Source organism: Cebidichthys violaceus, unplaced genomic scaffold (genome assembly GCF_023349555.1).
Source record: "Cebidichthys violaceus isolate CVI_PGR_0920_01 unplaced genomic scaffold, fCebVio1.0.p SCAF_20, whole genome shotgun sequence".
Taxonomy (NCBI): domain Eukaryota; kingdom Metazoa; phylum Chordata; class Actinopteri; order Perciformes; family Stichaeidae; genus Cebidichthys; species Cebidichthys violaceus.
In genome coordinates this window covers 3,086,790-3,230,968 of record NW_027176373.1, presented here as the reverse complement: position 1 = coordinate 3,230,968, position 144,179 = coordinate 3,086,790, and the positions used below count along the sequence as shown (strand labels likewise).

The 144,179-nt window shown below is 39.3% G+C and overlaps 2 protein-coding genes across 2 annotated transcripts; one reads left to right on the top strand and one right to left on the bottom strand.

The window, feature by feature from the left end:
- Positions 1-17,172: 17,172 nt before the first annotated feature.
- Positions 17,173-42,012, bottom strand: gabra6b (gamma-aminobutyric acid type A receptor subunit alpha6b). Its single transcript, XM_068715687.1, has 10 exons — positions 41,525-42,012; positions 41,250-41,374; positions 40,786-40,853; positions 39,439-39,659; positions 38,809-38,891; positions 38,065-38,208; positions 37,630-37,782; positions 33,156-33,433; positions 24,308-24,564; positions 17,173-17,292 (listed from the first exon to the last, which is right to left on the bottom strand). Exons 1-10 carry the CDS (start codon positions 41,611-41,613, stop codon positions 17,280-17,282), a joined length of 1,431 nt encoding a protein of 476 aa, XP_068571788.1. The 5' UTR covers positions 41,614-42,012; the 3' UTR covers positions 17,173-17,279.
- Positions 42,013-54,668: 12,656 nt separating this feature from the next.
- On the top strand, positions 54,669-114,805 carry LOC137876265 (gamma-aminobutyric acid receptor subunit beta-2). Its single transcript, XM_068715686.1, has 10 exons — positions 54,669-55,002; positions 55,160-55,257; positions 55,942-56,009; positions 83,421-83,641; positions 92,751-92,833; positions 102,677-102,814; positions 104,889-105,041; positions 107,196-107,440; positions 108,313-108,453; positions 110,267-114,805. The coding sequence occupies exons 1-10, from the start codon at positions 54,920-54,922 to the stop codon at positions 110,612-110,614; spliced, it is 1,578 nt and encodes a 525-aa protein (XP_068571787.1). The 5' UTR covers positions 54,669-54,919; the 3' UTR covers positions 110,615-114,805.
- Positions 114,806-144,179: the final 29,374 nt, after the last annotated feature.

The window sequence follows — 144,179 nt, the reverse complement described above, 5'->3', positions numbered from 1 at the left end:
GGCTATGGGAAAAGGGATGTTTTCCTTTGTTTGGGTTGAGTGTCAGAACTAAAGTGATACTTGCTGATGTGAAATATGTCAACTCAACATTGGCCGGAAGGTTCTCCTTGGAGCAGGCCTTTACTAGAGCACCGTCAGCATATTGGACGAGGCTATAAATTGGTTGATGTAGAACACGGCGGCACAAGTCCTTATGTGTATTTCTATGGGCAGCAATCTCTGACAAGCAGGCCGTCCATGCTGGGGAGACAGAAAACAGAGGGGTTGGACTTTGAGTTAAAGCATCCTCATCATTATTGTTATAAAACCATTAATGCATCACATTTTTATACTCCTGTGTCTCTGCTTTAATCAGTTTATGTTATCATTTAATATTTGCTTATTTCTCCACCCTTACTTATCTTTTCAGCACACTGACCATGTTCAGATGCCTCCCTTCTCATTTGTTTTGTCCGGCAACCTTCTTGGCAACTTCCTCTTTCCTCATTTATAACCTTCATCCATCCATCCACGCACCCATCCAGCTATCATCCAATCATTTATTCACCCATGTACGTTCTTCTGTCCATCCAGTCAATCCTTTATCTTCCTCCCACAGTGTCCATTACGTCCGAAACTCATCCCTTATCCTGCGTTCACCTACGCTGTTACAGTATACGTGTCTCATCCTTCCGCTCCCTATTTCAACCCCCATGCTAATTTATCTTCTTCCAATTCCCTTTTTGCTCGGCCTTCCGCCCTACTATTCTTCACTCTTGGTGTCTTCTGCGCAACCTCACCTCTCTGCCCCTGCCCTGATCCTTTTATCCCCACATTCACTTGCCTCATTGCATGGCTGGGTTTTTCCTTCTCTCTTTCCCTTTCCTTCACATCTGTTACTTACAGATCTACAGTATTCTTCTCTCCTGTGTTGCTGTCCCTTTTCCTTGCAAATCATTTCACCTTTAACAATTCCCCATGTCTCCGTCTTCCTATCATTATAATATATTATTCTGCATCATTCCTTCTTTGCCCCTTTCTGACTTTTTCTACTACCAGCCCCTTATTTACTTCATAGAGATGACATGTACTGTCCTCCTCCCTCATTCCCCTTCTTCTCCCTTGCCCTGCTATCCTTATTAGACAATCTGACATGCCCCCTAGTGTGCATTTAACAGTCTCATTTGGGTAGTTTGAATATTTACCGATGTTACTTACATGTTACATTAGTAGAGCTTCAAATTATTTTTTAGCCTGCAAATACAGTCAAATACAGACAAATAATTCAAGTTTATGGCTAAATGTATAAAGGCGAGCATAGTTTTATGTGCTCATCTTCAGATAATATTTTTTTCAGCAAGCTGGTTGGGGAATGACTCATACATTAACACATGAAAAAAAACAACCGGTGTTGATTATTGTAAAACACTATCACAAAATGTTTTTGCTTGCATATCGAGACACATTATGCCATATAGCCTGTTACTCAGTGGGAAAAGAAAAAAAAATAGCTGGTAAATTAATGTGAAAAATATCAATTTTACACACGCTGTAAACTCAGCAGGGATTATTTAGGTTTTGCTTTCAGCTTGGTCATGCAAAACCACCCACCAGTGGGAAATACACAGGTTTTACATAAGATCGCCTGCAGCAAGTAGCCAGAACTCATTGACGTTAATGATTAAGCTTAACTCAGTGAGTTATACTACAGTTACATTATTTGTGCATATACTTTAATCACAAGTCTACAATGTCCTAAGAGTTATTGCTACTCAGAAGCAAATCATAATTTTGTTTCAGTATGAGACAGTCAAGAACAACATTTTTTCATCTAATGCATAATAAACAAAGTGCATGGTTCAAAACATCATAATAGTAAGAAATACAATTGTGTTTTTTAGTTACATTTTGTAAAAATACAAATTAATTTTAAAAAAGGCATTGAAAAAGCCTAACTTGGAGTGGTAGTGTTGAGGGTGGGGAGGCAGTGGGGAAATCAGTGCTTCAAATTCATAGATATTTGGGTATTCCGGATTAGGAAAAAATAAAAACAAAACTACTACCTGAACCTAAACATTAACATTTCAAGCCTTTTTTCCTTAAACCATATGCATAGTCTTAGTCAGTGCTAAGCTGTTATGGGGCAGGTTTGTGTATTATTCTCAGGGCTTTTTTATTGATTCATTTCTCTGATTAAGAAAAACATTGTTTTAAGCATTATCTTTACCACTGCATGATATAAATCTTTAAACATGGGTCACAAAGAGTGTAGTTAATTTCTTTTAATATGGCTCAGTAACTTCTTAAAACAGCTGGCTACTGTAGTTTTGTTAAACAGGAGTAAATAGTATATTTTGATGGGGACAATTTTCTTTTGCAGATTAAAATGTGCTCGCTGGATCACCGGCGTAATCCTTAAAGAGCCATAATACTTTTGTAAACAAAGACTTATGGTGCTGCAGTCATATGAGACCCTTAAATTGCTGTGCTTTAAATGTTATAATGTTGATAACCCCAACTCATTGTTTTGTGTCTGTTACGGCCTATTTAATGTGTCTATGGGTACACAATGGAGTAACATAACTAGTTATTAAAAAACCTTTGCAAAACTGTAAACAAAATGAAAAGAAAAGGCAGCTGGAACACTTGAATAACCATGAGTAACATGTATCGATAAAATAATGATTAACAGAAACAAACCAATTAAAATGGAAGCAGGCACATCAGGATCTCTAAGCCCAAAATAATAAACAAAACCCCCAAACTAACTAGAAAATAAGGAGTTCAACTCTCCAACAGAAACACACAGAAAAACAATAGGACATCCAGCTCCACTGACGGACTGATGACTCTCAGGTGTGGGTGCTTCAACCACTGAAACGGGGCGTGGTAGACCTGAAACAAAAAGAAGCCAGAGTAAAGTCAGTGGGCGTAACAGTCTGCACTAGCCTTAATGCCAAATCAGCTCCCCAGACATTTGTACTCGTCTTTTTATTTAATTTTGGTGTGTGTGTCATCAGGGTTAGGCAATCAAGAGTAGGTCAAGTGTCCAGACAGACCAGCAAACCATTCAACCAAAAACAACCGTGCCTTGACCCGTGTGACACGACTGTCTGGTCAGTGCTCATCATTCACTTGAAGGTTTCTTATTCAGTAAGATTAGATCATGTATTTACGTTGGTCAAGGTTTGCTCAGAAATCGCACATGGACTGCATCTTGATCTCATTCTCCCTTTGTATTTGTATTTGTAGGTAAAATGATTGTATTGACAAAAAAAAAAGTTGAGTGAGTTTTAATTTTTCCCTGGTTGAGCTAAAACTAAACTGCACATCCAGGAATGTATAATCCCATCCACCCATCTAAACCCCTCTCACCCATCCCTCTGTTATTTCTTCCAACTTTTCCCCTTGCTCCTTACACTCCCTCTATTTCTACCTCTCTAATCGATTCTCCCTCTCTTGCTTGCTTTCTTTCTTTCCCAAAGCCCATGTATAATATGAGCGCCCTGCTCCAGTGAACAGTGAGCTTTTTTTTTTTTTTTCAGAAATCCTGCCGGAGAGAGAGACAACCTTGGCTAAAGAAGACGTTATGTAAGCAGTTCATTAGCTCCTCGGCTCTGGACCCCCCACACTCACATTTTAATCAGAGTGGCCGCCATGGTGAGAAATTACCCAGAAAAATACCCATTTGACATACAGACTGAAAACACTCCAGCAGGAACTATTATGCAACTGTGACCCTGGTCTCTGTGTGCTCTAGCAAGTGAAGGCATTGTGGGGCAGGAAACACCAGTCCGTTGATTGAGAGGACTAATTAAAAGGGCTTTATTTAATTGTCCTTTTAAACTGGCACCTTCCGCACAAGAGACACCTCCTAAACTTGGGTTTGGGAAGACAGCCCTGTGCTATGATACAATTTAATTTCACAACAGAGGGTTGTTATTGTTCTCAGCTGCCACTTGCAATGGTAAGCAATGGAGTCGTTGAGGTTGAATAGAGCGTATGTCACTGAAATTGCCAGTGTTATGGGAATGATTATCAACAAAGGGTGCACTTAATGTGGCAATCTGTGCAGGAAGATGCTTCATATATAAACATCTACTGGTTTCAAGTCAAGGAATACACTTTGCACTGCTAACCTCTGTTCATCATTGTAAAATGAATGGCTCTGTGTCTTGAGAAAATGTAGGTATGACTTCATAAGTTACGATTTTAAGTTGTCACTGGTGTGTGCAAGGCAACAGGGGAATAACCCAAACGCAGATAGGGAAAAAAGATTTTCTCAGATTTAAAAAAAATAAATACTTATAGGCAGGTACTTGTACAAAAACCAATGGCATGGCACATCAATATAGCATCACAACTGTGACAAACTGACAGAATACGAGGGGAAATTAACCGGTATAAGTAACTGGGCTGATTATGGACAACGGGAAGCAGGTGGTTAGGGAAAGTGAGGCAACTGCAGGGCTGATTAGTCGAAGTGAGAACAGGTGAGGAGGTGGGTGGAGAAGGTCAGGTGACTGGGAATGGAGAGGAAGTTTGTTTTTTCTTTTAGACGAGGGTGGAGGGGCTGTATTCACAGTCAGCGATATGGCTCCGGCAGGTGGAAAAGTCAAAAGGCATTTGGTGGATAGAAAATTCCCATGAGCCAGTTTGAAGGAATGTGAATGAAGGCATGGCCAGAGAGGCACGTTTTGAAACTTATAGTATATCCCTGGAATGTACCATTTAGAACTTATTTAACCATTATTATCTAAAAGAGGAAAACGTATAAATAATTGAATATATTATCCTAATAGAACACACATTTCACAATATGTGCCACATTATACATTATGAGAGAAATTGACAATAGGCAAATGTATGGCTAACACTTCCATTGAATAAGTGAGTTGGGCACAGGCACCAGCCTGTGCACTGTATTATTTCCACCTCATCCCACGATTCCAAAAAATGAAGTCCATTGTGATTAGAATCTGATTTAGTTGCCCTACCAGGAGCGATGTATTCCTACAGATAGCTCTCTCGTGCCCCATTCTTGTTTTTTGCACATCTGATTCTGACTTGCGACTAAAAGTTACCTTAAAGTGTCACTTTGTCTCGGTTACAGTTCAGCTAACTGAAAGGTAAGACGCTGTTGGTTTTTCTGGGATGCAGAATAAAGGAGCGACCGTGTTGGCAAAAAAATAAATAACAATGAACCACTCGGATAACATTCAATCAGTAGTCAATAAATGCATATACTGGGTAGGAATGTCTTCCTTTGCTGTTTTTGCATTTTGTGAATACATTCTTCAGATTTGGATTCCAGTGAAACTGCATAGCGCAGGATGTTGCTGCTTGAGTGAACAGATCCTGTATGACTATAACAACAGCAGCTGGTATGAGGTGTGGGAGAACCGACTCAAAGTTAGCCGAAGAACAGATGGACCAGCTGGTCTCTTCTGGTGGGTTACCATGGTAATGTGGATTTGACCTTATTTGTGTCTAATATTTCTACTGCACCCCCACAGCACCGAATCCTTTCTTTAACAATGTCGGTATAAATTTCCATACTTTTAAACACATAAGCTTACTCACATTGATATCCATCTAAACACATCAAGAAAAAACACACGCGTGTACCCGTTTTGACCACACACGTATGTGCACCTATTGCCAGCAGGATCCAACATTACCCGCTGCGCTTAGAGTCACAGTTGCCACTTTCGTTCAACACGCTTTCTAAACCCAAGGGAGGTCTCCCGTGTTCCTCATTAGCATAGGTTCTGTCCACAGCATGAGGCCTGTCATCAATCTTCCACTTAAGATATGCAAACTTGGTGCACAAAAAAAAAAGGAGGAGAAAAATTCAGACCACAGAGGACTGTGCGCAAATCTTGTTTAATGCTGGTTAGCAGATTAGATCTGCGTATTTTGTGAATTTAGATTATTTGGGCCCATAGACTATATTTCTGAGAACAATGCCTCAATATCTGTAATTTTGTTGATTGGTCTAAGATCTTGAAATCCGTTAGTCTACAGACACACTTTGGGCAAATATGTAAACATACAACAAAACACACTTTTATCAATATTCTTATAAAATTAAAAAAAAACATGTTTAACACTGCATATATGGACATATTTTTTAATATTCAACTTGTCATGAGTTCATAGATAGCAAATACTCAATTGTGCTCCCCCTTGTAGCTTCTGAGATATAGCCATTTTCTTACGATACTATATTTAGTCTTTGGGTGAATGGCACTTTTGTTTTCCTAAAATATATAATGACATGTAAAGAAAAAAAACCTGTAGTTCCATGTGCCCAAAGACTACATAGTATCATAAAAAAGACTCTGCAGAAAGTGCAGCTTCTGAAAGTGTTCCAGAGTTGTGCTGAAGCCTAGAGAACACTTCTACCAAAGGTAATTCAAAATGTCAGTGTTTACATGTATATCTACTTTATGTTTCATAAAGTCCACAGAGATTGTAAAGAAAGGGATGTTGCTGTTTCCAGGTAGCCTTTATGGCTAAAAGGCATGCAACTGCTTCATAAAGTCATAAAGAAATCATTGGGTAGTATTCTTTATGCGCTTAAAGAATACACTACAGCCTGTGTTCTAAATTTTTATTAGATCCCTCCTTTACTGGCTAATGAACTCTCTCTTCCCTCCATCAGTCTGGTCTTTATACTCATCCCAGTCTCAACCTGCCTTTTCATGGTCAATGCCAAAATGCCTCAAAAAATAAACGCTAAATGCATTGATTTCAATGAGGAGCTACTAACTGCTAAGAAGGCAGGTTTTCCTGCCAATAAAAATAGTTTCCCTTCTTAAGTGCATGGAGCCAGGAAGCTCTGTTGATGTATAGAGATGCTTTAATGCAAAAATCATGTTGCCTTAATATAGTGATGTAGGCTATAAATTGCTTATATAGCTGTTTATATAGTGCTGGCCAGGTTAGAGGATGTGTATATACACTTATTTTTTTTATTTTTTGAAATACAGTGGTAATGTTAATATACATGTATCTATGTAAAACAAATGCATGCCAACCATGTTAATGAGTTTACATTCTGATACATTACACACGGGACATCAGCTTGTTTCTTGCTCCATGTTATGTGGATTAATGGCCGAGTGCATCCACAGTACTGTATATCTGCAGTATAATCTAGATGTTGAGGTCACACCAAGCTGCTTAATAGCACTGGTTCCTCTGTAAGTATAGAGATCGGCTTTTCCCATGACCCTTCTCTCTCTCTCTCTCTCTCTCTCTCTCTCTCTCTCTCTCTCTCTCCCTCTCTCTCTCTCTCTCTCTCTCTCTCTCTCTCTCACACTCTCTCTTTCTTCTCCCCAGCTGTAATCCTCACAATGAATGTCTTTTGCTTAAACTGCAGTGTCAGGGGTAACACCGTGCTTCACACTCCGAATAAATGTGAGATTTAGGTGTACCAGTTTGTGGACATGGGACAGAGTTAAAGCATACATCACTGGACAGCTGAGCCACCCGCAGTATTGTTTACTTCTGTCGTGGGTTGCTCAATAATCTTTGGATACAATTCGGCCATTTGACTGATACATATATGCCAAAAGTCATTGTAAAGTTAAATTATGATGATTAATATTCAAATATTGACTTTTACCACAAATAATGTCAGTGTAGTCCTTAAAGAGTGCACAAGGACATAGGGTTAATGTTGTAAAACGATTGGTTAGGTCTGTTTAAGGTTAAAAAAAAAAGATCATGGTTGGTTTTAAGATGATGACGTAAAGCAGCAGCCGTAACAACGCGACTACTGTACATTTACATAAACACAGGACAGGACCAAGGGTCTCTGCGGAGAAAGTCCTGTGCTTGTTTGACCCATCCACCACATCATACTCCCACCCTTTGTGGACTGTCTTGCATCATACTTATCAATATACTTTATGAAATTCACGTAACGTAACGTTCAATATCGGTCGCTCGATATATCCCCTCACTTGCTCAATGCCCAGCTCGCTGCACTAAGTCACTTGCTCTGAGCAAATGCAAAAATGTCCATATTCATCGTATTCCTGGTAAGACTCATACACTGTTAGGATTGCAGATCATCAAATCTAAAATTTTTGAATAAACTTCAAATTGTGACTATTTTCCAGATGTGTTTCAGGCTCAATTCATTGCATTTTACAGCAAACCCCTCATCACTTTAAGTTGATCATACCTTTTAAAAGACCCATTGATTTTGCATCTGCATTTTCTATTCCTGTCTGCACCTGCACTTCATTTAAAATGACATTACCAGGCATGGTAGTGGCATATGAAAAAAAAAAAAAATGAGGTGAGGTGTTTCATAGTTTTGTTATTTTGTCTCGTATGTATTCTAACAGAAACACAGCAGCTGTAATGCCTTGTTTAAATGAGATGGGTTTTGATTACAATTCAGTTGGCCCGTTGCCCAGGCCACAAAATTGCATCTATTAATTTCTCCACTGGTCATACAAACTTTATTATTAAGTGTAGCCTTCAACTCAGAATAATATGTTGCACTCAATACCAAATGCTATTTTGTTTCCCTGACGTACACCAACTGACATAGGAACTTGCTAATTTGATGTGAAATATTTGTGTCCCAGATTGTAATGTATGAATCACGAAAACAAATCAATTGGGACTTTCTCATCTTATTTAAGGCAATTCAGTGTCTTGTGTAAAAGGTGTTTGTGAAGATGATGAGAAACAAAACAACAAGTCTGAATATGGCATTCAGTGAGAGCTTTTGAGTGTCTGGGAAATATAGCTAGGATGTTACCAACACAAATAAAGAAACAGATGTGGACTGAGTAATTTGTTGGAGACGAGCAAAAGCCTGATGCAGAAGCTGAGATGTGGCCTTTCACCTCGCAGCGTGGGAGACCCAGTCGCTGGTACCATGCCATCTTCTCTACAAGTTCCAACTGACCTCTTGCAATAAGAAAAAACTTGGTTGCTATGGTATCAAGAGCAATTTTAATGATATGCTGTTGCTACAGAATGTAGAGGCTTGATACAGTTAGAAGCTCCCCAAGAGTGCGCCATACCTCCATAACTATGGCGACTGCAAAAGTGTATTTGAACAATTGTTTTTTTTAAGTAGTGCCCAGGTAGTGGTGAATGTTGCTCTCCATTTGTATCATATTGAATATACAATGCATAAACCAAAGGAAATAAAGTGTCATGCAAATTTGGGAATTTGAAGGATTTTGCACAAATATGAGCAGCTTCCAAATGTCTTCCCTAATTGTGTTGTTCCCTTGATTTGCCGATATGTCCCACCACTGTTTTTGTTATAGTCATAACACAGTTGAATCGTCTCACACAGGGAAGACACACAGTCTTCAGACTATAGTGGAGTGATCTCTGGAGGCCAGTGAGGATAAACATCCGTAGATCTGTTTAGAAGGAAAAATAACGTCCTAATATTTTTCATATTAGACCAACTCAATTTTCATCCGAGCCTCCTCCAATTAGACTCAACGCAATCTCCACTTTTTTGAAAGACGGCTCACACCCTTCTAACCTTTCCCCCTGTTAAATCATTTAAACTGTGCGCATTTAATATATTATACTATGTTGTTTATTTAGTGAGAAGCTTAACTTATATGCACACCTGATGAGTATAAATGGCAGTAGAAAAGTCAAGATGATTTCCCACCACTTGTAATTTAGGCTCTGTCCACTTCTGGTTCATATCCAAATACAGATATTATTAGATATTAAAAGCAACTTTCTGTCACATCAATGGGATAACATGAAGCACTGAGTCCTGGTGTTCAACCTCTTTTGAACCGGGCCAAAATATGTTATTTTGATTCTTTGGGTGTTTGCCTGAAAAGAAGACACTGGCAATAAGCTGATGCATGGAATCCTTATGATCTTGTTTTAACTTGTGTTGTGATATCTAAGGACTTTAATCTTTTTGAAGTTTGAATTTATAAACAAAATTTGACTAATTGATCAAACTAAGCTCCAGTGTTGCCAATCATGTTCAAAGAGAACAATAGACAAATGCTCTCAATGTAATCCTCTTCAGAAACTCTTTTTTTGATCTTACATTGAAATGTTAATTGAAGCTTCTCATCTGCCCCGTGTAGTGTTTCCGTTCCGAGAGCGCGTGGAGCGCTGTAGTACATCGAAGGAGGTCGTTCGTCACTGATTCGGGGGTTATTTTTAACCGTCCCCCGTGCGCAGGTCTAATCAGAACAGGATGTTCCTCATCAAATTAACCAGGAATATATTTTCATGAAATGAGACTGGGTCTGCACACGTACCCTACCATGATGTAGCAGACTGAGGTCAATTACACGGGTGGGTTAAGCTACTGGGTTGAGTATTGCAATTTCTCCACTACAGCTGATAATCAGAGGTGGTTAAGCTTGTTAGTTACTTCGTAATGAGGCAATAACACAGAGACAAAGTCATATTTGAAATGAATGAAAGACTGAAAGAGTTCTTATTTCTTCTTATTTCTACCCTCCCCCCCAAAAAAAAAAAAAACAGTAAACGCATGTAATCTACACCCTTTTCAATTTTCCAAATCAACTATGTGAAATTGGTTTAGCTGTAAATGCTGTAAATATAACTTTTTTTTTACTATTTTAACTGTTGAAACACCAGAGTCTAATGGTTTTGTTTAAGATTTAAAAAATGTTTATTGGTAAATGGTATGTAATTTCTTTCTGAATCTGATGTATCTATGACAGTTGCTTTAATTAATTTTGCCAAACGAAACACAAACATATGAAGTATATATTTATACAGTATATAACTATCAATGTATTCACATTGAGCAGATGTCCTCCCTGCTGGTGTGTTTTCCTCTTGCAGTACTTTAAGATAAGACCAATTTCCATGTGTGTGAAGTGAACAAGTAAAAAATAAATAAAAATGACACATCAGTTATGCTGTCATCAAACTCTCCGTGTTCAAAATTATTTTTGCAACAAGTTGACAGTTAGAAATTCACTCCAGCTGTGATGAGCCTCTTCAGACCTCATTTGCATTTCAAACAGTTACACATTGCATAATATCACTTAACACTGAGGATTTTCTCCTTGGGTTCTAAAAAAGATAGACGGAATAAGGAGCCTTGCCGGATCAACATTCTCCAAAACACTTCAGGCCCACATAGTTCCATATATTCAACAGCTAAAATGTGATATGCCTGGTGATGGTTCCATTCAAGACGCTCCACACTAGGTGAAACATCCGAAGCATTGTTTCATGTAACGTACTGCCACTAAGCAGCAAATGGAATCGGAGGTCTGTGTGCATGACACCGCATTATATCCTTCAGAGGAAAAGGAGACGGGACAAAATTAAATGAGATTTTCCACACAAAACACCACCTCTAGTGTTTCTGAGGCTCTTTCACACTGGGAGAAACAGAAAGAGAGAGACTGAGTATGTTTCCCATCTGTGTAACACTCAGCGTTCCGGGCTATTGGCTGGTTTACACCGTTGTGCTTCTCCTCGAGCAACAGCTTGGCATGTCAGGCACAGGAGAGCTGGTGTTCTGCTTGTGTGCCCCCTTTTTATTTATATATCTTTTATCCAAATCTCTTATCTCTCATTCTACTTAATACATCTCTCTCCATCTAGTTCACACCGCTATCCACTTCTCCGTTTATTCCTGACTGTCCTCTCACCTCTCCATCTTTGAATCTTTCCTCACGGCCGCCTTCATCTCTCCCGCCTTCTGTCTCTCTATCTTCTTCTCTCCTGGGTTGACAGTGTGGAAAGTTGATGAATCAGACTGCATGGGACAGTCTGCATGGGACAGAGTGAATCTGATGTGGTTAATATGGTGCCTGCTGACAGCGCTGTGGAAATTGTTCACAGTGGAGGAGCACTGAGACACAGCTACACTTTGGCCCAGCTGCCCTCACTCACTCTGCTGCTAGTGTGTCAGCATAGGGGAAGCATTTGTGTGTGTGTGCATCCACATTTGTTTCCTGGGGGTCAAAGGTCAGCAGAATAAGGCGCCTTCCTTTTTCTCTGCCTACACTTATCATCCTTTCTCGAACAGCTATTCCTTCAAGAGTTCACATCACCACGACAGGGATAGCATATGAGCTTCCCTGGACGAATTAAAGTGATACTCACATCCACCTCTCATCATGGCTTACAGGAAACAAAGTAGGTTCTCACAAAACGCATGTTACATAATGACTTACTGTGAATAACTTGGTGGGTAACTTTGGGTGTCTTTCTCAGTCCAAACGTTGTTTAGCACAGCAAATAATGCGCAAAGATTTTGCACGCTAAAAACATTTGGCTTGCTTCTCAAGCTCGTCTCTGCACCTAAAACTGACATTTGTTTTACATTGACACTCAGTGTTACCTTAAATCGAGCATCACATTGATGTTTCAAGATTGTGTTTGCCATTGAAAATAGTGATTATTTAAATATCGTGGTTTAGGTTTTATGCCAGAAGAGTCACCAAAAGACCCTTTGAAATGTAACTATTTAATTTAAATTGAATCAAAGAAACAGATAATTAGAGGGTTAGAGTTATTACATACTGAATAGATTTATTCTCAAATTACAACAGTGGAAACATTATTGGGACAATGTATTTTTAAATATAGTTCTTGTGGGCATTTTGATGCCTTTATTACAGTATATATTTGACAGTAGAGCAAGGACAGAAAATAAGAAGGGAGAAAGATCGGGAATCACAAAGGTCCCAAGATGGTCACAAACTGGCATATTGTGGTGAATAATTGGTTCTTTAAACTCTTATAAGCTACCGGGGGAGACCCATGATTCAAAATTATAAATAAAAAAAAAATGTTACAGTTACATTATTCAGCTTTTCTATTGTTGAGTTGTGAATGTTTGTCGTTTTTTGCACCATTAATGAATCTGTGTGCTGTGGTTCTGCTCATATTCGTGCATGCATGAACATTTCTGTGCAACTTCAAATATGCACACACACCGAGATATTTCTACATGTCAGTCTGTGTGTGCAGGTACTGTGCAGACTCAAACTGTGAATTTCTCTGTGCGTGTGTACAAAACATATGGTGAGTCAGTGTGTAGGAGTTAAGCGCCAGTGTGCCTGTGGGAGGAGGGAGAGCTGATAGCTGGTGGTGAAGAGGAAAGAGGATTCAGGTTGTGCACCAATAGGTGGCACTCTACCCTTTTGTGATTGGCTACGGTGGCCAAAGTCAGGTCTGGAAGCACATGTGTTTGCATCCGAACGGAACAGGAAGTTGGATGATACTGCTACCTTTTATTCAGGCCTCTGGTTAATTCTGCTGCTGGCTGCTCTTAGTGTAGAGGAACAAAAGCAGAGTGCGAGGAGAGTGTGACTGGGGGGAGGGGGTGGAGGTTACACCACTCTTGGTGATTGAATGGAGAGTTATCACTGATGGGGTTAGAAGCTCACTTTCCTTTAGGGCTAAATGCATGAAGTAAAAATAACCCCAAAAACAAACATTGATTGACTGGTTTTATGATTTGGAAATGTACTTCATGTATATTTGTTCATGTTTATATATAGGCTGCATAAACATGATTCTTTGTATGAATGTGTCACTGAATGCCAACCAACCCACAGTTTCATAATCTGTAGTTAACTGTAGTATAACCCATTCAGAGCAGAACACATTGAGACTGATTTATATCAATGTGTGAGTCACTGACTAAAACATCCCTATAGTTGTCTCATGACATCTCATATAACATCATTACTATTCTCATCGGGAGCAGTACAGGACTCACATTTAGTGTACAGTAGCATTCATGTGTGAAATGAGAATTATTGGCTTCATATCGCGTGATTTAAAGTAAAACATGCAACTGGTTTGATTAAACCATTGTGATCTTCTATATAAGGATAGACTGCAATGATTCAAACATGTAATGTACATGTCCTATAGTGGAAATTGTGGCAATAATGATTAGAAAATGTCCAGCTAGGGCTTCAGAGATTGCATTTTCACAGTCTTACAACAAAGATTGTATTTTCAAAATAAGCAGAGTATCTCTCTCACTGCACAGTGGCAGTTTTATACAAAGTGGAAGAGAGAAAGTCATGTATTTATATACATAACCTGGCTTTATTGAACATAGTAATATACAATCATGTGGGAAAAGTGAGCAGGGTTTTACCTATCAACAGGGGACAAGAGACCTGGATATGCAAATATTATTTACTGTTGCAGTAAAAACAGGCCTTCCTGATGACAATTAAAACTAATATAGAGGAATGTGTACAAGGAGAAAATGTGGATGAACTAAACTGCTAGAAATACAAAAGTTGGTGGTCTTGTCATTCAAACCAGTACAAATATTAATGCAGTTCAGCTGATCATCAAGCAGGGTCAATTAGTTGGAATACAAATAGCAACCTACATAAATACTTAATCATATTCACAAATATACAGATACAAATAACAATGTAGAGCATTCATTGTCTTCTAAATTGTGTCCACAATTTCTAGGCAAATGACCTATGAAGTGTAAAAATGAAGAAAAAAAAAGAGATTAACGCTGACTAAATGAAACAATCAATAAAGCCCATGCCTGTGGAATAAAATGAAATGACTAAAGGGCAGTTCATGGCCGCATTCACCATAGCAATATAATTCTATATTCTATGGAGTTTACAACCTTCTACATTCAGCAACCCTAACAAGCACATAAAGGGTCGGAGGTCATGCAAGTGCGGTTCTCACGGTGGAGCGATGGAGCTGAGCAGCTAGGCTGGGGTCAGAGGGCAGATCAATAGTGTCACTGATAAAAGCTAACGAGCTCAATCAAATGAAAAAAAAGCACACTCAGTCACGTGCGTGCGCACACATCCATACACACCATCCCATTGCAGCTTATTTCTGTTTGACTATTCGACTGAAGTTTACTCTGCAGAAAAACCGCTGGAGGTGGGAGGTCGTTGGTGTTCTGAGACTCCATTGGGCTTGAGCCAGCAGTTCTGTAGCAGTCTTAGTTCACCGGCAGTCAGGTTTTCCCGAAAAAGTGCCTGACCTACAGGGCAATAGGGGCTGAAACGCCCCGTCTCATCAGCCTCTGCCTCAAAAACAGAAGGGAGGAAGAGGGTGATGAATGAAGTAGAGAAAGAGGGAGGGTACAAAGATAGTTCATACAGTCTGACGCCACTGTTTTCTTAGTCCTCAGGGGTACAAAGAAAAAAGAAAAACTTGCAACAACAGGCCTTTGAATAAAGAAATCCTTTGCACCCCATAATTGACACTGGAGACTTGAGTTTGTGTCCTGTCACAAGTTTTCCTTTTTATGTTTTAGTAGCCTAACCCATAACCCTACCTCAGTCATATCATAGTTGTAATTCATGGATAGCGTAGAAAGCAATAATTAAAAATCCTTGGCACTGGATGTAATCCGAGGTGTTGTAGAATTGTCCAATAAGTTCTGGTCATAGAGTTGCTTGTTTGCAACCAGTTCATGAAAGACTTCAGAATATGGTATTAAACAATGGATCCAAACCTTGGGGGGGTCCAACCAGAATCTATATTGCATTTATATAGCATTGCATATATTTAGTCTATGTTAATGATGAAACATTTTAATCATGCATTATCTATTTATGCTCTCAGTATTGTTGAACTGAGCTCTACCATTCTGGTCTTGTCACAAGTCAAAGGGCTCACAAGAAATATACACAATTACATCAAATGAAGAGTTTACTTCCAAACCAGAATAAAACCCCAAACCATAACACAACATTAAAGAACCAGGATGTCATGTTGCCTTTGTTCAATACATTCTATAGATAGGTCCCTCAGTATGAGTAAGATTGATTAAGAACACATGGGTAATATCCTCCTATTGTACAGCTTTATTTAATATAAAGTCTGAGGGAGAATTTTCATCAAAATCTAACACCCACTAAAGAACCAGAGGAAGTGTACAGTTTTCAACTGTACTGTCATCTTTTGGCACCGTGTGCAAGTTTTTCTTTTCTATTTCAAAAGGTGCCTGTGTTAATAAGAGACACCTTTAATGAGAACATCCTCACGGATGATGGATGTCACGAGGAAGCAAACACTCATCAGTTTATATTTAGACACCACATGGCTTAAACATGTTACAATATCTACTTAATTAGAAGCTCTGCATAATAATATGCAAAGCCACACAAGTGGACTATTCATGAAAATGTTTTGGCCTTTCGTATAATTGATGATGATAGGTTTAGGTGTCTATTTTTTGCTGCTTTTTTTAAAAGAAGCCTGTGCTGTCGTCTCAAAAAAAGAATTGGCAACTAGTGTAAGAATCCTTTAACATTAATATTCTCTGCGGAAAGATAGGTTTGTTGCCAGGATACAGGCTACTGTATGAGGTGCTAGCAATGAGATGTAGTAGTAGGTTATCTGTATGTTGCTTTTTTTTCACACTTACCATCAAAATTGTTAGTATCCATTGTTGATCATTGTTCCATCAAAAGGAAATCTGTTTGTCTAATTTTTTTACATGTTTTTCCATCCACATATGCATGTGGCAGTTATTATTCAACCAGGCCTATGTATCTGTGGAACACACCTTAAAAAACCCTTTGAAGATTTCGCCTCCTCTGTACTCCACCAGTGGAGGGAAATTAAGCCAATGTACCAAAAAATGGCGGGTGTGTTGTGGGGAAAGAAAATAAAGAGTGGAAAGAAGAGCTGGGAGTTCAGTCAGTCATATTGGATTCAGTCAGGACAAAGGGTACACTCATTCCCTCAAATGTGTTCTAAATATCATTGAAAGGACTGCGTCATTTCAAACAAACATGCAAAATCACTATGTGTGGAACTACATGCATGTTGCACGCATAAAGATATAAATACAAACAAAAAAGTAGTGGCTCTGCCTCTGGTTCTGCAGCCTAGCTAGCTTAGCCATTGCATCCTGCCCCATCCGCTCAGACAGAGAATACAGGACAGACACCGAAAAAGTGTCATACAACTTTTTTTAAATATTGGGGAAAAGAAATAATGAACTGAAAGACACAAATAGAGATTTTATGCCTGTTTGAAATGATTCCAAAGCCTGGGGCCCACAGGCTGTGAGCTCCCAGGTCAAGTTGGCAATAGGAGCAGGTACATCTGCTCTCAAAACACTCGATTTCCAGGGGAGTACTTAAAAAAAAATACAATGCACTGAGGCGGCATAAAACAGTGCTTGGCAAGCGTCTGTCATCTATTTATTGTGTATACGTGTACGTGTGTGTGTGTGTGTGTGTGTGTGTGTGTGTGTGTGTGTGCCTGTGCAGGTGAATGAAATGTGTGTGCATGTCTCATTTCCAGGAAGACGAACACTTGGCTTACACGGTGTCCCTGTAAGACAGAAAGAAGAGAAAAAGGTAGAATTAGCGGAGAGAATTGCACCTGTGTAAAGTGTGTGAGTGTGAGAGACGGGGAGAGAAAGAAGGGCACCCTGGTATGCTGCCAAGAGTAACTAAAGGTTTTCTCTTCCAATTATGGATTTTATATTTGATCATATTCAAATACACAAATAAATGCATACACCTCCACACACACCTACTCCATATCACATGCGTCCACATCTGCCTGTACAACGCACATTGGTATGATGTAACAACGTTCTCCGGATCAGTCTTGCTGTGAAGCTTGGCATCCGTTTGGGGCTGAATTTTAAATTTGAATTTATTCAGTCCCTCGCTGCCAATGTTGCTCAGAAAGACCTTGTGAAACTCGTCTAGGAACCTCTGCCAGGTAGTTCACACCTCCACCTCCTCCGCCTGATGTGCTAAAGCAGGAGACACTTTTGACAGCTCTGAGAGCCATTTTCAGCCAGAGAACTTACATGGCTGCTGGCAATAAAAGCCAACTTTTTGTGCTGGTCGGTAGGTAGGTGAGGCACTATGGGATAGAATAGCTACTGTGTCCATGTGCTTTAGAGGCTAAACATGGGACGAAAAATATGTTGAATTCAAATGAATTAGCTAATGAAAACAATTGCTAAGCTGTTTGCAGTATGCAAATGTAGTGTTTGTATGTGTAGCTATATGTGACTGTGGGATAGTGTGAATCTTTAAGCTAAATAATAGGTTGCCTGGCCATATGCTCAATAGTGTACATATTGTATATGATTTATGTAGCGTTGTGTATGAGCCACACCATTAGTGGTTATAGGTGTTGCAGTAATGACAGTCTGATGTGTTTAGGGTTGTTATGAGAAGCAGATGAGTTGAAGTAGTTATGTGCAGCAGAATTGAAGCTGCTCTCCGCAAGTTATTGGACATGACATTGGCGACAAGGATTGGATTTTCCATTTCCACCTTTCTCTTTGTTCCTTACCCTGCCTTGTGAGCCGCTGGATCCATGGACACACTGACATAAATCGTTTGAAACATTCATAGCGGCCATCGGATTAACGGACGCCAGCAACAACCAGATGAGAGCCATACTCATCACACAACCTGGGAATCGAGGGACAGCAGATTTTTTTTATATCTATTATGTGTCATATGGCTGTCTTCACATTCCACTGCCCCACAGATCATTATACTGCGGCGGATTGTGAGTAAGTCCACCATTAGGTAGCCAACCGGAGGGGCCTGTGTAATTTTAGGGCACTGGAGGATGAACAGAAAAGAGACGGCACAGCCACATTTGTCAGAGGGAAGACTTGCCAGCCGCCGCTGCCACCTCTGCAGCCTTTGCAGTAGCCACCCAAGCTTTAGGAACACATCCAGGTGGACATCTATAGGGAGCTTCATGGCATCCCACAGCATTAGCACTTGCTGGTGGTAGCCTACAACCTCCATTCAAAGTGGAAACAGGGTCCGTTACAGCTCAGGTGGTCACAGACTTCCTTGGTTATCTGTTTGCTCGGTGGGGCATCCCTGACACCATCTCTACGGGTAACGGCCAAGAGTTTGTCTTTGCTGAGTTTGAAACCTTTGTGAGGGGCCAGGGACTCCATCACATCCAAATGAGGGGGGGGGGGCCGCGAGGTTCAACCAGGCATTTAAAAAACTGTGCCAGATTGCACTTGGCAGATGACCTTCCTTTTTCAGCTGCGCTGCTCCGGAACCCTGCCGCACTACTGGGCAACACCACACTCCACTACGGGCAGCTCCTAAGCCCTTCTGATGATGGGGGCGTGAGCTGCAGCTTCCCCCAACAGTGTGGCAAGGTTTCAGACCATCAGAGTCACATGAAGCAGCAGTTTGACAAGAGACAGAGGTTAAGGAAAGTGGCACCGAGATCCATCATAGACCCAGCAACTAATGCAAACTTGGCCTCTATGGTCAGGGACCCTTCATTTCCCTGCCGAGCAGCTGCAGGCTCCAGTTGGGCACTCACTGGAGCCAGCAACCTGAACCCCTGGCTGAACCAGAAGCCCACCTGGCCTGAGTCTGGGCCAGGCGAAGTTACTTTAAACACTATGTCACAGACTTTTGTCTTCCTAAAGTGTTCAGACCATGGTAGAATAATCCACACGGCTATGCTGGTAACTGGCAGTCTACCAAGTTCACCTAGTTAGGTTGCAAGTAAAGTTGCTTTCTTATGAGAGGAAGCATTGAAAAGCTATATTTCAGTTTGATGCTGCTAAACATAAGCAATAATGAAGAACATGGTGTCCTGGCATGCATATGATAATAATACACCGCTATAACTGGAGGCAAAAAAAATGCACACACCATGACACACAGTATATTTATACAAGAAAAAAGGGATAAAATCCAAAACTACAGTTTGACAAAAGGTCAAGCTGTAGTTATACGTGGTTAGATCTTGTCACCACTGAGAGTTAATGACACAGTTTGAAACAAAATGTTGATATCATTATCTGCAGTTTAATTGATCTCACTGAACATAAACAAAATCTTAACAATTTCAAAACACACTCGCCAGCCAATTAGCAAAATGTAATTTCTGTGGCCATTGTATGATTACTATATTGTTAATAATGTATTATAATTAGTTATATGTAATAAGTATATTGTTTGTATTTGTCCATTCTGTATAATAGGCAATCTTAACTGTTGACAGGCTATCAAATATGAGTTACTTTTAAGTAAAAACCAGCCTCATTAGCAAGTAATTGTAAACTCATAATTGTATCCAGTGTCACTTAAAATGAGCAAGCAATGTTCAGCGTCTTGCTGTAGCGTACACTGACAGGTCATACAACTGCTGACAGACTCATGTTGGTTCTTGCAGGAACTGAACTTTTGACTTTTTGTTAATGGGTCCATTTCTCTTTAGACGGACTGCCCTGCTGCATTAACAGTATTTGCCAAACCGGATGGCCAGTATGCATCCATACAGCCGGTAAAGTAGATAAATAGACGAGACACATTTGCAAAGTCCGATGGAGACCAGTTTCTGCTTTGCACTGAAATGACTGGATGATTAATGCTGAGTAGATGAGAGGGACACCATCTCTGCTCATCCTGTCTTATCAAAGAGGAAGCATGGAACAGGCACTTCACCATGGGAGAGAGAGGGATAGAGAGAGAGAGAGAGAGAGAGAGAGAGAGAGAGAGAGAGAGAGAGAGAGAGAGAAGGGGTTGGGGAGTATAGCGGCAGGGAGGGGGTAGCAGAGAGAGGGAAAGTGTGTGTCTGAAAGAGTGACACTGAGATAAAGTGAGAAGTAGAGAAAGCAATTGAGTGTGAGGAATGGTAGACGAGAGAGAAAGCCTGTATATGTGGAGTGAATGTAGGGGCAGGGATCAATTTTCTTGTGTGATAATTTATCTTATGAGGAATTGTAAATGTTCACATTTCTACGCTTGAGCGGGCACACAGACGTCCATGTAAACACAGGTAGATGTGTGAGAAATGTGCTCACGCAAACACTCAAACTAGGTGACAAAAGCAGATGTAGCAATTCCCTCGAGAAATATGATAGATAGGGGAACGCTGTTTATATTGGTCTTCTTCGCTCCCTGTCTGAGTGGCCTGTAATTGAATGATCATTACACCAAAGTTATGGCTACTGCCCCGCAGTCGAAAATCGGGATTGAGTTGGAAACAGCATTTAGTAGTTTTGATTTATGACCAACAATGGGGAAGTTGTTTTTCAAGCCTGGCACTCTGATGGGCAATAAAGAGGGGCAAGGCTTATCGCCTGCTGTACCCACTCATGACACACATACACCAGTCAGCCAGCCAGCCTGCAACCAGTCAGCCAACCAGCTGGGGCCCTTCATGGAAGGAAGTGTTTTCATCAAATTTGTTTCCTTCATGTCTCGCCCTGAATGGTGCTATTCATTAAAATAGCCTCCAGTCGGTAGGCACTGCTGCCATGGCACATTTATACACTTGTCCGCCTGTATCCTCACAGAAGTAGACACACGCACACACACACACACACACACACACTTACAAATCCACCTGCACACACACTTGCACAAACAGAGAGTCTTTTCTTCTGGTCCAGCTCATCTTTGCAGGAGGGCCCTCTATATTAAAAGTAAAGCTACAAAGAGATAAAGAGGCATGCTGCATGCACTGTTATCTGCTTTCATTTGGGGCTTATGGAGCTGTATATTTATCTATCTGGAGTGAAAAGGACGGCCCGCTTACATTTAATTGATGTGATATGTGGATTAAGGTGGATCTAAGTGAGAATCAAGGGGTTGCTAGTGTGGGTGGTGCTGCATAGAAATAGCTATGAAATGTGAAGTGTTAATTATGGAAGTGTGAAGCATTGTACGGTGGACTGTGATTCAGCTGTGGCCCAGATCACTGAGCAGGAATGCTTTCATTTTCACCAGAGCTCGTGTCTACAAAACTTTGAACAGACTCACAGCTCAGCCGTATCATATGTGCGGTATTGAAATCTTAACACCCAGTCTCTCAAATGCATCTTCATTAGACAGATCTCATTTTACCGGGCTATATGCAAATCAGGACAAGTCATACTCCAGTCCAGAGGGTTTTGGTAATTTGATACTAGACGCTGTTTTTGCTCGCAGATCACTGCTCCATTATCCATACAGACCATTCAGGGGAAGCACTGATAAGAGATCAGACATATGCTGTGTATGAACAGTATGCTATGTCTTCTTTATGAATGTAAGTTTTGTTATACTTATACGTCATGGTGGTGGCTAGACTGAGTTGTTGGATTCTTCGACTTGTTGGTACGCAGCCATTTTGTTAAAGTTAAAGTAAACTCATCTGTAAATTCTACCACACTATCTGCAGCAACCCTGTGTGACAGCTTTTGTCTATGTTAGTACATCTTGATTTTCATGGTGAGAGCCAAAATCAGTCACAGCGACAATCTGTGGTTGTACTTCTTCTTTACACTGGTTGGTCAGCTACAGGTTCAAACACCACTGGGATTTACAGTTTTACACCCTGGGGCATGGTGTCACCTCCTCTTCCCTGTCATCACTCCCCCCACTCACTGCACTTGTTCAGTCATACAGTACACTTGAATGTATGCGGACATTCTTCTGTTTTGCACACAAGTGTTTACAGAAACGCACATGCAAATTAGATGGCATGTTATTTCCTTATTTAGAATTCCTGTTGATTCCCACAGCCTGAAGGCCTCCACTCTTCTGCTTTCATACAAGACGTTTGTCAGGTTCGGCTTCCTCGCTTAAAGTCCTTATCAATTAATAGAAACAGTTGAGACGGTGTCACTAAGAGGGTTAGTCACACAGAACTATCCCAGTGCCTGCCAACACTGTCATGTCATTTGACTTGTCTCAGTTCAGGCCTCAGAGCTGTTCCCTTGTTAGAAAAAGAGCAAGGCAGGGAATGAAAAAAGCTGAACCCACACAGTATAAAGCCCCGGAGTTAGGAGTGCTGAAGCCCATCAATAGCATGCACATAAATGCACAACCAGGATCTGTTTATAGCATTTGTTTGGGACAAATCAAACTCACAAACTTCTATACACACATGTGCATAAATAAAGCTCTTCCCTTCAAAACCATCAGCGCTCACAGGATCCATGGAGGTGATGTATGAGAGCAACATACATCTCTTGTTGTCATCAAAACGCCACAGAGTGATTTCATCTGTTGACAGACATATTGCTTTGGCAATAACAACGCCACGAGGACTGCCATGCGTTACAACTGTGAATCATATACATGTCTCAGTTTATCACATGCATTTAAAGGCACCACTTGCGAAAATGACATTAATGTGCCTCTGACCCTCTACAGTTCACTCTGGCAATGCAAGTAGCCATCGTGTTCATTTTGTTCAAGTGGCATTCTTTGTGTTGTGTGGTGCTTTGATTAAAACAGTATCAGATACCACAGCTATTATGTTTTTAAAATGGTTCAGCAGCAGTAGATAGGAAACAGGCCAGTAGGGTTAGGGTGTGATAGCCTTTTATCATCACCATCTAAAACCTTCAATACTTGTACGCCAGCATACTAGTGTAATCTATGTCAGGCAAATGGCCCCTTGAAGACAAAAACACTTTTCTTGCAATCATTAAGACTATAGTTCACTGTGTATGGAAAGCACAGACACCTACAGGCTACGAGTACTGCAGCCGATTGGCAGAGTACAGTGCTAGACACATCGAAAGCATTGAATGACAAATAACACGGCCTGCCAGTGTTGCCTGGTGGTCTTGTATTGCAGTTGTAACATAACTATTGTATTAAGAATGTGACCAACTCTTCCACTCTGCTGACACATTTGAAAAAAAAGCCATATGGTAAATAATTAGAGCTGAAAGTGTAAGAGCTTTGTGTGGCTGCTGAATAATACATCAACTTAGACATTACAACAAGATTATTATATTGGGATAGTTCTGTGCACTGAACCATGGGGTATGGTTTATAATGTGACTTTAAGTATGGATTATTGTGCTCAGAATCAACACATTATAGACTCAATGTGCAATCTAATACTCAGTGTGTGATGTGGGCTTTTTTGACCAAAGGTACAAACTGCAACATCACATATACACTGATAACTTACTGCATGCTTACCTCTCTGTGGACATTTCTCTATTCTTATGTTAAATGATAAGACAATAACTAATTGCAAGATCCAACAACTTTCATGAAGTCAAACAGCTCAAGAACATACGCACCAACTCCGAAAGCTGACAAATAATCATCCAGTTTTGAAAACATTTTCAAAAGTTAAAACAGCCCAGGTATTTTTTTGCGGTTGGTCTTTATTCATTTTTTAATAAATATAAAAAAACAATTTTTCAGAAGATTAGAAGTTTAAACTTGTTCACATGTCCTATAGTGACAATGGGTTGTAACCAATCTCATCAATGCACACACAAATACAGAACTTGTGTGTATGTTTGAGGTTGTGCGAGATTTACCTAAACAAATTATTTTCAGATGAGGAATTGTTTGTAACAAACGTGCCATCTACTCACCTGGACATCTCCATCGTGTCCTTAGTGAGATAGACAATCCAGTAGACCAGGTTGAAGGCGCCAAAGGAAAGTGGGAAGAGGATGCGGGAGTATTTGTCGATGATGCTGGTGCCCGTCAGGACGTTGTTGGCTGGCACAGCTGAACCCTGCTGCAGGAAGGCTTGGGCATTGACAGGTGGGTTGGGAAATGTTTTGGCAGGGCGGTCAAACAGCGGGGCAGAGTTCATCCTCTTCTTTAGCACACTGCTGGCATCCACCTTGGAGAGGGAAAAGAAAAAATGTATATAATTGGTATGAGGAAACTGACATTAAAGAGAATAGTGCACGATGTAATATGAGGGTATAAATAATGAAACGGGTGCTGTGCTGTTTCCAGAGACATAAAATCATCATATGTTATGTGCTAAAATATTAATACTGTAGCACAAACTGATTGTGTGTTTAAAGGGACAACTTGTTATAATATATATATATATCAACACATTACACAGAGAATAAGACACATTCTATAAAAAATAATCCTGATGTTAGTGCCATAATTACACAGCTAGTTAATCACTGCATGTGGGAAATGTGTGTGTCTGCAAAAACTGTCTAGGATACCAATGAGTGCCACAAGTAATTAAGCTCAACAAAGGAAATCAATGATATTCTGTTTTCCATTTGATGTGATTTCCATCAACCCGTTCCATTAAGATTGATACAGTTATGGGAAGCAAACAAAACGTCTTAAACAAAAGAGACTTGCAGTATATTGACACATAGTTATTGCTATGCGTCATCAGCATTCAGTAAATCAGTCTGATCTCAGCAGATACTCGCTTCTCCAATAGTTGTAAATCAGCTACAGCATGTGTATGGAGCGAAAGGGAGACTAGAGCTTGGAAATGGGTCAAGGAACACCGTGTTGCCTGTAGTGTCAGAGAGAGTGAGAGAGACACTTAGATAACAATACTCTATAAATTACTGTATCAACCTGAAGAGCCATAGAAATAGTACAAACAGCCATTTCTTGACAGATCAAGTAATGACCTAACAGTAGCTCCATTAAGTTATTATGGAGATGGGCATTATGGAACATTTATACATTTTCTCTATAAAAAAAACAGCATAATAATGAAATATTTAGCATATTGTCATACAACCTTATAATTGCAAGACTGTTTATAGGAACATACAATGTTTACATTTGTTTTTTGGTCATTTGGAACCCATGTGGGAGTGTAACCCCCAGCTAATGAGCAGGAAGGGCAGCTCGTTCTCATTCCCAGGTCAAACACCGCAGCTTTATCCCGCCCCTCGGTGTGCTGAGGCTCACGTACCTCACAGGCCTGCACCCACAGACCACATGACCACATAACACGCATGGACCACAGCAGGAGGAAGCGTGCCTTGGGCTGCATTCATTAAAAAAAAATCAGCCCCCTTCCCGCAGGTTTGCGATGAGGTGTGAATGTGTTTATTTGTTTCTTAGAACGTAACCGTCGTGAAACAATCAGAAAATAATGTTTTATTCTTTTGATTCACGGCTTTGTTCTCACAGACACTAATCCCGCTCTTCAATTACTCCCTAGCTCCCTCAACCACTGCTACAATCTCTCTCTCTCTCGCTCACTCGCTCACTAGTTGAGAAGAAGAGGTGTTTGGAAAAAGCAACCGACGATGCTAGTACATATTACATCTTCAATAAAAGGTATGGAGTGACTCATAAAAGCACCTTAGGGTCCAAATCAATTGAAAAAAAACAGTAGCACATGTGTTTATGAAGTTTTCCTAAATTATTCACCAAAACATGTTTATGATTCATGCTTTAAAAGAATAATGTTCAGTACAGTGCGGAGGAAATACACTTATGTAGTTCACTGACTTGTCCAGCTTAAAACTGTCAAGCTTATTCCATTCAGAGAGCATGTTTTTTTCCAGACTATAGTCCTGGAGCAAAACATTTGACTTGTGAGATTTAGGCTGGATTTGTGAGGCTACAGGATTACACGCTCCTCTACAGGTTAAGAAACTGTCAAGCTATTGCGATCGTCTAGCTGAGGGGGACTCCTCCAAAAATGCACACTGGCCGATCTTACAATTTCACTACATAACTTAAAGTTATTCATATCCCACAACTTGACATATTTGCAACTGCAATGGCTTAACCCAAAAATAAATGTAAAATCAAAAAAGATTCAGTATTTAATTATTAAATGATGTTGTTGTAGTATGGCTTTGTCCTGATGCTCATCTTTACAAACACCATTTCAGTCGTTGGCACATTCACACTGCTGATTTAATTGGACTGAGTCATCCTCATTCCAATTCTGTATGAATTGATTGAATGTCTATGGATAGAAGGTGTTGTATGATGCATGGCTTGACTACATATACTAAGAAACACAGTCTCTTTCCTCTTCTTCGGTAAACCATCAAACTTAATAATGATCCATGGTACCCTTAAAACACAATATAATTATTATCTTGTGGTATAGTACTGATAGTTGACAAGTACTAAGGGACAAAGAGAGATAAGAGAAGTTAAAATACTGCACTATGATTTTAAATTCTTTTATTCTCATCAGGCTTCATCAGAGTGAGAACATTTCATTAAGGGACCGCAATCTACAGTACAACAATTTTATCAGCATTTCACTCTTGACACCAGCGACACTTAAAAAGCAATAGGGCGCTGTGAAAGGCTAGAAGAAGGGATAAAAAACAATAGATCAGGATTTGTAAAACCCTAGCAACAAGACAGTGGGGAGGGGCAGTGAGAGGGGGGGGGGGGGGGGGGGCTGTGGGTCCTGGTGATCCAACAGCTGGTCATCCCGACGCAAAGCTTACTCATCACTCAATTACTATTTGTGCCCCTATGTGTGAGTTAGGTATGCTTCCTGCTGTTGAATAACTGCCCATTTGTACATTTTTCCTCACAGGGATTTGGTCTTGAAGGTCTTTTTGTTTTCTGTTGTAACTAGTTGGTGTCAGAAACTGCAACAACACCAGGCTGCAGCTTCAAGTCTCAGTGCCTATAGAATTATAATGCTTTCTATTGCTGTTAAAGATCATGCAGTGAGTACACATTTGCGCAGCGTACTGTACATATACACAGCTGATCCGATATGCTATTTTTGATAATGACAACAGGCTTGTATGGCTTCTTCCTGGTCAAATCCCAGAGGGATCATCTCCTTTTCTCTTTATCCACTGCTGAGGATTTCAACAGAACCACTTTGACACAGGGAGGAAGGGCACTGACTGACGGATGGATGGATGGATGTTTGTTTGGGTGTGGGTATTGATATGCGTGGGTGGGAGCTACATGTAAGTGTGTATCATTATGCATGTGTAGGTGCGTGTGTGAAATAAGGTTACTCTAACTGTGCACTACCAATATTGGATGGGAGAAAGAGCATGGAGGTTCATCTGAGTGGGTGTTTAGTGGGTGCGTATACACTTATGGATGATCATAAATGGTGGAGATGTGTATGTAAATGCTTTAATGTATTTGAAGTAAGTACTAATCAGTACGTACTGAATGCATCAGCTATAATACCTTACTCTCATTGTTTAGTTTTAGAAAGTAAGTATAAAAATGAACATCAGTCGGGATTAAAAATAAAATATACAAAGATTATTTTATGAATTGGTGTTTCTGTGTCATGATATTAATTCTTAAGTGCTACAAGCATGCAAGTTGAACCAGTAGAATATGGAATAAAGCTGAAAAGAGAGAGATTACCTGATCATCAGCTACAAATAAAATGTAAGGTTACGCCTTTCACAACATCTTTTAAATAGTACAGTACATTCTCAACATGAATTGTGGAAAACTTACAGAATTGTTGATTGACATGCAAGAAAAAAAAAGAAAAACATTGAAAAACTTTTCTATATTTCTTCTCAATATGACAAATCATGCTCTTCTTCCTCTTAGTTATACGAGTTCATACTTTAACCACTAGCTTCCTATGTGACTTGCCCAAAAGGGAACAATAAAAAACCGATTAGGCCTTCTAAAACGCGAGTGATAACATATCCCCATTTGCGGTCATATAGTCTCCCTTACACAAAGCTTAGAGGAAAAGTCAAACATTTCGCTAATGGCTTTTCTCTGTTCGGAGTGATACAGTGGTTGCTCAGGGCAAAACTTACATTTATGTCCAACATTTCAGCAGACAGTGCTCTACTTCTTTTCTTTGCTGAACAAATGTTAAGTCTGCTAGCGAGTTGTGGCAAGCCGCGGGCATGCAAGAACGTTGGCTTTAAACATTGGTTAAAAAACAACAACATTTTGATGTCCCCCTAATGTTTTCACAGTGGGCCATGCGTTACCAAGTCACAGAGTAATGTGTGTGTGCTGAGGTTAATAACAACAAACACTATGAATGTAGCCTATCCCTATTGTATCACTACTAATCCAGACAAACATATACATCAAAAATTCTAAAACTTGTATGACAATTAAAGATAGTGTTGTTGTGGAGCACATTTTGATGAGCATTACCACACTTTATTCACACTTGTTCTCTACTAGGACATGAGCAAGAGGTTGACCAAATACCCTTTCCTGCTGATTGCAGAAGTCAGTAATGCAAATGATTAGTGCATGCAAGCCACACAACACGGATTGCCTAATTAACATAAAATGGGTCTCTTGGTTTCAACCTATTCCACTGATCACAGTACAGTTATAGTGGCAGGCCTCAAGGATACACACAACGTATTGTGTGACAACCAAGGAAACTCCACAGGTAGCTCTAGGTACAGTGCATGACATCTGTTGTCAAATCTCTGGCCGGAGCTTGAAAAGCATAACTCTCAGGACTAATTATCAGGACACTGTGACACCAGGGTAATGCTTGGACATCAAACCTGTCCCGATGTAATCAGGACGTGTCTATAAATAAAGGTCCCCTCTTTCTCTCTCTTTCTCTGTTCTCCTCTATTTCCTCCCACCGATATTTTATTTTCTGTTTATTTTCTGCACCACATACTGCACCGCCTACTCACACAAGCCAGTGAAAACGCATGCAGCAGCCTTTGCTCACACACGGATAAACATCCCCGTCCCCTTTGTGTTTACATTCGTATATCTAACTCATTAAATGGAACATTTATCTTGTTGCTGTGAGGTGTTCTTTCCTGTTATGGCTTTACCTGACAGTCATAACAGGTAATGTTTGGCGTGACTGTTGGATGGCTATTTCTATTCCCAATGATACGCCATTGTGTTTCTTTCCCTTTTCTCTGTGTAATGAAGAGTCTTTCCTCCTACATATTTGTTGAAAGCAGTCATTTTCCATGATGCATCCCTCCCACTCTCTCTTTCTCTCAGTGTAACTCTCTCTCTCTCTCTCTCTCTCACACACGCAACACAAAAACAAACCCCACTGGTCCTTCACATCCATCTCTCCATCTTGCGCCACAAAAACGGACTGGGCCAGCTTTCTCAGCCCCCACTCTACTTGCTGCCCTCCTTCATGTGAGCCTGCAGTGATCTGCTGGATATTCCCTTAATCTATGGCTGTTACATAATCTGCAGCAACATCGTTCACAGAGCCACTGGCTGTCTCCTCGTGTCACTCTGTGGTTATCACACAGTTACAGGGCAGAATAGAGGACTGGGAGAGAGGGATGGATTGATGATAGATATGCTGTAGATGGATGGATGGATAAGGCATCATATAGAGTGATGAGAGAATTGTGCGGATGTGGGGGGCATAAATTGCTGCAGATTACGTGTGTGCATATATCCAGGCCTGTATGAAGGCCTGAGTGTGTGCTGCAGATTATGTGTGGACGTGCGTTCTTGTGTGGGGCTGTGATGACAAGCGTGGATAAAGTGGAGATTGTGGCGTTTCATTGTGTATATGTGGACAGCACATTCAAAGAAAAAGTGAGGGAAAAAGGCAAAAGATGGATGGCCAAGAGATATGTGTGTGTGTGTGTGTGTGTGTGTGTGTGTGTGTGTGTGTGTGTGTGTGTGTGTGTGTGTGTGTGTGTGTGTGTGTGTGTGTGTGTGTGTGCATAAGAGAGAGCGAGAGAAAAAAATTATTTAAAAAAAGAGAGTATATCAAGAATAGAAGGTTCAAATGAAGAGCACCGCAGGGGGCTGGAGAAGAGGCACAAAAAGAGGGATAATGTTACATGTTGGTGCAGTTTTGTGTATGTGTGTGTACGTGTGTGTGTGTGTGTGTGTGTGTGTGTGTGTGTGTGTGTGTGTGTGTGTGTGTGTGTGTGTGTGTGTGTGTTTGAGGGGGAAGAAAGGAAAGAGGGATGAATGTGTGGATTAGATGTAGGCGACAGTATGACTTGGTCTGGGATGGGGCAGAGGATAAAAGAGAGACCGTATACACATTACAGTACAGTGTGCATTTGAAAGAACTTCAAATCAGAGAGCAAATCATGAAGCAGAAATTCTACATCAGCGATGTAAAAATAAAATAAACCATCTAAATCAGTCAGAATCAAACACAATTTCATACACCTCTCTTGAGTAACCAGTGCTATGTGGACGCAGAACCACTGAACCAACGTTAAAGAAGGGTACGGTCCACAATGAAGGAAATAAAAGAAATCACGCAGCACCAATCCCTCAACAAAGATGTTCAACTGGAGGAATGACTGAAGAAAATGCTCCTGCAAATCTGCAGGGAAGCAACATCTTAACAGCAATAAACCGGAGATTGCAAGAGGTTGCTATGTGAAATGATGAAAGCCATCAGAGGAAAGTAACTGTAACCACTGCCACAGATAAATATCATAGTTTTGTTAAAGCTAGTCCAGGTTTTAAAGCCCTGCTTAATGTTTGGTACCTGCTGCCACAAGGCAAGACAGAGTGATGATAAGTTGCCTGTCAACATAAATCTTCCTTTAACAACCTATACTGTACGTATATATAGTGTATAAAATGAACACATATGGAGCATGTGACTTTAATGTATTTGTCACACTGGATGTATGCCTTTACACACCGTATGTAATCATTTTATTTAATGTTCACTGTTCGTATCTGTTCAACAGTTTGTATTATTTTTATAATTGCTTGCTTTTTCTCGATCCACTTTTCATTTTATATGCCTTTGCAACACAGCTGTGTTTACATGTTACACTAATAAAGCTAATTGGAATTGGAAAAAAAGAGCAGAACATTGAATTGTTATATAAAAGCAAAGATCTGAGAATGGATTTAGAGAGAATGAGAGACAAACAGAAGAAGACAGGCAGGAGGAAAAATAGAGACATGTTTAGCAAGAGACAACAACAACTGAGACCCAGAAAGATGAAAAGGGACGATGAAAACCAGACATATAGAGAGATGATAGTGACAGAAGGATTACATGTATAAATCCAGAATAGTATCCGACTTCAGTACTGCAGGCTATACTGGCATTATTCTCCCTCTGTTGAGTTAACCCCTTGCACCCAAATGACAATCATTCCCGCAAAAATCAAGCCCCATCTTCTCCATATGTCATAAGCATATTGTCGGTGGGTTCTGTATACCCATGATTACTGTGCAAACAGGAACTGCGTTTAGCTAGTGCAACAATTTCCAAAACTGTACACAAGTATAGTACATCAGCCTGATATGAAGGATCCACATTAAAAAAGGAATTTTCTAGGATTGACTAACTTCATTGTGCAAAGTTGCAGCTGATACTAAAACCATCTCTTTCTGCAGGTGCTTCACTGACTCTTAATGTAAACGCAATGGTACATCATTGACGTGTACGTAGAAGTGTTAAGTCAGCTAACACCACCAACATTGGACTTGATGCACATTTTCTAATTTCATGTCGATAAGTTGTTCTAAAACATTTCATAGACAAAATACTTGTCCAAAGTTCCAAAACAGGAGAGCGGCTCTGAAAACGAGTACTGACTTTTCAACGACAAACTTTTTAGCGAATGTAGTTAAAAGCCCTGCGGAGAGTTATGTTATTTAGCAGCTCAGTTTAGATTTGTGAGAAAAAAAAAGACAGAAGTGTGGTGCAGCCAGTGGAGTGGTTTGATGAAGAGATGTAGAGGCATGTAATGAGGCCAAGTGAAGCCCTCTTCCTTTGCTGTGAGTGCAGCATCAGCCCTGATCATCATTAATCACAGAATCTGCAGTAAGTAATCCTACCTCTGCATGTAAACTACATTAATAAGACGAGAAGAAAAGTGGCACATAGAATAATGATCTTAATTAGCTCAACAGTGTGTAGCCTTACCCTCCAGTATTGCATTGGCGTAGCATAATGTACGACAAATAACGACAACATTTGATAAAAGTTGCGCTAAATGGAATATAGAATCGCCTTTGATAAATGTGAGCTGATGTAGCGAACATTCAACTCACATGACCAGAAATATATTCGTATTGTCTTCATCTCCAGACAGCATGAAACATGGCCAATATCAGCTGAGATGAAAGAACAATCAAAACTTGGCCAATTGATACTTTCTCTCCCGTGGATCGGCCAAGGCGATCTGACAAAACAATGCAGCCTAGTTTATTGGCTTCAAACCAGTTGATGGATATGTGCTTATTTCACATTTCCTTTTGGCGACACTTCAAGAGGTCGCTTAGAATTTGCTTGACAATTAAATGGAAACACTAGAAGTGATGTTTGCAGATTTTAAAATAGAGAAAACAGAGTATTGGTATTTGTATAATGTTTCCATCCCACCTAACACCTAATGGAGCACGGATATATGTAACATTTGCAATTTGACAACAACATAATCGGAAAACCTGATTTCCTTCCTTGAGTTAACAGTTTAGTGAGTTCACACAGGTTTGAACTTGAGCCAGAGCTGATTCGTGAATGCATGTAAACACAACAAGTGTGAAACAGTGGAGCAGACTTACTGAGGAAACCTCTCCGTCGTTCCCTGCGGCTGCAGCCGGTGCTGCGGCTGCAGCTGCTGCCTCCTGAGCCGCCGCCTTCATGGCTGCTGCTTTCCTCAGCTCCCTGTTGGCCTGCAGGGTGGAGAAGTAGTTGACGGCCGCAAACTCAATCAGGGCAGAGAAAACGAAGGCAAAGCAAACGGCGATGAACCAATCCATGGCTGTGGCGTAAGAAACTTTGGGGAGGGAGTGGCGAGCGCTGATACTGAGCGTTGTCATGGTCAAGACAGTGGTGATACCTGGATGGAGGGAGGAGGCAGAAGTTAGTGCACTGTTCGGTTTGCATCCTATCGTCCTATGGTGCTTGTCGATTCTTGTGTTTACTGTCATAGTAAACTGCGGCAGTGTGTTAGCTGAAACTTTTTTGTCTTAAAGAAATATTCAGACTTTTTATAAATAGTATTAATTGGAGAGTCAGAGCATAAGACCGGTAACACTCTCATGTCTTTTAGATAATTATAGACCTAGAGCCTGGAGGCAGTTAGCTTAGCTTTGGATGGAGAAAGCGTTTCTTTCTCCAAGTTTCAAAAATATGCCTGCCATACCAAAACCTTGCTAATTAACAATGATATCAGATTTTTTGAATCAGAACACAAATAGTCAAGACTAGGACAAGTCACTTTGCTCAGCCGCTGTTTGCCCAAAAATTGTAACGTGAGCTTAAGAAGTGCGAGAGCTCGTATATATGTGTGATATATGTGTAAGTAACTACATTCAGCCTGCCATTTGACTTCAGTGTCTTTTCTTAAAATCAATAGATCAGGTCTGCTCCTGGACATTTTTTTTTTTTTGTCATTTAAGTGACAAACAAAACTGCAGCATCTCTTTAGAAAAAGCCATTTTAAATCTCTTACCATCTGGCAAATAGCGTCTATAATCACATCAGCATTGCCGAGATGCTGGCAGTTGAATCCCTTGTGGTTACAGTATATATTAGACCAAAATGCTGCGCAATTATTGAAAGCTACTTCCGAGTGAGGTCTTATCATGTACCATAATTAATCACTGGCATACAGGTCTGACAGCTATCAACACTATGATAAAGTGATTTCCTGAGGACTCAGTTTGTGAATACAAATGCACAAGATCCACAGGTGCATGCGATTGAACTATGACTCATATGTGTAGATGCCATTTATAGCCTTCTAAAAGGGCTGAATTTGTGTTTTTGTGGCATGCACTACCTAATTACATCCAAAGTGAAGCTTTGGATTGAGTGCTTTATGTTGATTTCAATTTTCCAATAGTGTTAAAATGAAGACAGATCCTTATTCAACTTTCAAAGATGCATACAAACTACAAAATAATCTAATTGAAAATGAAGGCAGTTTATTAATCACTTATTAATGCATTTGACAGGAGGATGTCAAAATAAAAAATATTGTTTCTGGTCTAAACAAATATATTAATACATATAAAGTAAAACAGCATGTGTAACACCCAAGCTGTTAATAGTATAACGAGGCAGGCATTACATTTAATTTAATCAAACTGTAATTGCAATGAGTAAACAATTGATTTTCCTAAGGATTATCTTTGACACATGGCAGCAACTCTGTTTGATGCCATATAACTAGAATGGCAGGCCATGTGGCATTTCTGCCCTCCAAGCTTTGCCAAAAAGTCACTTCATCGGAAGCTAATCCGTCCATAAGCAGACTAACCCGCGCCCTTGCACTGGCGCGCCACTATTAAACCTAAAATCTGTAAACATTCTCGAGAAAGCCATCCAGTAAGATGACCCAGACACAAGCCAAAAAGCATTTGCTAATATTTGTTTATCTGCTAATAAGTACTTAACAATAGAAGCTACGGATCAGATAGGGAAGGATAAACAGAGTGAAATACGTATGTGTGAAAAAAACTGTATGCGTCAATTGAGTGATAAGCAACATTGTTTTTGATATATTTAGCAGCTGGATTAAGAGTGCTCTTTTCCGTCAAACGTTTCTGGCCATGGCTCCAGATTGAAGCACAGAGTGCGAAGATCCTTTTAAGCACACCCGCCCGGTATATACAACTAGGAAAAACACTGTATAGATTTGAGACTCCAGGCCATTTATAAATTCCCTTTGATACATGACAGTTTGAAATGAACACAAACGGTCCGCGGCAGGTGCATTTTTGAAGCATAAAACTATCAAAACACACCAACAAAAATAGATATGAAGTGCAATTTTGCCTCTGGAAAAATGGCTCTTAATCACTAGAAAGGGATTTTACCTCAGTCTTGCCCAGATTCTAACCTTATTAAGTCAGATAAAGATGCTGACATTGAACAACTTTTTTAATGGCCCATTAACAAAGTACATTTGTAATTCACTTTCATCAAGCTAAAGCAAGCAGGGAAAAGTGGCCATTGAATAGTGCAGCCCATGCTTTCAGCAAATGTGCACCGTAGTCGTGTAAATTTAATTTGCAGCGTAGGAACTTATGGAGGATTTAATGCACCCCTTAATGTATCAAAAGCATGTTCTACACAACGCTTGAGCAGTGAAAGCTAACAGCTCTCAAATACAACCTCCTCCGATAGCCAGCCAACGCTGACTGTCTCAAGCTCAAGCACAAGTTAAATGATTGCGAAGGGGAGGAGGGAACATGGGAAGAAAGCCTGTCAGGGTAGGAGGGAGAGGCAAGAGAAAGAGAAAGGAAGAAAGAGTGTAGGAGGGAGGGGGATGAAGTATAAAGACAGGATAGAAATGAAATGCTTGGGGCATTTATGTGCTTTTACATGAAAAAAGCAAGGTACAAATTAGGCCACACTCAATTAAGTCTGTGAGACTTGAGCTCAAGGGACTTTCAGCTCTTAGAGAGGTTGTTGACAATGCAGAGCACAACATACGATGACTTAATGTTCTGTCAGAGTGGAGCACATCCATACAACAATTTATCTTTGCCTCATTTCCAACGTTCCATCGCACATGCACCATCGAGAGTATTAATACAACTTAATCAGATAATGGCTTTTTTTGATGATACGAATGCTGTCCTCTGTAAAAGAGAACAAATATTACTTTAAGACCTTATAAGGAAGGTGCTTAAATTCAAGAAACATACTTTATCAGAGTTAGAAGATAAAGTTTGGCCTTTTTAGCAAAATATCCAATATGCTGCATTTGATTTTTGCTACACAACCTCTTCTAAAATACCCAGAGCGCCCTTGATTCGCCCAAAGCTCATTTTCAACAGCAGCAAATCCAGAGAATGTTTTCCATCCTCTACCCAGTACTGAGTGAATCGAAAAAACAGCAGGACGAGAGAGGTTAATAAGTTGCCACAGATGTGCTTTCCGCACGGGGCCTCAACTTTCATGCTCACACTAATGATTGGGATCTATTCTCTAAAGGAGAGTGCAGGGTTGTTGAAGCGCTGGCTCGCTTTCCACAACAAGCACAGACTACAGAACCATAATCTACAAGGGCCAGCAGCGTCACTCCGCTCAGCTGCAGCTTGTCGAAAATTAGCGAAAGGGGAAAAAGAATTACAAAGGAGAGGCATTTCACACACTGTCCCCATGTTTTTCCTCTTGCTCTGTCTCTGTCTTTTTGTCTCTCATTCCCCTCAGTCTCATTGCCTCTGTCTCTCTTCAGTGTCTCTCACCCTCTCCGCTCCCGAGGCTAGAGCTTGGTGGCAACTGTAGCGTAATGTAATGTGACCAAGCGGAACCTGTGAGTGCTCGGAAGAGGGCCAAGTAAACATCCTCACTCTCATTGCCCTTGCATGACCAATTTCAAAAAGGACATTTATTCCCAATTAATTCAGCTCCACCACAGTGACAGAGGAATAGAGATAATGAAGAAAGGTTAAAACATACACTGATGACTGTGTTTGTCTTTGTTCTCTGGCGGAAGGTTGTATTTCGAGGACCACTCCGTGCAATTCAAACCAATCACAGCGCAGTAGATAGCGATAGGTGTGCTTGCTTAAAGCTTGCAGAGCTAGACTCACACTGGGGTCGAGCAGTGGGTGGCGAGTTGACGCATATTAATTTCAGTTTTGGATACTTGAAAACAATGAAGTTTTTTCAAGGTGATAACAGAGCAAAAACAAAAACTTGATACAAACACATAGTACAAACCTCATCTGACTCATCAGAACTACAAGAACTTCATACTGGATGATCCATCAGAGGCACAGCTTTAGAAATGTCTGTTCTACACAGTGAACTGACGGGATTTACATTTTTTAAAACATTATACTCCTCTTTAGTAAAATAGTAACTGTAAGAAATAAGCTATAAGGGGAAAAAAACTCAATTGTGTTGCAATCCTGGCTGCTGAAATGAGAACGTTCCATCCCAGCAGGACTACAATGTGCAGCATGTGTTCTTACATTTTCATTTAAGTCTACACTGATGTTCCTTTTCCCTTGAAAATAGGCTTGAAATTTTAACTGGGATTTTTACAGCATTTGAGGAAATTCAAAGAAATCTTACCAAACACCGTCCTCGCTGGAACTGATTCTTTATTAATCCAGAAAGAGACTTGGGCCAGGATGACGGTCATAATACAGGGAATATATGTCTGAATCAGGAAGAAGCCCATTTTCCTTTGCAGGTGGAAATGGACAGTCATGATGACATATTCACCTGAAAGAGTAAACACCAAAGATTTCTATTGGTGGCAAATCAGCAATTCATAGACACACAATTCGTAGTTTAAATGTTTTGAGTATCATAACTATCTTTTTTGAATAAAGTTCTAATAATGTATAATACAGGATACTATCTCACACCAGAGAAACCTCATAAAACACATGTCACAACACAGTGCTGTGAAATGTTGACCTGAAGGGTTATACATAAATATAAACACATACTGCATATTGCAAAGCACAATTTCTGAGCGGATCTCCGAGAGCCTCTCCTCACCTGTGTTGGACTTTAGCCTCTCGCTTGACACCGTCTGACCGATGAGGTCGTACTGCAGCAAACTGGATGATTCCTGTGGGACCTCCACAGAAGACAGAGGACCTTTCTTCCAAGTGTACACGATCTCGCTCATGGGGTAAGCATCTGGACGGGATGGATGACAACTTTGATAAAAGCAATATCTTTTTTTTTTCTTCTTTTTTTTTAAATAATTTAAGACACAAAGTACAAAACAAAACGTTGACACTCTGAGAGGATGACAGACAAAGGGACACATGTGTTTGGTTTCTACGTTCTCCAAAATAAGAAATCAAATAACAATAACTGAAATAGATTAAATAGAACATAAATGAATATAATAAATGAATAAGCATGCAAACAAGTAACCCTGAAAAATGAACATGCATATGAAACGGCAGAGCAATCAACTGAAACATTATCCAAAAACATCATTCAAGGCTCCATGGGTTATTGCTGATACAAAATGATAAGATAACTTTTAGATTTTCATTTCATAAACCTTTTTTGGCGGGCCTGGTCTTCTACACGCTTTTTATCGAACAAGGAATACTGAAATAGTTCTATTTTTTACAGATCCCCAAAGGTAGCCTGTAGTGTCTGAGACATTTCAAACTGAAATCTTTGACTTTACGCTTTCAGATGGTCAGTTACTCGGTGACAGAGTGATCATTTGAGAGTGACACCGTCTGTCAGACCAGTGAGGCTGAACAAAAACAAACTCACAACTCCCAAACTTGAGCGGGCAGGCATGGCCATCCATCGGGAAGTTCATCAGACGCATGGGACACTCTGCATTTATAGTTAACCTGTCAGAGTAGAGAAGAGTTGAAAGGAGTGTTTGATATATGTTTGATACACTGTTGCCTGCTCAGCAACTACTGAAACCAGTCACTGTGGTGCCATACGGTACAATGGCTGACTGAAAAAAAACATCAATGAAATAAAAATGTACATAGAAGAGAGAATCATTTAAGTGAGCCTCCTGCAAAGGCAAATAAGAACACAAGTTAACATTGCTGATTAAATAAAGATCTTGAACTTATTCAGTAGAGTTGATCCACTTAAATAATCAAATTCTTTTTTTTAATCTGTGTTTGTGCCATCGGTAATTTAAAGGGAATTTTTTTTTTTCATGTTACATTGGAACAAAGCTGGAGTCATGTTTGTTTGAATCGCATTCCAGCAATGTTTTCAATATCAGATGGCACATTTCTCGTTTTTTTGGAATGGCACTCCTCGTTTCTTTTCATGTCTGTGCATATTCTTGGATGCTCGTTTGTTTGATTTGCTTTCCAGGCTAATACTCTATTCCGGTCTTGGCTGGGTTTGGAGCTCACCGTCCAGCACTGTTACCTCATGGTGTAGAGGATAGTTCCGTTCTGCATGATGCGGAACAGCTTGTTGGGGGTGGTCATGTTGTGAGAGATCGACCTCTTGCCATTCCGGAAAAAGGTGTCCGGCGTCCAGATCTTGCTGACCATCAGGTTGTTGAGCCGCAGGATCTCGATAGGGCCCTCGAATTTCAGCCGCTCGTCGATCCATGTCTGACGAAAGAAGACGTCCATGGTGTATTCCTGGATGGAGGTTAGCGTGTGGGTTAAGGATGTATTTACTACCACAGTTACTACTATCAATCCCACTGCTGGTGCTGCCTCTGCTCCTGCCACTACTATCTCCACTACTATCTCCACTACTATCCCCGGAGAGAATGGCAGATGGGTTTGTGAGCCATGTTTTTTGTTGGATCTGCTGGATGGCAATATAGTCCTTTTGTTTTTAGATTTTTTTTCTTTCCATTTCTGTACTACTATTGCTGCCAGTACTAATGAAATTCAAAACATAAATGTGTGCTTATTAAAATATTTTACAATCAAGATATTAATCTATTCTTTCTATCTTAATCTATCTTTTAAGGGAGTTCATATGGGATTTTTAGATACTAACACGTATATGTGGGACACAGATATACTGTCATCTTCTCAAAATAGATGATTTTTCTTCATCATATATATTTATTAAATTCCTTTAATGCAACTAAAACAGATACCAAGATGCTTAAGCATAATTTGCAACATGTATGTTTTAATCATATTCTCTACGGACTGCCATTCATGAAAATCAAGTTAATTTGTTGATTGATTAATGATGCAATCATTGAACATGAATACAGTTTATCATATCTACAGCCGGCATAAAGTCTATAGGAGGTCTTTAGATCAAATGGATGCCATACTGCCCTGAGGAGCCTTTTACATGCATCTCTATAGAGCTGCCACTAGCCTATCACATGGCAGTTCAAGTGGGCTTTAGATGCAGTGAAAGCTAAAGCCTGAACAGTGTAGAGTACTACAGATCTACAGCGCTCAGCCTATCCCATGGCACACAGAGAAAACCTATCCCGTCCCAACATCAGTCACATCTCTCTCTCCCTCCCTGACGGGGGGATTGTCAACCAGATTAAAATCCTAAGCTGCACTAATGACGTCCTGCCCAAATGCTGTAATAATGAAGGCTGGGAGAGCCGTGAGTTGAGGCTGTATGCACAGAGTTACCGGGAAAACCGTACATATTCTCTTTTGTGTTCACATATTTACACTGACTTTGTTAACGAGTGATGAAACACATGCATGTGTATGGCGGCCAGTGAATTATTCTGTGCATCCTGTATCAGTGCCTCAGGGGTCAGCATGGTTTACATACCATCTCAACATCTGAAACAGGTCCAAAGCTGGTGACAAAGATGTCAGTTTTGACCTCTGTAACTGGACCTACAGCAGGAGAATAAGTAGTTGCTTTGATACAGACAAAAACAAGAACTTTGGTACAGACATTTGACTATTTTTTTCAACATATAAAGCAGTTAGACATAAAGCTATGCTTAATGTATACTCTATGAAAAAGAAATATCCAGTGAAAATCAAAAATTAACATGCCATTGATTTGAGCTGATTCTCAAACTGAGTTTCCAGTTGTTAGCTGTAATGTTATCATATGAATATAAAAGAAAATGAACTGTAATATTGAACCTTTACAGCGTACATGCTGGATGAAAATCAGGGCACACACACAGCTGCTGGAGTAAAACTTTATCTTCTGAGAAAAGACACATTGATCCAATAATGTATCAGGCAATATCGTAAAATATGTCACGGTCATTAGCATACCTCCAAATCCAGGTCGCAGCCTGTTGTCATAGCCGTCCAGTAATCTATCCAATATGCGCGTGATGTTATCCAAATAGATACTGGTATCACCGGGCTGATTTCCCCAAACACTGCTCACACTGTAACTAAAGTAGATATGCACGAATGAAATCTCATTCCAACAAATACTTAAACTGCTGAAAATACTGTTTCTCAAATGCACATAAATCCACGGTCTTTGGTTCCCGTGCGTAAAAAGTCGGAGAACATGCCGAGAAAAGAGTTGTCATACTCACCAAGACAGAAATAAGCAAGTTAAAAGGAAAGCCATGCCTCGCAAACACCCCACAACTAGAAATCCCTGGTCAACTTTTAAAATCAGCATATTCCATCATTTAAAAGCATGATTAAACGCGGGTCGGGTCTTCTTTTAGTTGCGAACCGTGCGAGGATATCGCGCCAGTCCAGCACGACTTGACTTCCCCTCTAGTGCGGTTGCGCCCGCCTCAGAATCGCTCAGTTGGAAAAAACCTGAAGAGTTTTTTAAGAGAGTGAAGAGGAAGGACGAGGGGGGCATTAGCATTAACCGAACAAGGTACTTTACAAGACACACTCCGGTCTCAAGAGCAACTTGGATATTTACAACATGTATCTGTTTGATGGAGCTGATGACGGTTATTGTGCCTATTTCATTAAGGAGGTTGAGGAGAAGCGATGGCGAGAAAAAAAAGAGAGACTGGAGGGAGCAGTGCACAAATACTATCATATCAATGTACAGTATACCAGTGACCTTTTGAGTGCAGTATAATATTTAAATTATATCATTTTGCTACCGCCTTCTGCGTGTGCGCGCGTGTGTGTGTGTGTGTGTGTGTGTGTGTGTGTGTGTGTGTGTGCGTGTGCGTGTGCGTGTGCGTGTGCGTGTGTGTGTGAAACCACCAGGCTCGGCCATAGAAAGACAGAAAATTGCTACTCGAGATAAAGCATGATGAACTGTGATTCATATAGTGGTTGGGTGGTTGAGTGGAGTAGGTGGTAGATACATTTAGTGCAACTTCAAACTCACACTATCCATAGACCGAGAGCAAAGTCAGCTATTCCTACACCGCTGACATGAGTTTATATCTGTTGCCAAAACACAATTCAAGAAATTGCATCATTTTCACTGTTGCTCAGTAAAGTTGATCTTTCAGTGGCGCACCTGGCAATGTGCACAACCATCAGCTGATCATGGCAAGGGTGGCAATGATGATGCGATCCAAAGGTTAGTGAACCAGGGAGCGTTTGGGAGGGATCTTTTTGACAGCACTACCATTTGTCACTTATGTGTTTATTGTAACGCTTGCACTGAAAATTACTAAGCTTAACAGCCCATAAAACTGAAAAAAATGGAAATAAGAAAATAAAAAAATAAAAATAAAACTCATGTTTTCTGATGTTCCAACTTCCAAGCAAAGATCCTCACTATATTGTGTCCCTGTTGATCAGCGGATAAAAATACATTATTTCCGCACAGCATTACTTTTTTATTATAAGTGGTATCATAGTTATCAATAATTCATGTGAGAGAAAAATATAGGATATTCTTCTGACAGCATTCAAATGTGGAGACTACGCAACATGATCCTTCAACTCTGGTCTCTTTGTACTCAAAACACAAGTTATATAATGATCTCAAAATATGATTTAAATCATATGCAGAAAACAATGGATCACTTTCAGATCAAGTGGATCCAAAGTTAGACCTTTCAAAGATTGGATGTAACTGCATAAGCGGAAAGATCTTGGCGATCACTAAAAACCTGATAGAGTTTGCTCGACACAGTAAAACAAGAAGGTTCAGCACAAATTCAAGTTTACATGATGTAACTTGAATTTGAATTTTTTACATGTTCCATATGCTATAGAAACTAAACGGAGTTTCTTGATGCTGGTGTGTTGTAAAGGGACATATGTAACCTCGCTGGATGTACTGAAGAATAAAATCAAACAACTTTAGATTTTTTTTTTTTTTTTTTTTTTTTCGCTGCAACCCACCATCTAACAGTTGAAGCAACAGAAGAAGTAGCGGTATGGGCAGTATAGCAGTAGGAATAGTAGGAATGTTCGACATAGAGGTAGCAGAAGCAAGCAAGTAGGAGAACCAGCAGCAGTATTCATACAAGTTAAAGTAGTACTAGAGTAGTTGAGAATTAATCTTATATAACTTGTGAACAAGTCGATGTTTTGGTTGGCTTGCTGCTAGACAAAGTAATCTGACCCTAATGCTGTGATCAACTTGATCTTATCAACCATGAGGTCAGCTCATCTGACCGACCACAGCCCGCTGACCATGAAAGGCTCTTGACCTGATTCACTTTGCTGGCACTAGACAAGCTTGTGGATGAGACCCAGGACAAGAGTGAACTTATGTGAATGTGTTATATAGCATGCTATGCAATGGCTTCTAATGTCACAAGCAAGCAGAGACCTGTGTGTATAGTGTACACACTCACATGGCACAGACAAGAGCCATTAGTCTTTAATCCACCTCTATGGATCACGCACTGGGCACACCCATGCAGTCATTATTAATCTCTGCTTTTTAGGCATGTCACAAAGTCTGTCCAGTATTCACACAAAATTAGCACAATGTTTCATACACTGAATTCCTACTTGATGAAACAATATTGATTAGATTAGAGATGATTCAGGCTTCTTCATGTGCACTCACATCTTGCATACATCTGTGTCCTTTCTGTCCTGTCAGCATAGTGATTATATTCCAGTGCTGGCTGGCTGGTTGATTGTCTAACTGGCTGGATAAATGGCCCCTTTATGGAATGGTGTACCGAGTATCTAGATGCATCTCCTGAATGGTCGGAAGACTGACTGACTTATAGACAGCTATTAAAATGTAATGCCTTCTCTTCCTGACTGGATCACTGTCTTCCTGGGTACCGTGTCTTGAAGCAAATGCTCCGTCAGGCACCCAGCCAAACATAAGTGCTTCAGAGAGCAGAGAAGCAGATGGTTAGACTGGATACATTGAGCTGTGTAAATGCACATCATTACATAAAACAGATATTAATCCTACTAACTGAAAGTCAATAGTGATAATAGTCAGCGCAGGTGAATCCTTTCACCAGTCTTATTGATTATCCTGCTATAGCCAACATCTTCTCACATCTCGTTCTCTATTCCATTTGGCCGAATTCATGCCTCTCTATAATTGGTCATTACTTTTTAAAGCCTGTGTCATTGGGACAATGTTAAATAATAGGAGGCCATTATATCTTATAGACAATATTTCCACAAAACATAATCACTGAACCATTATTAGACTTTAGTCTGAATTCAGATGAAGGCGCAGTGATTATGATGGATTGTAATTACGTATGCTTCATTCCTTGAGAACAATACACCTCAATATGCCAGGGTGGGTAGCAATTCAATTATGTCAGTTTAGGAAGTGCAATTACTTTGGGAAGATAAGGGAACATACTTCGAAATCCAACGTGTTTTGAAGAAGAAGAAAAAAAAAAGCCTTCAGTAGGAGTTTGTTAATTAGTTCATTATTCAACAAAATAGGATTTAATTAAACATGTCATGATATGTACTCTGTATTTGATTCCCAATGGCACGCGGCTTGGTGCAGAGCTAGCAGATTATTACAAGAAACTTTCCAAAACTCGCTGACCTTTTGAAGGAAGAAGAGCTCTCAGATGGCAGAACTAGAAAGGGGGGGGGGATTGTTAAGTCGTTTGCTCAGTGCTAGTCGTTCAAATTTTTCTGTGGAAAGACGGAGACTGACATATACAAAGGGATGTCGTGAGGAAGAGTAAAGAAAAAAAAAAGAGCTGCAGAAACGGATGACAAAGAAAGAAAAAATACAGAAGAAAGAACAATCTGTTTTGCTCAATATCTGAATATTCTGAATGCCTCAATGTACTTCCAGCACCACGGACGGTTCCAACATGCAACTTATTAATATTACGCTGAAGTGCTACACACGATGACAATTCAAAGCCACTGCCAACATACAAGTACAATGTGGCTCACAGTACCTCTTACCCGTTACAGCACTTCATTGCTTGTTATTGCCCAAAAAAGTGCATTGTCTAAACTCATTCCTGGCCACACCACAGTGCTTCTATAAATACACGATAGCTCCCACGTGAGATGGACCCACTGTACTTCATGAGCCTCACCATGTGGTATCTATGGTAACCACTTACAGTAGAAGAAGCTCAGCATGTGTGGTGGAATGTGAGTGTGTGTGTGTGTGTGTGTGTGTGTGTGTGTGTGTGTGTGTGTGTGTGTGTGTGTGTGTGTGTGTGTAACTCGAGGCTATTAAGAAACAAATGCCTTCGCAGGAATAGAAAGGTGAGGATTTTCTGGTCATTGCTTCTGAAAGTGACTTGAATGGGGTGTAGGGTAGGGTAAAGTTAGAATTAATTTAAGGTAAGTGTGTGAGTTGGGGTTCAGTCAGTATGGTCAAAAAGGCTGAACTAAGACGATGGGATGGTTTTAGGGGAAAGGTTAGGTGTTGGTAGAAAGTAGTGGTCGAAAGTTTGGAGATATGAGCAAAGAAAAAGATGTTGGTGACAGATATTCCCAATTAAATGTATATTAGACGTTATGTATTGGGCATGGTATTATGTGCCTGGGTTAGTGGTTGGATGAACATGTCAGTGAACTCATTTCTAAAGAGACCTACTTTAAACTCAGAGGTTTGAAAACTTTGGGACTCAGCCTGGGTATTGTCTTTTTCTCTCCCCCATAGAAACACACCCACAGCAGTGAACACAAACAGCCGTTCTTTAAAATCTCTGCTCCTCAGACATGATGTGCTGCACCACATTCAGTGGATTCAACTGTTAGAAGAAAAAAAAAATTCCAGTGCAGTTTCCATGGGAACCAAACCATATCATAGTAAGATAAAATAAATGTTGATTTTGAGAAAACAGCTGTCCTCACTGTCTCGGTTGACCTTTCCCCTGACTGCAGCCAAATGCTTCACAATGAACTGCTCTGGACAACTGCCAACAGCCTGCAGTGCAGAGAGAGGGAGTGAAGGCAGTGAAACACACAGAAAGTCAATTAAAAAAGGAAAACTTTATTGCCTCAAGGTTTGTGAATTGTACTGATGGATCGTCTCTCCAGATGTCACAGAACTATAGAAATGCATATGGACGTGTGTGTATATATATATATATATATATATATATATATATATATATATATATATATATATACATACCGAAATCCATCTGCAAACAAATTGTTGAAGAAACAGTTTTTTTTGTATTGCCTCAGCTGATCTGTAAGCTGAAGACAAAAAAAAGAGAAAGAAAAAGAGAAGACAGGAAAACTTCAGCAGTATAAAACTTGACCAACAGCCCCCAGTGAAATACACAAAGAAGTCAAAACAAGTTGAACATACAGTATATATGTGTGTGTGTGTGTGTGTGTGTGTTGAGGCACGTCTTACAAATGCTTCTATATGTAGTTAACTATGTGTGCAAATGGTTAACTTGAATTCATGTTTGTACTGGTTGTGAAAGCATTGATATATTATGTATGTAAAACGCATGATTTTGTGTACATACATTTTCATTTGAATTGGGGATGAGAAGCTTTATTTACTTTTTTGTCTGTTTCTGAAACACTGTTGTAGTTCCCAAAGCATTAAGTACAATCACCGCATGCTTTTATGTTTTGTGCTTCTGACTTGGATGTTTTTTAGTGTCTAACAGTTGCAGCATAATAGTGTCTTTAACCCATGTTTCTATTTTAACATAGTTATCCCTTATTTGATTTGCTTTGTGTGTGTTGACTTTGAGAGCCTCTGTGTTGCATGTCTTGTTAGTACTTGACAATGTTTAAGAGTCTCCTGAATGATGATACGACGTATATATTAATATTCTCACTTTTTTCATTGTTTGTGCACGCATTGTAAAGCATCAATATTGTATAACCTTTTAAATTGAATGTTATATTCTGTTTTTAGGTTTATTTTGTAACATCTGCCTCTTGGGACTACAGATGAAAAATAGCCTCTTGGCTAACTCTGATGCATTTACATAAATGTTTTTATTAATGTGCACTGTCCCTTATCAAATAAACCAATAAATACAAATGAATTAATTTATACTGTGCAGCAAGGATTTGCCTTGAAAAAAGCCATCACTCACAAACAACACATAATTCTTGTCAAATAAAGAAATGTATCAATGACCAAAATGTCACTTCCCTTCCTCGTTGCTGAAGTCAAGGCAGTCACATGTCTCGTAAATTGTGTCAATATGAAAACCTCTGCAACTGTAATTCAATCCTCATTATAGTTACTAAAACAAGCCCCCTTGAATGTCAATGATGACCACTTTACTAAATATCCAGACTCTGGTGTCTGAAATTCAACCTAAAAGCAAATGAGAGTACCAAAGGTGCACTCAGACACACATACACATCAACCATGATGTGCATATACATCCTTTGAGTTAAGTGTTTGCCCTTTCAACACTAGTTTCATTATGAAAAACACACAAAGCCTGTAGCTGATGCTAAATTTGTGCCGTGCATATGATATTCATCCCTCAGCAGATGTAAGCACAGAGAGTTAGTATCTATGGTTACCACTTGTAGATATGGAAAAATAATCAATGTCAAGTTAAAGTCAGCGAGCCTGCAGAAGTGGTACTTTGCCAACTCTGCTGAGCTGTGTCTTCAGACTGAGTTGATCCGATTAAACTTGACCCGCTCGAAACAGCTGGTTATCACCTGAAAGCATGCGTGGGTTGGTTAACTTTTATATACAAAAATCTCAACCAAAACTTTTATTCCATAATTATAATAACTTGATAATGCACCATTGGACTGCTTGTTTGGTTTCTACCTGTAGAAAAAAAAAAAAAAAAAACCTTTTAGAAAAGAGTTGTTACGTCCAGTGAATAGGTCTCAGTTGTGTAATATCTACCTAGCATGTTGAAAGTGTGACTTTGAATGGCATCAAGTGTCACAGTAGCCCTTGATCTTTGTAATCTGCAGGTGGTATGGTGAAATGGCGATCTAGCGGCTCGACTGCCGTGTTATCATCCTGTGTCATGGAATAAATCATCACTTCAGTGACCAAAAGAGGGGCTTTTGGCAGAGGCCCTCAGAATAATCTTCCTATCTCTCGCTGCTTCTGCCACTCCCTCCATCTTTCCACCCGTTCCAACTGTGGCTAAAGCTGACACTCACCCTGGACTCCTGTCAGCAGTTCTGGCAGTAATAGCCAACGTCTGTTAGTGGCAGAGTGAAAGACAGAGAGAGAGAGAGAGAGAGATGAAGAGAGAGAGAGATGAAGAGAGAGAGTGTGTGAAGGTAGGCAAGGAATCAGCCAACTGTTTTGGTGGTAACTAGGGAAGGACACTGTAACCTTGAGGAGGTAGCAGGTGGCGCCTCTTCTGGTGGAGGGAGTGTAATGAGGCATAAAGTTTGGCGGATGGACTTCGTTTTTCCTGCTTCTCTACACTTTAGAGGTTAAATCCACCATCATGTCATTTTTCCAGGGACAGGTGGAGATCCTGGCCAACAGCAGCTCTCTGCAGTCCAGGATACATCCAGGGCCATTTTGAGGCTATGTTGAAAGGCTATTTTGCCTCCAGTTGAGGTGAATAGAGATGGATGGAGTGCAACTATGGGCCTATGAGGTATGGTTACAAAGTCATGAACATAATTGCCGGTGAAAGTGTCAGATCCTCACAGCCTGGATGCAAGGGGAAAGCCCTTGTTTTGGTATCTGATTATTCAGTGGGTGATTTATGATGAGCTAGAAAAACATGAATATAACTATCTCTCAAAAGGGATCAAATTACACCCACATCGTCCTGAGGAAGCACATTATTTGCTTACTGTTAAATTAGCAAGAACTCAAAAATATATATATTTTGCAGAAATTTGTGAAGTTCGAAAGCAAGTTTTCAGGGGCTTTTCTTGTGTTGGATATTATTTTTCATGCTTTACCCGGTTCTCTAGTTATTATAACAACTGTTCAAAGTAATTGGTCAGATCTCAGAACGCAACAACACAAACATAGTTAAAACGGGATAACAATCAGTCAGGTTGTAAACTACCTGACAGGATTAAACTGAATTGGAAAAAAAAATCAGTTTTCACTGTTTTCCTGTTCCATGAGAACACATTCACTGTACATCATTGTTGTCTTACTTCCAAATAAAGTGGTTTCGATGTTTGTTTTCAACCTTTCTGATTGTCTGACCAACCGTGTTTTGTTGCCCCATTAAAACACATGTTTTACCTCACAGTCATCTCCTTCTCCCCTCCCCTTACTCCAGTGAATGACATTTCACCTTCTCATCCTTACCTAACTGGAATTAATTAACTGCAATTTAGCAGAATAATACAAGATCTCTAAATTACTGCTTGCATCTCAATCTACCTATGGGCACCCACTCCTACCAATGAGCACGCCAAATATTATTGAATGTAATTTACTGCAGGTCTTTCTTACCTACTACAGGTAACAGTGCCCAGCCCCTCGCCGGAGGACATCATTAGGCAGCCCAACATCTCATGCAGAACAACAAAGGGCAACCCTTTTACATTGTACTCACTTAAGTATGTGATATTCTGAGGTCTCAAAATGTGCTGTTTCCTTAAGTTTTATTACGTTTTACTGACATTCTCATATTTCATTTTTGTCCTTTCTTTCAGTGTATTTTTTGTTAATAAATGCCACTCTTTTTGCACTACTCTGGCTTAGTGACCTGGTTCTTCAACATACCTTTTGTTTCCCAGTGCCAAACCACCTCATCTGCTCTTTATATGTGGTGGTGACACTACAGCTGATATAAACAATGGATATTATCAAACCAAACCTGTATTAAACTAGCTGTCCTGTACACTTTTGAGGTATTGAAGTTGAGCAGCTGTGGTCTATTTAATAATGATGTTCAAGTTCACAGGCAAACATACTACTTTGTAGTCCATAACTATTATTTGAAAATTGTAATCACAAGTTAATTTAGGATTTCTCATCTGAGTTTATCAAATACAACACTTTGCTATTCTGTAGATTAAAGCACCCAAAACAATTGTGCTGCTTACACTGTTTTGCATCAATAATCCAATAATGTTTGATATATGAATTTAAGACTGACACAGGGCACGGTGCAAAATGCATTTTCTTTTTTACTTTGGATGCACTACTGCCGGAAATACTTCCTTACTTTTAGTTGAGTGAGTTTTTTTTAATACAAGGCTTCATTTGTAATGAGTATAGCGAATATTTGTAAATCGTAGAATAGCAGCTGTTACTGAGACAAAGGATCTGTATCTTTCCTCTAAATACACCTATGTTGATAGGTGCATTTCCTGTCCAGGAAAAAGGGCCTTGAGAAAAAAGTAAATTAATAAATATAATCAATCATTTCCCAGACAGCTATACTTTGGCGGTTGTCTTTTTTGCTTTCTGAATTTCTTTTGTGTATCATAGATCTAAATACTCACCCTGTCAATAATTAGAAGGCCATCATTTAAATGTGCCTTCCACTGGCCTCTAATAGAGCTTTCCTGCTGAGTTAATCAGCAATGTCAATGCTGTAATTGTGGTACCTAAAACAGAAATCCTGAACGATGTTTTAAGTACGGAGAACAGTGTTCAACTCTGATAGGCACATTGTGTATAGTTAAACTATAAATGTGAATTAAGTCACTGTTGAAGTTTATGCTGTTTGGTCATTTTTTTTATCTGACATCCAAACTGAAATGCAGCTTTATGAGTTATTTTAAGCCAAACACACACACACACACACACACGCCTGTACACACAGTTTATGTATTCATATAGTAATCGTATCTCCACACTGTTGATGGCCATCTCATAGACACAGCCATGATAGTAAGTGGGTGAAATGATGCTTCTATATTTTGGCCATGTGCTTTGGCATACTGCCGCTCCATCTCTGTGGGGCTGGAATGAAATCAGACAGTCGTTCCAAAGGAGGTGTTACCTGCTGAGAACAGACCAGGTGCAAACTCCACAGTAAGACCCCAAGCTGTAGAGGTTTAATAAGCGCTGCATAGTAATCCACCCTCCTCCCTTACCACCTTCCCTCTGGATATGGCTGAAATGTGTAAATAAATAAGAGCTGATTGCATTGGCTTTATTAGTTTGCCAATATTTAGCGAGGTTTTACAAAAGCTTTAGCAAGATTTAATTGAGGAAAAATTCATAAATGAGACATGTGGTGGGCAGAGATAGAATTACAGCCACATGGTTTAACATCGTAATAAATATAAACCAGCTCTTTTTTTAGAAATACAATAGATGAATATTATCTCAACCCCCCCCCCAAAAAAAATCTTTGACGAATTTATTTTTATTTGACTTTGAAGGTTATTAGAATGATGTAGTACGTGTGTCTGTTTATCTATATTACTCACAATGTAGAGACAAAAGTCTTTCCAGAGTCACAATGTGGCGACACTTGAAAGAAAAAGGTAAACCATGGAAATGTCTATATGTGTGTGAAGAACTAAAGCTTTAGACATCCAATGCAGTGCCCAGCTAAACACTGAGTGTGTGACATTGTGTGCCAATATTTGTTTTTGTTTTTTCATCACGTTGGTTATTTATTGCAAAAACAAAAAGTCAATGTCATGGCAGACAATGGACTGAGATGTGTTATCTATGTACTCAGGCACAGAGTCCTCACACTCACTCACACACACACACACACACACACACACACACACACACACATAGAGCCAGAGAGAGAGATCGCAAGCTTCCTCCATACTTATGGATATTTTCCATCATCTTGCCAAGATTCCAGCAAACAAACCTTTTTACTCACATGAAACAACACAAATGCCTTTTTTCAGACATTGTGGACATCCTTTTTTATTCATCAGCACAACAAAAACCTGAATATTGCACTAGCGGAAATGCATGGTGTTTTAACCGAGGGGCTCAGAAAAGCAGTCATTATATTCCCTCTTAGTGCAAAGATGCAGAACGACATAGATAGAGAGAGAAAAGATGAGAGCTAGAGCCCTTTTGGGAAACAATACAGTAAATCAGGCATTAAGAACAGCATAGCAGGTCAACATATTTCTTTGCTCGCCTCAGTGCCAGTTTCAAAGAGATGTGAAGATCCACCCACTGACATTGCAGGGTTGCAATACAACTTTTTCCTCTACTCTCAATATTGTGATTGACAAAGTGCTCTACGGTTCCACCATCTGTTCGCCCTCTGACTAATATAAGTGAGCTATGAAACACATGCTAAAAGAGGTCATGCTATGAAAAGCCTTGATGGATAGTGATCACGCCGCACAACCAAACTTGTACATTACTTTGATTGACTTGTTTTCATGACCTATCACTAAAATCTGTGCATGAACAAAAAGCAAACACTGGGAGTTTGATTCTGACAGCAGACAATTTTTAGTTGTTGACACAGTTGATATTTAAACATATTGATAGGCCCATGAGGAAAATTTGCAACAGCCATACTAAATGTCATGAGGCCTATCCATGGTGCAGATGTTACTTGGATTCACCCTGAGCAGACAGAGGCACATCCTCAGGATCACACCAGAGTTCTAACTGTTACCGCCAGCAGGTAACCATGTGGCACCACAGACAGTCACCAGACGAACATTGATCCTGAATGCAAACTATTTGATGTTGTTTGGTCTTGAAAAGCCCTGCTTGTAAAACCAAATAATCTGTGAAGGAGCATCTTGAAAGTACAAAACGACTCAATATCAAAGAAAGCTGCCTGGAAAACCACAACAACGTACCGGAGACCAACTGCGTAACCAAGAGAGTTACCACTTGTCTGTGTATCCTTAGTTTAAATCAGTGCATAGCTATGCAATAAGGTATTAGAAGAAAATTATTATGAATAATGTCTAATCCCTAACAATGCACTGTTGCCGATTTTGTTGATATCTCTCTTTCAAAGCAACACAAATCCAAGCTAATAAGGTGCAAGATACTGTAAATATGTTGTCATTGATTTTAATTGGATTTTTTTTATATGTGTGGAGGCTTATAAGGTGAATTAAAAGCCAGGAATGCAGCAGCCAACGTAATCTTTGTCTCTCAACAATTTCATATCAACCCTCTGTAGATATGTGTGCAATGGGGCTCCAAATAAAATATTGATAACCCAATCAAACTGCGTTTTATTTGGCACTGAAATTCTTCACATTTTACAGCGCCCCCACCAGGTCAAATGGGATGCATGTGAACAAATCAATATAATACCAACAACGAGCAGAATCATATAATGGACATCGATTTTCTACTTGATACTTTAGCGTCTTCCTGGGAAGAGCACTTCCGCTCCCCCTCCTAACTCGCGCAGTAGAGCCGCTGTAGGACTTCTACTCTACGCTCACTGCTCTAGCATCCGCCTCTGATTCCACCATATCCATGACGATTCGTGTCCGAGTTTACACAGTGGCGCACATCCTGCTTACCAGTGCTTGGAGCCACAAGCGGTGCATGGCTGCGAGAGATGTGCCGAGTGTAGGCTTCAGTGCATACTGCTCTGCTCTGCTCCGTGCATCCCGCTCCCAACCCCGAGGCACTGCATTGGCACCGCGCCTCTCAGAGTATTAAGCCACGCTCTTCGTTTTCTCGTCAGAGGCCTGAATGCTTGGAGATCGATGCGTGAGCAACTGTTGGTGCAGGGATGCATTAATAGCACGGAACCCCTCGTTTGTGTGGCGGGGAAGCGGTAGTGAGAGAGGAGAGTACATTCAGCACAATGGACAGAGTCAGAGAGAGGGTGGTGACTGAATTCACACATTTCAGCACCATGGACAGAGTCACCAACAGATAGTGAGGTTTTTTTCTTTTCTTCTTTCTTTTTTTCTTTTGGAAGAAGTGAACAAACGATGAATCTGTTCTGTTCCCTCAGCTCTCCCGTGGGACCCGCCTGACAGTGCTCATAAAAACTGCAAGATACAAGAACAGTTTTATCTTACTTGTATCTGCCTCACGTACAAGTTCACACCCACGCACGGATGGTAATGCCACTATATCAGTGAGCAATATCAGTATTCTGCAATAAATGCAAATTAAATGCAGATATAATACGACGTGTAGCCTAATAAGACAACACGACCTGTATCGGTCTCATTACTGTCTCACACATGCATTCCACTTGATTCAGTTGAATGCTCTAGTGTCGTTCTGCTTCACGCTCAGGAAGTTACATACATTTACACTAAAAGCTGTCCAGTCCAGACGTCAGCTGGGGGACCCCGAGCAGCTCTGGTGGAGCAGCGGGGTTAAGTGCCTTGCTCAGGGACAGCTGAACGAGTTGGCTGACGGGTGTCTAAAGAGCGAACGGAGAAAGACAACTCCACCCACAATTTCCACCTCGCCCCCACTGGATTTGAACCGACAACTCACGGTCACCGTTTCAAAAAACAGTCACACAGGGGTGCATAGAAACCAGGGAGACCCCCGTGTACCACTGAATAACTTGTTGTCATGGTTCTCCTTTAAATTTCCTTCCGTGCCCGGGTACTACATCTGCCACTACCATCACCAGCAGCAGCGCTGCTTCTTGATGTTGTGGTCGGGAATACGCATGCGCCCGGCATTGGAATTACTGCACTGGGAAGAATAAGTTGGACCTCGTCTGTCTTCACTAAAAGAAAAAATACATATAACATAAAGCATGGCAGTGTTCAGAATAAGAAGAATGGGGTGTTTTTGCGTCTGGTTCTTCCCTCTCGTAGTGACCGTGATGTGCGCTCAAAGGTAAGTGAGAGGTTCGGAGAACGCTCCACTCATTTTTTTTTTTTTTAAGTGTGACTGTGTTACAGACGGCATGGAAAATACTTGGACACTTTATGATCCAAGAATGTCTCGTATTTAAATTTCCTGTGCACCTTTTTCTCTCTTTTCTCTTCCATAGTGCCGGTGTCAATGACCCTAGCAATATGTCTTTGGTTAAAGAAACGGTGGATAGACTGTTGAAAGGTTATGATATACGATTGAGGCCAGATTTCGGAGGTAAATGAAATCGTATTATTATCAACTCTGATCGAGTTTTCGCCTTGTCAGCCCGTATAATAGTACAGTGTTTAATCCCCGATAACTCAAATCATAATTGCAAATTCGGAAAGTAAACGAGACATGTCTTATCAGATGCTGCCACAGTCTATGACATTTTCTTACGATACAGTCGGCAAAATGTGCCAAAACAAACCAGAGTAGCGACATGATGAGAGCACACACGAGTGATGTGGCTGAGGGTTGAGTGTGGACGATAACATACACCATCGTATTTATTTCAATGAAAAATCACTACAGGGGAAAAAAAAAAAAAAGAGGTGGCTGTCAACTCCCAGTGCTCGCCTATTGGAATTTAACACAAAACGATGCCCACTCCTGTTTATGTTCATGTTCCAACTCAGGTGTTCACTGCGATGGAAACATGTTTAGGGCGAGACGATCTCATGTCAACAACTTTTAGGGGAATTACCAGCACTTTCACCGCAGCTCACCGCTTCAAATCCCACCCGAAATGAACACTGTAAACTATTATCCGGCTGACAACAGCTACATTCACAAGTGTCATTGTGTGTTTTCATCGCACATTATCAACCGCCTATCGTAAGATGTGTAAGTCAATCATACAGGCTGCAGCTGATGTACAGTATCTCTATTGCTTACTGTTGTTTTGACCTGTTCCAGGTCCTCCGGTGGGAGTGGGAATGAACATAGACATAGCCAGCATAGACATGGTGTCAGAAGTCAATATGGTAAGTAGGCCATCATCACCTCTACTCTGACAATGGGAGACCATTCTGGACTAATGATCCCTGCTAAGCATAAACCTCCCTGGGGAATTCCCTCCCAAACCACCGGGGAAACCCCCTCTAAATGCAGGCCTGTGCAAATGTGTCTTTCCTCCCCCAACACTCTCATAAACTTGTGGGTATGATAACTCAACGGCAATGGTCTTTTTGTTTGAGGTTTGAAGACATGAATTAAACCTGTTTAGGGTATTGAAATTGATTGATATAGATGATCTCTTTGTTTTTGGTAATTTACTGAGCAGGCAAAAAGCCAAGAATCACTAACTTCACAAAACAAATGATATTGGGAAATAAAAGTTCAATCCAATTACCACCTTTTTTTGGGAACATTAAAGTATTAGCCCAAGTCTTAACTCTGTTGATTTTTCACACACATGACATATATGTTGCTCCATGAGAAATGTTTTGTCTGTTACGGCTGGTTTAAAATGCTGAACTAGAAGTAGTGACAGTGGAAGAACTTGAGAGCTGTGGATATGACAAGTGGAGATTAAGTTTTGCTTCATACAAGTGCACCTCCTAGTGATGAGATGTTGGAACTGCACGTCAGTTTACAGAGAAACTCAAGGCTGTCTTTTTTTTTTTTGTTATGGAAGGTCAATCTTGACACATATGATATAGTTGACATAGTGAGAAAAAAATGGATATATATGAAAATATGCATCACATTTTCATATGTTCACTGTCATCTTCTTTTATTATCATCTTTTGTAAAATTGTCTCTTTCTGTGGTTGACCTCTGCTGTTTTAATTTACAACTTCTTTACATCTCGCACAGATGCCTCCTGCTGTTGGAGTTATTTATGTGTTACTAGCTGTTGTGAGTCATGTTGTAATCTCAGGGAATGGTTACGCGCTGGAATATTTTTGGCAGCAGCAGCAGCACCCAAAGGCTGTTGCTCATGTTATCTCTGTGCTCCTGTGGACTATGATGTGTAGAGATGAGATGAGAGAACAGATGATGCCATGTCTATTTGCATGTATTTACCCAGAAGACCTGCACAACCATAGGCACATGCACATGCATACACAATGCAGGTCTACAGAGCCCTCCAGAGTGGCCTTGAATCCTTAATTAAAGGCATGTTTTCCGTGTGTAACCGATGCAAGAGCTGGAGAGATGTTGTGTTTGTGTGTGTGTGTGTGTGTGTGTGTGTGTGTGTGTGTGTGTGTGTGTGTGTGTGAATGAGTGCCTGCAAGTACAGTATGCATGTCGTAAGTGTGCATATGGGATGCACTTCCAGGAATGAAATACTTAAGTATTATGTAAGATGTTATTTGTATCTACATCCCAATCACCTAATGCATAAGAGACATTTCATTCAATTTATATTTAGCTTTTCTCAGCAGAAATTAAGGTAGTGATTTAGTTACGTCAAATGTGTAGGCAACAAGCAACTGTATATATTTGGGGTATTTGTTGTGGTTGTAAAATAGCATAAAATAGCATCTAAAATAGCATAAAGCAGATAGAAATCCAAGCAGAGTGAGGAAAGGGGGCACAAGCAAGATGTGTAGCCATGGTGTTGCATGATATACAGTAGTACATGTCAACCACAACAGGACACTCCAACTTGTGTTGTGTTGTGTTTACTATTTCCTCTACTGCTATCATCTCCTCTGGGCTACAACTTTCCAAAAAAAAAAGTTGAGTATATCCCAGGTTCATTACTCCTACCCAGAAGTGCGTCATGGCCGGAGCTTATATCCACACACACACACACACACCCACACACATGGTCAAACAAAAATAAATCCCACTCACCATCCAAGCACACAGAGCCAATGCCGCCCAGCTTCTTTGATCATCCCATTCCTTTGTCAGCTTTGGCCCACTAAACACCCTCTAATGTGAAAGGGGAGTCATTACCACCTGACCCATTGGAGTCTCATGAAAAGAAGAGGCCACATGTGTGTGTAATGGTTTCGGCATCTTTGATCTGCTCCCCTTCCTATAAATGTAACCACTTTTCAGGATTGCAGCTGGTGTAGAAGCACTTTCCTTTCTTCCATTTCCTCTCCCCCATCTGGCTCTTTGTCTGCCACTTATTTTGGTGTGGGGATGGAACCATCCTGTGTTCTTTCTTCAGAGAGCAGATGAGAAACAGGGTAGAGGATAATGGAGAGATGTTACCGATGGGTATATCCAGCAGTGTCCTATTAGCCATTATGGCAGAGCAGGGCACCCATGCTTTGGTGTGTATTAACAATCTATTCTTCTATCACCCACCACTGCTTTCTGTTGAAGGCCTCACATTGAAAGCAGAGAAATGTGACTTGTGAGAAGATAGTGAATATATTTGATTTTTCCAGGAAGGCTATTAAAATAAGGAACTGCAAAGAGATTTGTCTTCAACCATCTGTTTTAAGACGAAGCACGTTGTTACCTATGTCACAGAGCATGAGCCCATTTAGGAGCAACACAGGCCTCTAGCTCACTTTAGATGAGTCACCAAACTAAGCATGCAAGCCTTCAAGCGTGAGTCCCCCAGAGGACATGAAGTCCCCCCCTTACACTATTTGTCACGTAAGCAGTTCTTAGGGCCAAATGCACAACCTGGACTCAAGCAAGTTAAAGAACCTTATCCCAAAACCCCATTCTATTTTTTCTTTTTTAAAAGACAAACCTCTAGAATAAGGTAGCGGCTGGTGACTGTTTATATATGCTAAGGTTAAGACTGTGCACCAATAGCTGGTTTAACTGAGTCATATACTATGTAAAAAAAACTACATCACATGTCACTTGGGCCTGGAGCCAGACATGGAATATAGGCTGTGGCTGGTGTTCATTAGATACCCATAAAAGGTCACTTGTTCCTGGGTGTCAGGGCCAAAGTCCCAAGCCTTCGAGGGAGAAAAGCAATACGATGTGATTGTTTAAGACCTAGGAGTCAAATTTTTCACCTCTGTATTCACGTGACAGAGAGACAGACAGAGATATATCGGAGAGATAGTGCTCTGACATTACTAAGTTACCATGTGGAGAGCCAGAAGCGGTGCTGGTGTTGGAGAGAAGGTCATGTACCGAGTGCTGCTGAGGGTTCATTCTGCATGACTCAGAGGTGGACATACAGATAGGGACACACACACTGAATACCAATGTCATGTTAGACATTCAACCCAAGGCAAGTGGCTTGGCAAGCCTTAATTCATGCATTGGTCAAAGGGAGAAGGGAGAATAGTGGGCATATAGAGGAATTGGTTGATTTCGTTCTTTGTCGTTCTTCCCAGCAATTCATTTTTTTTGCACTTTTTTTCTACTACTGCCATTTAAGTCTCAATATTTGCTTTTGGTTGAGCTACTGAGCACTTGAATCCTAAGCCAACAGTTTTCACAGGGGAAGAAATACTCCTGTCTGAGGATGAACTAAAGTTCTTATCCTCCTCCAACAGACAGAAATACCATTATTGATGCACACAAAGGTCAAAAGGAGCTTATTGATTGTTGGAGAAGGACTGTGAATTTCAGAGCTCCCCCATTTTTGTGCCCAGATATTTCCACCTCTCAGCAGATGTCTCCGATAGGATGTATGCTATAAATTCGCAAGGATCGCATTGAAAACTAGATCTATACTTCATATTATACATATGGTTACATTGTAATTGATGTAGGCTGAAAGGCAAGAGCTCATTGCTAGGCTCTTTGATAATAAAAGGCAAGGGAGATTGGGAAGTACTTATAAGGTATTGCATAATATCTCATCTGCATATCTGAAAGCTTCAAAATGATATGAAGTTTCCATCTTGTGTCTAGATCTATTTTAAAGCGGCCTTCAATTGTCTATTGCTGACGTGGGCAGACTGGTAAAAAGTCTTCAGCCAAAATAGTAAGTCAACATGATTTACATTTTATCATGGCACATATTTAAACATTTAATGACCAGTTTATAATGGCAACGGTGAGGGAAAACTCACTCTAATCAGCTCATTGTAATGCTAATGATACAAATTAAGAGATGGATGATATAATTAATCTTTGAAGATAACAAATGTAATGTAATTCAACTTTTTTGAAAGGATACAGAGACACTTTTGTCTCTTTTGTCACTGCACACACTTTTCTTTGGCCGGGTTTCACCAAAATTATGCACAAGGGGTTGATCGCTGCAGTCTTTGTCAGAACTCAAATTATCTCCAAACCCCAGCTCCATGATGGTTGCATAGTAACTAATAAGAGTGTCGAGGCAATGTGCAAAGATTCACAGACTGAAACGCATTCCAATTGTGGGGACAAATGAATACACAAACTTTTTGTTCTGTTGTAAAATGAACTGTCAAACTATTCAAACTATCTCCACATTATATTGAAAAGGTAACAAGTTAATGAGCAACTAGGGATTGGTCTTAGTCCCCAGATGTAATTCTAGGTGATAAAGCATATATTTGATAAGTACAGTTTAAGATATTATTGTAGATGGTTGGTTCGGTATAGTGAACCCAAACTAACCAATGGTTTACTTTGTAAATGTGCAAGGGTTAATCACACCAATCAAATTCTTGAGTTGGCTGTAAAGGGTAATTATAGTACTCAAAACTGCCACGTTCAAATGTTTAGTGACTGAAGTCCTTTGGAGCATTGCTTTGAGTGTCTCCTTTCTTATTCACAGTCTATATTATGTCTGCTACCATATAGGGCAGACATGGGCATACTTGTATACTTTCGATGTCTCTAGTGAGAGTGTATACTCACTTTTTCTGTCTCTCATACACACATTCTCAAATTCTAATCCCTCGCCGTTCTCCAGTTATGCTTCCTCATAAACTGGTATGTTAACGTAGCCTCCAGGAAAGTAGCTGTTCGAATTACGTAACAGACCGAGCGGAAACAAACTCAACCAGGGTTCAGCAAGGATTTGATTTGGCGCTGCAATGGAGGAGGAGAGAACATAATGTATGAAGAAAGCCGGGCTCTAATGATAACAGTATTGATTTATTTTCATTGCTTAGGATAGATGATACATCGGTCTGACTCATTTCCTAGCTCCTGTTCCAAGACAATTTCATTAAAAAACAGCTTGAGTAGGATTAAAAATATATACCGGTTGACTTATGGTGCAGTGCACTAAAGGAGGGACCTCATGCATATGTAGTAACTGCATGTTAAGAGGGAAGAAAACAATAGACAATAACGATTACATTTTTTTTAAGATTAGATATCATGTTAACCATATTCTTCAGTGTCAATCTTAATATTATCACTGTACTGACTCTTCTGCCACCAGGATGTACAACAGCAGGACAATTAATTAAGAGTTACACAATTGGGCCACATTCACGGAGCATTCCTGAGAAAAAAAAAGAAAAAAAAGTTTAAACCCACTGACATTCTGACATTCAACAATGTTTTCTTATTTGGAATTTCTTCTAGATAAGAACATATTCTACCCACACTCAAAAGTATACTTCCACACATTTCACTGTTTGTGCAAAAATAATATATATTTTTCGTTTTTCTTCAATTCTACAGTTGTATAATATAGGATTTAAAAAAACAAACATGTAGAACATTTTTATAATTATTGTCATTACATACATTTTAAAAAGCATTATGGTCTTTTAAAATAGAAAAAACACTACACTAACACTATCACACATCAGACTGTTCTTAGAACTTTCCTCAAGACCAAATTCAATTTTAAATCTTGGTGAATGCTGCCCAATCTAACTGGATGAATGAATACTGACAACTTTCAGCATATGCTGAATTTAAATACATATGATTTTTTCCTCTTTTTCCATCAGCTTGTTGGTAGCAAAACAACCTAATAACACAATTTATTATCACCTGCCAAAGTTGATTTGGCAAATGTGTCGTCAAACAGTTAACTGATAAACATTCAAGAGACAAAAGCATCATTAGAATTCAGTAGGAGTCTTTTTCTGGCCACCCAATTAATGTAAATCCATAATGCTGATGCTAAAATTCTCTGTTTAGCTGAGAGACGGTGCAGTGTTGAATGACAATTTGACTCTGGGTATATAATTACTAAAGACAACTTTCACATAACCTGTAGTTATTTGACCTATGCTAAGATAGAAATGTTGATAGCTTTAAGCAGACTAATTAAAGACACAATATATATAATTAACCTACATTTACATAGATCTATAATTAGTCCATACTTAACACATCAGAAATATTGAAGTTAGCTTTGTGAACAAGGTAGTGATTTACCTGTCTCAATTTTACCTGAGTCCACCTTGAATGTCATACATTAGAATTTGGGTAAATTAATGAAGTAACCCAACTTTATTTCTGTTATTGTAAATCATAAGACCGAATATCTTGATTGCCCCCTGGTGGCTGGCTGCTGTATAGGTCATCAAGCCTGCCCCCACCAGTTAGCACGTCAAATTGTTCCCAAAGATGGTTTCTGTAATTTCAAGTAGTTCTATTAATGCTGATGTATGATTATTTTTGTGACAAGTTTGGTTTTAATTTGTTAATCTGACGCTATAAAAAGGGGATGACAGCTACGTCAACATGGAGCCAGAGAATCGGGATCTGGATGGAACTTTAACTTTCCATTAAAAAGATCTGTATATAAGGATATTTACATACAGACTGTGGTATAGTCACTGACCATATCGCTAGCCAGCTTAGCAAAATCTCCTGACAAAAAAGTTAACCAGCTCTGTTGGACCATCATGTGTGTGTTCATATCCATATGCAGATAATATTTCTGAAACACAAACTCGTAGTCTTCGTAATTGAATATTAGTATATTTGATCATAAATGTATATATTAGGTTTTCTCCAGCCAAACAGATATTGTGATGCTATCGCAGCAGCGATGTGGCTCACACGCTAACAAACTGCTACCGCGTTTGGTTAGTGATTGGCTACAGCGCAGGGACGTGTGGTCAGGGGAGGCATGTCATCATGAAAAGTAAAAAACAAATAATGACAAAATTAAATAGAAATTTATATTTCTCTACAGATCTGTGCTATAAATGTAATTTCTGTATGATTCCAATCATTTTTTATAATCAAAATCACTGAATTTGCGCATGTCCTGTTTAAAATAGGTGAGGCAGCGACAAGCTGTGCCTCATCTCAAATCGTGAATCCCTCACTAACTTGCTTTCTCATTGTTTGTCACCACTGTAATACTTGTAGACACTTTTATTATATGTCCTTTCTTTCCATAGAATAGGTAATGTATTTCACGTGTGTGTAGAACATATTTAGTGTTACTGATCTGACATAAAACCGCAGTGAAAAAGCACAGAGGGGAGGCAAACAGTACCTCTGCCTCACTGAAGGGGCGTGCGAGAGCCCACGGGTCTGGTTCATGCTTGTTCTGTCGTTGCTCTTCTTCTACAACTTCTCTTCTTCTTATATTTTGCTTTGACCACAAACATGTAAGATTCAATATCCAAGCTTAAAAATGTCTCAAAAAACAGGGAAATATGACCAAATCAACAGCAATTCAACGTCGGACAGGTAAAGTAACCTTTTATGTGTTTGTTGTTCTCTTTATACATCCGGGGTTGTTACGCAGATTATCGTGGAATCTCATGATTTTCGCGGGTGGCGCCCGCGAGCGCTCCGCTTCTGAAACGCTCCCGGTGGAATCAAATATGTACCTTGTTCTTGTGTGTAAAGAATGCTGATATGAAATATGAAAAACAACCGGTAGTGAATGTGCAAGCTGACAATTGAATGGTGATTTAAGCTTCTCTATTGGGTTCATATATTTGTAAATCTGACTCGAGTCAGCGCCTCACTGCTACAGCGGCTGAACCTCAATACCGCAGCTCCAGTCCGACGATCACTACTGCGCAGACTCTGGCTCAAAAGGATCAAAATGGCAGCGCCTGTATCAGGGATATTTTGGCTTCCATTAGTTGGCATAATTATTTTCAACCAACTCACTTTGTAATTTTCAGTTTCAACTTTACAACCCTTTCATTTGGCCACGTCTTTTCCACTTCGCTCTGTTTTTCCCTCACCCGAAGAGATTGGCAACAACCTGCCACCACCACTTATCCACAGATTCAGCAAAGAAAGAAAGAAAAACATGACGCTTACACAGGAGCTGTATACATCGAGCTCACATACGAATACTGAAAAAAACCGTACAGCGAGCTCGTGCAGAGGAAAGTCACAGGGGATGTTTGAGGCAGCGAAGGAGGAGTGGATGAATTGTGTGAGTGGAGTGCTGAAACAACCCATGGCCCAACTTGCATTATTCATGCTGGTAGGTTTAGATACATGTGTCTAGCTCTAGAGAGTTTTAGTAATCCATTTAGATTACACTGTGTGCCACACAAATGCAGTAAAAGGACAGACACTAAAGTGGGCTGTTTGTATACGGAAAAGAGGATTTTTATGTCATCAGTAACTACATTACATACGGCCAGGTGTTTATCCATTAGCAGAAGCAATTAACTCAATGTAAATGATGATGAAGGTGGCGGATGTGTTGCTGTGATAATGGTGTTGATCATGATGATGAAATAAGAACAGAAGATGATTTTTCACTTCATATGGAGGATGAAGAACCGTCAAAATGGAACTAGGATAAATACATGTAAAAGGATCAACAAAGTGGCATTTCATAGCTCGTCGTCATCATACATCACACATTAGATCAGTGGGCGCACCTGCCTCACCACTGGGATGCTCTTAGTGTGGGGTGGGCACAGCCAGAAGACTATTTTGTTGTGCGTACTTCACAGCACCTTATCAATTTCCCGGTGACTTAGATGTGAGTTCAACATTTAATAAACGTGTGAACGTACAACGATGATAGAAGAATGTTATTTGTATAGTCAAGTGTTATTATCAAAACAACACTAGGCAAGTGAATTGTCTGGAAGCTGTATGTTGGTAATATTATACATAGTTCATATCCTGGAGATACATATGAGCGATTATCAATTCTGGCTTCTTCCTCTGAGTTGAAGACCTCCCCTGTTATTGAAAAAGTATTCAAACTCTTGGGTAGTCACTCTTGGGGACATATTTCTTCACTACAATGAACTTCAGTACTGCAGTTTTGAGTAGATCGCACAAACACTGGTCTGCTGTCGCAAATACTTACCGGCGCACCGCATTTGAATTAATTCACAACTGAAAATAGTCACCAACAAATGCACTATTTTCTCTGGTTTGAGTAGTATTTGCCAAAAACTAAAATTCCCATGTGGTTATTGGAAATTACCTATTCCTTTAAAATAAAAAAAGTAATATTCATCATTTGTATTAAAGATTTACCAATAGGTTAGCATTCACACTCTTTCTAAAGCTAAAGAGTGATACCGAAGTAGTAACAAAATGATCCTGACACAAATATAGTGCAATAATCTACATATAATTAGGCTGGAGGTAATTAAGTATTTTCTTGGTCAATAGACAGGCTGTTAAAAACAAAGTCAATCATATAGGGTAAACAAATCCAAAATACTGAGGGTGTTAGGCAGTCAATCAAAAGACAGGCAGATGGCCATATATACACAGGAACAGACAGGGAAAACAGAACAACAAGGCAACAAGGCAACATAGACAGTCTGGCAGAGGCTAACTAGGCACTGCAGTATCCCCTATATACTTGAGCTAAGTACAGATGAGGTGCGACTGAACAGCAGGACCGGGGAAACTCAACAGCAAAAAGGTGCAACTGAAGGAGGTTAGAAGAATTCAGAAAAGACGAAATAGTGAGGAGGAGGAACTAAAGGCAGAGGAAGGAGGAGAGGTAGACGGAGCAGCTGTCGGCCTGACAAGATTACCTCAGCTTTTTGCGCAGTCAAAATCTCATAAGCTGTGTGTACAAAGATGTCTGGGAAAATGGTGACTGAAGCGTTAGGCAGCCATTATTTCTGTACTCACTGCATGCACATATCTCTTTAAATCTCATCAGTAGTCTGTACAACAGGTTTCTGCAGATGTCCAACTTTTCATTCGGTGAATTCTCTTTACATCTACCTCTGTGTTCTAGCATAGCGTGCAACACACTCTTATATATTGTTCTTATCTCCCTGGATTGTGCTCACTATTTCTCTAACTCTTTAGCTATCCACAGTTTCTACATGCATACATTTATTAGGGGTATTTATTATCGGTTCAGTACGTTTTCAGTACAGCAGAAAAGCAGAAATTCCAAATCCTCGCTGGTGAGAGTCTCAAGGGGGCGTGTCCGAAGAACATGGCTCTTCATGTCTTGTTGAGCGCATTATATTTCCCACAATTTAAGCTTCTGCATTTTCCAAATGCAATAGCATTGCTCAAACGTATTGTTCGGTTTCGTAATGCGTACCGAACCGTAAGCCTCGTACCGGACGGTTCAATACGTATGTGTATTCTTACACCCCTAATATTTATGATCCTCTTCACTTTTTTATCTCGGGCCACAAGCTGTGCAATTATGTATCCAGTGACTTTGGCTACGTGTGAAATATCTCCACAGCTATTGAATTGATTGCCAAAAAATATTGTATGTTGATGATCCTCTCACTATTCATCTATAACACCATCATCAGGTCACAATCCTTGGTTTACAATCAAACAATGAGTGAAAAAAAACAATCATATCACTAAAAATTCATCTTTGATAAGAGGTGTATGCTCACCCCTAAGAATCTCAAATTTCTTTTGCAAACAAACTAACTTTTAAAGCTGACTCCATTAAGATACCTTAAGAACCTGCAGCAACCCTTTGTTGTATGCAAAGTAATTCTGCACCTTTGATCAGGATCGTCACTATATTACTGCTGTTTTGAGTCTTGTTATACAACAACAATATTGAAGATAATATGCAATACCCAACATCTATAAATGAAATGGCATACATCAATTGCATTACACACACACACACAAACACACACACACACACACACACACACACACACTTTGTCATAAAGTAGCCGAGATGTACTGATTAAGTCATTATTAATGTTACAGACACTGCTTATTGTACAATTAATAGCGTAGCTCTAAATGTCAGGGGAAGGAAGGCGTGTAATCAATTCCCCCAGGTTAAACAAGCCCACCAGTTAAGCATCTGATTCACTGTTGCCTGTGACAGTGAATGATGGGGTGGATGTTTAGCCGTCAGAGATGCAGCTGTAGGTCTAACTGTTAAGCGGCAGCATCATCTATTTTGGTGGGCAGAGATTGGGGAATTGACAGCATATTGTCAGTGTGTGATTCGCTCATCGCAGGGCAATCATTCCCACACCTGTCCTGTGTCAGGCTGATGTTGCTCTCCTTTCCTACGTTCACTCATTCCTCTGTTCCTCGCTCACTGTCTGGTCTCTCTCACTTATCCGTTCTCTTTGCCTGTTAGACAGTGACTCTGGGCCGGGGCACTTCTGCAGGGGGATTAGACAGATCAAAGTGGGTTAATCGGCTGGCCTACCATTTCAGGAGGCATCTCTCCATTCACTAACCCCACAGCTCTGTTTGTCTGTGTGCTTTTGCTCGCACTCAACAGATCTAAGTTTTGGCACAACTCTTGTTCAACGGTCCAATGCAAAGTGCTCCGCTCGTTTCCAAGTTCACAGGAAATGTACAATTTCTGCTCTTTACATGCGTATAGTCTTTAAAATAAACTTTCAATGGAGGCTTACTTAAACAACAAAACTACTTGGTTAAGTTTTGGTAATAAAACCACTTGGTTCTATTTCGCTCTCTAAGAGCTGTCGCTATTGGGTTGATCCATTCACGCATGCACAGTTGAGAATATTTTTTCGTGTGGACGCGTGTGGACGCAAGAGTGTTGCCTGCAAGGGCCACTCTTGCGTCCACACTTGTGTCATATATAGGAGCGTGAGGCCATTTTTTCTTCAGCGTCACGCAGTCAACACATGAAGAAGTAAAGAATATGATAGACGTCTAGCGGTGTCCGTCTGTGTACCTGCTGCTACATCCTCACGACGGATCTTCATCCCCGCTGCGGGAGCTGCCGCGGATAGTGGAGGCCTTCATGGCACTTCTTGTTCAAGGTGGTAGTAGACTTACCAATATCCTTGCAAATACTGCATATTAAAGAGTGAAAACCCAATCTACTGTTTGCTCAAATGTTCCACAAGTTATTAAAGCCAATAGCCAGCAATTATTCACAAAAACAAAATGAATGATGCAAAGTCTTGTGCGAGTCTTTGCCAGCAAGAAAACATATCAACTTAAGTGAAAAAAGGTCCACATATCAGAGGAATTTATGAATCTGCTTCATGAACGTACAGAGTCAAGAGGACGTAAACAACAACACAGCCCATAATGACTAAATGCCTTAAACCAAAGGCTCAATGTCTATGTAAACAGCATCATGTGCAGCGTTGATCAATGTTTAATATTCACTGACAACTATTTGGCTTTGGCGCTGACTGGAGTATTTTTCAGTTATAGAGCTGGAATGGCTCTTGTCCAGATGGTTATTTATTAAATCTATTAAAAGTGGTACATTATCTCAGACACTCACAGTTTGCTTTGCACATATATCACCAATGATAAGAACTGGAAAGAGAAGCAGGTCTTTTTGTCACTGTAGGTGTTGTCCTTGGAGAAACATTTATCGATTGTAGTTGACCATCTATAGTTTAGAAAGCCCCCTGAACGAATGTAGTAATGCATACAGAGAGATCGTCGAGGGTCAGGGACAGACGACTGAAGAAAGAGTCAAGGATGAGGAAGTCAATAAAGAGCACATTGTTTACAGCAAATTTAAACATTCGATCACTCCTGCCTTGAGTGTGTAAGCAACTGCCCTGTGTTGTGTTAATAGAGACAACACTCATCATTGTGTGGGACCTATTTTTAGATTGTTAATCAAGGTAACATGTTCAGACTGACACACTCAGTATGATATCCACTAAAGTGTGAGTAGAGTGAGATTGCTTCATTTTCGGCTCATCCACCTACAGTGACCTAACAGAGGTCAAAATCATGCATGCAAGTGTGTTTGTGGCAGAGGAGGCTGTTCCACAGAGGCAGAGGAGGTACGTGGTCCTGTATTTTTGATAAGCAAGAGGATCACAATAATACTAAATTGTACGTCTGTGCATCCTGCTCGCCAATGTGTGGACTTTAGACGATGGGCGGCCGCTGGATGACCTTCGTGCTGCCGGCATCAGTTTTCAACGAAATATTAGAAATAGGGCTGCAACAACGAATCGATTATTAAAAGTGTTGGCAGCGAATTTCATTATCGATTTGTTGCGTCGCGCGATTATTACGCCACTCAATAAGTCGTGGAGATGTTTGAGTATAAAAAAAAGTTGAGAGCAGAGCGGAGGTAGAGGAAAGACCATCGGAGAGACCCGTAACGTTGTTCTGAAACACACGGCGGAGGCAGATAAATCAGTACGACGTAAGTCATCCAAGGTGTGGGAGCATTTCACACTAAATACATCAAAAAAGTGTGTTAATTGCAAGATATGCAAAAGCGACATGGCACGGCACGGGAGCACCACGGTGATGATTCAGCACCTAAAACGTAAACATGTTGGAGTCCTTGATGAGGAGGAAGAGTTCAACAGCAGGTTAGTCACTACAGAATCCTACTGTTGTTCCGTTTTGAAGAGAGGAACGTAACGTCCCTCCAGTAGCTCTCCTGGTGCTGCTGTTTACTCCTTATCCTGCTTGAGAAGCATGACAAGTTAGCGTTAGCTCGTTAATAACAGTAGTAAAACGGGTGGAATAGTTTGCAAGACTAAAGACACGTTTTTATTCACTCGCCTTTTCCCCGCCGATTCATCGATTAATCGAAAAAATTATCGACAGATTAATCGATTATTAAAATAATCGTTAGTTGCAGCCCTAATTAGTAACTCTCTCTCTCTCTCTCTCTCTCTCTCTCTCTCTCTCTCTCTCTATATATATATATATATATACACCAATCTGTAAGAACAGAAGACTCCTGCTACTTCTTTATGGTGAATAACATTAATGCTAATGTGCAAAAGAAGGAACTGACAGGATTGCATTTCGTTACCTTCTACGATTTCACGCGACATGTAAACTAATCATGTGTTACAGTTTTTTGGTGAGTGAACCTTCAACACTAGTATTGTTTTATTTATATATTAGCCGGAGCCGCCCACCTTTGACCTCCATTTTTGAATTTTAGAAAACTATGGGTGACGTCACAGAGGCTAAGTCCATGTTTTATACAGTCTATGGTCTGAACTTTGTCTAAGTAACGTCTGTGTAACTTAGTGGTCCAGCAAGTTACCCAATTGGGCCGTACTGCACATTCCTTCATTGTGATAGTTGTGATGGACGCAGGCCCAGATTAAATTGGTATGAAGTGATCATAATTAATTAAAAAAGATAGTGACACATATTGTGCGTGTAATGGGAGGAGGCCCAGACAATGTTAAGTATTTTTGAGAAAATAAATAAGAAACAAATGACGTTGTCATTTTGAATCTACTCTTAAGAAGATCCCCAACTTCAGTTTGTCATCTTCCTGTCCACTGTCAAGTCATTCAGGCTTCGATATGGTGTTACAAGGGATTAACTGAGTGTCAAACGGCTGGGTCGAGACTAACTGAGTAGGTAAGACTATGATCTGACGCTGTGGTGGAGTTAAAGCCCACTAATTAAAGCAGCATTGATTGAGGCTGATTAGCAGCTTGCCACCCAACACCCATACACCTGATCCCACTCCTGTAATCAAGTACACAGACACACAAACAGAGTAAGAGAGAAACGCTCCGAGGCTAGTATGAAGCAGAGGGCATGACATGTAAGGGTCATGAGGTGAACATATCACTAACTTCACCCTGCACTGCACAGATAAGCTTAAAGCAGTGTATGTTTAAGTGTCAAACTGAAAACTGTCTAAACCTCAACCATGTTTTTTCATCCACAGTTTAACTAGAACTACTTAGTAGCCAATCAGGATTGGGTATTTATCCATACAAAGATATATATATATATATACACACACACACACACACACACACACACACACACACACACACACACACACACACACACACACGTGTATCATTGCTATCTTGGAAGACTTTATCATGACGATTTTATCACTTACCCTACCATGTGTTATGAAATTGTATGTAATACTTTTGAATTTCCAGTTTCCCCATCTACATGTGGCCAGCAGTTTTAAAGGTATACACAGTGGAACGTATTTTGAAAAAGCTGCATTTCGGGGGCGTTTGATAATAACACTGTGGACGAAAGGCCAACGCAAAGAGAAAATTCTGCATTCTGAAAGGTCTTGGTATTTGATATGTGTGAGATAAATGTGTTTTTTGAGTTACATTGTGTGTGTGTGTGTGTGTGTGTGTGTGTGTGTGTGTGTGCGTTTCTTACAAGCTGAATAGATATACTCACACAGTTTCTGCTGTTTTGTCTTGTCATCAAAGCTTTATAATTGGCCTTGTGGGTCATTGTAGTTGTGCTCATGTCTAGAACTATCACAAGAACAACTGACAGTTGTCAATGGAGCACAAGATTAGATTCTGCTTTATCACAGCTTGTCAACATACAAGAAGTTGATAATGGCCAAAAAAGGAGAGATGGTGGGTGTGGATTGGTTTTCACACAGCAGCTGAACATGACACTGAAAGCTGATAATGGGATAGCGGCGAGCGGGATGTACGGCAGAAGTTGCTCTTCGAGGGATGCGTTTGCCATCACTTCACTTTCTTTAGTTGTCTGCGTTTATACGGATATGTTATATACCAGTGATTTGCAATTGTACAGTTTTATTTTAGTACTGTATAGTACAATTTGACAAATCTGAAAAAAATAAATCATTTTCTTCACAGCCTTGCTTGTCTGGGTCTTAAGTTAGAGCTTCTTTTGTAATTATCTGTCTTTTGAGGCCAGGAAAATGTACAGTGCAAGAGCAAGTGTTGCTGTTGTCTATTGGGCTGTTAAAGGGAGTTTAACATCAGCAGCAATGCTATAGATGAAGCCTGAAAGAGTCTCCAGATTTCTTTTGTGTTCAGCCTTATATTGTCCGCTGTGGGAGTGAATTCCAACTAGCGGTTAGCCAGGCATGCAAGTGTTCCTTCAATTTCTCCCACTTCTGCATCTCCCACACATGAAGATTGCATAGAAGAAATGCATGTCCATTCTTTTGTATTTGCGTATGGGGTTTTATTCTGAGCATTGATTCCCTAAGAATATCCTAAGTGTTCCACGTGTCTGTAGCATTGCAGTCCTAAGTGTGTTATTGCTTGTTAAGTAGCTGGAGAGCTTGCAAGAAACGGGCAGGAAAGGTAGTCGACTCATATGTTTTGTCACCATCTTGTTTTCTGTGGGGCAGATTTTGTACTTTTAAATAAAGTGTTCTCTGCACTAAATGTTGCCAGTCTGCCCTCTATTTGATCAATGTCAAACTTAAAACAAGAATTACAAAAAAAAAAGACTTCTTTCCACTGAAAACACTAAGTAAAATCGGGATTGTATTTATTTATTTAGTTTTGCCATGAAATGAAAAACAAGTCTATAATCTTGATGTCTCTCACAAGTTAAATAGGTCAGTTAGGGTGAGATGAGGAGAGGAACAACTCCCTTGAAAAACAAATAACATTGTGAGGATTAGTGTTAAACAGGATGCATGTTCGTGTTTGTGTGAGATGCACTTTCATTCCAGAGTACTATGGATATTAAGGCTTTTTGGTGCTCAAATCAAGTTATTGTTCACTATTATTATTCTTTGTTGCATGCATGAAACCAAATTTCAAATACTTTAATCGAGGTGTTTAACATGCCAAATCTTTGAAATAGCACAAAAATATGAAAATATTATCATCACGCAAATAAAAGGGCTGATTATATAGAATTGAACATGTTTTATACTGTATATGTTGTATGCACTTGTACACCTAAATCAAGTTACAGTGCAATCTGCCAATACAAATTCTGCCACAACTCTAATTGTGTGGAAATGGATTCAATTTAATTCATGGTATTTAAAGAGCTGAAAAGTGACAATAATAAAACTTAGTAAATGTCAAATGTCCCAGGACAGTCTGTAAATTCCACAGACCTCCATATTAACTGTTGTTTTCTTAGGACTATTTCTTTAATAAGAAATAGTCAAACTTTCACAATATGTTTTCTATAGTACGTTTTGCCACTTTCAGCACTGACTCTGTCACACTTGGCTCTCTCAGCAACTAGACCTCAGTTCTTACAAATTATTTCTGGAGATTCCAGAGGTTTTCGTTCAAGCCGGTTTGAATGAAAGTCATTTGAATTGAATATTTTATGCCATATGTTTGCTACAGTTGAAATGGGGACGAGTTCTCGCATTGCTCTACAGCTCGCCAGCCATGCTATGTTCGTTCCTCGCGCAGTTTCTTTGTGTTTTTGGCAGGTAGTGTGAAAATGCATTGAATTGATTTCTACACTACCATGTCTCTATAATTATCTATGTATGACATTGCCACACACATAATTACTTCCCTACATTATCAACAGTGGACTATAATTCTACACCTAATCTATTTATTTTTTGTATTATTATTTTAATATATTACCCAAGAGGGGACTTGCAACCCTGGCCAATGTGTTTCAAAGTGGAGCCTGCAATGGAATTGTTTGTGTTGAACACAGAGTGAGGGGGGACCTGAATACGTTACTTTCCTTAAGCTTTGTGTTTAGTCATAGAATGGAATTATATTCTTGCAATCTTTTTTTATAACACAATTACAAGGATAGGAAAACTAGATAAATAAATGTGGAATATTATTTCCTTGTAAGGATAATTAATTGTGCAAATTAAAACTTGTTTTGGGGTTTTAAAATACATGTTATACTTCTGCCTCATAGGTAGCCCTTCATTTTACTGCAAGGCTTGAAACTACTCAGGACATCCACTGAAGTTGATTCATTTCGAGATAATACAAAATTGTGATTATGGCTGAAAATCTGCACATTTTTGTTTTAAGGAGTCTGTAGCCTGAAAGCCTGCCTTGGACTGGAAGCCATTCAAACTATAGAAGAGTGTGAAAAACATGATGTGTTAGAAATGTGTTCAAATAGCTGCAGCTCCCCTCATGGCTAAATTTGGAATAAATTCACTAACGATTTTAGACATGATTTTAGCATGTTAGAAAAACAATTGGACTTACTAGATGTCCCCTGTTGGCCCTACGGTCCAATGTTGAATCTGTAACTACACAGAGGTCCATGGCTAGGCAAGGGAACACACACACACACACACACACACACACACACACACACACACACACACACACACACACACACACACACACACACACACATTCTGAAGCTGACACCCTCCTAAAGCACCCCTGTGTCTCTTGTAGGTCATTCCAACTGTGAGGAGATATTGCTTCTTCTAGGGTGTCCTTGCTCAAGGAGATACTGTATGCAGGCCATCAAATCTGAGCTCACACAACTCTGTCCATAGTCAAAGAAAAAAAAGACAGGAGACACACGCCTTTAAACTGGATTTGTTTAGATATAGGCTGTTAACCAGTGTTCTGTACTCATTTAGAATCTACGCGCAAAATTGATCCACAGATGTCGATGCGTTGCATTATCTCATTGTTGACAATGTGTATATGTGGTGTGTGCTTCTTGGTACTCTGTTCGAATAGCAATCAGCTTCTTCCTCAGTTCCCCAGACCTCCATAATGCATGAGCTGTGGGACTGCTCCAGTGGATTAGGGTATTTATATGTGAGTTGTGTATGTGGGGATAGTCAAAGGGCAGCTGTCTAATGCTCTAGCAGGCATTTTGGCAAGTTTGTGGTAAAACAGACGTACATCTGCGCATCTTTAGCTGGACAATGACTCCACATACACACACACACACACACACACACACACACACACACACACACACACACACACACACTCAAGCAGGAGAAGCAATAAATGGGACAGATGACATGTGCAGACACAGACTAATTTTTTCTCCCACTTCTTTGGCCAGCTAACCTTCCATCTAGTTTGAATGACAGTTGAGAGTGAAATCCCAATCAACTTCTTCCCTGTCTTCCAGCGGGCTTCAAAAGGCACCCTGATAATTTTCCTTCTGCTCTGCCCTCTCTTCTCTTCCCCCCCACCACCAACCCTTCCCCCCTTGGAATTGCCACTCCACTCTACTCCTCTCAGAGGACACAAAAGGGCCTGCAGATGCTCCAATCGACTCTAATAAATAGTACGTAGTGAGTTAAGCTGCACCACTGCCAACTGGCAAAGCTTTGGACCCGTGCTTTGGGAGAGCTCTGAGAAGGGAAGAAAGAGGTTCCTTTTAAATTTGATTCACCTTCAGCAGCAAGCTCTCTTGAAAGCAGAGTCCAGGCGGGAGTAAATGAGGAAAGAGTAGTGAAGGAAAATGAAGATGTATTAATAAAAGAGGGATAAGAGACGCAGAGAAAGTTTGATGGAAAGGGAGGTTAGAGAAAGTGCAAGTAAACAAACAAGAATCTGGGAATTATTCAAATCTGTGATCGAGTTTCTGACATGCTATGAAATAAGGAAAAGACCTTGAGGGAAGAAAAATACAAAAAGTGTACAGTCTAATAGCTTTGGTCAGAGTAATGTCGTTATGTAAATTCAAACATCAATCAAGGAATTTGAGTTATAGATTGTCTTTTTTATCTATTTTGATGTATTTTTTTGGGGGGCTTTTGCTGAAGCCGTCAGTCTGACTGTTGGGTTAAAAGATATCAGCATTATATATTCTGGAGCAAACGGACCAAACGAAACCCCTGCAGCAGCCCCTGTATGCTTTCCTGTTGCAGATTTCAACATGCGGTGCACAAGCTGTTCCAGATACTGTGCTGAATCCTAAAGACTCCATACACAGAGCCCCAGAGACGGGGGAATATATGTCACTCAGCTCTGTGGGGATGGGCATGTTTATTATTAGGCGTCTTTGGAAATGCTGCGCCCTATGCCAGGTTCCTCATACCCTGTCGCTGACAGCATGAGGACTGTGTGAGACAGGAAATTGAAAGCCACTTGTTGTTGGAGGGCTTTTTTTTGGAGGAACTGAAGTAGGGGGGTGATAGAGTTTGGTATGGACATATGACTGAGTGGTGGAGCGAGCACATTTCCTCCCCTCTGAAGGTATTGTAAAGAGAAAAGCAGAGGAAGAAAGACACAAAGAGGATAGAGGTAGAGGAGGCAGACTCCTTTTGGATTCAGTGCCACTATTCAAGGTCAGTGCACTATAGAAATAATTTAAAGTGACACATACCTCTTTCAGAAAAAGAACATATTCAAGATCAAAATCATATGATAATCTCATGGCTTGTCAATATTTTTTTAAATATCAGTCCATGCAATCATGCGGTTGATTTGGTGCCCTGTTATCGATATGCAAAATATGACAATTTTGGAACTGAACACTCCCAATGCTATATTGTCAACAAGCTTCGAGGAGGAGCTATTCAAATCTGAATGTGGCCCGCCATAAAACACCTCAGAGGCTGATCCAACACCTGGCTTGTTCTCTAGACAGCTCCCTCGCCTGTGTCTGTTTAGTCAGAATGATCTAAGCCATTCACACTCCCCACCAATATGTTCCCACTTCCCTTCTTTTTTTTTTTTTTACTGCATGCAAATAGATGCAACAGCAGGTCCTCTGAGAATGAGATGGATAGATGGGGACGGAATACAGAGAGAGGGGATGCTGTAGAGAAACGTCGATGGAAGAGGGTTCGTGTAAAGGAATGAAGGGGAAAATGGGAGATGAAATAGAAAAGAAATGATCGGAAAGAGAGAAAAAATTTACATTTGGGGCAGAAGAGGAAAGGGATACAAGAGGAGGGAGGCCATTGCTGGTACTGAAATCAGAGACTGGAATTGAGGAGCTGTGAGAATAAAAGCAATTTGCATCACTGCTCCATTGAGCTTTCCAGGGCCTTTCATTTATTCCACCTCTAAACCCCCCCCCCCCCCCCCCCCCCCATCTCTTCCAGCAAACTCACCACAGCATTCCACAGCTCTCAAATGGAAAACTGGCTTCAAGGGTAGTGGGGACAAAGCGATATATATATATATAAATATAAATATATATATATATTTTTGGGGTTTTAATATCACACTTTAGGTTGATTTTGGTGAACTTATCTCAAACAGTTGCTACACATCCAGCAGACACACAACAACATTAGCATCCAATTGGGAGTTGCATTTCTGTCCACCTTGTAAATGTAAGTAGAGAGGATCATATCTGGTTCTTCACTATGCTCCAACCTGCTAGTATCTAACTTTTGCCTTTCTGCCGTCTGTGTTGGGCAGGTAGCCTACAGGAGATATTTAGAGCATGTTTGCTAAAAACAGCTCTCTGCTGTGAGAACAGTGACAGTGAACCAGCGCAGTAAGCAGGTCTCAAATCCAAAACCATGAACTGAGAGGTAGAGCTAACAGGGAACTGCAGAGTTGGGTGATAATTCTAAGTGGATTCACTATGATCAACCCTTTTCACATAATAGAAGGTGATGTGATCCATTGTTATTACGAAATTATTCAATATAGTCCCTATAATCAAGCCATTTGTTGCCTAAACCTAACCAGATCAGAAAATATGTTGTCTTTTCATTCGTTATGAATTGCTTTAAAAATAAATCCCATCTCCAGGGACATCGCAAATTATGAATAACAAAGCAAAAAACAAAGTTGGAACAATTGAACAACACACAAAGTAGGATTTGTAAGAGTTCTCAAACAGTCCAACTAAATAAGTCTAATGTTAGTTCCTAAATCTGTCCTCAGCCCAAGAGAAGCCATGTGTTGCGGGGGTGGAGATGAGATGTGAGGGGTTAGTGGACAGGGCAGCTCGGAGGATGAGTGGGGTTGACGAGGTCAGAGTGGGCAGCTGGAACATCTTTTTCTTTTTTTTTCTTCTTTTTTTTCCCAATTGTTTGTTGTTCTCCACAAGTTTACACTGATCGCAGCTGAACTATTTGGGAAAGTAACAAAATGGAGAAGCTGGATTGTTGGTATTTCTTTAATACTAAGAACATAATGCTAGACGTGGAGGCCGAGACAGCTGTAGATCGTTCATGGCACAGAAGAGTCTCAACAAGCGCACAGCATGTGACTTGTTATTCGTTTGTGCAAGGTGAGATGGTTACTTACTAACAGTGTTGGCCTTCATTAGTCTCCCTGGCATTCAAATCCTGTCCAAGTCGAACTGTAAAATCCATGGCATGAAATACCAATATGAGATTTTTGCACAATTTCGCTGCCTGAAGAGCTGACAGACCAAGCATGTATTGTACGTACAGCATTGTCTGGAATCGTTGCCTCTGTCTGAGAAAGTCTGGCCCCACAGTGACTCTGGCAGTAAAACGGGCCTTTTCAGTAATGAAACACAAACCTGAGCTTTGCAGACATCATCTGGGTGGGACTACGGAGCGTGTGGGATGGGCCTGGTCACAGATTATGCGTTCAATTAAAAAACATAGAGCCTCAGGGAAGAACGTGAGATCAACCGTGCCACACCGATTCGGTGATCGCCAGTTGACTCCTTAAGTTCCCATCATTCACACGATGGAGCACTTCAAACGTCAGACATCTAACTGTCATTTGCTGTCCATTGCTAAATTACAAGTTGAAATTCACCACTCACCAGCTCAGACCTGGTATTAGTTTAAGCTGTGAACCTGAAACACCATGTGATTCTTGCAGCTATTGGGTTTGCTCATCTAATGTGTATTTTTCATTTAAAAAAAAAAAAGGCTACACTTCAGACTCTAATTTCAGACTTTTGGTTTTCCAACTGGACTTGAACGCCTAAAGGTGTTTTCACGAAGCAAAGTTTTTCATTTATGTTCCACAATGTCCACACTAACTATTTTCCAAATCAGCGTAAATATCAGAGACTGCAGGCTTACATTTGGCCAGAGCTGCTTTCACATCAGAAGGGACCCTGGTCATTATGACTCATTGAGGCTTTTCACCCGTTTGGATGACTCGAGATGTCGAGGTCAGAATTTCAATGCGTGTTGGATAATCATTGGAGGCTGCTTCTTTTGCCTCTCACTGGCTCAGATAGCGACTGCGGAGCGGTGATGCCGGTGCCTCTCTCGGTGTACAGCACATGGCGTCAGTGGGCCAGGTGAGGAGAGTCTCGTGATCTAACGGCGCCAGATTCTCCCCCAGCAGTGGAGCGCACCCTCGCAGGCGTTTGATGATGATGTATCTGTAGCTAATGTGTCATGGCCATGTGTGCTGAGCAGTTGTATTAATTGTACATAATGCAAGTGTTTTACATAAAAAGATTGACCTTTAGACCTCTTTTGAAGGTTTGACTTCTTTTTTTCTAGTTCTGTAAATTTATATCGTCAACGAATGTAAGTAAATTGTATTTTTGGATTGAATAGACAATAACAGGAGTAGCAAATATGAACAAAATTGACTGATTGACTTTTATGAAATAGCTTGTGCGATCTGTAAGAAATGTATTTAACCAAAAAATCTTTAAAATGAGGAAACGGCACACAGTAGGAGGCGTGCTGTGGAACTGTATATTAGTTATTAGTCATAATGGACTCTTGCATTCTGTAATGGCTTAGAGTGAGAGAATATAATGATTACTTTGTAATGTCCTTTCCTTGGCAGATTGGCAGCACAGCATATCCTGCACTCATAAATCCAACATCATTCTTCCTGCATCGCTCTCTGTCTCCTTTTCTTTATCTTTCCAATTCTCTCCGTCTCTCTCCGACATAGTTTATGTACTGATGCTCATTATGACTGTTGTTATGACAGCCTCCCTTGCACTTACACGCACACAGCCGCTGCAGTTATTCTGGTGATTTACAGCCTCCTCCTCCCACAGAAGGAGGAGAGGGGCACACTATAGCTGTCTTCAACAACAGCTTTATGTTCACTGTAAACTAGCCACAGTGGCACCTCCACAGAGTTCGTCCCACAAAGCAAACCGCAACTTTCTCAAGTATATAGGCCTGCAATAAGAGGCTCTCAAGGATGACAATGGAAACATTCAATCTTTAATAATCACGCTCTCCACGTCGCATAGTAGCCTACCTTCTTACTCCATCGTGGAGTAAGAACGTCAGCTTTTTTTTTTTCTTTTTTTTTTATCGAACCTCTCACGACTACTTAAGAGTACTTCAGATTCAAAACGTGGACACTGTGGTGAGGAGAGCTGTGCATGTGCCAGAATGGCTGATGGCTTTTTCAAATGATGCATATTATAAGTGCTGGGGCTGGCAAGAGATGTAATATAAAAGATCATGATTCTTGCTATCTAATCCCTGCTGTTAACATATTGCAAAGGACATATTGCAATATTACATATTGCGTCCACAGTGCCAGGCGACAATCACACCTGCATTGTTTGCTTCTATATTATATTGTAATCTCTGAAGCACAAGAAACACACACACACACACACACACACATATATAAATAAATGTTCCATCTATAGAAAAGATGTAGCGTGTATTGAGACAAGACGAGCCGCAGCGATTCATTTATTAACCGATTCGATGTCAACTATTACATTACTGGGTATTTTCTGCTTTCTTTACTCTTCTATGATAGTACGCTGAACATCTTTGAGTTGTGGACAAGACTATACTATACAATTGAAATGTATAAGTATATATACATATTCAAACTAAAAACTTAAATAAATGAACTAATAATACTAACGACACAGGATGAGACACGGTGTGTACATAGAAACACAGAGAAGCCTCTCTGATGTTTCATACATCACAGTAAACCCGCCTGCTTGATGTCGTGTATTGATGAGTGCAGCGATGGTAGTTAAGGAGGACTACATGGCAACAAGCATCTCTTCTGCCACATGAGCTGCGGTGCACAGCATGCCAGAAAGAGTGTGAGCTGTTACATAACCACCGACCAGGGATGGAAGTGTTGCGAGGGCAGCACGTGCAGCCGAAGAGCCGTTGGTGGAAGTGTAAAGCAACCAAGATATTAGACCTCTACAGTTATATAGTCTATAAGGAAGACACGATTATTCTGCTATGAAACTCCCATTAATCCCATTCAGTTTTTTCAGCCTGGATTAACTGAATTAAGTCTATTCCCATTACAAATCCATTTACACTGTTGAACGCCAGAATTACCACTAGACTATTTATGTCTTTTGAAAAAAAACAAAAAACAAAACGTTCAAACTCGTGGTTGTCAGCACTCCAAGCCAAGTAAGGTACGAACAACAACATAACAAAAGCTATTTGTCAAACAAGGGCTTCACTGAGAAAACCTGCCCCTGCTTTCCTGACTCCATCCAGTCGATATCCGAGCCTCCGGTTCCCAAGGTGCTGTCGGATGTCAGATCTGTAGCCGACGGGCATATTCAAAAATGCATGTTCAGCCTCTTCGCCAGGAAGTGGATGTGCCAGTCATGACAAAAAGATCCCTGAGACAGCAAGTTTATTTCACTTAGTTTTTCATGGATGATTGGTAGGCTTCGTACTTCAGTGAAATACATAAGCATCTGACTGCTGGCTTAGCTGTTTTAGCGCGTCCTAGATTTAGCGTCACGGACTTTAACTGCAAGCTATCAAACTTCCTCTATTTGTTTATGAATTATTAAGCTCTTGTATGTGTTTCAGGTTTTGAGTGTTTCATCATAACTAGAGAAAATGTATCCTTGTATAGTCCCAACAGCCTGCATTTGAGAACATCATCATCTCTACGAATGCTTTGGATATGAACTTTTGAAGTACAGTAATTCTACTGGCCTATATATATATATATATATATATATATATATATATAGAGAGAGAGACAGAGAGAGAGAGAGAGAGAGAGAGAGAGAGAGAGAGAGAGTTAAAAACGTGTTTCTCACCACAATGCTTAGTATGTACGGATGTACTGTATGTGCAAACCTACACACTAGACATCGCTCTATAGCACAACTAGTGGTGACTGTGATCTATACGTGTTCCAAATAAAACAAATCCACACAAGCTTGCCTCAGTAACACTGTAGCACAGATAGTCTTCTTCTTCATCTTATCCATGCATGAGGAAGGCAAACATGCATAGTATGCCCAACACACTCTGATGTATGACTTTGCTATGTAAAGCAGACATGTGCTGTCTGTGCTTGACTTGTGATGTGATGCGGGAGGATGGTCTACCGTTCTGATTGTAGGAGGAAAAGCAGAAGAAAATGGGTGAATGTGTTATGCAAGTACAACATAGTGAGCTCATTTAGCTTAATCCCAGAAAGACAGCATCTGTCAAAGCAAATAGAGCATATAGGAGATATTTTGTGAAACTGATTTTTTGAGGTGGCTTGGGGGTTTCCTGTGGTCTCTTACACATTCTCACACTAATACATTACATTACGGTCATTTAGCAGACGCTTTTATCCAAAGCGACTTACAATTCAGTATCTATCTACACACCGTAGACGCAGCTACGGGAGCAATTTTTGGGGTTAAGTGTGTTGCTCAAGGACACATTGACATGAGACTAGTTGACCAGGAGCCGGGGCTCGAACCGCCGCCCCTCTGATTGAAAGGCGGCCCTGCTCTCCACTTAGCCACGGTCACCCAGGCCATGTGTCAAATAACGCGGCTAAAGCGTGGTTGACGTTAGCTTCCCTAACTTGACTAATGAGTCACGCAAGGATGACGTGACTAGCGACTGACAAACAAGTCATGTGACCAAATACTGATGTGACAAAATTTCAACGGAACTTTTATTTTCTAACAGCTGACTCCTGGACGAAGTGTGTTTGTTTGACCCTTCCACCACCTCCATCCCTTACGACGGCGCTGTTTGGACTATCCTCATTTTACACTGATCGTCGTATAAAAACGCTAAACGTGCGGCCGTCTCAGACTCCGGGGAGCACTGACCAAGCTGCCTTATTTGACTCATTTTGAGTAAGAACAGTTTGCTATGTGTGTCACATCCACAAAGACAAACAAATATAATGAACAAGCTACAAACATATTTTTATCATATATTAACAGACCCAAACTCTCTCTCTCTCACACAGATACACACACACACACACACACACACACAAACCATCTGCCTCTCTGTCTCTCTTCCCCTCTCTGACAGGTACATGCTCTTTCACACTGTCTGTCTAAACCTCATGTTTCTATGAAAAGAAGGAATTCCCCATTGCCTTTTACTGAGAGTTTTTTGGCCTTTACTCCTACTGTTCCATTTGCTTTTAAGTGAACTTCATCCAATATTGAAGCCTAGTCTGGTCTAATCTGAGTGTTTGTAGTACAGAGCAGCTGTGTAAAATGGTCACTTCTTGGAATAACCGTGTCTTCTCTCTCTTTTCTCTCCCTTTCTCTCCCTCCCTCTCCCGGGCCGCTCCCCAATTCATCTGTCTCCTTCCCGTCTGATTTTCTGGCTCTTTCCCTCCCTTCACCCCCCTTCTGTCCTCCTTTGCTCCCTCTCTGTGCACTTTCAGGACTACACACTGACGATGTACTTTCAGCAGGCCTGGCGAGACAAACGGCTGTCCTACTCTGAGATCCCCCTCAACCTGACCTTAGATAACCGGGTGGCTGACCAGCTCTGGGTCCCCGACACCTACTTCCTCAATGACAAGAAATCGTTTGTCCACGGTGTCACAGTGAAAAATAGAATGATCCGACTGCACCCGGATGGTACCGTACTGTACGGGCTAAGGTGAGATTCATTCTCTGAGAGTACAATTTTTGACTGCACAACAAGAAGAAATTGTTAGATGTTTACATTTGCAAATAAACACAAAAATACGTAATATCTCCCAAATGCTGGATGAACATGGCACCAGCTACAATAATAGAATGATAAACTATGCGCTAAACATTGTAGTAATGGTAAACAGTAATTTCTACTTCATGTTGTCAGACACTTCCCATTTTAACATTTTGTCAATGTACTTTCATTTTTTTAAATCAAACAACCTGGGAGAAAGAAAAGACAAAAAAATAAATAAAATACTTCACCTTTAACACAAGAATGTGTCAATGATTGCTGCATCAGTCTCAGTCAGTAATTAGCTCATTAGAGCCAGATGAAGAAAACTACTGATGTGAGGTGCAATATTGCCCCTGAGCAAAATTAGAATGTTGATGTAGTGACCTACTTGAATCCTCATTTTCTGGACATGTGCACATCACCAACTAAAGGCTTCTGTAACACTAAATTGAGCCCTTTTACAAGATAACTGCATCATTTGTATCACCACCAAAAGTATATATAAAGCATATATATAAAGTTTTACTTTCTGTTTTGTTTTTGCTGAAATATATATATATATATATTTTTGCTATCTAATTTATATTTCATGTCTTATCCTCAGAAAAAGTAATTGTAACCTGACAGAGAGAAAGTGAGGCTATATGTTGTCTTCATGATTATGTCCTCTCTCTATGCATTAACCAGTTGGAATGCTTGAGTTCTCCAGATAGAGAACTTCCATTATAGAATCAATCAAATTTGTACATTTTTAAACTTGTATTTGCATAAAGAAGTAACTTCTTCGTCGTATCACAGGCAGGCGGTCAAAGAGACTAGAAGCCATACTGCAGCCTGCTATACAAGGGCCGTAGACTTTGAACAACTCCCATTATCGCTCTTAACAACAAATGTCTTGTGTTGAAGTATGGCCTGCTGAAATAATGAGCAAACCAACGTCCACCAGGAAACAGTGCACTACTACTGCATACTGTCAGTTTGCAAGACAAATAAAAACACATTAGATAGCTTAAAAAACGTACTGCAAATGTTCTACTCGTCAAGAAGTTGACATGACCCTTGCTCCTCATTATTACTGATAATAAAACACTGTCTGGCCTTGGCTTGTGAGCATTACAGCTTCCAGCACACGTTTTTTTTTTATTTTCTCTCTCCGTTCCCCTGTCATTGCTCAATCACATGCACCGAAATGCCCCTCCAGACACTAAGAGGAAAAGGAACATTTTGAATATTCCCTTATAGACTTCTTTTCCTCCTTTTCATCATGACAAGCTATTAACATTAAATTGACCACTGACATTATTTTTGACCGCAAAATTGGAATTCTAATTAAGATTTTAGTTTGAATGAATTGTCAGACGATTGAAACATCCATTTATCTTAGGTATGTCTCCTACCAGAGAACAATTGAAGAGCATCTGGTTGTAATGTTTTACAATCTTCTTAAACGTATTGGGATGGATGAGTTTCTGAGATTTCTGTCTTTGTTGAATACGACTTTTACAAAACCTAAGGTTTGATCTTGTCATTGTAAACATTCCTCTTGGAGGCCACTTAAGAAACTATTCTGAATATTGCCCCAAGCTGGGACTTTTGCATGTTTGACATGTTTGACATGTTTGACACATCCCATCTGTTTTCCAGTTGCCAAAAAACAAAACCCCAATAGTACAATATAAACTGATTGACTTATTCCACTGAGTTTCAACCTCTCAAAGTTAACATGATTACAGTGCACTTCTCACACCTCACTGATGTCTCATCAGTTCATTTTGCAAATAGGCCTCTGATGCCCAAACTATAAAAAGTTATTGAAAACCATAACATCTTAATGGCCATCATGGCAGCACATTGGCACTGCTGCGGGAGAGTGAAATTAAATATATATAGAGAGAGACAACGAAACACAGAAGGGGAGAGAGGGGTGTTAAGGAGAGAATTAGAAAGAAATCATGTCCGACTTTTTGTCGTCGTCATCAATGTTATCCGTCTTCATTGCTCACCCAATGCCCATTTACAGTGTTCAGCATGTTGTGATTTGAAGTCCAACTGTTTCTGATTCTGAACACTTAGTTGCTAGTAGTTGCTGGATATGGTTAGTGTTGTAGTTACAGCAAGAGCAGAGGGGAAGGGGAGAGAAAAAAGGGCAGTCATTTCATCTTTAGAGATAAAGAGATATGTACGAAGGAAAGAAAAGAAGTACAGAACAAATTCCTGCGGCCAGCAACTTCCCCTCTGAACATTACATTTTGTTGCACTTCTTGATCTCGACACACATTTTACTGTACATGGAACAAGTGCTCTGGCCTTGAGTTAAATAAAGAAAAAAACTTGAGGACTTATTTGCCAAACAAAAGCACAGTAATTAGGTCCTTAAGTGTTTTATTGCAGGGGGTTAGGGACCTTCACTTGAGCACATGCAGTGTCCAATTATGCCAGCACATTCACGAGAGCAAGGTGAATTAGAATCAGATTTAAAAAAAATAAAAAAAATTTACACTCTGATACATTTATTGCTTTCAAATTAAATCAGAAATCCCCTGGTAAAAAAGAAATCCTGCTGTCAAATTTACAATTGGTTAACTGACATAACCATTCTTCCTGGATCATAGCTGGGTTTAAGGTATTTAGCAGACACTTGATTGTATGAAAAGGCAAAGCATTACACATCAGATTCATTCACACAGGAAAAACAGCATCAAGCAAACTGCCTGACGGGTGTTTAAGTTATTTGATGCAGTGTGGGAATAAAGGCATTTTCGAAATAAAATCAGTGACATCCTAGACACACTGTACCTAAATACTGTCAGTCCCCTAGGAAGTTAATGGCATTTAATACTAGGGCAACGTCTGCTGTTCATTTCATAACAATGGTGCTTGATCACAGCTTTGCAGTGCTTCCCTTGGAGATCAGTGCCAATGTGCTCATTGCCTGGAACATCAAAAGTAGACAAAAGCACACAGAAGAAAGCTAGAGAGGCAGCAGCAGATTGTGAGGGTCAGATGATGCTGAAATGGAACTGAAATAGTGCAAATCGTCCCTGTGTCAGGGCATTTTACTTCAATCGGATAACCTACAGGATCAAACCAACTATTGAATCCAATATTCACTCGGAATATTTTCACATTTCCCATGCACTGCAGACGTTATGACAAGTCAGTGCACATATTAATTTGGATGAAGTGGGATTAGATTGAAATAGGGAGAAGAAATCCATCACCCTTGACACTCAATATCATGTAAGTAGGATGACCAGATTTTAACAAATCCTAAATTGGGTCATGGGATCTTGCACATGTCAGTGAGTGCACACAAATCCACACAGCACATGCAGATACAGCATATTACTGTCCACTGAAAGCCTAATACAAATTATGTAGTTATATATTTGTTATGCCAATAAATAAGATTAGACTTCAGTGGTCTATGAGATGAAAATTGGGTTATCGCAGAACGCAGTGTTATACCCATGCACCATACAAATTAAAATATGAATGATTAAAGGGGTAATGCAAATTATAATGTATTTACTCTAACTTCATAAATATACAAATGTGAATAACTATATTTGAAATTATTAAAAGATGTATTCAGTATTATAAATACGGGACAAAGTTGGAGTTTTGTTGATGTATTGAATGTATTTTTCTTTTTTTTCTTCCATTTTGAGGATTATAAGAGAAGATCAATGCCACACTCATGTATGTCTATTCCAAATATATCTAGAGTCAGTATAAGCTTAGCTTCACATAAAGAAGCAGCGCTAGAATGACACTCTCCAAAGTTCAAAAATACAAAAAAAACATCTCTGAGTCTCACAAATAAACACATTGCCTCTTGTTTAATTAGTCTGTACACAAAAATAAATATAAAGAAACGGGTGAATAAAGGAATATAAAAACAACATGTCATGCTTTTACAAAGGGTTACGTTCTGGAACTATTTCTAGGCGATCAACAGTCAGACATTTTCACTTCCCAGAATCACAGTCGTCACCGTGAGGTTGCCAGGTAACCAGCAGAGATGCTGCACAGAAGTGGTGGGCGGATGGACAATATGTTATTCATCAAGAAATAGCTACAGCTTGTAACTCTCCTGAAACAAGTTCTGTCTGAGTGGTCTGAGAAAGCAAGTTGAAAAAGCAATGTCCAAAGTGACAGTTATAAATAAAGTTAGAAATTATCATAATTTATGGCACACAATGTCACTTTATGAAGCAACCTCAGAGTAGACCTACTGAATATTGATCTACAACTTGAACAAATAAAGTTTTTTTTTTATTTGTTTTTATCATCAGACTTTAAATTGCAAAGTTAGTATAAGACAAAAGTTGTATCCCTACACTTCTCCTGACCTGTGGCTTGTAGTGGCGCTCATTCTAAACCTAGCATCACAGTTAATAGTTCATTTGCCACAGAAATACAATAACAGACTTTAACAAGGAAATAGTGGCCACATCACCTGTAAACACAAAAAGTGAGATACATCGTTGAAGAGAATCTTCTCATTGTTTTTTTTTGTTTTTTTAAATGTATTTGAATGCAAGTCCATGGATGCCGATAATAGAGAAAGCCACACAGACAGAATGCACTAACAGCTGATAGATATTCACAGAGACACACACACACTTACACATTTTCCTCCCTTGAGGGGGCTAAATATTTTTTTGCCTAATTGTGGGGTCCACACACACACACACACTGTATTTACCATTGAACTGCTGATTCATCCCAGGAATTCATTGTGGTGGTTAAAAGGATTGTTTTTACATAACTGTTGGCTATTGTTCTTTTCCCACACAACTTGTAACACCCCCACATTGATCTTAATCCACCATTTCAAGTGTTTTTTTAATCTGGAAAAACAGCAACTAGTATAAATTAACTTTAGGGAGTATACTAACAGTGTAAAAGCTAATCATGCCAAGCCTTAGTATTTTTGCGGAAGGGTAGGCCTGAGATGTAAAGGAGCGTCTTACATTTGTTCTTTATCAGGGTTGAACAATGAGCCTTTCTGACAATAAGTTGAGAAAGTATTATTTAATTTAAATAATTAATATGAATGATATTAGGTTGAATTAACATTTACAGAAAATGCCAAACAGAATAATATGCCTTCCAACATTAAATAGCAGTGACTTGTCTTGGGAACTAATAGGGAATGTGTGCTGGAATTAGACTGAGAGTCATGAGACTCTTATAACAAGCCTATGACTTGTATGTAATATCGGAATCTGCAAGTAACCAAAAAACTAGAAAATATTGCTGTCAAATAACAGTATAGGATTACAAAGTAGAATCAGAGGTATAAAGTAGGAGCAAATGTTACTCAAGTAAAATGTACTGGTATTCAAACACAGACATCTATGGGCCAGCATTATTTGATTTTCCTGGAAGTGGCAAAAAACAACTGTTGCAATGAACACTAGCGATTGGGACAAGGATCAATGGGTATTAAATACTGTAATTAAGTTTTAAAAAAGTGGATTCCGTCTTATGTAAATATCTTGAGTTAAAAATATTTAGTGACTATCCACTAAGCATGTCTGTTCCTGAGTATGTGATAAACGGTCAACACATTTACTTGGCCAGAATCCCAAAGATTGCTGGAAACCCTTAAGGCTACTTGTCCCTGATTTGACCTCACAAGTTTGATCCATCCGGGATCAGAGTCTTCGAGCAAAACCTGGTAAATATGGAGGGTCACTGCAGGTGACGCAACATATGGGGCTCAGTCGGTGCGGTTGGCAGTGTCCTCAGGCAGCAGCCAAGCACTAAGACAGAGTGAGAAATGTGGCTGTGCATCATTTAAAGGATGGGAAAAGCAGGAAAGAGCGAGACAGCTGCAGACACAATCAGGCACTTACACACACATAAACACATCCACAGAGTGACAGCAACATAGCAAACATGCTCAGGGGCACAGATGCACACACATAACCCCACACAGACATGCATAACCTTAACCTTTCCCACACTGTCTTTTTGAAGACCCTGCCAGAGGCTCTTGCTCTCAGTTCTACACCGCTGACTCCATCTTGACACAGAGATCAGAAAGTTGCCAGAAAGTAACTGGCAATTTACTCCTTGGTTAAACACTTGGAAGCCACTGTGCCCCATCACCAGCAGCAAATCCATCAGAGAGAAATAAATGCTGACAAAGACAGGGGACAAGAAAGAAAGAAAAGAAGAATCCATCTAAACCTCTTAGGCTAACACAACCTCCCTGCGTCACTCTGGGGGGTGGAAACCCCTGAGGTGTGTAATATTAAACAGCATGTTAATGCTGGAACTCTTCCCTTTGAACTTCTTTAATGCTATTAAAAGGCACAGTAGTGAGAGTTCCCTCACTTTACTCACCTGACATCCTCTATCCTCAAATGTTCTCACATCTCCTCTCTTTTCATCAATAAACTCCTGTGCTATCTTTTGCCTTGCCGCCCTCATTTCACGTCGATATTTACGTGCTGTTGGTCAGCAAACATATTTAAACTGTGAAAAAAAGATTGTAAAATAAACCTGTGTGACTGTTGGTAGGGCTTGTGATTATAAAGGTATAAAGCGTGTAACTTCAGGAACTTCTGGTCCCTTGAACAAACAGCTAGTGGACATTTATTATTTGACTAAAAGGTTGCTTCTTAGGAAAAAATAAACTTGTTTTTTTTAAGCCTTTCAATGACCAATATAATGTGTTTTTCTTCTGTAGAGGCCTTAATGGCCACCCACTGTAAACCGTATTTATTCAAAACCCTCACCAGCAAAAGCAATGATGTGGATCATTTAAAACAGCATTTGTCCAACCATCCTGCAAATGCAATAGGGGAAAGACAGACAAACACACTAAAAAGGAAAGAAACTACAGAGAGAATGATTCAGTGATGTCAGGGTTTTTTACTGCTATTTACATCATTTACCGCGTGGGTGAATCAGACTGTATTCTCCAAATGATTGTCTTGCCATCTTAAACCATATTCTTTAATTTATGATATCTACCCTCCAACATACAATTCCTAGATGCTCATTGTGTTATCTTTAACCTGGCTCTGAATGAACCTGTCCTTAATGCCCATCACAATGAACAGTTCAAACTGCTCATGTTAAATGTGTAGTTTTTAATTAATTACTCGCCCTCGTGTCAGCCAAAACAGAGATGGAAAGAACATGTCATGACTTGGGTTATGAGATGCAATATCCAATGGCCTTTTTGGTCACTTTAGCTCTTCATGGTAAACACTGACCTCTGGCCATGTCTTTATTTGTAAAGGAAGCTGATGAGGACCATGAGGGCGAGTAGATCATGAACAATATTTATTTGGTGAATTTCAAAACTCCTTCAAATCAAATTTCAAGAAGTTTTAAATAAAAACTTCCCTTTTGATTTGTGCCTTCTTTTAATTTGATCTCTAAATGACTGAGTATACCACACTACCTGTTTTGAAATGGGTAGGTGTAGGTGTGATCCAACCTGTTTGCCATTATGTTGCCTGCAGTGAGCTCGGTTGCTCAGACACAGAACACAGACCACCACAGCATTGTGAAAGTATTGCTGCGTCATCATTTCAAAAGTTTGCTTACAAATATTTTCCAGTGTGCAATTGTGTGATGGATTTTATAAAAAAAAAAAAAAAAAAAAATAGATTATGTGATGCATAAAGATTGGCATTGCAGTGGCTATTGGTCTGAATAATGGAATGGTGATAAAGAGAGAGCAAAGAGAGTAGAGGGCAAAAGAGAAAGAGAGAGAGAGAGAGAGAGAGGCACAGACACATACACACAAAGGTGATTATCTCTGCTGTGTAACACAGAGGATTGGACTCAAGATGAGCCTCTCCTCTGGCACAAATTTATCTATGTTGTCAGGTGTGCGTAGACGATTACCCACCATGCTGTGCTGCTCTGTGGCAACTCCCTCAGTGGGAGTCAAGTTCTAACACAAGACCAGAGCCAGGCAAAGAATGGCAGCCTATTACTCACAGTATAGTCCTGATGTTCCCTTCACAAAGTCTGATGGACACCACATCCTTATCTATTGACTCGTGGTTGACTGCTGTTGTTACCCCTTATTATCCATCCCTGTCTATTCATTTTGATAGAGATTGGAAAGCTAAATGCTATTATTCTGACATATATATATATATATATATATATATATATATATATATATATATATATATATATACACACACAACATGATTTAAAGCAGAAGGCTATTCCTTGGCCACTGCTATTTGTAGCTATCATGAAATCACTTACTCATTTAGCTGCTGCTCAAGTAGACAGAAACTCAAAGTCCGAGATGTATTTCTTGATACAATTAGAAATAACTACTCAAAAAATGAGTAAATCATCACTGAACTTTTTCTATACTAAAGAAATATTCATCATTGACAGTTCTGAAATAGAGCTTACTAAAGTCAAGTTGATGATTTGTTTTATATAAAAATTGGAAAACACAAAAGAACCTCCAACAATTCATTTGATCCTTGTTTATTCATGTACATGTTCACACTCAACAACATGTTCATAAGGCATTAACCACTGTTCTTCTTCTTGTCATATAGTAGAAGCAGTATATAATATGTCATAATAGTATGCACTAGTCTGTTATCTCTGGCCTATTGCTGCCACAGCTATCCCACAGAGTGTGATCCCTGCTGTGACTCACATCTCAGGTGGGGCCCGACAGAGGACCCACAGGATAATCCAAACAATGCTTGAACTGGGACATAAGGATTAGTTTTGGCCCTGTAATCCCCAATAGAGTTCCGACCACTGCTGCCACCACCCCCGAACCCTCAAAGGCTCCTGCATTTACGTTTGGAGGTTTTGGAGATTTGAAGTCTTTAATTGCTCATGGTTAATTGGCTGTAATAGGTATTTTGAGTAATGAAGTTAAACTGTACTAACATTTTTTCCCATAAACATTTTCAAACTTTGATTCATGACACTGTTAAGACTGATCACTATTTCACCTATTGACAAACAACCAGTTTGCTGTCAAGTAAAATCTACCACAATGCCTGTAAAATGAACATATTGTGTTGTGTGTTTTCAGGATCACTACCACCGCTGCTTGTATGATGGACCTGAGAAGGTATCCACTGGATGAGCAAAACTGCACTCTCGAGATAGAGAGTTGTGAGTAATTTTTCCCTTTATTCATTCATTATTTTCTTGTGCCATTTATTATTTTGTTTCTTCTCCAAGCTATAAATCTCTGGACTGCCCTAAGTGTTTGTACCCTCATACACTGGCATATTCTTCTTCTTTTTCCAGTCAGCTGTCATGAGCTATGTGTGACTGGGCCCGCACTGGGTCCAAACAATTAATGCTCTACTGTAGTGCAAGGATTTACTCAGAATTTTAATATTTTCCACATAATCCTTCCCATCCAATTTACTGTTTTTCCCTCGGTAAAAGTAGATGCATTATTTCCTTCCTCCCCTGAGTTTGCTCTTTTACCAAAATCAGAAGACTGATATTTTTTTTACCTCCACTGATGTGTCACACAGACTTTGGAATAATCAGTGGAAGGTAAAATAAATTTGAGCATCATCAAATGAACTAATGGTCATAGTTCAATAAGTGCCTCTACCCTCACTGGAGCAGCAGAATATGTTGTGTAATAGGTGCTGTCCGTGGAGCTGAAGTCATAATGTAGAGCTATTGCTAATGCTTTCCAAAGCTGCAGACCAGTTTCGATCTAAAACAATTTACCACAACTTACTAGGTTTCAAGGTTTGAGTGTGTTCCAGGACCTTTGCTGTATCGCCGTAAGTCTTTTTCAGTTTTCCATCAATTTAATAACAGAAAAAATTAACAAGTACAGGATGTTTGTAGTTTCATTTACAATGTTATGTAAAATGGCAGGTTCACATTTCTCAAATGAATGTCTTCTTTCATCATAACTTGCTATGCTAACTGCTGCTCCAATGCAAAAGAATACAAATACCTCCTTAGTTTCTGCCACACTCGGGAGGGATGGAAGTATATTTTTAGTAGCGAATGGTGAGGCAGAAAAGATGCCCTCACCATTCGTCTACCATCATGGGCAAAGTTATATCTACTTGCATAAATAAACTTGTTTCAGACTTTGTCAACGCAACTGGATAACTATAAATGCATCTGAATGTAGTTTCCATCTAGAGAGAGTTAAGGTTATTGTACTCAACTGTGCAATGTGAGCTTGGAGGCTTACAGCTGGTGCTGGTATACAAAAGGAAATAGAGCATAAAGAGCAAAGGAAGTGATTTAAGCTTCTTTTTTTAAACCCAGGATTTCACAACAATGTTAAACAGTGAAGTTTAGCAGAGGCCTGATACTCCCAGCAATGTGGCAGTAGGAACAGTAACTGCTTTGAGAATTGTTACAAGCCATAGTTGTTGTAAAGATTTTACTTTCCACGAAATGTGATAATAAGATCTGGTAGTTTATGTACGCTAGACTAAGGATGCATACAGCTCTATAACAAAAAAGGTGATGTACGCAGATACAGACCATTTGTCCAGCAGCAGCCAGCTGCTTCTGTGAGAGTGTGGTTACAGGAATGCAGTCAGCTAATGGACTTGAAAGTGTTTTGCTTGGTGCATGATGGGTACATAAACCAACTGCATTACATATCGCAGCAAATTCTATGATACCCATGAAAATAGTTTGTTGCTATCGAATGCGGAATGAAAACACACATTATGTCCATCTTCACTTGGAAAAATGGAGGACATCTGGGCTTCAGAAAGGTACAGTTGGGTTGGCAGTTAAAATATAAAAAATAATCCACACAAACTGAAGAGAGAATCCGAAAGAGAGAGTTGAAATCAAGCTGTGGACGATCAATGTGAAAGAGATGTGGGCTAGGAAGAGAAACATTCTTGTTTAAACTGTTAGGCCAAATGGTTGAAGAGAACCAGTCGGGGATAAAACCAATTAAACCTTCTTTTCAGCAGGTTTGACAAGGTGACCTCAGGGCAGCTACATGGCCTCCCCCTCTCCTTCAGTGATAACAGTTACAGTTGGTATCACAGCTCCTAATCTAATCAAAACGTTCCATGAAAAATACGACATCATGGGACATTATGGAGGGGAAAAAAACATAGCAACTCATTTTCTGATTCTCACATTTAGAAACACCATTGCTGGACATAAGGTCACAGACCAGGGCAAAATTAGGAGAGTATTGTAGCAGCAGTAGTGTGCTTATGCTACTGTTGAGAGGATGACCTTCACGCCGACATGAACACAAGAACGCTCGCTTGTCATCTATAGTTTCACTTGCCAAGGGGCACAACGAGCAAAAATGCCTTAATCCAACTTAATTGGGAACCTGGTATGCCTTTGGTGAGATAGCGAAGAGCTTGCGACTGCAAATCTTCATACTGTGCAGTGTCCATTTAAACTACTTGTTTGACCATGGTTCAGTGAATTATGGAAGGCAAGTGAGGGGGAGACAGAGAGGGACATTGGCTGTTTACTAATGAGTGTGCCTCACAACACAGCTAGTCATCAGAACCCCGAGCAGACATCCTTCTCTTTTAATTTGGTGACAGGCTTCGAGTTTAAAACACACTGGCTTAGGACATCCAAGAAAGTTTATGCTGACCGTGGTTTGATTAACATTTTAATTATGCAATAGCAAGCTGTTTCTGTAGGGTGATGTCTGTATCAGCACGGGCATTTTGTGCAAAAAGGGATGGGGCAATCATATTGTTTCAATTCTACAGGAAAATGTATCAACCTATTATCATTATTTCGTTACCTCACACACAAAAAATCTAAATAGAGAATGTATAGTTTTCAAATGTGTCTTTGTTCCAAACTTACATAGCTCTATCATCACTTGTTGAATAAAGGATAGATCAAGAAATAGTACACGTCTGAGGACACATTAGATACTACAGCTGCACTGAGCCTGGAGAAAACACCATCAAATATATTTCTCTTTAATTTACCTATGGGCACGCACTTATGAATGTAATTTACTGCAGAACAACTTCACCCCTCCTCCCCCAAACTTAACAGTGTCCTGTGGAGAAGTCTTGTAGACAAACAGAAGTTATGTTTAAATTCAGTGTTACACTCACAATAATGCATTGTGGGTATCATTGAGCGGTACCAAGGCAGTCATTTTGACTGGCTTTTAAAATTATTTTGGAATGTGATAACTTTGTTAAAATAAAATCCATATAACTATAGGAAGGACCTTGACGTTTCCTTAATGTGTGTATATTTCATTCTAACATTTAAATTACAAAACACAAAAGAGTTCTGAGTATTTCTACCTTGAATTGCCACTAGGGTCATGTTGACCGCGTCCATTACCAGTGTTTCTAGGTAATTAACGACCCCAGGGAAGAGACAGAGAGGTGTCCAGTATGAACTGAAGTGTCGGCGTGGTACTAAAACATTCTTTTGATCATGAAGCCCAATGTTCTGGTGAAATTCTCTGGTTTGTCAGTGAAGTGTATGAACCACACTGCAGACTGGAGTCTCTGAACGGGCTACGCGGGATGAATGCGCATCAGCAGCAGCTTTGACTGACAGGGGTACGGTGGCCTTCAGTGTTGATAGGCTATTACTTTTGACATGTAATTAATCAAATAGTGCTGTGGGCGGGTCATTGAGCCAGGCGACATAGTGGTGACTACAGACATTACCAATTTCTGACATTACAGATCCATTTGTTCTTAGATTTTACAGTGATTATTGAAATGTAATGCTGATATGGTATGAATGGTCAGAATGACCGCTATGGCCGTCCTAGTGGTTATAGAATTAGTATTTACAATCCAGAATTATTTACATCCATGCATTTGCACTCTTCTTCTTCCCTGTCTTTGTTGGCTTATTGCTGCATAAGCTCTTTAGTGAAAAGTGTCAAGATATGGCCAAAACTTTAACACCGCAAAGATGACTGTAACGCAGGACGTGGTCAGTTCTTGAAGAAAAAGTGTACCGCTAGTTTAAGACATCTATCTTTGTTCTCATAGTTTATCATCCAGGCAGATCTTTCAGACACTTTGTTAACTCTTGCTCATAACTCATGCAGATCTATAAAAAAAAAAGGCCATTACTTAAATACCACACTACCTCAACCTCTCGTTCAGCAGTATTGTAAAAGGGTTGGGTTTATAACCAAGGCCTGTCAACCTGCATTTGTTTTCCCCAGCATCTCTATAATGCATGTGTCATCCAGGACTTCAACTAGCGTAGTAGGCCACACAAGGTTTCCCCTCAGTGCAAGGAAATACCATTTCACTCATTATTTAAAAGGGTTAAACCTCCTGATGTTCTGGGTCACTGTTACAGTAATGCAGTGTACAGAGTACAGTATATACGCTGCTGTACAGGAGCCCTTCCTTCACAGGAAGCTGATTCTAGTTAAAGATGTAACATTGACTTTACAAGTACAGCTGCTGTGCAGCTTTTCAATTAATCATACTAAAAGCAGGGTCACTAAGTTGTTAAACACTGAATACTACACAGAAGCATTTTTGCCCCGATAAGCTGCTTTAGCTCTAGCGTAAGTGTGACTGCAGATGCCTCTTCAGGAGGCAGAACATTTTTGAATCTAAGTTCTTTGGCAATGCATTAAGAGAGAACACAAATGTAGGCAAAGTTGCAGCCATCAATACAATAACATCATCACACATGCAAGTACAAACAGACAAAGACATCCCTGTTTATTTGTTTAATACACAGAGGGCAGTGAGAGGCACATTACAACTGCTATTTTACACAGTTGCTGTGCACTCACAATGAAACTATCATTTTATTACAGCATTTCTACCAAGTAATAGTTATATTTTCTGCACCAGCGATCCACATCATATGGACAGAGGCACTTCCACAGTTTATCTCTCTGGCTATCCTTGCCCATCAGAGCCCATTTTTAGAAACTGCAAAGATCCTGTGGGGTGTGAATGGTTTTCTACACTTGCATGGCTTATTTATTTATCTTATCTTTAGATGTTCTGTCCCTGTCCAGGCACGCAGTCAGCTGCAGCTTGCTGTGTACTGCAAAAAGTTCCCAAGACATTTTTAATTGGACACCAGGAAAAACATTAAAGTCGCTTTGAACTGTGTGGAATCAAAGATTCATCTGAGACATATTTAAGTATGGAGTCGCCTTCTCAGCTCACAGGAAAGAGCAGGCAGTTGTTCAGGGGGTTTGATTTGAACCGCGTGTTACGATGTCTTTGTGGGTCCAAGCAAGCCAGTGTGTCTCTATGTCTCTATGTGTTCATGAACGCTGGCTTGTCGGTGGACATGCACCACCATTCTTTGTCTAATAATATGCATTCCCATGGAAACTGTGGAAAAAGCCAGATTTTTCAAAACATACATGGTAAATTCTGTAGTTTTAGTTAGGTTGGACAGTGTAGTACGATTTTCAAGGGACACTGTGTATCATAGGTTACACACTCCCTCAGACTCCCTTGGTGCTTATTGGAATTATTTTCATTTTTTTAAGGGTCTGTTCTCCAGCAAGGCTTGTAAACATTGTAATCTTAAAAAGCCATTCTCAAAGATGTGAAGAAAATGAGATAAATCTGACTTTTGTGATTGCTGTTAGAGCCTCTGTGTGGCTTTTAAAATGTATGTCAAAGACATGTGTTAATACATATTAGAAAACACAATGTTTTATTACGGGCATATGATGTTAAATAGCACCATTTAGAAGTAAAACAAAAACTGTTGTTGTCATTAATTATGTGTTGGCCAGAGCAATATCAAAGTCAGTGTTTTATCACCTTCCAAAATCCGTCTTTGCCCATTAAAACAAATCAACGGAGACATTATTTCATAAGCTTGATAAAAAGGCCTGGAGTCAGATTTGGTCAGGGAGATATGCCAGTGTCCCAGTTAAATAGCTTTAGTATTGTATTGCTATCTCCTCTGATGCTATCGTGAACAATTTCATTCATTTTTCGCCTGTCAACGCTCCCAGACTCCCAGAGAAGCCTTTGTGCTGTCGTAAAACATATTGTCATTTATTTTGCCTCTTGTGCCTCTGAGAAATCAGGAAGCTAATTTCCTTCTTGTTCATTTCATTGTTTAATATTAACATACTGTATATACAGTACACTAACTCTTTCTTGTCCGTCATGTATTTCAGATCCTGTCTCTTTTTTTTTCTCACCCTCACTCATTTCAGTCAATTGCATTCAATGGGAATCAGGATAATCTATCTGTGGCAAATACTGTGACGTAATCATTTATTATGAAAGTGAGGTGATAGAAAACTGCATAGTCAGCCTCAATTACGTCGACACGGTGGAGTTAAGTGGATTGAGTTTGCTGGTAGTTTGTTTGTAGGCCATTTCACATTATTGACTCAAATGTTTGCACAAAACCATTCACTTCTCTTCCGTACTGAAAATGTGTTCACACAGGATCGTTTACTTAAGCTAGCTGCCCCTGGAGAAGCTAGAATGTGCATAACACCCCATGATACAAAAATGTTGGATTGAATAGTATATTGACAAATTTGCTCTTCAATGCTTTGGTTAAATTGCTTCTCCTGAGGGGCCTGAGGAAAGACCATGGAGTCATTAGCATCAAAAGGTTTTATCCTGTTGGAACCGAGCATGTGCATTACAATCTGGAAGAGCTGACATGAAGCGGTTCATCGTCAAGAGAGAATGATTGTTGTAAAAGTCAATCTCCCTTAGATATTGATATACCCTGTGTTTGGCCCAGGGGCTGACGCAAGAGCAGAAATCAGGGGGTCATCAATAAAATGAGTTCTCATCATTTAGGGCTAATCCTCTGGGACTGAGCAAGTTGACTCAAATTTAAATTATAAATCTCAAGTAGAGGAGGGCATTCAGTCGCGATTTTATCACTTAACAAATGTATCCAGAATTAAGTTATTTCTGTCTGCCCTTGTCCTGACCTGCCTTTATTTCATCCCATGTCAACTAATAAAATCTCCTTATGCTCTGCACTTAGTAGAGAAGCACTAGATGGTCTGCAAGTTGTTTCAAAATGCAGCTGCCAGGCTTTTTACTGGAACTGAGAGGATAGAACACATTCATCTCATTTTCCCATCCTTTGGCTACTTATTTCCTTTGGAACATATTTTGAGAATGTATTGATAACCTCTTATGTGAGGTAATGATAATAATGTGCATGAATGTTTTGAAAATACATAATTTTTTTAGAGTATATCTGAACGCGGTGAGCATCCAGTTCCACTTTCGTCAAGGGGACCAACAGATGTCAGAGTTTGAGGGCGTTGAAAGCAGCCACTGAGGACTCTGCGTTAATAATTCAGAGCAACTAAATAGGTCACACAAGTATTAATTACGCAGAACAGGGTATGGCGGAAGGAGAGGAAGAGGGAAGGTAGAGTGAAAAATCTACGGACACATAGTAGTAGTTAGGACAGAAAAATAACAGCGAGGAGTGAGGGAGACGAGTGTAATCAGCTGGAAACAGTGGTGGGAGAACGTGGATTAACAACAGAACAAGTAAGGGAAGAAGAGCGGTGGAGAAAAGGAGAGACCAGAGGAGGTGTGGTCCGTATTATAAGAACCAATCACTGAAACAGCATGGGAGTTGCTTCTAAAGTGTTTTTTTTTTCAAATGCGCTTTCCTTCGACATCCAGCCAGGGCCTGTCATCCCCCCCCCCCCCCCCCCCACACGCACACACAGAAACACGCACATTTTGTACATACTGATGCAAATCCAATATTAATTCACTTTCTAGCTGCTAAATCTCCCTATCATTAACATTCAACAGAATAATGGTCACACACCAGTACAAAAAGAATGTCCACGCATGCAATCAAATGATGGCTATAACAATAATGGCTCAGGCAAATTTTACTAGCATGCATGCAAATCCCCACTGCAGCAAACAGGCAGTTGTAACAACTGTTGCGAGCATCAGAAATGATTATTATGTTGCATGTTGAGCGACTGAAAAAAAAAAAAATCCAGATTTGTTGTTCAGTCCATCGCCTGCTGTTACCTAAAATGCAAAACTACTCATGGGAGGAACTGAACGGTGTTAGCAGTTGTATGATGTAAGACTACAATATTCAGTTGTTTGAATTGATGCAGCAAAGTGTATTGCAAGTCTCGGCCTCCTGCCTCTGAGTTGAACAAGTTCACACTTCAATACACTCATCGTGATGAGCTGTCAGACGTCTGAGACAATTTGGCGCCGCTATATATATATACAAATATAGCAATCTAACTGTGCTGCTCTACCAAAATGAGCTCTGTGTCGCTTCACAACCCCTTTGTAGCCCTAAAGAATCCCAATATTGAAAAGCAATAATGCCATCTGTGCTTTAGAACAAGCGTGTCTGCTGTACATGTGGCTTTCTGACTTCTGTTGTGGAGTAGGGAGGCCTCAAAACAATTTCTTTAAGACATTCATGGACATGCACACTCATATTCACATGGTGAAAATACATACCCTTTTTGTATATTATTCTGCAAGTTGCTGTTTTGATTAGTTTTAGCTTGTCATTAATGGGAAGTCATTCTTCTAAAGAAGTGCACTAACCCCAGCTGTTTCCTGTCTCACCTCGTCTCCTCATCTCCTTCCCATCCTCTCTCTGAGACCAATACTCTGATGCCCCGAAGCCAGCAGACATGTCAGCTGCACTAGAGCAGACAGTAGGCCGTGGATTATGCAAGAGCCAAGTTTCATGGTCTAATGAACATTTTTCTACTTTTCTTCTTTCCTTTTTTATAACAGCACTTGTCTTCAGCTATAACTACATGTTACTCAATCATTTATTGCTCTTGCCCACTAGTCGCCTTGCCGTCCTTGTCTCCACTGATTGGGCCAAAATGAGAGCAAAAGAGCGAGTAGCTGTGGTTCAGATGAATATTAATGGACTTGCTTCTTGTCCCTTTAAAGATTTTACTGGGTGTTAAAGATGAAAATGAATTCCAGGCCTGTTTATTTAATCATTCTTGCTCTTGGTATTTAATAATTGATTTGCTCATGGGACAAAACATAATAAAGTTGACTCATATATATATATATATATATATATATATATATATATATATATATATATATATATTTTTTTTTTTTTTTTTTTTTTTTTATTTATTTTTTTTTTTTTTATGTATTGTTATTCTATTTATAATAGTCAAAAACATAAATTAATATATGCTACATGCATACACCCTCCATACGTTATAGCATATGATGATATAATATAAAAGAATTCCCTGGATGATTTCTGGTAGAGAATAAAAAAACAGGTTCTGGCCATATTTAGGTGCTTTTCTCTTTTTGTTTTTCACCGAGGAGAGTACTCCCTCAGTGTGAGCAGAAATTCTCAGCTGATCGCCATAGTTAAGCTGCATGAAACTGCCATGACATCATATTCACGAGACACTCACTTTCTCCTTTTATCTGCAACCAAACAGAGGAACGTCTGCACTTTGTTGTAGTGTATGGTCACAGTGTTTATTTCGGGGCTGCCATTTAAAAAAATATCTGGTTTCAATGAATAGAAAACCACAGTCGCTATTGACGGTAGCTTGGCTATTTATAAATCACAGGTTTGTGCGAGATGTGACAAATCTCTCTGACCAGCCAATGGTCTGCAGTGCTTGAATTCGACCATCTAGTATTGACTCTCGACTGAGGTGGTAAAAAAAAAGTACTGGCTGCTAGACCTATGCAAACTTTTGCTAAAAAAGAATGTGTAATAACTAATAATAATTCCTATTATTATTATTATTACATCAATATTGTAGCAAAGTGTATTCATACTGTAAATGCAAAGAAATTTGATTAAATTACGAGATTATCCACAAGGAATGGATGTGTTTAAGTCAGTGAACCAAAGACTAATTACTGTGCTGTCAGCAGAATGTAAAATGCAAACCTAATCATGTAAAGTGATTAATTAACTGGACTGTACGGCATCCAAATGGGACATGATTATGAACATATATACGTATACTGTGCAAACAATCCTCAGTAATTCCTGTGCTCTGTATCTCAGATGGCTACACTACAGATGACATTGAGTTCTACTGGCGAGGAGGAGTCAATGCTGTGACAGGGGTGGACAAGATCGAACTGCCCCAGTTTTCAATTGTGGATCATAACCTCATCTCCAAGAATGTCGTCTTCTCAACAGGTAATGCTAACAAGCAAGTTAAAATGCATGAATCCTAGTTGATGGTATTTTCTGTCTTTATGGTTTATTTCATTTCCTTGTCGTTATGCTGCTGCAAAGAGGACATTGTGGAAGTTCACAACTGTTGACCCTTTTAGAATTTGCACTGATTGATAAGAGAAATAGCATCCACTAATTTCCAGAAAGGCACAATGATATGTAAATGTAGGGAACGCGCATACAACCTTCAAATGAAGAACCGTCCTGGGAGATGGAAGACACTATGACTTATTTAACAGCAATAAACAAAAAGAATACTGTCTGATACAATGAAATATTCATCTCTTCTGCATTCATGAATTTGTCATGCAAGCAAGCAATCGTAAGCGGGACAGAGGTTCTGCTGAATACACTTTTTTGGATGCTGCAGAGAATAAGAGCGGAACACTAATGCAATAAGAGCGTAGTGACTCCACCAACGAGAAGGCTAGTTTTGTCTGCAGGGGTCACACGTTCCACACAACCCTATTAATAACATAATGCTTTCTGATACATGCAGAATGTTTGTATATGCATGAGTGTATGTGTTTGTAAGCTACCCAATGTGTCCCTGCAGTGTGCCTGATGTAATTGCCTTATAGAGAGATATGGTAGGCGGGGATTCCCTTTTAATTTGCTATCTACTGCGATATGGAGTGAATGACCTGGGGGGCACATAGAGATGCAAACATCAGCACAAGCGCCTGGGCATTTACCAAATACAAGTGACATGTTCCACTCCAAGGATAGGCAATGTCATCGTTGCCTTATGAATAATGAATATTTAATGTTACACCTCCGCTTTGGTATTTTTCCTAAACTCACTCACTTCATAAAGAAATAATTCAAGAATTCGCTCAGTGGCTCATGCTAACATTAGCTAAATAAAAAAGCAGGTCCATGACATTCTAAGAAGAGCGGAGGCCGGTGGGTTGTTGATGCTTTCATTACAACGACTTAATATTCCTTCCTTGCCCCTCTTCTGTTTCTGCATGACTCTCCAATAAACTTTATATTGCAGTGTATTCTGGCTCTTCTTTTGTTTCCTTACCCCATTCAACTCAAACCAAAATACAGCCAATTCCCTAAAGGAGAGAAATATGTGTGGTGATGCAATTTGCCCAACCCAAAACTCCTGCTGTGGGCTTATTTCAAATAGAGCAAGATAAGCAAAAAAAAAAAAAAAGAGGCTCCTCAACAGACAAACCATCAAACTTCTTGCAATATTGTGTACAAACAGAGGCAGTGGAGAACAGGTAATTCTGGAGAGCGCTGATGCGTCAGTTCAGTGGACACAACAGATATGATATTTTACTGAGTTGCTTCTGCAACCCAGGAACTAGAGGCTAATGTTGATAAAAGAGGTTGGAAGAAGAACTGCTGAAGAATGCAGTCTACATTTTAGGGTACTCTCACATCAACGTTCATAATCAATTTGTTGTTTTTGGTTATTATGAAGCAAAATTGCTAGCCTCCCTCTTCTGGATTGGAGTCTTTCTATTTTGTTCTTTGGACACAACGTAACTTCAGGCCCAGGGACATTTGAATGAAAATGTTTCAGTCTGTTCTTTTCAAAAGTACATGGATTAAACAAAGAATAAATAGACATATACATCAATAATTAAAGTATTTATTTATTTCTATGATCTTTGAGAGACTCTCTCCAGAGGACTTTTTGATTGCCATTTTAAAAAACAATAAATGGTTTTATTCAGTAGCAAATGCATATGTGCCATGATGTTGTTATTCTGTTGTGAAAAAAGGATTACAATGTCAACCACGGGGGAGGTTTGAACATTGGTATCCTTATTCGTACATGATTTGTAACCTGTGATTAACAATAAGTGCACCAAAATGGCTGACTACAAAAGCAGAAACTAGCATCCTTACTCCATAGCCTACTAGTAGTAAACTTGGATGGTAATAATCTTAAAAAATGACATTCCCAAACATTAAACAAGTAAGATGTAGTGCCTACATTTAACCACACTGTACCTTTTACCATAGATCAAATCAAAAACCATCACTGTTTTTCTTCCCTGTCTCTTCTCTGCAGGTGCTTACCCTCGTCTGTCCCTTAGTTTTAAACTGAAGAGAAACATCGGGTACTTCATCCTGCAGACATACATGCCTTCTATACTTATCACTATCCTCTCATGGGTCTCCTTCTGGATCAACTATGACGCCTCGGCTGCCAGAGTGGCTCTGGGTGAGGCCTGCAATACAAATATAGACAGATTGACAGGAGATTGGGGTAGACACTTTCAAAATAAAAATAGACTGACCAGGGGAAGCTAAACATAAGATTACATTTTTTTCCACAAAACTTTACTTCATAACATTCACATAATTTACTCCAAGGGCAAATGGAGACAAGTAACCTGAGGGTGTCAAGTTGAGGAAAAAATATTTCACATTATTAAGTCAGGCAAGAACATATGTAGCGGACCTAAACATACAGTATACTGACAAGGTATAAAGCATATACTGTATATGTGTATATTATTTTATTATATTATTCAAATTTTACCTGTATAAATCTATCAATTGATTCATTAATCACTGTGCGTTTTGTCTTTATTCATTTTATACATGGCCATTATACAGTACTGCACTGATCCACACATTTTTCATTTTAGTTTAGTTTAATTATTTTACAGGGAATGTGCCTATTTTTTACTTTTACATACCAGGATTAGCCAGAAAGTTACATTTTCATTTGTATCTGTTTTACTTCTCTTACAATCACTGTGGATGTTAACACGGTCAAATATCCATCCAAGTACAAGACATGTTGCTGCATCCCACAGACAGATTATGGTGGATGACTAGTTTGATTTGTTTCCGCTTAATTCAAGAGCCTCTGAGCTTTTCTGGTGGTCACAATACTCCCCCGTCATCCTAAAATATGTAAAGACAGTGTAGCCTGTGAGGTTTGTATTGCGCTCCTAGCTTCCTCAGTGTTTATTGGAAGCTCCCTGTCTTCTTTTCACCCAGCTCCCTCCACCCAGCTTCATCCATCCTTCAACCCATCCCTCGCTTTAGTCGACAAGGCAATTTCACTGATTGACGACTGAGCTGCATTTAGTGATCCGGGGGTAGGGCATGCATGGGATTTAATGAAAAAAAAAAAGGTAATACTCCATAATGGAGGCAGGTCAGCAGAGTTGGGAAATGTTGGGTCACCCCCTAGTCTACACCAGATTCAGGAACCACTTTATTCTGACCTGGTTCCTGGCAATAAAATGGACCTGTAATGGCTGAATCACATGACCACTGTGCTGTTGGAATCCTTTGTTGTTATTGTTAAGCCCTTGGAGCAACAGCTTGGGAAAATTGCCTGAATCCTATTTTGAGCGCTGGTCACCTGAAAGCTTTGTGACAGCTGTAAAATAATTTAGTAATTGTTTACTGAGACTCTCAATAGAAATTGCCTTAAAAAAATTATGCTTTGTGTGCTTTCACAGTAGAATAGACAGGTACGCGTGCAAGGATTTGTGAGCTCTATAGGAGCTGAGAACACAATTATTTAATCATGCAAGGAAAATCACATTTAAGCTTTAGAATCAGGCCTCTCATGCCATTTACAATTCCTGCATATAATACTGCAGGCACACATTGTAAGCACACTACATCCAACAGCCATTACTTTGCAAAAACAAGAATATGAAATTAAATCACTACCAGCAAGAGTAAGTGTGTCAATCATAATAAGCAGAAACTCAACACGTTGATATGCACATTCAATCTGACAGTAACTATTAGCCACAGCTTGCTGGGCGAGGATTTGAAAACTGTCTACAACTTTTCTCAGTAGGAGTTCTCTGCTAATGAACAAGACCATGGTTGACATTTGAATTTCAAATCTCTGCAGCGCTTCAGGTGCACGTCTTTTAGCTCGTCTCCCCGATGCATGGTTTGATGTCATGGGGGTAAGTCCCTTGGGTTCATTGATCCTGGCAGGCTTAATCAAGCACAGACATGGTATCAAATCAAGCACAGACATGGTATCAAGTAAATCACAAGGATGTCTCGCAGTCGCAAGCATTAGAACACATAAAACTGTCACACAAGAACAGAGCAGAGAGTAAAGTTTTGAAATGATGGTGGCACATAATGTGTTAAAATTACCACAGAAACAATGCCAATGGAAAGTCGAATAACCCACTTTACGCCCCTGACCCAATTTGGCTTCACAGCTGGTGTGATCTCATCACAAGGTGGTGTCTAGTTGTTATTGATTTAATAAAAAGGAAAATGTGTCAATGTGTGAGTGCATTACATAAAAATGACGTACTTTCAACTGCAACATTGATTCATACTGTTTCTGTTATAATGTAATGAATTTGGTCTTTGTCCTCAGGCATTACCACGGTGCTGACCATGACTACCATTAACACCCACCTGAGAGAAACTCTCCCCAAAATCCCCTACGTCAAGGCCATAGACATGTACCTCATGGGCTGCTTTGTCTTTGTCTTCCTGGCTCTGCTGGAGTATGCGCTGGTAAACTACATATTCTTTGGACGGGGCCCTCAACGTCAGAAAAGGGCAGCTGAGAAACTAACTATAGCTAACAATGAAAAGATGAGGATGGATCCAAACAAGGTAAGAATACCTTAGCCGGGAGTTTGTTTAGTTTATTAATTTTGCATAATTCTAAAAATAATAAAACAATAAACAATAAAAATAGCCTGGAGTTTATCAACCTGTATTTAGCCTGGAGTTTATTAACCTGTATTTCCATAAATTCTGAGTTTCTGAAAAATGCCTCCATCTATCCATTTTCTTCTGTAGAGGCACAGACTTGATGATGAGCTTCCACATTCTCACATTTTCAAGTGAAAGCAGTTTTCTTTGCTCTAGATTCACAAAATCACATATTTTCTTTTCTTTGCAGTGGAATTTAAATTTAATTATTCATAAAGCTGTCTAAGGAGCTTAGAATAATTACAAGGAAGAAAAAGAAATGTCACCACTTCAAATAGAGGGTTGACCTAATGTTTCCTGCCTTTAGTGTGCCAAGGAAGGCAGCCTAATAAGCTTGTACTAGCCCTGTTTGAAATCCAAATGAGACATGTTGCCAGCTGCAACCGAGGGAAAGAAGGTCTCAGAGCCACTTGGCTCTTTGTCTTGATAGAAAGAGTTGTGTTCACTTCCTCAGTTTGTGCTCCCAGGTGAAGTGAACCAAATACTTACTAGCAGAGATACAAAATAGCCACCATAACGTGGCTGCACATGGACGTGCTGATATTAGTTGAATACAAAACACTGTCTTTACTGAGCAGAACAAATTGATTGCATTGATATCCTGTAGTATCAAGTGACGGCAAAGGAGGACTACAACTGGACTTTTGTTTTGAATGTAATGTAATGTAATGAATCCTCTAATAACACTATTCTTTACCTGCAGTTCATGTCCACACGTATTTGCATTTACTTTTCAGTTGCTCAAGTAACCCTGGTGATTATGTTTGCAGTGGCTGGTGGGGAATGTAGTTGGCAGAGATGATACTCTGTATGCAAGAATGAAACAAAGGGATCTTGATGGTCATGACTCCATGTGGGAACCAATCTTTGTGGATGATGGAGCAATTGGACTTGGTGAACAAAAGAACAAGGTAATGCTAAAATGAAAAAAATGTAAAAAAAAAAAATGTCAAACTGTGTTAAACTGCTAGTAAACATTTACATGTAGATTGTATTTTGGCCACTTGGAGGCAGCAGGACAAACACAACATTGACATATTATTACATTATTGTTGTTATGTGTTGATTATTGTAAGTTGAAAATAGGTTACCGGTTTGCACATCTAGCAGAATCAAAAAACACAGGACATGATGTTTATCTATCATTTGTGCCAAGGTGGTGAGCACTTCCAGGAAATTAACCTTGTTTTGAGTGGTTGACAATCGACGAGTGGGGGTTTTACGGCTTGTGTGGGGTGTATCTCGGTCTGGTTTAGGTTGTAAAATGTTGGGACAGTTGGGCCCAGAACACATCATCAGTAATGTTCCCTTGTGTCATTGGGTGTTTCGGCCTTTCAACACTATACACCCTCCCCAAGGACGGCCAGCTGCAGGATGATCAGCCCTCAGCTTGTGTGCCGTGCCCAACTGTCTCGAAATTGACAACAGTGAGAATGGTTGACGCTTGAATGGTTAACAGGTGGGGATTCCCAAGTGGGTTATGCTGATTTATTTGGAGCCCAGCATGGGTCATTCCGCTTGATCCAAATCCACTGGCTGCTTCTTTCAGCCGCCTCTGAGATTACCTTGATGGTTTGCCGCAGAGCCCGACCGTGGCTTCCCAGCTCTGATGGTTGAAGAAGCCACAAATCCTCTGCATCCCACTTCCACTGGACAGGTTTTTGTGTTCCAACCGTGCTGCTTTGCTTCTGCTGCAAGCTCTGCATAGCGTAGCTTCTTACGTTCATAGGCCTCTTCAAGCGCGTTCTCCCATGGGACTGTGAGCTCTATGATGTACACAGTCTTCAGTGAAGGGGACCAGAGTACAAGGTCTGGCTTGAGGTTGGTGGAAGCAATCTCTGGAGGAAAGATCAATTGCTGGCCGATGTCTTCCAGCATCTTCCAGTCGCGGGCCATGATTAAGTGTCACATTTCTCGCTTGGTGGAAGGATGTTTGGGGGCTTTTTGTCCTTCTCGGACTAATGCTGTTGCCTTCAGGGGATTGGCTACTCTCAGGGGCAAGGAGATGGTCGCACACAGCTTGATGTCAATCGCTGATGCCAGGCTTTTGAAGACTTGGTTGTGCCGCCAGGTATATCTGCCTTGCGTGAGGCTTGGATCTTCGTCATACCACTGATGGAGATTCTTTGGTGATGGAAGGACGTGATAAGTAGCTTTGATGATAAAGCAAATTTTTGTTGCTTCCATTTCCCATAGTTCCCTCCAGCTGATCTTTCTCCTCTCCACACCTTCCCATCGCATCCATTGTCCCTGTTTCACAAGAGAGACAGCCTCGACCACCAATGTTCTCCGTTCTGACGTTGTGGCCTTTCGCCAAGTTGGTTCACTTGCCGTCAGGCCGAGGCCTCCTCTTCCCTGCTGAACTTGCCCCACGATCTCTTTGTGCCTCAGGGTTGATGTTGCTTGCTGCACAGCATTGGATGGTTTCCACTTCCAGACTATGGATGACTTCTAGCAGACTATGCTCGTGTTAAATATATCAGTTTAACATGAGCATATATTTGAAGTTGTGTTTTTGGGAGCCTGGTGAATAGGTCCAATATTCTTAGGAGTTCCATGTTTACCATGTTTGGTGCTGGCAGGTAAAACTGAAACACTCTATAGATGATGATAATTATCTACGGGTTTGTTTTTCAATTATTTTAGAAAAATGTAATTTAGAGAAAACTGTTGTTGCCTGATATTAATACACTACACAAACTTGACTCTTTTTTTCTTGGGTAGATGGACCCACATGAAAACATCCTTTTGGGCACCTTGGACATCAAGAATGACATGGGCGTTTCAGAGCTGGCTCTGGGTCTCAACGACCCACGAAATACCATGCTGACATACGATAGCTCGACTCTACAGTACCGCAAAGCAGGGCTGGCCAGGCACAACTTTGGTCGGAACACGCTGGAGTGCCACATGACTCAAAAGAAGAGCCGACTACGGAGGCGTGCTTCTCAGCTAAAGATCAACATCCCAGACTTGACTGATGTAAACTCTATTGACAAATGGTCGAGGATTATCTTCCCGACTGTCTTCTCCTTCTTCAACATTGTTTACTGGCTTTACTACGTCAATTAAAAGAAACAAAGGACATCAGTGAGTGCAAGAACAAACAGCAAAATATGTTGCTCATTTGTTGTTTGTATTCGGTTTGTTTAATTTTTATGTGACCTTGTAAAACTGGACTGAATTACTATATTCAGGACTGGAAACATCATATCTTGGAATACCCCATTTGCTGGCTAACACGTGAAAACCTTATAAAAGAGAGATTACAAATATATAAGGTGCCTGTTCCTGAGTAATTGTTTAAATTGTACATACTCTGTGCATTGTGTATCTTGCCATTTTTTTGTTTGTTTGCATATTTTTTTATGTTTGTATTATGTTAGATCTACAGCACACTTAAATATTTGCCAAAATATATCAGTTAGAAACCAATTGACAGTTGACACAATGATAATTTACTATTAACAGCAGTACTTAAATAGTGTTAAAGCAAGTTTCAGGTCAGCAGAGTTTTCTAAGATTAATTATGTCAAACACAAAATATATTGTTACTAGCATTGATTTCATACTAATATTATAAGGGCCTGAAGTTCACAATTTACAATATAATGTACTATGGAAGTAATGTATCAATCTTTTTCTACTTTATTATACTGGGAGCACTAGATAGTTTATTTCTAAGCATCTTCTCAGTTCATAAACCATTTTAATACGGGAGCATTATGTAATATCAACAAAGAGCATTCCAAAAAATCCAGGTTTTAACTTAGATTGCACTAAGAAAGAAAATATGAAATATTTGTCTTTTGCCAAATTGGCTTTAAATATATTATTATAATTATTGATATTGGATTCTACTCCAAAACACATACAGACAGTATAAAGGTCTTTGGGGACGACTGCATCTGAAGAACGTAGTTTAGTCTTTAAATATAAATATCACATGTATAGCTTTTATTTTAGGGATACTATGACCTACAAAATTCCCCTTTCAGCCCTCTATACTCACTTCCTGGATATGTATTTACTATATTGACAGAAAAAAAATCTGAACTGTTGAAAAAGGCACTTTATTATCAATGATTATTCTTTCAAGGTTCAACAAGAACACTGATACTCAAGCTTAAAGGACTCTATCGCTTCATAGAAAGGCCACAATGCATAAAAAGCACAAACAAACCTTCAAATATCAGCCTTTGACACCATTATTTTAATATATATATATGTTTTGCAAGTGGTTTTTCCTTTTGTTGCCTATGAGTTTATACATTGCATCTGACTAGCAAGCCAAATTAATATAATTATCATTAGTTTAAAACCTCCAAGTTGTGCATTGTTTCCAGATTGAAAAATGAATTGATGCTCATAAAGGATATAGCCGTACATCCAAAACCAACTTGTAACAGATAATTACAGATTATTTACTAATGATGCTGTGCTTTGGACACAACGTAGATTTTTATAAAAGATTTTGCACACAAGTTCTTAAAAAGCCATAGAGGCTGTATCGTTCTTCTAATACCTGGTGCTTATGGGGACTGTCTTACAGGGAGGAACTACATTAATAGGATTACAGTCACACGTTATGTTTCAGTTACAACAAGGTTCAAATGTAGAAATAAAACTAGGGCTGCAATACATAAGAGTTTCGTATCCCTCTCCCTATAGATTTGCCACAATGTCCGTATGAATGAACTCTGGCATTATGGCCTCTTTCCTGCATACACAAAGTACCACATCAGGAGCTAGAGCCGCTGCGAGTGACAAAGGCTCATAGAAAGGAAGAGAAGGCGACTCCAAATATCCTTCACCAATCACAGTAAAATGCAAACTAGGAACTGGAGCCTTTGTCTCACATGATTCTTTTGATTTTACCGAACAACAGAGATCAAACTCCTGGTATGCCATTCATTGATTGTGAAGGTGTGTGTAAACACTTAATGTTATAATTTGTCACTTAAAACGTAGCCACATACAGTTACGTCTCACTGCATGCTCTGTATAGTAACACCTTGATATTCTGTTTTTTGCTCACTTCTGTCCTTGCTCACTAAATTCTTTCAATTAATTTATGCTTTTTTGTGTTCAATCCACTAATTTCACATTATTTCAAATCACAATTGAGCATACATAAGTCTGTAATTACAATTTATTAAAACTATATCTGATTGGTATTTCAAATATTAATGTTATTAAGAATATTTACATTTTTCTAAAAAGTATTTACGTAACAGCTCCAACTGTTTTAAGAATGACACAATGATGCATTTTCACAAGCACTGCCCAACAACTGAAATGTAAGCTTTGATTGAACATTGTGCATAGTTCTAACTTACAATAACCTCACTGGTGTTTACATGTTACTCATCAAAATGAACCATTTTCACATTGTGTTGATCTAAGTATTGAAAACTGCGCAAGTAAATTGTTATGTTTAGTTTTGGGAGTTTTTGATAGTTCTGGTGATTATGTCAAACAAAATTCTTCTAATTTTTCTTGTTTTTTGTTTGTTTATTTTTTAAGAATTGAAAAAAAAAAACATACACAAAAGGATCCAGACAGATTCTGAGATCTACTTAAACTGATTTTTGTCGTTGTAAATTTTTCTATATATGACGATGAGTTGCACTCAAATTTGGGATCTCGTCCCAAAACAAACATATTTAAATAAGTATGTATATATCAAATAGTATAATATTAATCATCAATTGGAGCATTTTAATCGTGTAAAAAATACCTAATAACTTTCAATGGAAAAGATAGAGGACAGTTTCAATATAATTTATACTGTAATGCTAAGAGAATGCAAAGGCTGATTTTGATTATGTAAATAGTCTATTTTACAGTGTCACTTGATCACCTTTTTTTCTTTTTGCTCTGTTTGTCGAAGCACATTTCTTTGGTTTTGCCAAAATGTAACATATACTGTATTCATGAATGTAGTTGATCTTCGTTTGCAGCATGTATTTGCTGCAATGTGTCAGCAAAAGTAATACAATTTCCTGTACCAATGATCAGCTAGAAACAGCTTAACGTACACCACCTTTTCAAACACACACACACACACACACACACACACACACACACACACACACACACACACACACACACACAAAAGGGTCAAGTGATAAAGAGGCTAGCGATGCCTTTGTATCAGCCCGAAAGTCAACCATCTCAGGTCAGCACAATTCACACTAACAACAATACAACCACAAACTACAACTTTAAACCCAAGAATTGTACTTACGGACAAGTACCTTAGTGAGCTCGTCTCAGATGTTTTCTCTGTACTGTGTTTGCTTTCTCTGTTTAAGGCCCATCATACTGTGCACAGTGCACATTTACGGTACAAACAGAAAAGCACACTTTTAGCATTGGCAGAATCTTAACACCTAAAATATTTGAAAATTCATTATTAAGGTACTAAATCCACCTCAGCCATAGGACATGTCTCAACTTATCCAATATACATTTCTTAAATTTCAGAATAATACTGTGTGTGGTATGACATGGTCTATGTGAGTGTGAGAGTGTGTGGTGGATGCATGTTCGCCAGACAGTAATGTGTTTCCAAAGCACACTGGCACCTGGCAAGAAAGGTCTGCTTCATAAGTTCTACACTTTGAATATGTGTTTGTACTTCACAGCGCTTTTTTGTTTCATATATTTTTATACTTCTATATTCCTGTGTACAAAAAAAAAAAAAAAAAAATGCAAACACTGTTTTTGGCAAAACCTTGTAAATCCAATTTTGGCAATTTTCACATTTATACTATACAGAATGACTACATTGTCCTCCAGTGATTCTGGAAACGTAATACAGGTATGTTTAAAAAGTCCTGTCAAGATCCAATGTATAAAGTTGAAAAAAATACATGGGTTTACATGGTTTGAAAATGGCTTTTATCTCTTCATTCCTGGAAAGTTAAGGTTTTTGGAAATGCAAGGTTTTCATCAGACGGCAGAGTCTTCTCCGGAGAGCAAGGACAGACTGACATCCTAAAAGCCTAAATGACACATCTTGGTGACAGTGTATGTTTGCACACACTCACAGAAGAAGCCTTAGCCTCCTGCTACCCTGGACTTCACTCCAAGGAGCATTAATCCTTCTACCCTCTCAACACCCTCCACCTTGAAAAATCCTTGTATGTGCCACTCACGAGAACATTCCCTGAAACCCAGAGCTGTACCCTTCTCAAAGATGAGCCCTGTAAAAGTCAGTGTCTGTCTTTACTATGAAAAACCTATGGAGATGAATACATCGTCAATAAATATTGTATACAGTTCTAAATCTGTGAGAGTTTATTTGGGCATGTGATCACATTTATATTCAAAATGTGTTGCTAACCAAAAGAAACCCAGTGCGACCATGCCTGTTTACAAGTTACAGTGTATCACACTTGAAAAACCTCAAATAACACAATTAATTGGGATACATTTGAAATCTTAAATGACACTTAGTACTAGTTCTACTAATTAATAACAAGTAACACCATGGAACTTACATCACGGTTAAAGTTGTATGAATGTTTCTCTTAAGTACATGTACGTTATGCGTACAAGCTGTTCTACAATTGTAATTGTATGTATGTCAGGAACTTAACATTTTAAAAAAAAGATTTGCAGAAAACCTTTGTAATATGGTACAGATCATATTCTGGTACACTCATTTTTAGTTTATGTGATTTGTGGATTTAATGCTGATGGCCAAAGCTCATTTGATTTTCAAATAACTTTATTCCAAAGCTCAGTAGCTTTAAGGTCACCTCTACACTTGCTGGCAGTGAGTGGCTAAATTTTCCAAACCACTGCTCATGCATTTCAATTTCAATTTCAAGGCTTCACATCACACAGATCAGTAATACGCATAAAAATGTTGAGGGAAATAATGCTTATGTGATGCTGAGAGACCCTGCTTGAGTAGTGTGGTATCAGCAAACCCCAAACAATCTGCTTGAGAACGGTTCAAACAAATAGCGAGCAGTTATGCCGTCAATCATTTAAGGACAGCTGCCACACAGCAGATCAACTCTCACAAGCTGATCTTTATCTAGCTGAACTTTTGGAGAAAAGTTCCACACAAGTTCCTCTCATCTGGCTGAAACTGAAAAAAAAGTTTACAACTCACACATTCAGTAAAGAGGCTTTTCTGCCTCATTCCAGACTTTTGGATCAGGAGCTTCGTCCTCCAGGAAATTCATAATTATTACATCAATATTTCTATTATTACTGAGTTCATCAAGACGTCATACAATGTATGCCTTGAACAAGGTATATACAATTGTCATTGCGTATTTAAGCGCTCTAGAGTTCACACATTCAATGCATCAAGGCTGCTGATAAATTAGTCTTTGTTAAAAATGACTCTACACCAGGTATTAAGCCATATGTCAACAGTAGCTCATCATCACTAGCATGTGCTGCCATTGTATACTACATCAAAGACGACTACAACCAAAGGCTAAACAGTCAGTATACTTTTGAAAGAATGTGCTGTCAGAGGTCAAAGGAGAAGTGTAACTTTAAACAAAACATGATTTTGGCTGTGAACAAGGACTCTTGTCAGAGTTTTATGGAGGTTTTAGCACAGCAAAGAGGCCTTGCAGCCTGGTTCATTAAATCCGTCAGAATATAATACGAGAGCTATCTCTCAAGGTCTCAAGATGGCACAGGACATATTTACAAGCTTTGTTCTATTCGTGTCTATTTCTATCTTACATAAACTTGCATCCAGAGACAGAAACTTGAGTTTGTGACCAAAGTCAGTTTTTTTTTGCACCATGAGAACCTTTACATACCGAAACTTAATGATCTTCTCTTTAACACTTTTATGATCTAAGCCAAGGGATATTTTAATATTATTTTACTTACATAACTAGCTTCAACCAACGACGCTCTACGTACCCCTGTAGAGTCAATGTCAGGGACTTGTCAATATACGCTCATTACATGCATAGTGTCACTTTAGTTACTAAGTAAACTTTACACGGATAGCGGTCTACTAGAAATGAAGTCCTGTGTTTGTTTGACCCAACCGTCTCGCCTGCCGCCCTGTGTGGACCGTCTCACACTTTACATAACGTTCCTCTGCGTGTGTGTAAGGTCGCGGGTGTGTTTACATTGGAGTTAGGTGTGAGCCTGGTGTGAAGCATACAGATACTAAACAGTATATGACGCTTTGGGAGTGAGAACAGTTTTAAACATGATATTGAATCAGTTTACCACAACCAAATACGCTGACTTACAAGATGAAAACTTTTCCACCGTGTTCATGCTCATCCATCCTCCCTCATAGTCATGTGGGCATGATCAAAGATCCCCAGTATGACACATGGGTATGCTGAATCACCATAAACTGACAACAAGAAAAAAAAAAAAGTGTCATGTGTGATCTGTACCCTGGATTTCTTGTGCTGCTTCAAATCCTGTTACTGACATGAAGCTGTTAATGAGTGAATGTGGTTTCTGGAAGACAGCTGTCGCTACAGACTGCTGATATGAAGCAGTGCCACATGACTGCACCCTCTAAAATATCTGACAGAATTTTGCTTCTAAAGAAATGGGGATGAATGAAAAGCCATGAAACAAAAACTCAAGTGCCTTTGGGCAAAGCACTAAAACAGTCCAAAGTTCCACTGAAAGTTTTTTGTTGGCACATTTTGTCCCATCTCCAGCTTATGTGCGTGTTTGAAATGCATACGTAGCCAAGCGTAAGCCAGCTTAATCAAAAGAATCTGCATCCCATAGCAACAAAGACCTTTTCAAGTTTCCATTGCTTTTTTTCATACGAGCGCAGCGTGCCGCTGAATTTCAAACCGAGACACAGTGGTGTAGAAATAGAGCTCTGGGAGCTCTGTATAGGACATGAGTCATGACACAGAACTGTAGGCAAGCCTGGCATTACAACAAAGACATTCGAGTCTAATGCAAAATGCTCCTTTTCATCTTTCACCCACAACACCATTTTTGGTCATCACCCACAGCCTAAGTGTGTGTGTGTGTGTGTCTGTGCACAACCCACGGCGTAATTTTTTCTAAATCATCCGGTGTTTCAGATTAGACTAACAAAAGAAAGCAGTGTTTGTTTAGCCAATACATCACACCAGCTTCATTGTGGAGGGTGACTCACCTATGAGAGATACTTGTAATATAAAAAGCATGGCCTTGTGAGAAATTGCATTTGAAGCAATTGAAGAAGCCAAGGTTCCAGTCCAAATTTGTAATATTCATGACAGGGCAATACATTTGTTTACAGTGGATTATGAGCTGTGTCTTTAATAAATACATTCCCACATTACATACAGTATGAGAAGTACCACTGTACCTACTCATGGTCCACTTACTAGAGTTTTTAAAGGATTATAATTTTAGTCTCACTTGATGCGTATAGTTTGAAGCGGCGGTATTTGACGGATTGGGGTGAGAATGTGTTGTGTGTGTATAAAACATGTCTGCCATCAGATGTGAATGGCCTCCTTGATTTTTCTCCAGCCATCCACTTACTCCTGGTCAAAGGCTTTACAGCTGAGATCTGTTTTGTTTTCCATTCAGTCATGTGTCCAGTGGAAATATGCAGACACAGAAACTAGGTGACATGACTGACTTGACAAGGCCAGAAACATTGCCCTGAAAAGAGTCCTATAATTATAAAACTTAACATCTCTAGACTAATGAGCTGATCTGAGCTTTTTTTTCTTTTTTTCTGTCAGCAAGGAAGAACGAGGTTGATAGATTAAACTTTACTTTTGTTATTCTTCTTTGTTAATTTATTTTCTCCTTTTATAAGACTTCAAGAAACATCTTTTATTTCTCTGGCTCAGCCTCTGTCGCTTTGTATGCGTGTGTCCCGAGTTAATTAGGAGGAATATATGTTAATGGGACGCTGCTAGCAGACTAATTAAGATTCTGATTAGAACAAAGATACTGTCAGCCAGTCGCAATGTGTGGTGTGTGTCGGTGCGATTGTGTGCGCTTATGTTTGCGTCTTGCTGCTGGCTCGCTTGTCGTGGAAATCACCCCAGCTCCAACATGCACTGGATGAGCAGATTACACAATGTAGAAAATGAAACTTCATAAAAAAACATGGAGATGTGAACATGTTCTGCCAGAAAATATGTAGCTGGATTTGTTGGAAGCTGTAGTTGTAGCCAGAGTGTGAATCTCTGATTTGGGTTTTGCAGAAGACCACGGGCTGAATTTAAGTCAGGAACACAATGATCCGTCTAATAATGGGTCTATTTGTGTGGTTGTGGGCGTGCATGTGTCTTCTTCTGTGTGTGTGTTTTTGCAACTCTGTTGTGTTGCACGATGTCACTCTGAACTTTGATGCTGTAATGTGCAGGCAGACATCCTCCTGGAGGAAAATCCCAAAATGTTTCCCTCATGTTGTAGGCTACATCCACCATAGCAACAGTGTATTGACAAGCGCCATTAACAATTCCTTTTAGTCTGTCTCTATATTGCCTTCTCCCTCTTAGTTTCTCTTCATGTGAGTCACACTCTCATTCTCAGTTTCTCTTCATGTGAGTCACACGCTCTCTTTGTTCCCCCTCTATCCATTTCTGTTTTCTAAAGGATTTTCTCCATTTTTCTTTCTACAGCATTGCCCACATGCTGTGCCATGTGCATTGCAAAGATGAAGCGAGAATACAGCATGTGTAGGTTGTAAGAAAGAGTGACGCCCCTCTACTGCAGGGAGCTTCTCTACATAGCAAAAAGGAGATACTACGTGCCTTCACAAATGACTTACTCATGAAGTATGCACACCGTGATTGATGTGATCATTGATGTATGCACTGGAGAATGAACTGCAAAGATTAGATACATTTATGACAGGGAGAGATATTTTCATAGAACTCAGTCTGATTGCACATACTGAGCTTCCCTTGAAGAAGGACTGAGACATCCATGTAGGATGTTGCGGGGTGATATTACACGTGTTGTGTGGACATCAATCAGCGTTTGAAGGGAGATTTTTTATTTGTCAAAAACTGAAATGCTCTAAACTGATCTTTCTGTGTCATTTGACATTTTGGATGGTCAGGGTGTGCAAGTTGATGCATTTTAAGATTGTCTGAAAAGGTTAGGGGAAAAATTAGAAAGAAATTGCACTATAATTTTCTACATTTAAAACCTTAATCACAGATTGTTCTTGTGACAAGCAGTTATTGTGGCTTTAACCCTTAACATTTTGTGATACTGTTTAGCCCAGCTGGCAACAAGCGGGACATGTTTGCTGAATTAGTCATTTGCACCCTACAAAAGGAGAAACAATGTGTTTCACATAAAAGCAAAGGAAATTAATTGTATACACACACACACACACACACACACATACTGTAGAAACACACTAAAAGACACACAACAATAACATGTAACATAAACGTACAAATAAAAGTCTGACCTAAAATGTGTTACCTCACCCTGCTCAGATTAATTTTTTTACAAAGTTTTTGTACCTGTGGGAAGTGAAGCTACATAACATTGCCAGTTCACCAGTTAATATTACTTAACATAAGCACTTTAAATAGCAAGGGTTATCATTTAAATTGTCCCAGTGGCATATTATGAAATGCTGTTCCTCCTTGTCTTTCACAACTACACATCTTCATATGTGAAATTACATTTTAACAGACATAGATTTTGCATTTCACAAATTAGGGGCAAGAGAACACTTGCTCTAACTGCTTGACATAAAAGCGATCAATCTGATCAGACTGATTTTTGCCTTACATTAACACAAAACAGTGCATACATTCACAGGCATGCCGCACCATTTGAAACAGGCTGTATTAGAAGAAATAAATCAGAGACTGAAGTGGGGGGGATGCCATTAGTCATAAGCCATTAGAGCATACCTTTTTTCTTATACCCTTTGACAAGTGCACCGTATAGCTCTGTGACAGGTTGGTGGATGAAAGACAACAATTTACAGCAGACCTGCCATAACCGCTGATGTCCTTGTGTGGGAGGTTCAGAATTACAATGAGTGGAGATAAAACACTTCACTTTTGTTTAGCCTGGGAGGAGAGAACACATTTTTAAGTGCCCCGCACTGGTCCCCAAATAAACACAGCCCATTTTAAGAAACTGTTTCGTAATTCTAGGCCAAAAGCCAAATAAACATTGGTAATAGAATAGGTTTTCCTGTGAATTCAAACGTATTACCTCCTTGGAATATACATTATCACTCCCTGGACTTATTCCTTGAGTTTAGGTAGATGTTAGTGCCACATTTGAAGAAATTCCCTCCAAGCGTTGCTGTGATATTGCATTCCAGAGAATGGATCGGACGGAGAGACACACGGACAGATGGACAACCCTGAAAACATATTGCCTCCGGTCAAGACTGTTGCCAGCTCGGAGTCATAATAAAACCTATACACACATACATTTGTCATTAGCAGATATAAAGCTGCCTAGCAGTGGTCTAAAAGCCTCTTAGGAAATGAGGTTGTGCACATGATGTTGAGAGCATTGGTGTTGATGTCCGGCAGTGTGATATTATCAGCCTATTTGATGCTCCATAATCTGCTGGCAACACCTGGCATTTACTAGCTGTTCTTTCCGTACACCTCCACCTGCGCATGATAATGGTTTTGAAGCTAGACTGAAAGCTTGAAAGTGCAACAACACCTTTGATTTTTTTTTCGGAGTAACACTTCTCTTATGTTTTCAGTTTCTGAACTACATATTAACATACACACATACATTTGTCTGTGTGTATGTTACACTGGAAACCCCTAATAAATGAGTTTAATGCACCTCACAGCACGTGACTATACAGTGAAATACAAAAGCGGTTTAGCAGACTTCACACAAAGCATTCCACACACTGAGGCCACCGTGGTGCGTTCTGTGTTCTGTTATTACTGATAATGGGTGTATACGTATAAGACTAGGCTTAAGTTTGGTTGGTGCAACCGACTTAAAGGCCATTCCAAAGGCTGATCTTAACAAAGTCCAACATAGCAGTTTAGTAATAGCAAGTTGTCACTCACAGACATTTGAAATCCTCTGGTCATAGCCATGCCACTTATTTCCTGCTCGTCCTGCTTCTCACTACAGACTGGCAGACGAATCCTCAAAAGATGATGAAAAGAAAGGTTCTTATGGAGCTTAATACCAATATGAGTTTCAACACGGCTGGTCTTTTCTAATGATTCAGACCTCAGCAGAGCCAGGCAACCATTTTCTACATGATAGATGTACCCATTTGGAATATTCTCTAGTGGATACCAGTTATCCAAGCCAAATGCCTATTTATCAACAAAGAACCAGAAGGACTAGAGGGCAAAGAACACACACACACACACACACACACACACACACACACACACACACACACACACACACACACACACACACACATACACACAGAAGTATGCACCTGCATACAAACGCACAAGGTGGTCTTCCAGTCCACTGTTTCCATGCGTGTGACCCCCCTTTGCTGTCTTGATCATGCATATTAATCACATGCCCTTTGATGTTAAACATTTATAGTGCAAGCATAAATATAACCGCATGCTTAGTTTATATATGAGCTGCCAACCATTGAAGATTGTTGCTTAGAGTGTATGTAAATAGGTCACTCCTGATAAAGCAAAGAGACGACGAGAGGAGCATATTGAGAAAAATAGTTAAATGTTCTCTCGTGACTGCATCCGCGGAAGTGATGACAGGATGAAATCAGTGCAGTACAGACACACAGTCAGGTTCAATTTGTCCAGATTTGAGCTTTTGTTCAGTTCTGGAAAATTTCAGGATCCTTTTTTTTATTTAAAAAATGTCTAAGAATTGACTGTGGATTTCTAAGCTTTGTTTGTACTATATGTGGCCTGGACTAATTATTCTTGAGACTAAACCGACATTATCAGGGTCTAGCAACCCAGTAGGGCTAATTAGAAGAAGTAGTTAAGGTCACAGTCTTTTCTTGAATTTTGAAGAGCAGTAGGTAAACATGTTATTATCATTTGCTTGCCCCTGTTACTGAATACAAATACTGTATAACATGTAATTTGTAACAAAACAATTCCAGGAGCAAGTAGAAGAACAACCTTTTGTTGTCTGCCCTTCTCCCAATAACTAAATAATATGAAGTTACATAAGTGGTCTGCCTTCGATGGTCTACCAATACAATAAATGATCTTTTAAGAAGTGCACCAATCACAATACACAACCTGATCCAAACACAACACAATGCACAACATGGTCTGCACGTTTTTACGTAGAACTATTATTAGCATTATTACTCACGACTTGCAAGCACTGTTGTCATATTCCCTTGAATCCACCTTATTTATAAATGTCATTTTTCTTTTCTGCAGTAATGGATACATTTTAGTTGAATATGTGTTGCCGAACACTCCACACAATAACTAGAAGATGGTGAAATAAGGGAAAAATTTAATGTTTTGTGTGCCTTATGATCCAACATTCTTTACTTGCTTTTTTTCAAAATTGCAATAATTTTGTCTTTATATAAGTTATGTGAGGTTTTCCATGATAACTTTTGGTCAATGATTACTCTTAAAATCTTTAATCACCCCTTTACCTCAAGATTTTGAGCTGAACATTAAAACATGAATACACACGCATACATAAAATATACATGTGCACACACACACACACACACACACACACACACACACACACACACACACACACACACACACGTGGATAAGGCGGTCCTCTCGCATCATCTCACCATCTGCTACCAGCTGCTCAGTGCACCCACATTTTCTCTGGCGTATGCCAGCAAAAGTTATTGGCAAGTTGAAGGTCTATGAGTAAAGCATGTTGTTGTGGAACTATAGCATCTCAAACTGGCATATATATATAAAAAAAAAAAAACATTGTGTGCAGGTAAACTGGAAATACTGATAGAGCAAGGCTACTCCCTAAAATATAAGTTTGACATTTCTTTACAGTATATTAATATTTGAGTGTTGTAATAAGGTTTAGATTAGTAGTTTGGAGTGGTTAAACGCTCTTACAAATGCAATGCTACATGTGTGTCGTGCTTCAGCTCATTAGAACATAACTTGGAGATGCTTTTATCTGGAGTGTGATATTACTTTTTTTTTTTTTGGCAAGCCGATTCCATGGGTAAGGGTATTAATAAAACAACATTTTCACGTATCTTTTTCACACATTTTAGGCTTTTCAGGAATTATTTTACACCATGTTACCGTGAAACGGTTGCAGTAGGTTTAAGCAACAAAACGTTTTAGTTTCACCTGGAAACTGTTCACTTTGTGTTTTGAGCTTCTTGGTTTAAGTTCTGCAGATGTGTCATCAAATTTATATTTTAATGTGTGGTGATGATGTTTTTTTGTGTTTTGAAGTTGTTGATTTTGTGTGTAGTGAAACTGACGTTTTCCTGTGTCGTCAAATTTTGCTTTCGATCCAACGGGAAGATTTTTGGACTATCGGGGTTTCTAAATAATTGTCCGTCAGAACAATGGACAACAGTCCCGGGAAGCTGATGTTTCTGTGTGTTTCTAACGTTAAGTTTTGGAAAAATCGGCGGTTGGAACAATGTTTTTGTGTGTTGTGAATTAGATTTTGTCGTGTGTCATGAGGTTGATGTATTCGCTTGTTGTGAAGTTGATATTTTCGTGTGTCATGAAGATGAGGTATTCCTGTTTTGCAAAGTTTATTTGTTGGTGTGTCATGCTGATGTATTAATGTGTGGTGAAGCTGCCGTTTTCGAGTGTTATGGTTTTGTGTATTGGAAAATGTATGTTTTCGTGCCTTGTCAAGTTGGTCAATGTCTTTAAGCCCGAACGTCCCCCAATTGGGGGACATAGTACATACAAACTTAGAGAGTTTTGTGTTAAAAGTAACTGGCAGAGAACCCACGAAGAACGAATATAATGATGTTATAGTTCTGCAGAAACCTCAGCGTCCTGGGAACAACATGAACTCGGTCACTTCTACATGAGACAAACACATCTCCCATCAGCCAAGCAAACAAATAACAAAATATCATAAATCATAACTCGATATGACTGGAAAAGACCGGAGAAAACAGCTGCTACTGTCCGTTAGCAACATGCTACCTACAAACATGCAACATGAAAAAGCATGTGCGCTTGACGGAGATTACGGACATATCTTCCATTTTTCTCTCCGGTAAACCATCGCAGAGATATTCAGCTTCGAACACAAAAAAGTCACACAGCTTTCATCAAATATTGTACTCACTTTTGGTCGAATCTCAGCGAAAAAATGAAATATCTCCGTACTTCCACTGCTTGGTATGTCCAGCTACATGTGCTGTGTGTGAATCCGTTCGATTCGTGTCTCTCCGACACTCCTCGGCTTCTTGGGAGGGTTGGAAGCTCAGCAAATTACATTTCAGATCTGCCATCAGATGGGACGTTTATCATTCCCATTGGCTAATAGTGCTGTCAATTATCTAGCTTTCAATTCCAGGCAATTATATTGGCTTCTACGGTTCGAAGGAGGTCTCAATGGTGAAAATCGGAGAAAGGGGGGCTGAGATCCAGCCCTAAACAGAGAGAGTGGGCTGAATCAGAACCAGTATGTGACCATAAAATGACCATAAAAAGGGCTTAGAAAGAGCTTAAAACACTAAAAAAAAAAGCCCAATCTTCTGTATTTTGATTCATTGAACATCAGGAGTGATAAACAGAAGTGATATAGAGTGTTTTTTAATTTTAAAAATATTTTTTTATTCAAATATTGGAATATTTCATTAGTTTTGCAATTTTATATGCTCTATATTTTATGAATGTTTCACTATATCTATGTATAAATGTGTATAGAGAGCCTTTATCAGTTGTTATAAGAGCTGGAAATATTTTAAATCTTGGATTTCCATAATTTCAAAAAAAAATATCCTGAAATTGCTGTTTTTCCCCAGCAAGCTTTAGAATTTTCCAAGTTGTACTGTGTTCCATCTTAATCTTATGTTAACCTGTAACATATATACTGATATTTCCATGACTCAGCACATCTCAAATATCTAATCTTTTAACACAATTTTTTTTTTTAAATAGCCCTTACAGTGCCCACGCTACACTCATTTGTATTTCGTATCTTTTTTCGAGCTGAGGCCTGAAAATAGGCCTAGGCTTTAAAAGGCACGCACGCGTCATCAAGCTTGTCAAGATGATTCTTAATTTACTTGTGTTGTGTCTCTTTGCAGTGTGTTGAGCAATCAGGGACACTGTAACAACTAAATTATAGTCTACTATAGGCTTTCTGACAAAGTACAAGCAATTAATTCAAATATTTATATTTCTTGTTTAATTGTTTTGCAGTCACAAAATCTTATAAGTAATACATATACACTAAATACCCATACTTGAATGTTGCCAGATGGTTAAGCAGGGAAAAAAACAGATGTATATGAAAGTGCAAAAAACATAAACATTAAACTACCAGGCTGCCACAAACTCTGAGTCTCCTTTAGAACATTTGTGAGAAAATAACAAAGGCATGTCACAAAATGCAATTAAACTATAAGACACCCATCAAAACAGACACTGTTTACAACTCTGCCACTTGTTAAACAACAATGTGTTTGGTTAACCCTGCAGTGGGACCACAACAATAGAAGGTAACCTGTCTTTCACTAGTACAGATGTTAAGGATTGAGATTTTGATTGGTCGACAGTATTCAAAATGAAATGTCAAGCTAGTCAGCAATAATGCCGGAAAATGTATTCAGATATAAAAGTTTTTGATGAATACCATTACTGTACTGTGGTAATTAATGTCCTGATTTAGGTGCAGTTTAGAACAGACGGTAATTTAGTAAACGAAAATGCTCAGATGATGGCATATCACACCAATATCTACACGCAATAACAGGCTGACGGAATTCAGTAAATGCTCTTGGCTAAAAATAAAAGACCCAAAAAATAGCACTGATGGAAAATTGCATTCAACCTTCCAAAACCCCCCTCCGGCTATGAATTATAAATAAAAAAAGACGTCAGTGAAATTATCATCATTGTGTACAGTATACAGTATGAAAGCCAATGGAGTGCCAGGGGGATGAGGTCACCATCCAACATTGACCTCCACTTCCTGTGAGTAGCATGTGTCGAGGAAGAGAGGCGCTGTGAAACCCACACCGTCGACTTCATATGCCAGGTGGATCCCACAGGGTGCCCTAGCTGTGCACAAATGTTGTATAATTACATGTTAATATGCCTGTGAGGATGGGAAAGATAAGCGGAGGAAGAAGCCGACCCTCTGTCACAGCAAAGAAAATTGCTCATTAGCCACATTAACACAAAATGATATGGCTTGAAATATACAAAATAGCCAAGCCCCCAGGAAGAGAACATTTTAAATAGCGTTCAAACCGTGGAATAACAACTTCCAGTCCGTCACGTGATGACATTGGGCCTACAAAGACTTTTTCCCATAGACTTACATTGGGGAAAGAGATGTCTGTAAATCACAGTATATATACACACACACACACACACACACACATATATATACACACACACATATACACACACACATATATATATATATATATATATATATATATATATATATATATATATATATATATATATATATATATAAAAACCGAGGCTGGAATAAGAGCTTAGAGGCGGGAGGAAACACTAGTGCCCTTGCTCTATGGGCTCATGCATGCAAAATAAGTTCCAGGCCATTTTATTCACAGAAGTCTAACTTTTTTTGCTTTTTGGGTCACTTAACGATTTTCATAGGAATGAATGGGGCCTCGTCCCCATATCCAATTCTGTTTATACATGGAAACATCTCCACACCCTGAACAGCACGTGTGCACCAGGAAGCCTCATTTGCATGACATCAAAAGCATGGAAGGGGATATTAGTTATTGAAAAGAGAGTAAAACACTTCAAAAACCCACAAAATGTGTGTGTTCTTCTGTTGATGAGCATCTTAACCAATGCAACCCTTTGTTAAGCTACACGTATACATCCATCTTTAGAATAGACTGTGAGTGAACATTATTCTATGCCAGCTTAGAATAAAAATGTTTTCAGTTCTTAGTGAGTTTAAGTTAAGTGGAACAATTGGCTTGAATAGGATCATTGACAAATATAGACATCACATACACATGCAGTCTTCTTTGTCCATAATCTTCTAAAGCGTTTGATGCCAAATATTGAACACACCAGCATGTCTATAATTATAAAATCCTTATACCAGAATTCTATTTAAATAATTTAGACATCCTGTGCCTCTGATTGAATCCATTTTGAAGGGATCCTGGAGAACAAAAAACATACAAAATAGGAACAGTTGTGTGGGAGAACAGATCCACAATCTCTTCACATTAACAGGGATTTTCAAATCCGAAGGCATAATACAAAAAGCACATTGCACATATAGACAAATATGATTATTACATTTTCTGGTAGGGAAATAATACATATTTTTGAGCTGTGTCGACTTTCTTCTACAAACAAAAACAGTAAACACACTACACTCAACAGACAAAATTAATAATTTAAATAAATTAACAAAAATACAGAATATGGCATTAGAGTTTCTCAGTCTGTAATAATAGGACATTGTTGAGTTTTTGACAAAGACCTTCAAGAGCCATAATAATTGTGGCGCGAGCAAAGCAGGCATCGGATGAATTATTATTATTATTGAGGGACAAATAGGTAGGAGGTCAGTGTTTGTTGCTGTAACCATCATGGTTACACCGTACCTTACCAAAGTAGTAATTCAAACCAAACCACAATATTTCCCTGAGCCTAAATCCAGCAGCCTAACGTGGTTGTGATTGCCTCGGTGCAATTTTTTTCTTAGGCCATAACCTCAATAACTTTGAGCAATTACAATTACATTTGCAAAGCAGGCAAATACTGTATCACCATGCACCTTCCGAACTGTCAACCAGCCTTTGATTAGCACAACTGACAGCAGCCCAAGCGGCGCTTGTGCGCAGAGATTAGACTCTGATTGCTGTGTAAAGCTGGACCAACGGGTCAAACTGTGGCAGGTCAAACTTCCTGAGCTGGCACAGGAAATAGATCATCCGTCGGGCCTTTTTTATGATGTTTGTGGCACATGCCGCCTCAGTTGAAGTTGACAAGGTTCTGTCTATATGCAGACATAAAAGAAGTATATAAGAAACACAAAAGTATTTTAATCAAATGTCCTTTATGTAACAGTTTGACATGTTGTATTGCGTGAGGGTTTTTTTCAACAACGTTGATTTTTAAAAAAATCATAAATGTCTTATCCCTTCTAATTATAGGATAATTGAAGAGAGTGAAGGACGCTTCTTTTGCAGTTTGAGATATTTTTAACATGCTGTGGTTGTGAAATGGTTCGATAGAGCAAAAATATGTCAGTGCTCAAAAAATGGACCACATTGCAGATACCAGTGACAATGGTATGTCCCTTTAAAACTGCAGCACAGCCACTCCATTATTAAAACCATTCATACATGCATTATCAGAACTTGATTGAGATATAATTATATGCATGAGACAGTTGATATGGCAGCAGTATGACAGTTCCTGTCAGTCTGCCAGCATCTGTGTTATGAACATTGATGCTTCTTTGCCTTATGTCATATTATTTTTCATCATTATGTTCCAAGCACATTCAGGTACTAGCGTGTTTGAACACTAACAGTGTCACTTTGACAATATGTTATTGGTTTGGACATGACATTAAGACATAACAACGAGCACAGTGAAACTGGTTTTGTTTCTCCGTTGAGATTTCTTTAATCATTTTCTTTGCTTTGATGATTTGGTCTCCCTCTGGCTGTATTTTGATATCCAAGATAATATAATAGGGGTTGTGTTTCCTTCTCCTACACCGAGATTGTGATTGTTTCAACATACATGACAGATAACAGATGTAACATGCCAGTGTTTCGTCAAATTGACACAGGCACATTTTCCAGCACTTCCATCTCCAAGATGAATAAGCAATGCAGTGGAGTAACAAATAGAGTGATCAAACATATTGAAATGCTGACACCTCATCAGACATAGAGATCCATGCACTTTGTAAGCTGCCTTGAATGGAAAGCAAAAATGCAAAACACCAATCACTGCACCTGAGAGTAAAGACTGCAGAGTAAAATACAATTAATCTTGTTGTTTTTTTTAGAAAAGTGCTCCAGTGAAAGGAGACATCCAATGTCACAAATAAACATCCTTATTTGCATGTAGATAATTAAAGGTTAGTCAGTGACCTTTCCTGCACTACATTTTGTAAATAATTCTGATAATATTAATCCTGTTGCTGACATTTTCCTTCCTTCTAAAAGTATTCAATATTGTATATGTTGTCACTGGAGACAGTAATGAGATATCTACGGGACTATCTTAGCCGTGACAGTAATAATGCCAGGGATATAATTAAAAAAAGAATAATTGAGACTAAGGCGTATGAGCACAAAAGCCTAAGTTTTAGTTATTCTTATACAATTTAGGAGCTTTGTGAAATGAAAAAAGAAGGTCCATAAAATGACAAATGAACAGCTCTCTGCTGTGTATGCTACATACAGTCAATGTAAAAAAAAAATGTCTTATTGAAACTACTATCAAAATATGTTTGATGACATCCTGCATTCAATACAATGTAATCGACAATAAGTTCCGAGATCAAGCCAACCCCTTGCATCAAGATCAACAAGATCAAGCCACTCCTTCTGCAGCTTCTCTGTGAAGTTGTACACAGACACAGCCGTGCTAGCGATGCTAACATAATGCTACTTGGCAGGTACAATGTTAACCATGATCACCATCACTTTTTTCAGATTACAGTTGAGACTGCCTTTAGTTTGGCAGATATTGGTCATAAACCAAAGTATTAATCAAATTTATGGATGGGCTCCCTAAATGTTACTGCACATTTGCATTTGGTTATTTTTGTGTAGCCTACTTTTAGTTTTAAAACTTTCTCAATTAAAAAATTGTCAAAGGTGGCAAAAGTATTTTTCCAAATCTGTTGTCAGAACTGACACCGGTGAGCCCAAAGGATTTGTAAAACCATGATAGCAATGTTTGCACTATGGAGTTCTGATACAGTTTTATTTTGCAATGTCTACAGAGTGAATATTTCCCCTATGCCCGGAAACTTCCTTAACTGCCCGCTGGCATTCAGTGCATGCTTATTATATAGCTGAATGTGACGAGGTGAGTGTGGTGTACAGTCTATGCATGCGTGGTTATGTGACAAATGATGTGGATGTTAATTCGCTTTGCAGCCCCCCACAGCATGTAGCCTCATGTTTGTGCGCTCTCTGATTAAACCATGTGGCTGTGCAGGATGAGTCATTCGCTCGGTCAGTTAGCCAGCCCCTCTTGGCTCCTCCTCAAGGCCGTTTGGTTACTGGATGCTTGGCCATTTAACTGGCCAATGCTGCAACGGCGCCACAGCTCAGACGCTCCCTGCTGAGTGCCTCCTCTTAGCTCATCAGTGGCAGCAGGCTCACGTCAGCCATCGCTTCTGTATTCAGTCTCAGCTCGCCTGGATCCGGCAGGCAGCGATTGCATTATGCTGCTTTTTGATTATTGGTTATTGCTTATCTATATGGCGTTTCAGGCCGCAGCAAGATGGAGTTCATGCTGCAATGAATAAATTGGTCTGAACATATAGACATCATCAGGCAGGATGACCATAATCATCCTCATTGCAGTGGTGGTTTATTAGCATTGACTAAAAATATCTCTATGGCTGTTTTTTCTTCTTCTTCTCATTCATATAATTGTTATTATCTTGGAGGAGCTCTTCATGTCGCCAAAGGATGAGAATTATTAGATGATTTTTTTTTTATGACTTTGATCATTTCCTTGTTCTGAGAGCTTAACATCCATGATGTCATGAAAACAGTTTTTAACAGCATCATCTAAAATAAGTAAAAGAAAATAAACTATCTCAACACTGTCATCATGTCCCTCAAGAAGCTAATACCACACAACTTTAAGGTGTTTGTGGTTAACAGGCTAACGAGTAGTGAAGTGATTAATGTGCTTCCATATGTTCAAGCTACTGGAGCTTTAGGACAGTATATCAGCCTCCTACAGATGGTGATGGTGGCTGGTGATCTAGACATTGGACCTTTTTATACGGAGCTGCATTCTGAAAATTGGCAAAGCACCAGAGTTGATGTGATAATGCTCTTTGACTTTGCAGCACAGTAAGTTATATGGACAGGGACAAGGACTGTACAATAAGACTTAAGAAAGATGTCAACAGTATGATGAGGATTGTTTTCAGACTGTGGCCACAGTCTGAAGAGAAAGTTAAGTTAGATTATCTTTACACATTTGAGTTAATTGGTTTTGCAAATAATGATAATAAAAATTATCTCTTAAACTGATTTCAATTTTAGGCTGTCTTCCATAAAATTGAGTTCTCCAATTTACTTTCAAAGCATTTTGTTGGGGTTTTGAGCTATAGTTTCATGTCAAGTGAAATATGTTTAAAACGACATATAGTACCATAATAAATAGCCATACTGTATATTCACAAGTGTATTTAATAAAATGAATGACAGCTGGATTCTCTTTAGCTGCCTCAGTTTCAGGCTCCTGGTATTCAATCACACTGCCATGCCTTATATGGACATCGGTAATATTATTAGTAACACCTGCCCTGACCCTGCTCTGACAAGTAGAAATGTCTGCTGTGAAAAATGTTTATATCGTAAATTCTGTGAGGACCAAGAAGCAGTGTGCAGAAGCAAAAGACAGTAGGGTAATAAGGCAGTTCATGTTGTCTGCTTAGAAACAAGGTTGGCAACAAAAAGGCAGTCAGTGAAAATAATAATAAAGCAGGCAGAACAGGACGTTGGGCAAGGTAGTTTGGCATGCAGGTGAACAAAGCTGTAAATTATACTGTACAGCTTCATTACAACACTTTATTGTCATTACAGAACTGTCCTTGCACTAACTGCCACCTAGCAGAAACCTCTCTTCTCTGCTGCTTGTGTTATTTCATTAATGGCAGGTCAATCCCACCCCTTCTCACAAACGAGCTGCACATTAGAGAGCCTCACAATTTCACGTCAAAATTCAATCAGACTGAACTCAGATTGAAGTCAAGAGCCGAGGTCAATTTGCAACTGGAAGCAAATACCCTGCTCTTCACAGAAATGAATGGGGGGCAAAAACCAGTCTCCACTTTTAGGCTATGAAGCAAGATATATGATGTGGCAAATGAGTGAAGCCGGAGACTGATTACAGTGAATGAGGGGCAGGTGCTAATCATGAATGGCAGGAAAAGCTGAGGACAGAAGGGATAAAGGCAGTGTGTGAAATGACAAGGACATAGAACTGGCAGGAATAAAATAAGAATAAACCAAGAACGATTGCTGGTCTGCTTACACTAATATGCAAGTATATTAATATGAAACACTTTTTCTAAAACTACTGGTATTGCCTTTCCAAACCCATGTCAACTGAACCTTGCCAAATGCAATGTTGTCCTCAAACAACTTTTCCATCCCCACTCCAGATATTAGTAGTTCATCCGATTTATAAAAACAAGCATGTTTCCAATTAAATAATTGGTTTTAGCCTGTTTTAAATTAACCATCAGCCACAACCATTGATCAGCACATGGTGCTGCATAACAATAGCAGGGAATAGCACAGGTATGTGGTCATTGTGTGAATTTATGTTAATGCAAACATTAAAAGAAAGTCGTAAAATTAAACAAAACATTGTAAGAAAACAGACCTGGAGCATGCAAGATAATCTGGTTTTCTCCAACATTCCATACTACCTGTCTGATGACACAATGAAACTGATTAAAGACTATAAAAACTGAACTCTGAAAGACATGGGTAAATCACTTTCTACCAAGTTGCCCACCTCAATCCTTTTCAAACACAAATAACTGTTTAAAAGAAAGGGAAAGGAACTGAAATGTACGAAATATGGACTGAATGACCAGTTCCAACAGGAAGTGAACATCTCATCATGAAAAAACAGACAAAACACAAACGTGCAAATTAAATTGAGGAGATTATTAAAAGGACGGCTTTGAAGTTACTCCATTAGCATCATCCTGGCTTCTCTAACACATTACATCGTTATCCGTAATGTCACTACTTCCCTCCCCTAGTCCTTCCCCTTTTTAAAAACATACACATGATTGACTCTTTCCCACATGGTCTCCTACTGTATATGAATTCGGCCACCACTTTAATTCATATGATCACTGTTCTTTTTAACTAGATTTGTGTTGTTTATATTTGTTTTTTGTTGTTGATGGTATTCTGTCTGTTGCTCTCAATTGCTAATATAATAGAGAAAGTATTCTAAAACAAAATATATTTTTAACTTCACACATCTACACACACACGCATACAACCTCTACATAAAATAAGCTTTAACAATTAAACACAAAAATATTACTCAAGGCAAATACCAGGAATGCATCATCCCAAAAAATCACTGCCCCACTTAAATTCCTAAACTGGAGCACACATGTGGGAATAACATGTGCATTTATTCAAATAAATGTAACCCTAATATATGCCAACTTCAAGAATCCTGCCCATCAAGCCCTAACAACCATAGAATGTAGTCAAGTCTGAAATTCAAGGCACAGATTTGGTCTATATTGAATCAGAAAAAGTCTAACTCATTAGTCAACCATTACTGGCGTAGATGTCACTAAAGCAAATATCTATGGACCTAGATAACGTATTGTTTTCCACAGATTGTTCACATCATTATACAAATTCACAGATTCGAAAAATCATCATTGGAGGAGATCTTAACAAAGTTCTTAACAATCAACTGATCAACAACAACTGGGAAATGGCAAGGCACTGACCTCTTTTTTTTTTTTTGGATTAAAATGCATCTCGTAGCCGAATTCTATTGAGATCCGATCATCCAATCATGGAGCCGGGCACTGCCAGTTATCGCGCGGACACATTAACCTCAGAACGCCACCGTTTAGGGGGAGAGGGCCCACAAATGTGACTTTGAGGTAGGTCTTTACTTGCACACACAGAGGAACATTATCAAGCACTATCCAATCTAATCACCAAAAGCGCATTATTGATGCAGAGTATAAAGGGGGTCACTGACACAATATACCATTAAATGTAGGAGTTAAAACTTGGCGACAACAGTTGTATCAATAATTCAACAGTAAATCAATAATCTCATTATTTTCATTGCTACATCACTCATTCTCCCACATTGACATGGGAGTTTTTTGTTATCAGAATAAAGGGTCTAAGGAAAGAGGGTGGCACATGCTGTACACATTGTAAAGCCCCTTGGGCTATATACATAATATTGACTTGACATTTTCTTCACTAGTAAATCAATTACTAAAGGACTCTGATTTGCAAAGCTGATTTTATATGCTGCCGACCCTCCTACACGCACCTTATTTTTCTATAGTTTACACTTGTATCATTTTGTTGGCCTATTCACCTCATGCACTTATATGAGAAACCACATAAAAACGATGACACGTGGATTTTGTTTCTTACATCTTAATTGATTCATGCATCTAGCGTCAGCTTCAGATGTTTCAGAGACTTCCAAAGTAGGTTTACTTAGTTTTTCAGTTTACTTACGCAACAACCCTTTGATTTGGTACAAATACACTTATTTGGGTTCAGTAATATTTTTTTGTTTGGTTTAAAATAAGTGTTTATTACGTAAAATAACTGTGCTGTGCGAGTAAAGTCCTGAAGTTGCATAATAAAACAATGGAAATATAACTCAATGTGACAGGTTTCATACGAACAGTGATCCCCTGGGTTAAAGTCCTGTGTTTGCAATTAATGAACTATTAGTGTTAACAATTAATAAAATGTAAGCATTGCACTAAAATGTGTGCCCACATACATGAGGAATAAAGGAAAACAGTTTATCGCTTGATTCATCTTCCAGTTTTATGTCTAGCTTGAATCGCAAAACTGTGTTTGCAATATTGTGTTGGTTCTTTGGGGTGTCATGGGAGTCTGAAATGAGAAGTCGGGAGAAAAGCTTTCAACACGATGTCTTACACAGAGTAAATCCTTCATGTGAATTGTCAGAAAATTAAATAAGCCCACATTTATCGGTTAGCACTATTGAAATATTTCTAAAGCACTCTGCATTTCTAGTAGCATTAAAAATGGAAAGGGGCCATATTGTAGTTCTCTTAGGGCTGAGGTGGAGAACTACTTAAGATATCTATGGGTTTTAATAGGATCCGTAACATGCATCCATCCATCCATCCATCCATCCCAGGTTGTTTATGTAAGCAGTAGCAGAACTGCCTTATTCACAATGAAAGCATAACACTTCCTTTAAGCATGTAACAGCAGATTTCTACAGTATTTCATTGCTTATACACAAGAGAACCAATAAAAAAAAATATGCTTTATCATTCAAATAAAACAAAATCCTAAAATGTTATGTTTACTTAAGAAGAGCGTGAACATTTGTCTTTTACTAACAAGATAGAGGACATATGATGCACATTCATTTACAAAATTTTACCAATAGTTAAAGAACTAAAAATGTAACAGTTGCGGTCAATAGAATGCATATGTACATTTAGTAAATGCTGTCTGCAGTTCCACTTCAGTGGAAGTTCCAGTCATTATCATCCTCTGCTTGCAGTCTTGTTAAATGCTATGCAACAAGCCAAAAGAACACAAAAACTCAGAAGGAGAGCAACTTAATTTTCTGCTCAGGTGGATATTAATTCAAGTTTTTTTTAGTTGCTTACACCTAAACACACACTCACCCTCCAGCCCAACAACCTCCCTTCAACTTCTGTGTGGTAGAAGACTGTACTACTCAGCTGACTGATAAAAAGTTTTCAGTCAACATAATCTCTGCAGCAATTAGTCCATATTTCATCTAAGCATATAAGGCAATATAGTATTAAATGTGATTTCTAGCAGACAGGGCTGTTCCATCAACCCATTGGACAAACTCTAAAACTGTCTGTCACTTATCAACAAACTAATTACAGTTATTTTCAAAGCAAACTAGGCTGTTTCATTGATTTTCTTGGCTGAATTGTTTTTATTGTCCTAACAATATTACACATTCTGGTTGTCTGTATTGTGGTTTTTGTGTTTATTCAAAAAGTGTAAGTTAATTTAATGCTTGTTCTGTCAGTTCTTGATCACATAATTTAAGAGACAAGTATAGCCTGTCATTTCTTCTTTTTTTAATCTCATATACTTACTTTGAAAGAAAGTCCCACAATGGCAGTAGCCTTGTGAAATCAAAGAATAATTGTTTTACTGGGCCTTCGTAAACTTCAGACTGAGCAGATCCTCTTGAAGCAAATGTAAAGAGATCCCTTTGTGCACAATAAACACATTAGTTTGCTGAAACTTTCAATATCAGTTACAAATTATTATTTTTCTGCGTCAGGAAGAAGTGAAGCTGATGAATGACTGCAGTAGTACAAGCAAAATGTTGAAAGGAATGATTGATAATGTGAACAAACCACTTAATTTAGTGAATTTGCATTTCATTGTAGGAAGTGGCACTTTTTGTGATTCTTTTTGACCAGCCCTAATGGAAAGAAAATGGCTTCAGAATAGATCAGGCCCAGTCTAATTTCCTATTGTCACAAGGCTTTATGAAACAAAAAGTGACCTTCAGCTTCCTACACTCTCATCTCTCATTGTGTTCCTAATTTCTCCCGCTATAGCTAACCAGTCACTTGATGACCGCTAACATGGACTCATGTGACCAGGCTTACTCCTTTGGGTCGCATAACAGACAAGATTGGTAGTCCGGGCAATAAAACACAAACCTCCCTTCTGTCTTTGCACGGTCACCGAGGTCATCAGCACAATTTGCGCTGCTTGAAACAAATTGAAAAGTAATTGCTGGTGTGCCCCTCACACCTGAAAAGATACTGAGTTTAACATATTCTAACCTTAATTAGACTTGCCAGCAGTGTTTTCTATGAGGTCATTGGCATATTTTGCTTTCTTACAGTTGGAATATTCTATTATTTTTAGAATTTTGCTTCATTACTGATACTTTTTCAGAGACAATTAAATGTATTGTTGACACTTTTGAAAAGATATGTATGTTTTGACAGGAAAACAAGTATTCACCGGCTATATTCAGAGACTGAATCAAACACTGGGCCTTTGCAACCTCTAAAGTCTAAACTGTAGAAATATCAGAATACATTTGTATTCATATTTTCACTCGTATACAAATGGTTGTGGTGTAAGAACACAAAACATCACAATTATTGCATTTTTAAGAATACATATAATTAAAACAAAATACAGCACAAAAGCATGGATTGGTAAGGCTTGAATGAATCCTCAGCGGATAAATTAGTCAACATAGAAAAGCCAATCTAGAAGCTAATTATAACATGTAACCCACTCCTGTATGCCAAGTGGTTGGGGACGATTCAAGAGACAATGCAACCTTGAAGGAAAAAAACATGTCCTAGAGACAGTTTAATTAAGGCACATGTGATGGAAAATGCATCAATCTCTTAAAAAAAGCATTTATCTTTGATTAATTAGTGAGCTCCTACTTTTTGTAGTAATTGGACTGTTATAGCCAAAGGGGAAATGCTTGCTACATTACTAAAAGAGAGTTATACGCACAGTAACAAACTGCTGTGGTGCAATGGATGTATTTTTTGTTTGGTTTTTTAATTATCAGCATCTTAATCCAGCTAAAGCACCTTTACCAATCTAAAAAAATCCTGAAAAGATGCCTCAAAGTGGATTATTATCAGAATGAGGTGAAACCAGGCAGTCCTTTTCTGTTGCATTTATTTATGAACACCAATTAAATACCAGCGTCATTATAATCAGCTATGCTGGAACACAGCCAAGGATGCAGTAGCCTATCCCCCACCATCCAGCAAGGCATTGACATCTCATGAACATGCATGTGCACATGTCTGCCCAAACATGTGAGTGCATGTAGCGTTTAAGACAAAAAAAATATACAGATACAACAATGTGCTTTATTACAAACACCTGAAGTACACCTCATCCATTTTGATATGGTACCTTGATCAAATTAAAACTGGTCCATAATAGATGCTTCACATTAGTTTGAAACTGTGTTGAAACATGTTCAATTACATTTCATAGGGCCAGAAGGTTGACAAGGAAAATCAACGTTTAAAAAATAATCTAACATTTTCTCACAAAGTGGTATCACTAAATCCTTATGTACTGCAGTGCTTGTTCGACATACTTTTGTGACATTGCTTTTCACTAAGAATGCATGAACTCCACATTTTATGCTTTTTTTAAGAACATCCTTAAAATGATGTGATGAATGTGGCTATCTTCTGTACAGCTTACAAAGTTAACATAAAGCTAATTTCAGTTGAGCCTCAAAATAAATTGTCATCATGAACGAGGATCCCCTTTTAAGACATGATGTAATCTGTATACCCCAATGTAAAATAATTGTAAAAAGGAATCCAGTTGGCCAATATTAACTAAAATGGTGTCAGGAAACAAAACACGCTTAGTGCATTGAGAGAGGCTGTAAAATATAATCGGATTAGGTCACTTGTAATGCATGGAATTGAGCATGCCAAATTCATCCTGTTAACTTGATCTCATGTGGACACTGTTGTAAAAATCTGAACATTCTGCCACACCTCCTCCCTGCATTTTGGACCCCAAGTCCCTCAAGCAATTTCCCGGTATGAAATACTAACAGTGCTCTGTGCAACAGGGTGTGTAGCAACTTGTTGAAACCAGTGAAGTCTTGAAGGTAACCGACACATTGACAAACACTCGCAAGATGGTTGAGGCAAGGGAATAAACCTCAAAAGAATAAGGTTAGGTATTGACGTTGGGAGTTGAGGTAGGTCGTCAGGCAGCAAGTCTCGCAAGTTTTGACTTGTTTTCGTAGCGTGAGGGTTGCTTTGTAGAATGACCATGGACATTGTTCTGGCACATGCCATTGAAATTGAACATTTAATAGTCTTTCCACAAAACGCTTTTTTTTAAACCCTTATTTAATAACTTTCAAATTCGTATTACTGGGCTACAGACCAATATGCAAGTATTTACAAAGGATGTCTATTTGATAGTGCTGTAGCTAAATTTAAGGAAGTGATTCCATTTGCATTTAATTGAATGGTATTTCTCAAAATAACTGAGTACTTCCATGTTAACTTAAGTTCCACCCAGATTCATCACTTTTCAATAGTGCTTTCACAAAATCACAAAAAACAAAAGCAAATCACACAACATATCATCAATTTAGAAAAATTAATAGCAAATCACAAACACAGAACGAGTTCAGAAAACACAAAGGCATATCACAAAACTCAAAAACAACTTAGATAGCAAAAAGGCAAATTACAAACACAGTAGCAGTTAAGAAAACACAATGGAAAATCACAAAAAATAGCATATATGAAAACACAATGGCAAAACACAATAGCAATTCAGAAACAACGGCAGAATCAAAATACACAACGGCAATTCGGAAAACACAACAGCAAAATAACAAATCACGATGGCAAGTCAGAAAACACAACAGCAAACTGTAAACACAATGGCATTTGGTGAGACTCAAACCGGAATTAGAAACCAATGGTTAGTACAAATTGGACAAAGATTCCTTGTTGCTGATTTGTCTGCGACAAATTTAAATACTTCTTCATTTGGATTTCTGGCAGACTGCCTTGGGGAACATTGCTGATGTTTTGTTTTGAAATTTACAGCAGACAACATTCTCATGGCTGGTTCCTTGTTAATGTCATTTCAACTTTACTGTAAAAAGAAGTCGCAACTTGAGCAAATTCACTCTCATGACTAGCAACCACTTCAGTAATGGAATAACCAGAGCTCAAAGGTCTATGTGTGCTTAGTTACATGATTTGTTTTTCAATTGCTCACACACTACAGTTTTTTTTTTAATTTACTAATATTTAAAAATGACACACGAAGCACAGTTGTTGAAACTGACACTCTGAGATCAACACCTCAAGTCTCAAACTTTAAACATATCTTCTGATTTGCACACAATTTACAGATTAACATTTTGCAACACACTACACATGGTTCACTACATAACATACAGAAATGCCACTACCATGGACCAATTGACCAATACACCTAATTGTTTAACTCATCAGTCAGTACTACAAAGAGACAGATATAGCAGCAAGAGGAATAAGTAGAGAGAGGGTGAGAGGTAGGGGTAGATTTTGATGTGGGTGCTGTCCAGGGGCCTGTACTACAAGTGAGTTCAACATACCCAGGGTATCTTTTGGTTATCTGGCTTAACTAACCCTAACAACCCAGATCCTGCTGAGCTGTTCTATGAAGGTTATCAACTATCAACACGGTAAATCAACGCAGGGTTTCTCAATCTGTCTATGAGGGTGTTCACATTAATGGGCATTCACAAACATGGACAAGTCTGTTGTCGGTAGAGCAGCACATTTTACAAATAAAGAGAAAAATATAATATCAGAAAAATACCAAGTTAAACACCTAATTTGACTGAAAGTAACAGTTTGAACTGCCGAATGCAGGTGTAAATCAATGCAATAGAGGCTTCTTAATTTGCTCAGTTGGTTTTAATGGATCGCCGTGTGTCTCACTTTACATGCGTAACTCGAACTCCCGTATAAACTCCAGTATATGCGCAAGCGCATTAGACTACCGTATATGACATCTCCCCCTCTTTTGAGTGTTATGTCAATAACATCAAAGGAGCACTTTAACTGAAAATGTCTTTTCAGACAGCACATAGCATGAACCAAGATTAACTCAAATGGAGACATTTCAACATACACTAGTCTCTTTCCAATCAACCAACAAATAAACATTATTAACATTATCACATCAATGTCAGTACAACTTTTCTGTGCCTGTGGAGATGTTTCGGCTTTAGTGGGCCTTTTGATTCGGCAGACGGACAGAACTGCAGTCGTCCAGGGAGGGTAGGGTGTGGAGATCCCCCTTCAGCCTCAAACTTCTTCTCTTGCTCTTATCTTCTTGAGAAAGGGGCTGCAGTGTTTGGCGCAAACAGCAAACCACTCCCATCCTGACAACTATCTTGATTGTTTTATTTAATCTTATTTTACAGAATTTATACTAGTTGCTAGTATAAATACACCTTGATATAAATTGCTGAATAAAACCTGATCAATTAAATATAGAATGAAATAAACAATTGACACAGACAGACCTATGTAGATGAACATGTGTGAACATATACACAATGAATCAATGGATAAACTCAACATTTGAGCACAAATTAGTGTCTTGAGTGAGAGACAAGATAGGGAGAGGGAGAACATCCCTCCTCCTTCTTGGAACAACCAGGGTGGTGTTCTGTACTTTGGTTGAGATAAAAGTTGCAGGTAGAACAATCAACATTTTCATTATAAACTCAGTTTAAAATTTAGAGATTTGGTTAACTTCAATCTTGCATAATTAATGTATAACGATGCAAAATATATGTATAGTATATAGTGAGTCAGTAAGGTAAGATGAGTTTTGTATGACTACAGTACAAGATACGAACAAATGCAAACAAAACGTATAAAACAGTTAAAAGAGTACATTTGTGAATGGTTTATTAATAATGTGAATGTGTTACGGTGAGATAGATTAAATACATAGACCGACTAAGACTAGGACTAGGATATCGACTGTTGTTATTTTAAGTAGTTTATTAACAATTGGATATGTCTCTGTGTCCCTTAGGAATGTAGATGCTCATAAAACCATAAAGGTTGTATCAAAAAACCTTGTAGACTCAGCCTTTACGGTTTGATCGACATGATTGACCCCAAGTCTTATCTTGATGTGAGTCTCTCCAAGCACGTGGAGAGTTGAACCCCTTTGTTACCTAGGGTTCCTGATGAAAGTTTCTGGGAGAGGTTTGTTAGTTAAGATTTTGTCATCCTTGTCATTATCAGACTTCAGTTTTTATTATATTTCCATCGACGTTCGCTACAATGGTCAGAGTTGATGGATAATGTTTTCCTGAGGTTGAATTTGTTGTTACATGATGATGTCGGCCATATTATCTGCCCAGGAAATAGTTATATTCCTCCTGATGTAAATTACAAAAATGTATTACAGAAATGTACTACTCTTTTTGTTTTGTTTTGTTTGTCATGTTTTTCTTGTGTTGCAAATGGGTTACAACTTAATTGTGTTGTGCATCCCTGTGTTGCATAATGACAATAAATAATCCTTGAATTCTGCAATCCTAGATTACATCAGTGTGTTGTTGTTGCTTTTTAAAGGATAATTCAATTGGTGCATGTTTGGATATTTTTGGGCAAAAATTGTGGGGTTTTGATTGCAGAGACCTAAACGTGAGATGTTAATCTCCAAGTGTTGTGTCTTATTCGTGAAGACTCTTGAATGAAACATGAATACATTATTTCATATAATTAGTAAATAAATCAGGGATTTATTGGCAATTTTCAGACAAGTGCAAAGGACATTTGTTTTAGTGAGTGCTGTTTTTATATTTTGTTTAAGAATAAAGCTGGTAGTAGTAAAGTGCATGAGCCTTTGTTTTTCATGAAATGTTCAAGTCCCATATTGCCAGCCATTGACAGTAAAGACAAGTCGATAAACACTGCACTGTGTCCAGTTACACATCAGCAGGAGTGCATATCATTGCCACAGTCACAAACACTAAATAGGCTAGTTTTTGTCTGTGTTGTGTACAGTGCTTGCTGTGATTAATTATCTAATGGACAAAAATAATCCTGTTCTGTCATTAGGAGGCAAAACTAATTTTTCAGAACAGTGGGTGTAGGCTACAAATGCCACATGTGCTTGTTTATACACACAGACAAGTGAAGGTGCACAGGGTCATGTCTCCCACATACATGCAGAGACACACAGATACAGTGCAGTAACACACGTGCAGGACAGAAAAAAAAGAGCTCTGGTTGAGCAATTCTTATTTCACACCTGACCTGTGTTTGGAGGGATGGCCAGCAAGCTGTCAGCAGAGGAACTGCTTCACTTGTTTGAAGTGTCAGTTAGAAGGATGGCTAGGACATTGGGGAAAAGTAAGGTGAGGAAGCAGGGAGGAAAGCAGCAAGATAAGGGAGATGATACTGTGTGATTTAGTGTCCCTCGGCAAAACCACTCTTGTGGGCCTCTCTTGTGTCTGATTCATACCCTTCGAGAATGATGGCATAAAGAAGTGGAGGAAAATGTCAAAATCATATCTTTTATTTAAGTAAATGTACAGAATATGCTCTAAATAAATGTAAAAGTACTTTGTCACAGGTAAAGGTTCTGCATGGATGCATTAATTTCCAATGTTTTTGTGCTACCAAGCCGGGTACAGCCATTTAGAATAAAATAAAGAAGCGATGATATTTTGGAAAGACATGAATGTAAACTGCAACTTGACTGGTTGGTGGAGGCATACAACCATGAGGTGATACTTCTAGTTTTCCTATATTCCATGGCAAAGAACTGCTCACTGAAACAGGTGGACCGTAACTAAATGTATTTCCTCAAGTAGGCTACTGTATTAAAGCTGGGGTTGGCAGTATCTGGGCAATAATTTGATAACAACCTGTCAGCATATTGTAATTAAAGTGGTATCCCAGGTTAAGCAGTTTTCTGGAAAAGGTAAACATCCGACCCCTCCTAAAAAAAACCCGGCCCTAATCCTGCAGCTCTCCC

Excerpts from the sequence above, each read along its gene's own strand:
- LOC137876265 (XM_068715686.1), top strand. The coding sequence starts at position 54,920 with ATGGCAGTGTTCAGAATAAGAAGAATGGGGTGTTTTTGCGTCTGGTTC. Across the intron at positions 105,042-107,195 it reads GGCTGCCAGAGTGGCTCTGG|GCATTACCACGGTGCTGACC; the intron begins GTGAGGCCTGCA and ends CTTTGTCCTCAG. Across the intron at positions 107,441-108,312 it reads TGAGGATGGATCCAAACAAG|TGGCTGGTGGGGAATGTAGT; the intron begins GTAAGAATACCT and ends TTATGTTTGCAG.
- gabra6b (XM_068715687.1), bottom strand. The coding sequence starts at position 41,613 with ATGCTGATTTTAAAAGTTGACCAGGGATTTCTAGTTGTGGGGTGTTTG. Across the intron at positions 41,375-41,524 it reads ACTTGCTTATTTCTGTCTTG|TTACAGTGTGAGCAGTGTTT; the intron begins GTGAGTATGACA and ends TATCTACTTTAG. Across the intron at positions 39,660-40,785 it reads CTGTTTCAGATGTTGAGATG|GAATACACCATGGACGTCTT; the intron begins GTATGTAAACCA and ends ACCTCCATCCAG.